Consider the following 144,179-nt stretch of genomic DNA (forward strand, 5'->3'; position numbering starts at 1 on the left):
TTATTGAGGGATCCGTACCGCTTCGCTCTCAGCCCGCAATCTCCACTGCCGAGGTGAGGACGAACCCGATATTGGAATGCTTATTTAGCAGGAGGGGGTTCGGGAAGGAGACAAGACACAAAAGGGGTCCTCCAAAGTCACAGGAGTCCAAACCCTAGGCCCATCTAGCGACCGAAGCTAAGGTGTCTTGGACAACGGGTCTAAGGAGACTCATGATCCAGAAAAGGGGAGGGGGTGCCTTGTGGCTGCAAACTCTCCACCTATCAGTTGGGTCACTGGGTTCAGGCAACCCCTCCTGCAATTGACTCACACCAGTTGGCGCCAACAAGGCTCACAGTGGAATCAAGGTGGCTGGAACTTGCCTTAGTCCAAGACCTGGTCAATGGCTCATTTTGTCAAACACAATCATTCGGGACTCACTCATTCGTCTTAGCGCCCCTTTAGGTGCTGCTGGGCGTAATGCTTCAGAACTGCCAAGGTGAGGACCTGATAGTGTCCTCAGCCCACAGTACGAACCCCTAGATTCTCCCTGCGCGCTTTTCAGAGACGGACAGACAGACATGCAGTTTTAAAGCCCACCTCGACCCTTAACAAAGTTTGGATCTTGCTCGGCTGTTCTCACATAGGAAGACTATGGGCAGCCCTCCTCCGAAACCCCAAATAGAGATTTAAAAGGTCTCTTACCTTTTGAGTGGTGCCTGGGGTTCAGCAGGGAGCGGTTCACTGTCCTTCCTGGACGATACCAGCACTTGGAGATCCGAGTCACGGCACCAAATTGTCATGGAAAGATCAAGATCACACAGCTTCTCTTTTAAGTCAAATCGAGCAGAGCTTTATTCTGACAGACACACACAGAGCTATGGCCATAGGGGAATCCTGGACAGCACAGGGTTTATGTGCTGCTATCAGGAGTCTCCGTACAGATTTGAATGCCTGTGGCTTATATAGGATAGCTCTTCACATATTGATTGCATAGTGGAGTTTTCTATTGCAAAACAAGTCTGACACACACTTCCTCATCTATTACACAAGTCTAACGGCTACCCCCTTAGCTGTTACAAGAATAGCTAGGAGCGATTACAAGAGCAGATAGTTGCAAAAACAGCTTTCAAAAAACAGCTTAAAGCACAATCAACAGTTTTCAGTGGATTTTTCCATCCATAGGCATGCTAACTTACATTTCCATCATTCATTTCAGTATAAGGCCCACTAGGCCTTGCTTTTGTGCTTCCACAGGATATTTACCTTGTGTATTTGAAGAATGTGATGTTGTCAATTTGTGTGTTAAGGGTTATAAACCTTTAGCCTTTTTGAAACTAACACCTAATCTCGTTAAACAATTATTGTCTGACCTACTCTGCTGTCTCACCCCCCATCATTTCCTAGAGCTCTGAACATTTAAATCAATAAAAATCAGAAAAAAACCTGACACATACAACTAATAACTTTGCACAACTGTGAACGCATAAATGATAAAAATCAGGGAAAAGGCTGACAAGTCAGGACTGATATTATGAGTCAAAATGTTTAAAAAATAAAAATTGAATTCTGCCGAGTCTCACTGAAAGATCTCCCTCCCCTGCCCCTTGTACTCCTGGAGGTGCTGGCAGGATCCCGGAGTGCATTCACAGGCAGAGCTTGGGCCTCATTGGTGCACAGGCTGTGACCCTTTAAAACTCCTCCAGAGCACAGCTGACTCCCACTCCAGCTCCAGGACAGGCTTTGGCTGAAACCTTCAGCTTGCAGCATGAGCTGGGTGACAGCTTTCTTCCAGGGTTCCTAGGGGGACCTAGGATGTGTGTGAAAACAGCTTCCCTCTCCAAGTGGGATGAGGTGGGAGGGGGTGAAACAGTGCCCTTGGCTTATAGGGACAGCGCAGACCCCAGACTGTATCTGCTCTGCCCAGCATTTGCTTTGCTCTTCCCCGTTCCCATCCCTCGCACTGCTGCCTGCTTGCTGACAGTACTTCTGGTTTCACAAGGTTTTTGGTTGATGGGTCAGTTGGTAACTCTGGTGTTCGTATCTTTGAGTTTCTACTGCAGTCAACATAACTCGCCTTCGAATTTCTAAAGCGTCTCCCAGTCAGAGGGGGATGTTCCATGAAGCTGTCAATGAGAGTACGTGATAGCAAGAGAGAGACACACACACACTGTGCTCTCTCTCATGGAAGTCTTTGTTTGTCCTTTGCTAGGTTTTTTCTTTTCTTTTCCCTTAATCCACTATAAAAGTCTGCTCAACTGAAAATGACACCTCTCTTTTGCCCTGGCTTCAGAGCAGTGTAACTGCATTGACTTTAGCGGAGTTGTTCCTGATTTACACCAAGGTGAGGGAGAGAAGAATCAGCCCCTATGAACTGCAGCGGATTTATTCCTGATTGACACTGGGTGAGGGATAGGACAGTTTGATGGTCGGACCACTAAGAGGATTCGATGGATGAGCTGGTGGATCAGGTAATGATCAGAGACCCAAAGGAGCCAGATTCTATTCCCAGCTCATCGTCACATAACCTTGGGCTAGACACTTAATTTGACCTGTGTAATCCCACTGTAGTAAGAAGTGAGAGTTTGAGGCCTGCAACCTAGCAGAGCAGGCTAAGACATGAGGTCAAAGTGGAAAAAGCCATGACCAGAAGCCAGGCTGTAAACTTACGACCTCACTGAAACTGGCTCAGAGAAAAACCTGATACTGCAAACATGCATATTTCCTAAATATTACTAATATCAAAATATTACTAAAATATATATAGCAGGTGCAGAAAGTACCAAGACAGCCTAACACCAAAGAGATAACAAGGGCCATCAGACCCTCTGAAATGACACTTTGATGGATAGAAATTCTGATCAGATGACAAATAGAATTGTTTTGCCCGAACCATCCAGTACAAGGTGAGGGATGATATCAGACTATGTCAAGAGGGTGGCAACTACCTACGTCAAAGGAGCAGAATGGAATTGTCTGTAACAGTGTATAAAAGAGGGAGTCAGAGGGAACGTTGTCGTCTGGCCTAGGGGATAACGGAAAGTCCCGCTGTTAAGTTGTGCTGAGTCCATTGTAACGGAGCACTCGTATTTGATGTGTACCCATTGATACTCTACAGGTCGCTTCCCATTGTGCTTCAACTGCAATAAACCTGGCCCGGGTGCCTTTGTTTCTCAGCGAATCCGTGGTCATGTTGATTCATCCATTCGTAAGTGCCGTCTCAGTTACCTGCACAGAGCTGGGACAGCACCTATAGGGGGACGCACGCACACAACCTACACTGACAACTAACAATGCACAACACCCACCTCTGTAAAATGGGGGTAATAACACTCTTCTTTACAGGGCTGGTGTAAGGATAACAATCCATTTAAGACTGCGAGGAATTCAGACCTTGGCTTCCCTAATTGGCATGTGGGCTAATGGAGCAGTCTATTTCCGTGGTGCAACGGAGGGGTGGAGAAATGCCCATTGCTCTGTATGGTGTAGGTTACACAGCCATAGGAGGAGTAATTTAGCTCTTCCCTTGCTGCATTGGAGGAGTTTCAGATCAAGCTAATCCGTACGCGTCACAGATCTGCAACTGATGTAAATTAGCCTTGCTCCATTGACATCAGCACTGGTATGTGGATTTACACCAGGTGAGGATCTGGCCCATTGAGTCAAAAGGAAGGAGAGTGATGTAGACCAGTGGGGGATCTGGACTACTGAATTACATGGAGCTATACCCCTTTGCACCCACTGGGGCCTACCCTCAATGGAGTTAAGCTGATTTACATGCACTGATCATCTGGTCCTACCTATTACAGACTCTACCGGACTTGATTAGAGAACGGGACCATTTCAGAGGCGTGCTCAGGCAGAGTCTCTATTTTATCTCCTGGCCTCATCCCCGACAACTGTATCTGTGTGGTACGATGAAAACACCATCACATGTCACGAATCACTCTCTGCTCTAGACAGCTATTGTTAGTGCATGAGCTCGAGCAAAGCTTAAATAAGTGTCTCTACCTAGGCTGGAAGACGTGCTTCCATTTGCAGTGTGGACAGAGGCAGAAGCCCATCTCCTATGAAGGCCAACTGGAATCCCCACCTTACAAATTCAACGTCGTACCCAGTTGTGGTAAACATGAATCCCACAGGGTGGGTCCTTAACCCTGTTCAGTGTCTGAGTCACAGAAGATTTGAGTTTCTTAGAGCTACCAGCTAGTGGAGTTACTTGTATAGCTCAAGTACTGGAGACTCACTCCTTTAAAATGGCATTTTTAAAGAAGTTCAAGGAAGTTGGAACTATAGAATCCTAGAAGATGAGGGTTGGAAGGGACCTCAGGAGGTATCTAGTCTAACCCCCTGTTCAAAGCAGGACCAACCCCAACTAAAACATCCCAGCCAGGGCTTTGTCAAGCCGCAACTTAAAAACCACTAAGGATAGAGATTACGCCACTTTCATAGCTAACCCATTCCAGTGTTTCACTACCCTCCTAGGGAAAAAGGTTTTTCCTAATATCCAACCTAGAGCTCCCCCACTGCAACTTGATACCATTGCTCCTTGTTCTATCATCTACTACCATTGAGAACAGCCTAGCTCCATCCTCCCTGGAACCCCACTTCAGGTAGTTAAAGGCTGCTATCAAATCCTTCCTCACTCTTCTCTTCTGCAGACTCAAAAATCCCTCAGCCTCTCCTCAGAAGTCATGTGTTCCAGTCCCCTAATCCTTTTTGTTGCCCTCCACTGGATTCTCCCCCATTTGTCCACATCCTTCCTGTAGTGGGGGGCCCAAAACTGGACACAATACACCAAATGTGACTTCACAGAGCGGAATAATCACATTTACAGAAGACATTGAGGCTTCTCCTCTGTTAAAGTACATTACACCTTATTAATTTAACTGGGGTATAGACACCCTTCCCTCCAAACAGTGTTGGATTGGTTTGTAAAAAAAGTAAATATGTTTATTAAACAAACAACTTCATTAAGTGATACCAAGTAGAAGGAATACAGGGGTACAAATAATCAAAAGTAAAAATACATGTGCTAATAGCTAAGATCAAATTTAATATGTTAGAGCCTTTGTACAAGGTAGGTTTCTCTCCAATTGACCTTTCCCAGCAATGGCTAATTAGCATTAATCCAGGATCCCCGCAAGTTCCAAGGCATTGTTTTTCCTATTCTCCTCTCTTTATTGTTCAGGAAATGTATTCTTCTGAAACATATCCCCCAATAAAGTCCCTTTTCCCTGCTGGCTGTCTGGGAGAGTCTCCATGCTGCCTTCTGCCCTGCTGGAGATTGGTACAATGCAAATTATTTCTTCCTCCAACCTTTGATACAAATGAATAGTTCACTGAATTTGGCCACACCTTTATCCTTTATTTGGAGAAAACCTGTTTCTCGACTCACCCTGACATGCTGGTTTTAAACTTTTTAGTCAGACTTAAAAGCATAATATGAGTGAGTATCCATAATTCCACACGCAGCATTATCACATGCATTTCTTAATGATATTATTGACTAGTGTGTTATCAGTTTTCGTATGATACCTCACAAGGCATATTTTGTACAAATATTATTGCAGTAGGGTGAGGGGTGTGAATACAGGGATGCCCAGATTCACAGTGTGTGCACGATTGGTTGAAAGACCATATTCAAAGAGTAGTTTTCAAATTGGGAGGACATGTCTAGTGGGGTCCCCCTGGAGAAGATAGGTATTAATACAAGAACTGAAAGGTGGGAAAAAAACTGGTTAAATGCGAGGTTACAATGGGTCATGATGAAAGGTGAATTGTCAGGCAGGAGGGAGGTTACTAGTGGAATTCTTTAGGATTCAGTCTTGAGATCAATCATATCAATATCTTTCATTAAAGAGCTTGGCAGAAAAAGTGGGTGTGCTAATAACATTTGAGAAGGACACAAAATTGGGAAGTATGACCATAATGGAGGAAGCCCGGAATATCATACAAGTAGATTGGATTACCTTGAAAACTGCAGTAATAGAAATGGGGAAGAAAGAACAAGAATTTTGGCTATAAACTGTAGCCCTACCGGTGGGAACCAGCAAAGTAGGAGAAAGACCTGGGTTTATTGCTCTATCACAAAATGACTATGACCCACCAATATGATTCATCCATGAAAAAGGGTAATGACATCCTGGGATGCATCAGGCAAGGAATTTCAAGAAGAGATAGGGAAATGTTAGTATCATTATAAGAGGCATCTGGTCTCCCAGGTTTAAGAAAATTTAATTCAAACTGGAACAGGTGCATAGAAGGACTACTAGGCTGATCGGACAAAAGGGAGAACCTACCTTATGACAGGAGACTTAAGGACCTTGGCTTGTTAAGCCTAAGCAAATGAAGACTGAAGGGAGATAGGACTGTTTTCTATAAATAGATCAGAGGGATAAACATCAAGGAAGGAAAGGAGTTATTTCAGTTCAGTTAAGGGACAAAGTTTCCACATCCCCTTGCTGAAAGCACCCGCCTCAGGTGTTTGGCCTCTTGCCCTGTCAACCCCAGCGTGGCATCTTATGGCTCTTCCACTCGTAGACCAGGACCTGGCTGCGCTGCCCCATCTATACCGCTGGCCTTTTCGACCCAAGCAGATAGTCAAAGCTTGGGGCCCTGTGGGCCAACGAGCAATGGAGACATCGTCTGCCCATCCAGCTAGTGGAAGGGTTTGTAGAGACTGGGCAGATCCAGCACCTCAGATCCCAAAGCTCCTTCCTTGAACTTTGAGGCATTTGGGATCCCAGCGTGGATTAGCGTCTGGGCTTGGGCCCATTTCTGTCATGTGGACACTTTCCTCCGAAGGGGAATATTTCTGCTCTCGGCCTGAGTATGCCTAGACTCTATATCCCAGCAAAGTGCCCATCGTGTTCCCCTTGGGGTTAGTACACTAGCTCGCTGAGTCTTCCATGAGTTCTGGGTGAAGGTGGTTGGGAATTTGCCATTGGAACAATTTTCCTATATAAAATGCTTGTTTACAAAATCAACATTTTCGAGGAGAAAATTGTGATTTTCTGTGTTTAAGGTTATTGCCCCTGTGTCCAGTTGCAGCTGGCTGGGCAGAACCACAAGAGCTTCTCAGTGCTGCCCAGGATTTCTGCCTGGGAATCTCAGCCCTTAAAGGCAGAGTTCCCAGTAAAACCCTTTGGGGCCTCAAATTCAATTTTGAAAAAAAAAAAAAAAAAAAAAAAAAGGATTTTCCATCTGGAAATTTTCAGTGACGGCTCCCTGGTCTAAAAAATTGGCCAAATGATCAAATCCAAGAAAAGGAAAACCAGCCAGGCTAACTGTTACAACCTGGCCGGGACCTGACTACCATCACCGGTCTGTTGTGAGAGGACCCATCACTGGTATCAAGGGCTTCTAAGTCAGCTGTGTCTGGATAGATTCTAGCCCTTCTTGCTAGCGCCGGGATTCTAGGTCACACTGCCGAGCTGAGCCTTCTTGTCCGATGCCCTTCCTTTGACCATAGGAGGCCACCGTCCATCTGCTCTAGACCTCAAAATCCGGGTCTGGCTTCTAGTTTAACCCCTTTGGATAAAATGTGGCAGGAAAACAAGGAACACAGGCTGAGTAAAAGGATTCTTAACTAGAGTCACTTTATTCTTAAAGCCCACAAGACTTGGATACTATGTGCCCCCTCCCTTGCCAATAATTCCATAGATATGACAACACAGAGTTTAGGATTTTGTGCCATCATATCCCACACAAGCAAACAATAAACCAACCCCCATCATGACCCAATCAGAGATTTATACGCCGAAAAGGAGAAGACCCAGAGACCTCAGGAAGTTCACTACACTTTGATCTGGCTACTGATTTGATGTGGAAGAGGCTCAGTTAGCCTGGGGTTGGTTGGCAGTACAAAATCCTATGTTAGAAACATAGATAGATAAATAGATTACAATCTCATTTCTGCTAGTATAAATCTACAGTAACTCCATTGTCTTGAGTTTGTCTGCATTTTTGCCAGTGTAAATACCCCTTTGCATCTAAAAAGATTGCAAAGCATGTTCTCACAGAGACATTAATGTCACCCATTGATTACATTTCTATACAAACTTACTACCGGACAGACCCAACAAAGAAAACAACAGAACACCACTGGCCATCACCTACAGCTAAAATCTCTCCAACACATCATTAAGGATCTACAACCTATCCTAGCAGATGATCCCTCACTCGCTCAAGCCATGGGAGGCAGACCAATCCTTGCTTACAGACAGGCCCCCTACCTGAAGAAAATACTCACCAGCAACCATACACCATATAACAAGAACACTAACCCAGGAACCTATCCCTGCAACAAACCCCGTTGCCAACACTGCCCGCACATAGACTCTAGTGACACCATCACAGGTCCTAACCACATCAGCCACAGCATCAGGAGCTCATTCACCTGCACATCTACTAATGTAATATATGCCATCATGTGCCAGCAATGCCCCTCTGCCATGTACACTGGCCAAACTGGAATGTCACTATGCAAAAGAATAAAGGGACACAAATCAGACACAGAAAATGGTAACATCCATAAGCCTGTAGGAGAGCACTTCAATCTCCCAGGACACTCTGTAGCTGACTTGAAAGTTGCCATACATCTACAAAAAAAACTTCAAAAACAGACTTCAGCGAGAAACTGCAGAGCTGGAGCTCATATGCAAACTTGACACAATCAAACTGGGTCTGAATAGGGACTTGGAATGGTTATCTCATTACAAGTAGTAATTGTCACTGTTCACACATTCTCATCTTCTAATCAACGGTTGTGAATAGGCCTCATCTACTCTAACTGAATGGATTTGTTAGCACTTGCCTTCCCCATTGTTGTTCTTTACCCTTGGATGTATATATATACCTCCTATCTTTGATTTCCATTTCATGCATCTGATGAAGTGGGTTGCAGCCCACGACAGCTTATGCCCGCAGAAATTTGTTAGTCTTTAAAGTGCTACAGGACTCTCGTTGTTTATACAAACACAGAATGAAATCACAGACAAAGGAAAAAGATGGAGCTTTAATTTTTAGTGGATAAACTCCACCCTGTCAGTTTCCACAGGGAAGCTTTGATCTCCTTGTTTCTCATGCTATAGATGACGGGATTCATCACTGGAGGCAGCACGGAATAGAAAACAGCCACCACAAGATCCATCTGTGACGTCGTGCTAGAGAGGGGTTTCAGGTAGGCAAAGATCCAAGTGAAAACGAACAAGGAGAGCACAGTGAGGTGAGGAAGGCAGGTGGAGAAAGCTTTGTGCCTGCCCTGCTCAGAGGGGATTCTCATCACTGTGGTGATGATCTGAACATATGACACAATTATAAAAACAAAGCAGCATAAGACTAAGCCCACACTAAAGGGAATGGCCCGTTTCAGTGAGGTAGGAGTAAGAGCAGGTGAGCTTGAGGATCTGGGGAATGTCACAGAAGAACTGATCCACCTTGTTACCTCTGCAGAAGGATACTGCAAATGTGTTCCCGGTGTACAGGACAGAATTGAGAACACTGCTGGCCCAGGCCCTGGCTGCCATTTGGACACAAGCTCCCCTGTTCATCACGCTCTCGTACTGCAGAGGCTGGCAGATGACGACGTAGCAATTGTACGCCATGACAGTGAGAAGGAAAAAATCTGCTTCCAAAAAGAAAATGAGGGAAAAGACTTGGGTGACACATCCAGGGTAAGAAATGGAGCTGGTGTTCATGAGGGAATTGGCCATGGACTTGGGGACGGTGACAGAGATGGAGCCAATGTCTAGGATGGACAGATTGATCAGGAAGAAGTACATGGGGGGGTGAAGGTGGCGGTCGAGGGCTATGACTGATAAGAAGGTTCCCCATCAAGGCTGCCAGGTAAACCACTAGAAACACCACAACATGTAAAATCTGCAGCTCCCGCACCTCAGAGAATCCCAAGAGAAGAAACTCGGTCACGGTGGTTCGGTTGGACATTTTCTTCCTCAGCACATTGTGTCCTGCCTGCGGAGGGAAGGAGAAGGGCAACGGTGAGGATTAGACCGACCGAGAGAATGACCCTGATTCCTCTCTCCATAATAACTGACGATGTGGCTGTCAGAGCACAGCCCTGATCACATCCACTGAGCAGGGGCGGTGAGGGCTCCTCACTGCAGAGGATGAGATGACTAGTCTGGTGCGTTATCCCACTGATGTCAATCCGCACACGTCTTGGAAATTGGGTCAGTTCACACCTGTGAAGATCTGAGCCACGACCTGGCATTGCTCAGTTACTGCTGTGTTGCATCGTTTCCCTTTGTGACTTTGTGTCTGTGCTCTGCGGGTCAGTGACAATCAGGACACCTGGGTTCTGTTCTTGGTTCTGCCATTGACCTGCTGTATGACCTTCAGCCAGTCACTTCCCCTCCCTGGGACTCTTTCCTTCCCTCCCTTTCTCTGCCTGGTCTACTAGGACTGTGAGCTCTTTGGTGGACGGGCTGTGTATTATGATGTGTGTATTCTGTGCACCTTGCTACAGTATTTGTGCTCAGCTGTCAGCAGTAATGGAGCCTGGATACAGTGTTACCCAAAGAGGTTTCTAATCCCAGTGACCTCCTCCCTGTCCATCTAAGCTCCATGTCAGGATAGACAGATCTGGCTGCTGGATGCAACTCTGAAACTGGGTTTGAGGCTCCTAAACCCTATAACACATATTCTGTGGGTATGGGCTTTGCCATTACTCAGTTTTACTTTCCCTTGAAACAGAAATCAAACAGATGCAACTGAATCAGTGGGTTTCCAGTTATGGTGTTATTAGCCAACATTAAAGTTTCCCCACCCTTATTTGAAGTTTAAGTCTCACTGGAAATTTTTAGTTAAATTTTGGTTGGTTGGGTTATTTTTTTGGATGGAAAATTGGTTTTAAAGCAAAATGTTTTCATTGAAAATCTTGTTTGGTTTTCATCTTAAATTTATGCTTTTCAGCTGAAAGTTTTCAGTTGCCTAAAGGAGAAAATAAATGGGTTTGGAGTTTCTGATGAAAAGTGGACATTTTCGAAAGGAGGAATTTTTGTTTCTTCTGACTGTCACCAGTTATTTGTGTAACTTAATAGTGAAATCCTTACCGAGTGCTGACAGCAATTCTGATTCGTGTTCTTTAAATTTCCCTTGTATGCTAATCCCCACACACATATTTAATAGAAATAGCACACTTACTGTACTGGCCTCTGTGGATGTTTCCCCAACAGGTGATGAATCCGGTCGTCCACCTCCAGGATTCTTCGGTCATTATCTATCTATCTACCTAGACGCCAAGGACACAAGTGTGTAAGAGTCCTTTCACCCCTCACTCTGAGCATGACCTGACAGAACTAGACTCAGACCTGTTGTTCTCTCAGCTGAGCAGTGTGTAGCTGGCTTTGAGCTTCACTGGAATTAAAGGAGTGATGCCGCGGGAAGGTGATTTACCCATGTCTATTTCCTAAGGGCTTGTGGGACTCACTCCTGAGAGACCTGAACAGCTCAGAAGCAGAGGCCCAGAGGCAAAACCTCATGGACTCATCCATTTTAAAGCCAAAAGGGATCGTTCTGCTCCCCTAGTTTGACCCCCTGCCTAGCCCAGGCCCTAGGATCTCCCCCAGGGTTTCCTGACTCCAGCCCAGCTTCTGTGCTTTTTGTGGACCGGGATTACCAAGGGATTTGGGCACCTAAAGGTGGGACAGGTATATACTGGTATTTCCCAAAGCTCCTAAATCTGCCAGGTAGCTAAATCCCATGGACATCCAATGGGATTTAGGCATCTAACCTGCTGAGGTGTTAGTTGCCTTGTGGGATTTGCAGTATCAGCTTCTTTAGATGCCTAAACCCCTTTGTAACTCTGACCCTGGGTCTCTCTTGGCATCTTCCAAGGCTTGGGCTTCTCTTGACTTTCAGAACTATGAAGGCTGGGATTTGCAAAGGAACCTAAGGGAGAGTAAGGCATGCACGTCTTGGGGTCCTAACTCCCTTCGACTGCCTTGACAATCTCAGCCTACAACAATAACAAGGGCAGCCAGGCAACAGGGGTTATAGAGAGGAGGTCAAGTCACCTGGAGCTCTTGTGATCTAAGCCGAGCTACGCAACTGAATCAGCTCAGCCCTCTGTGCCTCAGTTGCCCCAACTGTAACCTGGAGGAGAAGACCTGGCACTGGAGGAATAATTCATGATGGATGGTGTAAATAAGGGCTTATGCAAAACTTAGTTTTATTTGAACTCTGCCTGGGGTCTCCTAGCCCCTGTACAACCAGAGCAAGATCCTTGTGTCCGGCAAGTGTAAATGGGAGTGGTTCACCCCTGGGCTTTGTCTGTGGGTCTGGGAGCCCAGGAGGGGGCTGCTCCTCACTCCCAGGCTGGGGTGGCCGCATGGCCGGAGTGAGACTGCTGTTAGCCCTGCCCTGGGGGGCAGAGAGTGGGGGGCAATCGGAAGCTTTTAAAGTTTTAAGTTTTAAAGTGTATTTTATATGCTTTGAAACATTTTATAAATTTCTTTATATTCTGGCCCAGCCCCTCCTGACAGGCCCGTGGCCTCCCCCCTCCCTCCCCACAACCAGACAGCCCCTCCAATCATACATCTGACCCCCCACACTCTAGGCCGACCCCTCCAGCCAGCCCCATCTTCACCCCCTAGTCAGGTCAGACCAGTCCGCCTACCCAGGCCCCTCTCCCCACTCTGGCCAGCTACTCCAGCCAGCCCCTGTGCCCCCCCTCCCTCCACTTTGCAGGCCCCTGTAGCTAGTATCCTTGCCTCCCTTCTCTCACCAGCCCCTACGGCCTGACCCCTTGCCTCCAATTCTGGCCAGCCTGCAGAGCTGGGCCCCTCACTCCCCCACTCACTCCAGCCAGACCTGTTTGCCCCCTACTCTGTTCTGCCTCCCCAGTCACTTCAGCCCCTCCATTCTGGGCAGTAACCCCCCAGCTGGATCCCTTCCCTTCCAGTTTGGCCAGACTTCCCAGCCAGCCCCCTTGTCCCCCCAACACTCTGGCCACTCCCTCTAGCAAGTCCACTCACCCCAAGATCCCACTGCATCCAGCATCTGCCTGCATGCCCCAGCCTCACACTATTGAACAGGTCTAGAGTCCTTTTCTTTCTTTCTTTCTTCTTGCCAAATGATTCTTTCATCCTTTATCCACAGTGGGAGAGGAAGCCTCTGTCTTTTCTGCAGAGTTTTTCTTTATATCGTATAAAAGCAAATGGAGGAAGAACAGAGCAAATGCACCTTTCACACACATCAACACGCAGCACCTAGACAAACAAGTGCTAATGATGTATCTGGAGGTCTCTATTTGTAACCAGCTCCAACATGGCCTGTAAGGAGCAGCAGCTGGTGTAGTAGAAAGTCAGAACCTGAGACATGAGGCCAGGATAACAGGCCAGATAGGGGGCCTGAGGCCCAGCTCAAGTAGCTGGGCACTGCTGTTATAAAGCACAGTTAGCAGAAGTCAGGCTAGGAACCTTGCACACACATAGCCAACACCTGCTGGCTTGCAGAGGAACTTGGGGTGGAGATGGCAATAGCCACTTTTTCCATGTGCAACGCACTTTCTATGCTTAAGTTCACACACAAGTTGCACCCAGAGGCTGTCATTTTTGTTTCCTTGCTGTTTTCCCCCCAAACATTATTTTGATGAAAAATTGATTATTCTTTGTCTTAAAAGATAAATAAAAATATTGTGGAGCATTGTCCTTTCTTTTGATTAAACAAATGAAACTATTTAGGATTTGGTTGTTTTTTTTTGTTTTAAAAACCTGGAGGGAAAGATAGCTTGGAGCTTTTTCTTTATCTACTCCTTTTCCAGTGAAAAGGTGTTAAAAAACAAAACAAAACAACAGAAAAATTCCATGAAGAAATTTCTAACAAAATGAAATGTTTTTTTGTGGGTGGGTGTGTAAACGTGCCCTTCTGGGGGCAGCATCAGGGGTTCCTCTCTGAGTCCTTTCTAGAGGGGGACCGCTCTTCCTGACTCTCCCCTGCAGGGGAGCCTAGTCCTTCTCTCTGGCCCTAGGCAGGGCAGGCGAGCCAATAGTCTTTTGCCCCGGCCCTAGGCGGGGCAGGTCAGGCCACAAATATTCTAGCACCCAGCCCATAGGCAGAGCTGGTAAAACAAGCAGTCTAGCATCTGGGATGGTAAGGAGGGTAAGGTTCTCCCAGGGTGGCTCAGGAAGGGGGGAGGGGGACGTAGGCCCACCCATCTCCACTGCATCCCAGCCCAGGGCCATAGCAGTGGCAGGGGTACCTGTCACTGCATTGGCAGGGCTCCAGCCACAACACACCAACCGGGTTGCCCCGTACTCAGCCTCCATTTAGGGCTGCCCCTGGGCTTCTTCCTCCCCGTAGCCACAGGTACCTGCTTCCTCCAGGTCACCAGGATGTGGTAGTCCTATCAGGCCCTCCTCATCCACCAGCAACAGCTCCAGCAACTCCATGGACTCCTCCTCAGAGGGGAGGTCTTCCAGGCCCCAGGCCGCCAGTAGGGCCGGTAGGTTCTCCGTGTCCCAGGCTCAGTACTGCTCAGGTCTATCCTCCTCAGGTTCCCTGGCAGCAGGCAGCCTGGGCAGGTTCTCCTCTGGCTCCCAGGCAGCAGGTAACACAGGTGGGCTCCCCTCTGACTCCCAGGCAGCAGGGGAATCAGGTAGGTTCTCCACCAGCCCCCAGTCTGGGGTTAAGACAGGCCTTTCCCCTTCAGCATGGGCCTCAAGCCTGGCCCTAGCATGGAGCCTCCAGGAAGAGGCATCCTTTTCCCTCAGCCATCCCCACCTGACTGAGCTCGCAAGCTGGGGTTTTAAAGGCCTGGCTCTGCCTCCCTGCTTCCGGTCAGGTGGTGTCCGCCCGGCTTCTAAAGGCCTGGCCCCGCCTCCCTGCTTCCAGTCAGGTGATCTTCTTCTGGGCTCTAGCAGCCAGGGTGGGTTTGGTTCTCCCTCTGGGTCCCTCTCAGAGGGGAACCATCCCTCCCAGCTACAGGGTGGAACAACTTTCTTTAATGAAAACTTTTTTTAAGTTTTAGAAATGAAAATTAAATCAGGATTTTTGTTGGGGGGGGGGGGTGTTCTCCTTTTTTCCTCCACCATTCTGCTTTTGCAGCAAAATGGGAAAAATTGGGGGGAAATCCTCAAAATGCAAACATCAAAAGAAAGAAATTGAAAATATATTATTTTTAAAGAAGATTTTTAAAGAAGATTTCATTTGAAAATTTTATACCGAAAACAGCATTTTTCACTAGATCTAGATATAGCTATTTGAACTTTCCTTGGCTGTCAATCCTTTTGGAGTAAAACTCCCACACTGGCATTCCCAGCTAGCCAAGTTCATCTGGACATTAATGACTTGAACTCCAATGGTGCTTTCCTTTCCAATGCATTTAGAAGCACAACATTAAAATGTACAGGTGCACCATTTATGAAAAGGAAGACCATTATGTTCATCCTTTTTATTTAATATTAAGAATTTGGTAACAGAGAAATATCAATGCGTGGCAAGAAGAATTCACAGAAACTGTCCTTTGGATTTAAGGATCCCTGAAATTGTGCCTATACCATTATATCACATTGATTTGAAAATGCTCAGAATGTATGTGTGTTCTCTAAAATTGCATGTCACCATTTGAATTTCCAAACACCACCAAGAAAAAAGAATAGAAAATTAGACATTAATTATAAGTCTTGTAGCTGGAGGTGTTTGGAAAATGGTAAAGAATTGAGGATGACATTTTTTAAATAAGTTTCATTTGATAACTTTCCACAAGGAGCGATTTTCACGTATTTGAAACATTTTGGCATTTTTCTGCATTTTTGTTTTTTTCATGGTTTTTTGTTTGTTTTTCCACCTCTGCTTCCCCATTTCCCCTCCCTCACCTTTTCTTTCCAGTTATGTCCTCTTTCCATTTTGCCACCAAAATCATGGGGGGAAATAGGAAAAGAAAAGAAGAAACCTCAACAATTAAAAAACAGTAACTGAAAAACTTTCATTTGGGGGTATCATCACATAGGATGGAAAAATAATGAAAAAATACACAATTTATAAAAAATTCAAAAAATAGCTTACCTTTCCATGAACAAAAAAATCATATTAAAAACTGCCATCTGCTCTGCCAAAATGTGAGAGGAAGTCAGTCAGACGTTCTCAGTATGTCATCACTTTCTCACATGCTGTTTCAACTGGCCAGAGACATGGGGTGAAATCCAGCCTCTGTTGAAGCCAAGGGGAGATTTAACACTGATGTCAAGGGGGCCAAGATTTCATCTCATCAACCCCGTGTCCATCAAAATTGATAAACCAAAACATCTCATTAGCCATGTTGGGGCACTCGGCACTTGGGTCAGATCACAGTGCCCCAGGCAACCACAGAGATTTGTCTTTGTAGTGTTAATTCATCAGCAAGTAACACATGTAGGCCCAGTGCTGGTAACACTGAAGCCACTGAGAACTTGGCCTGTGATCTCAGTGGCATCTGGCTGAGAGCCCATTCCTTGTGATTGCAATGTCTATTCAGGTAGCTAAACGATGCCAAACATGGCAGAGTCTGAGCACTCCACAACCAACGATAAATGTAACCTTCCATCAGTCCTATGAAGTAGGGAGAGGGCTTGATCCTCTTGTTAAAGAGAGGGAAACTGAGGCACTGAAGGTTAGATCCCCAGATGCTGCAAATCCACCTATCTGTATTTCCTAGGTATTTACACAGGCCTCCTCACTGTGTTATCTGAGTATTCCTCAGTCATGAACAGACTTAAACATCACAATGCCCCAGTCAGGTTGGGAGGTGGTGTTATCCCTATTTTACAGGGGGGAAACCGAGGCAAAGGGACGCTTAAGTAATCCACTTGCTGGTGGATTCTCTGTACCATGAAGTCTTTAATTCCTGATTTGAGCACTTCAATAACTGAGTCATAGACTAGGGGTCTATTACAGGAGTGGGTGGGTGCGGTTCTGTGGTCTGTGTTGTGCAGGAGGTCTGACTAGATGATCATACTGGTCCCTTTTGACCTTAAAATCTGCAAGTCTAAGTTATGCAAAGACAGACAAGGAGTTTGTGACTCCAGTGGAGTCACAGCTGATTTACGCCAGGTGGGGCTCTGGCTCCAAAAGAGTGACAGCTGGGTTCTACCAGCTGAAGATCCAATCTACAGTGTTTAAGGTTGAAGTTTCCAGCCTGCTTGGGGGATTTGGACACACAACTCCCACTTGCTTTGGTTTGTGAACTTCAACCTAAGAGACCTACTTAGTGCCTCATACAGCATCCATGGCAAAGACAGGAATTAAACAGAGTTTTTAGCGCAAGTGCATTAAACCCAAGATCAACCTTAATTTCTAGGCAGGAATCACTGTGTGTCGGTATCAACATCATCATTAATGATCTGGATGATGGGATGGATTGCACCCTCAACAAGTTTGTGGATGACCCTAAGCTAGGAGGAGTGGTAAATATGCTGGAAGGTAGAGAGAGGATACAGAGTGACCTAGATAAATTGGAGGATTGGGCCAAAAAAAATCAGATGAGGTTCAACAAGAACAAGTGCAGAGTCCTGCATCTAGAACAGAAGAATCCCATGGACTGCTTGAGACTGGGGACGGACTGGCTGGGCATCAGTTCTGCAGAAAAGGACCTGGGGGTTACAGTGAACAAGAAGCTGGACATGAGTCAAAAGCGTGTCCTTGTTGCCAAGAAGACTAATGGCATATTGGGTTGCATTAGTAGAAGCATTGCCAGCAGATCGAGGGAAGTGATTATTCCCTTCATTCGGCACTGTTGAGGCCTCATTTGGAGTATTGTGCCCAATTTTGGGTCCCCCTCTACAGGAAGGATGTGGACAAATTGGAAAGAGTCCAGTGGAGGGCAACAAAAATTATTAGGGGGCTGGAGCACATGACTTAAGAGGCGAGGATGAGGGAACTGGGCTTGTTTAGTCTGCAGAAGAGAAGAACTAAGGGGGATTTGATATCAGCCTTTAACTACCTGAAAGGGGGTTCCAGGGAGGATGGAGCTAGGCTGTTTTCAGTGGCATTAGATGGCAGAACAAGGAGCAATGGTCTCAAGTTGCAGTGGGGGAGGTCTAGGTTGGATATTAGGAAAATCTTTTTCACTAGGAGGGTGGTGAAGCACTGGAATGGGTTATCTAGGGAGGTGGTGGAATCTCCATCCTTAGAGGTTTTTAAGACCTGGCTTGACAAATCCCTGGTTGGGGTGATTTAGTTGGGGTTGGTCCTGCTTTGAGCAGGGGAGTGGGACTAGATGACCTCTTGAGGTCCCTTCCAACCCTCATCTTCTGTGATTCTATGAAAATGAATATCAAAGTTTTGTGCAATGCAGAAGGTGTTGGAAGGTGATTGGGTTGCCAATGGAGATAAGTTTTGTTATTCCATATGCCTGTGTAAATGAAGTGATGCTATGGGCTATTACCAGTGTACTTTGGTGCAGCTAGATGGGGTCCAGGACTATCAATGCAGAGTGAACATGTGCCTAGGGGGTGGGAGGCATAAGTTGCTTTGTGATGCATTGAGAATGCTCAGCTCCATCCCGGGGCTGGCCTGGCAGGAGGTGCTGTGGGTCAGAACTCAGCAGAAATCCCAGAGCTCTGCGGATGCAGTGCCTGGCCAGCAAGGGCAGCGTCAGGATCATGTGCAGACACAGTACGGGAACGCCCTGGGGAACTGCAGGTCATACCCACGGGAATAATAGGAGTAATTGATGTAAATCAGGACTGAGGCACAGCAGCAGCGCTGGGAAGGGAGCCAAGCCTGGGACAGCAGCGGGATTGTGGGTCAAGCTGGAGGGGCATCATCCAGAGCTGGAATAATGGACGGGGCTGTGGGTTAGGGGCAGGACAGAACGTGGGCAGAGCTGAGGTGTGTGAGCAGGAAATCAGAGCCTGTCACAAGCCAGGTTCCCTGGCTCAGCTCTGTCCCTGAGGCCTGGAATTGCCTTTTGCTCCCTGCCCAGGGATGTGCTGCCTCTGCTAAGCAAGTGGGCACCTGAGATTTGTTTACACGTCAGTTTTACTGCAGCCCCTTCTCCCCCTGGCCTTGCCTCCGGAGGTGTGACTCTGATGGAATGTGTGAAGGCAGGGACGACCTTTCACAGGACTGGGAATGAATTGGTTGACCCCTTTCACGTCCCCCATCAGGGGAGTATATGACAGGGACAAGCCCAGCCCCTCCTCTGTCTAGTTTGAATCAATGCCTCGGCCTTTCCTTTCTAAGCAGCCCGGATGGGACTGCCACTGAGCCCTGCGTTTCCAGACAACATTTGCAGTCTAATGGCCCTCGTGGGACCCATTACAGTGAAGAGCAACTTTATTTCTGCCACTGGCCTGGTAATTCCTGGAGAAGTTTGTCAGATCTCCAGGCAAGGCCCAGGTCTCAGTGGGGTTGAAGACTTCTCAGCATCTCATTAAGGCCTATGACTTTATAACTCTTTGTGTTTGCTACTGTAAATCTCTACAGTGTCACAGGGGCTAATTGGAGAGATTTCACTTTACTAGCTGTGTTGCTAATGGGATCGTTTTAACCAGCACATAATGAAGCAGGGTTTTGTTTCAGTTTTTTAAATTATTTTCTTCTAAGCAAAGTATCAGTGAAATGAACATGTTCCAGATGAAACTGATCAGGGCTCCTCCCGGCTGGGGATCTGTCACTGCAGATCTGTGGTCAGACATATAGAAACAGCTGCATCCTTAAGGTCCAGCACCTCACACGCTATGGACAGATGGTTGATTGCTGCTTCTCTGCTCAGCCACCAGGGACAGAGACAGATCTTGTTAAAGTTTATCCCCTTTTCACGGCTGCAGGTAGCAGCGTGTTGCATTCACATTGCAATACCTTTATCGGCTCCAATTCCCACCGGCTTCGCCCGTGAAATTAGCTGCACACAGAGTGAGAAGGGATGTTCTTTAGTTACCCAAAGTCAGGCTATAGCTTTACACTGAATTTAGCGCCTGTGATTGTGACATGTTGCCACTCAGCAGCCCCTGCCCACTGACGTCCACTTGCCACAGAGATGGGTGTGTTCTGATGGGTAGCTAAGGGGAATGCAAACACATTTAGCCAGGTGGACAAAGAGATGTTTGGATAGATGGACAGTTCGTAAGGCAGATTCACACAGGGACAGGCAGATAGGCAGACCAACGGGTAGCATGGCCAAACAGCAGAAGGAGGAAAAAATGGACAGACATCTTGATGGACAGAGACAACAAAAAAGACAATTAGGTGTCTGGACAGATTATTATACAGAAGGAGGGTTTACTAGGAGGATGGTGAAGGATTTACTAGGAGGGTGGTGAAGCACTGGAATGGGTTACCGAGGGTGGTGGTGGATTCTCCATCCTTAGGGGTTTTAAGGCCCGGCTTGACCAAGCCCTGTCTGGGATGATTTAGTTGGGGTTGGTCCTGCTTTGAGCAGGGGGCTGGACTAGATACCTCCTGAGGTCTCTTCCAACCCTCATCTTCTATCAGTATGGAGGGATAGCTAGATAAAGAGCTGAATAGATCGATCAGTAAGGACACAGGCTCTCTGTCCCCCAGCAGGCAATGTACTTTAAAAGTGCCCCAAGGGGATCATTTCTATAGGTCAGAACCCAGAAGTTTGTTCACACTCCATATCTAACTTCCCTTGATGTGGCTTCTGAGCCAGCCAGTGGTGTGTTCCACAGGATTGTAGTTTGCATGTGCTGCTTGTCCAGCTAGTAACGGACAAATGACCAGGGCTGTGAAATTCAGTCCTGGATCCTGGGACTAACCAACTTTATTGGCAGTGTTCGGATCTGATTTTTTTTCTCATGTCATGAAGTCCAGGTAGCTTCATTCGGCCCATTGCAGCTACCAATTAAATTGTGACCGTGAAACAATTCACAGGGGCCTGGATACTGGCAATGCACAACTGCTGCCAGTGGTGCAGATGACCCCAGAGATATAACAGGCAAGGGTGCTTGAAACTCTACACTGCAATTCTTCAGTCCCGAAGCCCAAGACCCGTGAGCCAATGTTAGCTCATCCAGGCCAGCTGCGGGTATTTTATTCCTGGGTAAATACATCCTAAAAGTGAGAAGGTCTCTTAAAGTAAGGCACCATAATGGAATATGGAAAACACCCAACGGCCTCAGCCCAAGAACTTTCCCATCAGTCGGTCCCCATATGCCTATATTCTTGTTGCCAGTGATCACTAACGGCGTGCCAGGCCAGAGGCCCTTGGCTGACTTCGCTGCTCACCCATTTGCTGAAAGGCATCGTTAGCAATTTTAGAAAGTGACTTGGGACACCCCCAGGGGAGTTGGTCTCATGAGCTGCATCTGAGCAGCAGTGACGCTAGTTCTGGGCACTTTAAAGTTACACGGGCTGAATTCAGAAATGAGAAGAACCTGCCCCGATAACCAGAACTGAGCTTGACGCTCCTGGGGTGGTGCCGTGGGGCTGAAATTCTAAGGCGAGGACACTGTGTATGATGCACGTGGAGGTTCCTTATAGTTGTACATGACGGGAAACCACTTTGAGTGGGTCCATGGGGAGCCGTGGTATGGGTCAATCACAGTCTCTACAGGACAGGTAACACACTGTGTTCACACGGGCAGGGAGCGTATGTGGTCCTGACTCAACGAGACATTAAATGTGTGCCAAAACCTTAGCATGGGAGTGGGCCTGTTGATGTCAATGAGCCCAGTTATATGCTTAGCCAAGGCACATGCTTGGATTCTGTAAAGACGCAGGGTCTTTCTCTTAGATACAGCATATGAATTGCATGCACATGCTCTGCGCTCTGTGTAGGGACAAACAATGGAGATCCTAATGTCACAGCTGTCCTTCCTTACCTCTGTCTTGGGAGAAGATGAGAATCTAGTTGGGAGCCCCTCAGCATTTGCAGGTAACGCTCCAAGTCCAGGCTGCGCTGTCTGGGCTCAGACCTAGAACTGTTCTGAATTTTTGGGTTTTCTGGTTTGTCATGGAAAATTTTGACAAAAATATTTTTGCCATAAAAATGTTAGCAGAACATGTTGTTTTTCTGTCAGTCCCTCCTCAATCCCCGCTTGAAAAAACAACCTTGAAAACAAAAACTATTTCCATTTCCTCTTGAACCTACCCCCACACTTCCCCCCCACAAGGCAGATTGGAAAATCTTATTCTCCATGTCTTGGGGTTTGTGTAGACAAACACTTAGGACTTGTCAACGCCACACAATTAAGTTTACCTATGTTAAGTCGGTCTGTAGCCACTGCAATAATCATTGCATGTCCACGCTACCCTTCTTCTGCCGGTGGTGCGCATCCTCCCCAGGAAGGCTTGCACTGACTTCAGTGGGGCAGTCTTGGGGGATGACAGCATGAGCTGCCAGCCCAGCTGCAGGGTTCAATTTCACAGCAGGGAGCCTACCAGCAGTGACATTGACGTTCTTGTCAGTTTTGTGGCAGGGGCTGTGAGCCAGGGGGCACCAGGGGCTCCAGCTGCCAGCACGGCGGGGCCCACAGCTGGACGCCCCCTGCCCTGGGGCCTGAATTTCAAAATAGGGACCCTACCAGCAGTGAACTGACATTGTTGTCAAAGCATGCAAGTAACGCAGTGTCTATACAGATATTGCATTGCCCGAAGTACATTGACCTAAGCCTTACGCCTCTCGCCGAAGTGGATTTATTAGATGGGACTAATGGGTGACTTACAGCAGCGAGAGGAACACTGTAGTGTGTCCAGTTACACAGTTAGCTTGATGTAAGATGTCTTATGTCAACCTATCTCTGCAGTATAGGGTAGGGCTTAGTTTGTGGCAAGCCAGGGTGTAAATCTATCCCTCACTAGCATGCCACACACTACGTGTCCCTGTAGACTGAGCGGCCGTGAACTAAAATTCCCTAGTGCTCTGACATCTACTCCTGCTTCAAAGTGCAGTGAACGGGTGAATAAAAATGCATCAAGGAGTTTGATTCATTCAGCAACCTCTCATTAAAAACAAAAAGCAGGGATGGCTGTGGGTGTGAGGGGGGATAGAAAGAGAAGAAAAGAAAAAAAAAAAAAGAAAATAATGGAAAAGATAGAAAAAAATAAAAAACGCAGAAAATGAAAAAGAGAAGGAATGGGCAAACAAGTAAGAAGGTAGAGAGAAAAGAAAAGAATTGTTTTGCTTCAGGGTGAGATGTCCCTCTGTCCTTCTCTGGGTCTCACTGAATGGACCCAGATGATTTATCAGGGTTGGTCCTGCTTTGATTAGGGGGTTGCACTAGATGACCTCCTGAAGTCCCTGCCAACCCAATAGTCTGTGATTCCATGGTTGTCTGACCCACCTCCAGGTGTCAGGCCAGGAGACTTCACCTCGCTGGTGTGGAATCCTGGGATTCTCCCAATTTCAGACCAGGTTCTCGGGTTACAGCAGGATTGTTCAGCAGGTCCGACTGGACTCGGTACAAGTGCATGTCCCCCCGGGGAGCCGTGGCCTGCGGTGATAACAGTGACGCATAACAGTGACGGATGATATGGACGTAGGACACAAGGATGAGCAGGATGGGGACCATGATGAAGGTGACAGCGATGGTGTACACAGCTATTTCATTCTTGTAGGTATCCGTGCAAGCCAGCTTCAGCAGCAGGGGCAGGTCACAGAAGAAGTGGCTGATCCTATTAGGCCCGCAGTAAGGCAGAGTGAATATGAAGGTTGTCTGCCCGATGCCCACCAGCAGCCCGATGAGCCAGCACACCGCTGAGAGCTGGAAATACACAGCTCTGCTCATCATGGCTGTGTAGTGCAGAGGGTGACATATGGCCATGTAATGGTCATAGGACATGGTGGCCAGTGACTAGTAGTTCACCCAGATCTATGAAAATCCAGTAAGAGCTCAAACAAAACTGAGGCATGCATAAGCCATTATTACACCATCCATTATGAATTATTCCTCCAGTGACCGCTCTTCTCCTCCAGGTTACAGTTGGGGCAACTGAGGCACGGAGAGCTGAGGTAATTCAGTTGTGTAGCTAGGCTGAGGTCACAAGAGCTCCAGGTGACTTGACCTCCTCTCTATAACCCCTGCTGCCTGGCTGCCCGTGTTATCATTGTAGGCTGGGATTGCCAAGGCAGTCTAAGGGAGTTAGGCCCCCAAGACGTGCATGTCTTACTCTCCCTTAGCCTCCTTTGCAAATCCTAGCCTTCATAGTTCTGAAAGTCAAGAGAAGCCCAAGCCTTGGAAGATGCCAAGAGAGACCCAGGGTCAGAGTTACAAAGGGGTTTAGGCATCTAAAGAAGCTGATAGTTGCCTTGTAGGATTTGCAGTAACACCTCAGCAAGTTAGGTGCCTAAATCCCATTGAATGTCCATGGGACTTAGCTACCTGGCTGATTTAGGAGCTTTGGGAAATCCCAGTAGATGCCTGTTTAAAGCCTTTAGGTGCCCAAATCCCTTGGTAATCCCGGCACACAGAAAGCACAGAAGCTGGGTTGGAGTCAGGAAACCCTGGGGGAGATCTTAGGGCCTGTGCTAGGCAGGGGGTCAGACTAGAGGAGCAGAACGGCCCCTTTTGGCTTTAAAATGGATGAGTCTATGAGGTTTTGCCTCTGGGCCTCTGCTTCTGAGCTGTTCAGGTCTCTCGGGGATGAGTCCCACAAGCCCTTAGGAAATAGACATGGGTACATCACCTTCCTGCAGCATCACTCCTTTAATGCCAGTGGCGCGCACACTGCCTGAGAGCACTACAGAGAGCAACCGGTCTGAGTCTAGTTCTGTCAGGCCATGCTCAGAGTGAGGGGTGAGATGACTCTCACACACTTGTGTCCTTGGCATCTAAATAGATAGCTAGATAATGACCGAAGAATCCTGGAGCTGGATGACCGGAGTCATCACCTGTTGGGAAAAAATCCACAGAGGCCAGTACAGTAAGATTGCTATTTCCATTAAATATATGTGTGGGGATTAGCATACAAGGGAAATTTAAGACCGTGAATCAGAATTACTGTCAGAACTCACTAAGGATTTCACTGTTAAGTTACTCAAACAACTAGAGATAGTCAGGGGGAAAAAATTCCTCTGGTGGAAATTTTCAACTTTTCATCAAAAACTCCAAACCCAATTTTTTTTTCAGCTTTAGGCAACTGAGAACTTTCAGCTGAAGAGTGTAAAGTTTAAGATGAAAACCAAACAAGGTTGCTTGCTGAGTACTCAGTTTTCTAACAAAACATTACAGATCTTGAAGGAAAGCAGACACATTGTGAGAACAGTGTTTTGTTAAAAAAAACTATTTTCCATCCAAAAAACCCAACCAACCAACCAAAATTCAACTGAAACTTTCCAACCAGACTTAAACTTCAAACAAGGGTGGGGAACCTTAATGTTGTCTAATAACATCATAACTGGAAACCCATGCATTCTATTGCATCTGTTTGATTTCTGTTTCAAAGGAAAGTAAAACTGAGTAAGTGGCAAAGCTGATACCCACAGATTATGTGTTATAGGGACTAGGAGCTTTGAACCCAGTTTCAGAGTTGCACCCAGCAGCTAGATCTGCCTATCCTGACATGGAGCTTAGATGGACAGGGAAGAGGTCACTGGGACTAGAAACCTCTTTGTCTAGCACCATATCCAGGCTCCACCTCTGCTGACAGCTGAGCACACAAATATTCGTGCACAAAAAAGGTGCAGAAAATACAGACATTATAAGACACAGCCCATCCTCCAAAGAGCTCACAGTCCTAGTAGACCAGGCAGAGAAAGGGAGGGAGGGAAAGAGAGTCCCAGGGAGGGGAAGTGACTGACTGAAGGTCATACAGCAGGTCAGTGGCAGAGCCAAGAACAGAACCCAGGTGTCCTGATTGTCACTGACCCGCAGAGCACAGACATAAAGTCACAAATGGAAACGATACAACACAGCAGTAACTGAGCCGTGCCACTAACCATTGTCACACAGCTTTGTAAGCGTGGCTGGCACTAGGGGCCATAAATCAATGTGTGAATTGGAAGCAGGGCGTCTATGTGGAATCATCACAGCCGAGTGGCCGTGTCGGACCTTGGGTGAGTCTATGTCGCATTTCCCTGGCAATGGGACTGAGGCTGTGCCGGTGTTTTAGAGTTTCAGTTCCAGGCCCAAGCTGCAGCCTGTGGTTGGTAATAATAGAGGGACTTTCTTTGCTAGGACTGTTGGATTCAGCGTGTACCTTGTTCCATCTTCTTAATGCATTTTATCAAGCCAGGTCGTCTCTCAGATCTTCACATGGTGTGAACTGACCCAGCTTCCGGGACTTGTGCGGATTGACATCAGTGGGGTAACGCACCGAATTAGTCATCTCATTCTCCGCAGCAAGGAGCCCTAACCACCCCTGCTCAGTGGATGTGATCAGAGCTGTGCTCGGACGGTCACATCATCAGTTATTATGGAGAGAGGAATCAGGGTCATTCCCTCGGTCACTCTAATCCTCACGGCTGCCCTTCTCCTTCCCTCCGCAGGCAGGACACAATGTGCTGAGGAAGAAAATGTCCAACCGAACCACTGTGACCGAGTTCCTGCTCCTGGGATTCTCTGAAGTGCGGGAGCAGCAGATTTTGCACTTTGTGGTGTTTCTAGTGTTTTACCTGGCAACCTTGATGGGGAACCTTCTCATTGTCATGGCCGTAGCCCTCGACCGCCACCTTCACACCCCTATGTACTTCTTCCTAATGAATCTGTCCATCCTAGACCTTGGCTCCATCTCTGTCACCCTCCCCAAATCCATGGTCAATTCCCTCATGAACACCAGGTTGATTTCTTATCCTGGTTGCGTCACCCAAGTCTTTCTCTTTGTCCTCTTCACCTCAACTGATTTTGCCTTACTCACCGTCATGGCGTACGACCGATATGTCGCCATCTGCCAACCACTGCACTATGAGAAGGTGATGAACAGGACAGCTTGCATTCAAATGGCAGCCGGTGCCTGGATCACTGGTATTGTCTACTCTGCACTGCACACCGGGAACACCTTCAGATTACCCTTCTGCCAGTCCAATGTCATCAACCAGTTCTTCTGTGAAATCCCCCAACTGCTCAAGCTCACCTGCTCTGACATGTACCTCAGTGAAGTTGGGTTTATTGCCTTTGGTGCATTTATAGGTGTAAACTGCTTTATTTTTATAATTGTGTCTTATGTTCAGATCTTCAAAACAGTGCTGAGAATGCCCTCTGAGCAGGGCCGGCATAAGGCATTCTCCACCTGCCTCCCTCACCTCACTGTGGTCTCTTTGTTAGTTTTCACTGGCTGCTTTGAGAACCTGAATCCCCCCTCCACCTCAGCCTCAAATCCGGATCTGCTGATGGGTGTTCTCTATGCCGTGGTGCCTCCGGTGATGAATCCTATCATCTATAGCATAAGGAACAGGGAGATCAAAGCTGCATTGAAGAAACTGATTGTGTGGAGGATATTCACCAAGAATTAGAATGTCCGTCCTTGCTCCTTGACTGTGATTTCCTTCTGAGCTTCTTTATCGACTGATGACAAAATTGTGTCCTTGATACGCGTGTAATATGTTTATGAAGTAATAAAATCCAGACTAACTCCACTGAAGTCAGAAGCGTTAGTGAAGGGTTACAGCAGTGTAAATAGGATCAGAATCTCTATATCTATCCATAAATCTGTCTACACACCTATCTGTTTATTTTAGGGATTTATACTGCTACCATCCCCACACGACCTGAGCCCATTGCACAGAATATCAATAGCCATAGCTAAGTCTCCAATGAACTTCATGAAGTTTCTGTCTCTTCTCCTTTTTTGGCATAAAAATTGTGTTTCAGGTATGAGCGGTTTACTTTGTGTTTGCTTGATTGTTTTTTTTTGTGTGTGTTATTTTGTTTATTGGTTGGTTGATTCGTTCCTGTGCTCCACGTGGTTTATTTGGGGGGTAGGCGTTTGGGAGTGTGGAAAATGCTTGTTTAAATGAGGGTATCGATTATTTATCATCTATTCGAGATGCAATCTCATCATCTCTTTGATGGGGTTTTCTGATTGTCTTAAAGTTTTGGTTTCCCCATTCATGAAGACTTGGAAAAAAATTCATGTGGGTGTCAGGGTAGCTGAGTTTCTGGTCAAACAATTATTTTTATGCTGTATCATTCTTCCCATGGTGGAAAGGCAGTTGGAAGAGAAAGCTATTGCAATGCCTAAAGACAAACTGAGTCGTGGTAATAAGGCAAAATATTTATCCTGCCACACAATTGCTGTGATGGATCGGGAGTGGCTATCTAATATTTTCTCTTATGTTAAACTTTGTTCCTACTATGGTAAATAAATCACACTTTGTATGGAGAAGGCTGGCCAGTCACTCAACTTACTACTGCTCACATCCCCTGAGAGAAGAACTGCTGGTATCAAACCCTGTTGAGAAATCACGTTGGTGCACAGGGTGTTGTCGGCTGAGACCCTGCTCGAGAGGGGGAAAATCAGGTGATTCTGCCTGAAAAGAGGGGCTTGCTCATGGCTGAGACCTGAGAGGGTGAACTCAGAGAGGCAACTGGAATTTAGTCATTCACTGCAAAGGGTTGATTTGGAATTAGCTAATGGTCTTTCCTCCACACAGGGTTCCAAATGTATCTGGAGCACAGAAACCGTCTGTTATTGCTGCTGTTGTTATTATTAGTATTGTTATTTTTAAAGCATGTTTGTGCTTATTTGTGTACCCTATGTATCCATTAAATATAAGCAGGGTATGTAGATAGATAGATAGATAGATTATGAATAACGAAAGCCAATTATTGTACCTCTTTTGTTGTCCATTATTGTTGATGTCCAGATCAATTATTTCCTTGAAAATATTCATTATTTGGTGCTATTTATTAAAGAATTTCTGCCAATATTTCTGACCCCAGAGCCCATTTACAAGAACTTCCTGATAAGAAATGTCTGTGAGCTTTGAGCTGTTTTGACTGGACATATTTTAATAGGATCTGTTTCTCTGGGCTTATTGGTTACAATAGATTATCCCGCTCCCACTTTGTATACATTTTGGATAAATAATGTCCTATTCTTTGGGCCAAAATCAGTGATGTGTAGGACACTCAGGTGGCCTCTGGGAGACCCAGGTTCAAGCTCTGTCTCATTTAGAACAGCCCCAGTAAGTGCTCTGATCACTGCTTTATTAGCTATTCTTGGCTATTGCTCCCTGGGGTTGTTTCAAAATCCCATCCTGCACCCGAGACATCTTCTCAATGGAAGTTTAATCATCGATGTGCTTCTAGGAGAAGCTACAGAATTGACGAATCAGCTTTTTTTTATTAAAAAAGCTTCCTTTGAAAAATCCCAATCACAAAAATTGGATCAGAGTTTTGCCTCGTTTTCCCAAGTCAGTTAGGAAACACTGCAAAACCTTGCTCTTCCAAAAAGACTTCTACCACAAGAAGAATGACACAGCACTGGTGCACTGGTGCATATGAAGAGGTGCCAGGCTCTGTGGATGTGGGGAAAGTGGTGGACGTGATATACCTTGACTTTAGCAAAGCTTTTGATACTGTCTCTCACAGTATTCTGATCAGCAAGTTAAGGAAGTATGGGTTGGATGAATGGACTATAAAATGGATAGAGAACTGGCTAGAGCATAGGGCTCAACGAGTAGTGATCAATGGTTCCATGTCTAGCTGGCAGCTGGTCACAAGCAGAGTGCCCCAGGGGTCAGTCCTGGGGCCGGTTTTGTTCAACATCTTCATCAATGATCTGGAGGATGGGGTAGATTGCACCCTCAGCAAGTTTGCAGATGACACTAAGCTAGGGGGAGGAAGGTAGGGATATGATACAGAAGGACCTAAACAAACTGGAGGATTGGGCCAAAAGAAATCTGATGAGGTTCAACAAGGACAAGTGCAGAGTCCTCCACTTAGGAAGGAAGAATCCCATGCACATCTATAGACTGGGGACTGACGAGCTAGGCAGCAGTTCTGCAGAAAAGGACCTGGAGGTAACAGTGGATAAAAAGCTGGATATGAGTCAGCAGTGTGCCCTGGTTTCCAAGAAGGCTAATAGCATATTGGGCTGCATTAGTAGGAACATTGCCAGCAGATCGCGGGAAGTGATCGTTCCCCTCTATTCGGCATTGGTGAGGCCGCATTTGGAGAATTATGTCCAGTTTTGGGCCCCCCACTACAAAAAGGATGTGGACAAGTTGGAGAGAGTCCAGCGGAGGGCAACAAAAATGATTAGGGGGCTGGAGAACAAGACTTATGAGGAGAGGCTGAGGGAACTAGGCTTGTTTAGTCTACGGAAGAGACGAATGAGGGGGGATTTGATAGCAGCCTTTAACTACCTGAAACTAAACTAAACTAAACTAAACTAAATCATCCCAGCCAGGGCTTTGTCAAGCCTCAGCTTAAAAACCTTTAAAGATGGAGATTCCACCACTTCCCTAGATAACACATTCCAGTGCTTCACCACCCTCCTAAGGAAAAACTTTTTCCTAATATCCAACCTAGACCTTCTCCACTGAAACTTGAAACCATTGCTCCTAGTTCTGTCACCTACCACCACTGAGAACAGCCTAGCTCCATCTTCCCTGGAACCCCCTTTCATGTAGTTAAAGGTTGCTATCAAATCCCCCCTCACTCTTCTCGCTTGCAGACTAAACAAGCCCAGTTCCCTCAGCCTCTCCTCATAAGCCATGTGCTCCAGCCCCCTCATCATTTTTGTTGCCCTCCTCTGGACTCTCCCCAATTTGTCCACATCCTTCCTGTGGGGGGGGGAAACCAAAACTAGGCACAATACTCCAAAAGTGGCCTCACCAGTGCTTAATAGAGGGGAATAGTCACTTCCCTTGATCTGCTGGCAATGCCCCTACTAGTGCAACGCAACATGATAATGGTAAAGATGAAAGGAGGACTAGGGTCCTAAATAACAACACAAGGACATTGTGCTAAAGGTCCAGTTCTGACAAAAGCTGTACTCTGCAGGTGTTCAGCGTTTGCAAGCCCAGTTTTGCAAAATATCCACTAACTTTGGAAGCCTCAATTTAATGTCAGCCAATCTGGGCCTTTTCCCCAAAACCGCTGAGTGCCCATGAATGACCCCAACTGAAATCCCCGGAAGCTGAGAATGCTCAGCAAATCTGAAAATCCAGGCCTCAGTTCTCATAAACGAGGCACAAAAAAATAAAGGCATGAAAAATAAAGGGCTTGAATTATTTAAGGAAGTTCTGAGAGGCCTCACCTCCCATTGGCTTCTATATGGTCAGCAGCTCGGGAAATTAGGCCCAAAGCCAGAAACCACTTTTGGAAATCACAGAATCATAGAATATTAAAGTTGGAAGGGACCTCAGGAGGTATCTAGTCCAACCCACTGCTCAAAGCAGGACCAACCCAACTAAATAATCCCAGCCAGGGTTTTGTGAAGCCGCAGTTTATAAACCTCTAAAGATAGAGATTCCACCACCTCCCGAGGTAACCCATTCCAGTGCTTCACCAACCTCTGAATGAAAAACTTTTTCCTAATATCCAACCTAATCCTCCCCCACTGCAATTTGAGACCATTGCTCCTAGTTCTGTCATCTACTATGAAGGTTTAAGATTTTAATTTAATTTTTACTTGTGCCTGCTTCGCTCATAGATTAATACGTTTGATAGCCAGTAAGACCCATTACATCATCTAGCTTGAGCTCTTGCATAACACAGGCGGGATAATTTCACCTGGTTACCCCTGTCCTGAACCCACTAACTTGTGTTTGACAAAAGCATCTTCCAGAAAGGCAGCCAGGCTGGATTTGCAGACTTTAAAATGTAAGCCCAAAGCTTGATTTTGTTATATTTGATTCTGTTATTAAGGGCATTGAAATGCCAGATCCTTTTTGGTATAGGACAAACCACCACAGCAGTTTTCCTGAGGCCCTGCATTCTAGCCTGGCCTTCCAGTTTGTGAAATAGGAATCTGTGAGCTATTGATAACTTTGTTTTTGAAACTGCCCATCTTGTCATTGATTATTCTGTGTGTAAAGTTACCAAAGATCTTGGTTGTGAAATTGTTTCTGAGTACATGTGTTCTAAAGTTGGTTGTAAAATGAACATCAGCATATGTCCTGACATAAAGAAACTCACGGTGAAATGATATTACCCTTGTTGTAGTAGAAAATGTTTTAGATAAGAAAAAATGTTCTTGTTTCTGAAGGACATCTGAGTCTTTCAGCCATAAGTTTTAGTTGAATGTTAAGAAATTAGTGTGTGAATGGATGAGTGAGTGATGTGAGTACGTGAAACTAGGGAGTGACGGAGAAAGGTGCCAACTTCGAATGTTTAAGGGGAGAAGAAGGGAGTGAAGATAACAACTTTTACGACCCAGCTGGCCAAAGACTGCCCACCCTGATAACCCTGGGGTCCATCTCGAAGGACAAAAACAAGATGGACTGTGATAGATAAGAACAAGGGTCATGCTTGCAAAATATGGGTAATTGATAATCAAACCAGGATACAGATGCAGCATGACAAAGCAAAACCCAGAGAGTGCAATAAGAGCTCACCCCTATAAAAAGGAGACAGAAAGATGAGGACTTTGGGTTTGGTTCTACAATCATCCTCCAGGAGCATCAGCGCGCACCGGCAGGCCCCTGATCCCTCCCTCGTGTCTTAGCCACCTGCTCAGTGGACTAACACGAGCAACTGAGACTGGTAACTATACTTCATCTTTATAGAACTTTATCTATGTATGTGTGAATGTATCAGAAGAAATGTTTTTTTAGAAATAGATGAAACTGCTTTTGTTGTAGAGAATTTCTGTATTCACAATTGTGGTACTCGGTATGTTGGTCACCGATGTTTATTAGTGTAGGCTGCGTACGTGTGTCCCTGTGTAGATGCTGTCCCAGCTCTGGCTAGGAAACCGAGATGGCTCTCATGATCGAATGAGTTGACACGACCACAGATTAGCTGATCAACGAAGGCACCCAGGCCAGGTTTATTGCATGCGGCACAATGAGAAATGACTTACAAAGTATCTCTGGGTCAGTTTCGCATAGGCGGTGTTACAATGGTCTCGGCCCAACGGCGGGACTTTCCGTTATCCCCTAGCCCGGACATCGGTATTCCCTCTGACACCCTCTTTTATACACTGTTACATACACTTTCGTTCTGCCCCCTTTGAAATAGGTAATTGCCACCCTCTTGACATAGTATAATACCACCTTTTTCCGGTGATTGGCTGATTTGGGCAAAACAACTCCATGTATTACATTTTGTCATTTCTATCCATAAAAGTGTCATTTTAGAGAGTTAGTATCTTGGTACCTCTTATACCTGCTACATATTTTAGTAATATTTTGGCAATCTTACAACCTTTCAGTATCAGCACTTTCCTGTGCCAATTTCAGTTAACTTCAGTGACCCCTTATACTCCTGCTCACTTGGCTTTTTCTATTTAGACCTTAGCCTGTTTTACAGGCCTTAAGCTCTCACTTCTTACTACACCCTCCAACCCTCATCGTCTATGATTCTATGTTGTGTGCCATAGACACTGGATCCAAGTCCCTTTTTAGTTACACAAGATATAAATGCAGAGTAGTGCCTTTAAAGTAAATGATCTTGATTCACTTTGTAGAATTCACACTAGCATAACTTCCGGGATCTCACTGAATTCAGAAAGGAAATAAGGTGCAAATATTTAACAGTGAGGGTAATTAAGCATTGGAAGAAATTACCTAGGGGTGTAGTGGATTCTCCACACAAAGTCCTTAAATCAAAACTTGATGCATTGCTAAAATATATGCACTCGCTAAGCCAGAATTTGAGGACTCAGTACAGGGTGGAATTTAGGGCTGGTTGAAACATTTCAAATGAAACTGTGGAGAATGTGGGAATTTTTGTAACACTTGTAATGAACAATATGTGTGATGGTGTTTACCCACCCACGTAGTGCTATACCCTGTGCATGAAATGAAGGAGTCAGTTTCTCCTATGGGAGAAGGTCATGAGTTATGGTCATGAGTGTCAGGTACGCCGTCTGCATTGGGGCAGCTTAAATGATCAAGGACTGAACGGAATCAACATCGTTGCATGGAGTATCCTTGAGAGCCAACAGAAGAGCCAAAGACCAGACATTGATGCTCAAGTCAAGGGGGGGCTGAACTTTTAAACACAGCAAAAACTGCAACTGACAACAAAGAGACAAGGAGACAGAGACTAAAATGGGACTTGAGAAATCGCTAGAAAGCCAGCCAAAGGGTTCTGCTACTCTGGACCCTGACTTAATCTTTACTTTACCAGTGTAGCCCAGTCTCCCAAGTCCTGTACTCCATTTGACTAATAAACACTAGCTGGTTTTGAAAAGGCTACCTGGACTCCCTGCAGATACTTCCTAGGTGCAGTAGCCCATAGGGCTAGCCTGCTTGCTTGCATATATATATTTTCTTATGTAGTTATTGTTTCTTATTAGTTTAATTGTGGGTTTTGTTATAATAGATTTATATTAAAAATATTTTCGCTGTAATACAAGTTATCTACAGGCCACACCTGTAAGATGAACTAAGGCAAGTTAGCACTCAGGACCTTTAGCCTAGGTAAGTGATGATGAGCTAAAGGATACATATGGTTATAACCTTTACCCAAGAGAAGTCAGGAGGCAATAAGATAGAGGGGCTACCTCAGCTCATGCCCTCAGTAGACTTAACAGGTACCCCGCTAGAATTTGGTTAGACCAGAAATAACAGAGGTCAGAATGAGCGAACTGTCTGGAAAGGATATGGATATGTCATTAATACACACAAAGATGCCAACCTATAGAAGAAGTGTACCCTGATATTTTGTGGATGAGGAAGCTAAGTTTGGAGATACAAGGAGGGCACATAGTGCTCGAGTTATAAGAGGGGCCACCCACCATGTCTAAAGTGTCTTATGTCTTGGACCTTCAGTATTATCTTACTCCTAGTGATATAGTCCTTCTATAGCTCTTAGCTCTTGAGCTGTTCCTAAGCTCTCCACCTTGAGGAACCTGGACATTAGCACACAGGGGGAGGCTGGTCCTTCGTCTCTTACCGCCAGGCTATCAAGGAAGGGTGTGAGTATATTAATCCAAAAGCTTTCTAGTCTATCATACCACATGTATCTCTAGAATAATAGTATTGCCTCTGTCATTCTGACTGATCATTATCCATTGAATGATTATTCTATGTTATCTCAATAAAAGTCTTTAAGGCTATATTTTGGTTCTTCCGGTGAGTGTTCTTGTCAGACATCCCAAGGATCCTTGCAAAACTCTGTTTAGCCTGATTCTGGGACAAGACTTTTATTATTTTCTGATCAGATTAATTGGTGAGCCTATAAACCCATTCAATAAACATCATTATTAAAATTATTAAGACCCTAAAATCAGGCAACAGTACACTGCCCCCCCGGGTCTCTAAACAGAAGTCTGATCTCAATGGACTCACTATTCAGAGCACACACAGAGAAATGGGAGTGCTAAAACTAGCTGAACCAGTCTCAGCGTGGTGGGCGATACAGAGCTCGTCTTTGTGAAAAGCTAAGCTTTGGGACTGTTCCAAAGTCGAGGGACTCCCAAGAGAGATGATTTAAAAGCTGAGGCATAACATACAACAGAAACATTTTCCAATTTGAAAATAAGGTTTCACCAAAATCTAAAAAACAAGTCAAAAACAAGTCAAAGAGGCTGATTCTCTGTCCTCTTTTCTATCCTGCTGTAAATCGGGGATGACTCAGCTGGACTCAATGGTGATTGATTCTCCTCGCACTCACTCAAGAGTAAATCAGGAGTAACTCCACTGAAGTTACTAGACCTGATTCTGCTTGCACTCACCTGAGTTTAAAGCAGGAGTTACCCTATTAGAATCAATGGATCACTTTCTATTCTTATGCATCACTGTGTAAATCATGAATAATTCTATTGAAGTCAGTGAGACCTGTTCTACTATCACTCATGGGAGTGTAAATCAGGAGTAGCTCCATTGAATGAAATGGGTACTAACTTATCTCCTCTCACTTACCCAAGCATAAATCCGGAGTATTTCCATCGTGGCACCAGGCTCAGTCATATCTCACGTAACTTTCATTTTGTTTTCCCATTGAAATATTTTCACACATTCTTATTTCATTCCCAGGATGTTTATTTTTCTGGCTAATGTACCAGAAAAATAATTTCAAATCTGATAGCCTTACCTCCATCTGGAATGTGATTTGTTCTCTTTGTTAGTTGCTAAATATTACATGAAAGTGCTGAAGCTAGAAGAGTATTTATGTTTTGTTGATCCCCTTGAGATCTGTCCTTTTATAACGCATTAATCCTAAAGGTGTTTGTCTCTTTCTCACACAACAATAGGAAAGGTTAACTATAGTGCATGGGCTCTGTGTAGAGATGGTCAAATTCTTTTTCATCTAAACGTTTTTTGTTTTGGTTTGTTTACATAAAATAGATTTTTCTTCCAAGCTAATACTTTTAAATAAAAGTTTGTGTTAAAAAAAAATCCGATCTGGGTAAATGTTTTTAATAGGAAATAGAAACAGAAAAATTTAAATAGAAAACCAAACATTTTAACTATTTTTTTTAACAGAGTAAATGTTTGACCTTTTATATCAGTATTTTCATTGAAAAGTGAATATTCTTTTATGTGAAATGCTTTAAAAAGCCATAAAATGATCTGTTTACAGTGTTGTTGTAGCTGCCATTTTTAGCAGTTCTAGCTTTCATCTGTTTTGCTGTCAATCAGGATGTGATCTTGCGTAGCACCTCTTAGCAACACAAAATACATTTTACAGTTCAAGGAAACGATTTTAAGCAGAGCTGGTTGGGAATTCTTGGTAGGAAGGATTTTCTGGCAGAAAATGCAGTTTCTGCAAAACTGAATTCCAGTAGGAAAGTCAAAATGAAATATTTAATTTGGGGTGAGTTAGACCAGAAAGAAAACATTTTGTTTTTTTTTAACTGATGCAAAACGTTGAGTTTTGAATCAGTTTAACAAACCACTAAACTGCATTTCCCTGTCATCGCATTATGAAAGTTAGCGTTTCAACCTCCATTCTCTCATATGAGCCAGGATCCCTGGAGGGATCACCCATAATGCAATGCACATTTCCTTCTGGCCAAGCTGCACAGTGCATCATGGGAGTCACATGTCTTAGAGTGCGTTACTGGAGATATATTCTGTTCAATGAACCTGAGTCATAGTGAAGGACAGGAGCTTCAGTTCAATAAATCAAAATGAAGGATGGACACTCACAGACACTCATTAAAATCTTTTAGATAGTTTTGAAAATCTCATCCTTTGCTTTACTCATTCGTTATGAAACAGGAAACAATCCCAAAACTCCCACTGTGTCTGAGGCTTCTAGTTTGGATAGATGAACCTCATCTGAAATCGCCAGTCCTAAACTATGGATTACAACGTGGAAAATTAAACCTGTTAGTAACAAGCCAGCCAGTCCCTGACTGACTGACACAACTGAACTTTGATCCTGCAGTAAGTGCAAATAGACCCTCGTGGTCACATCCTAAGCTATCAATTTCCCATTGACTTGAGGGACTTAGTTTCATTGTTCTCATTGATCCAGTGTCTTGAAATTTAGAACACCCATTCATTATGGATGACAGAATACAGGAAAAATCCATGTAACTCAATTCTATCTTTTCTTAGATAGTCATCAGTCATTTGAATAAAACCCATTCAAATGCATTCCCCAACAGCCTAGGGACATCAGTATCCCACTGACGTGATATGGGCATGTTGAATCTGAAGACATCAGTTTTCATTCACTATATAGCATTGATTTCTGTACATGTTTACTTACTGGCAAGGTGCTTGTATAGGGATCAAAATCATCAGAATTCATAATTCCACTGAAATCATAGACATTGGTCAATAACCTATAATAATTCCAGCTGAGCTGTGGTCATATCATTTAATCTTCACACATGGGATATATGAATGCATTTTCAGTACCCTTTACATGTATGTGAGCTGATATGAAGTGATCTCTTGTTGTCTCTATTTACCACAACGTGGGTCTCCCACAGACGAGATCACAGATATCAGGGAGACGTAAGTCTGAGCTTCATAATTTAGATACAGATGCATTTTTAATTTGCACATGTGATGGAGGGTGGTGGGAGGGAAGGACATCATTCAAACATTGAAGATCTCAGCTATAGAAATTGGGCCTGCGATTATGTACCCTGAGATCAGGGAAGGTCAGATCTGGGGTTTGGATGAGAGTCCCTGTCACAGATCCTACCTCATGCTCCCTGCCAGCCACCCACTAAGGCTGCTTGGAGGGTAATCCAAACTTCTGCTGTACCCAATCCCCTGGGTTGCAAGTAAATCCTCAGCAATCTGCAGCACTGGTTCTGCTCTGGGTACCAGCTCTCAGTTGGGTCCTCCAACCACCTGCCTGGGACTCCAGGACCAGCATTGATCTCCAAGAGACCCCAGTTACTTAAACATGCCCCTGTCCCTGAACTCCTTCCCCAGAGCTGTGACGCTTCTGGGTTAGGCTTTAGCTCTCTCACGGGAACGCAACAGCTGTGAAGCAAACAGTACTCACACACTGGGCAGAGAGTCCAACACCTTCATGCTCTTCTATTCTTAATCCTGTAAAGCACCAGGGAGTACGGATCATACAAAACAATGAACACTAAATGCACATTCCTGCCTCAGTTTCCTCACCACTCAAGGGCCTTCTTTGGGTTGGGTTCTGAATCCTTTGGGTTGTCCACAGTCCATGGGCCCATTTGGGCTCAGGAAAATGGGCAGGACTTTCCCATGAGGCTGCTCCGTGCTGGGTAACCTCCTAGTGGATCCCCCTCTCTCAACTTCTGTGACTTTGCTCTCCTTTGGCCCCCCATCCTCTTCCTGTCTGGCTCTGTGATCCTGTGTGGTTTTATTTAAAGCACTCTTGGTCACCTGGCCTCTTTTGTTCGATTCCTGGTAAGTTTCCATTGCGCCTACCTTCCTTCCTTCCTTCAGGAGGAATCAGCTAACCTGGTTTTCTAAGAATACAACTGTGAGGTCTAAGTACCGCTATTAACCCTAATTATTTATCTTTGTATCTGTGTCTACAGGCTCCGTCCATAATGGTGGATCCACAAACACATAGGTTAGGCACACATGACATAGCAGTTTTCATAATGTAACTTCATAATATCAACCGGAATTCCCAAGTTGTATAAAGATAGCCCCAGTTCACCACAGGACCCTGTCTAATTAGTTTGACTTGGGCAATCTGATGAGTGATGGTTGGGCAACAAGGCAACATAAGGAGAAATCCATCACTGAGTTAAGCTCTCAGAAATCAGTGGACCTTCCTTGTACACTGAAACAGATCACTGGTCACATGTTAGGAAGGAGATTTTCAAAAGAGTCTAAAATTGAAAATCTTAGAGACAAGCAATTACTTCCACATTTCAAGAGGAATATCTTCTTGAATGACATTATTAATATGTTTTAATGAGCTTTTTTATGGATTCAATCACTCAGCACTTCATATGTATGACTGAATTTATCCTCAGAAAACCCTGTGAGGTCAGGAGATGTTATTATCCCCATTTTATAAACTGGGAATTGAGGCATGTTGATGTTACAGATCAGATTTTTAAATGTATTTAGGCACATAGTGGGATCAACAAAACATTAGTGTTTTACTTTGTTTGTTTGATAATGGAGAGTCATTGTCTTTTGATAATGTCAAAAGTTTCTTATGTAATATAAAATACTATATATTATACACAATATTAAATATTACATATCTAGAGATATAAAACAATACTAAAGGTAAAATTTTAGTATAAAAGTTGACCAAAGAATTGTAATGATTAATAGGATAAAAATATTTCATTTCAATTTTAAGTGAAATGTTTCAACATTAGGTAAATTATATGTTTTCAGGTAACCAAAATGAAATGAGAAACCCCAAACAAATTGTTTTAATTTATTCCCATTTAAAACATTATGTCCAAATTGGCATGTCCATGCAAAATGCTTCAATTGTGATTAACTCAATTTTCTGAAGGAAAACTTCTCAACCAAGCAAGCTTCAACAAGATCTGCTGCTATGTCCTTTGAAAGATGTTACTGTAAGAAATATTTCTCTCTAGAACTGAGATATTCCTTAATTAGAGCCAGTCAAACAATGGGGGAATAGAGGTGAGGAGTTGAAAATCTTCTAATGGCATTTGAAATATCATTGAGAAGTTTGAAATTCCAAAATTCTGATATCTTTCATGAGCTTTGTAGATCTGTAAAAAATAAGAAAAATATATGCAAAAAATATTGGCTCTTTTCACATTTTTTTTAATTATTCAGAAAAAAAGTCAAGTGAAAATCGAATCTGAGAAAATTACAACAAATTCTATTTTTAATAGGGATATATAGCTGTGAACAAAAAATGGGGATAAGTAATAGCAGATGGTTTTGTAAATAAAACAAAGAAAAATCCATAAAAATCATAGAAATATAAAATTTAAAATATTTTAACTAATTCAATATTCAATATGAAGGATTTATCCTTAAAGCTTCCCATTAGGGGACATTTCCTTCAGTAGTTGAGATGTCTCTCAGGGAATATTTCAATAAGGGAGATTTCTCTTTATAGCTGAAGCTATTCCTCAATAGATTGTCCAATTGAAAGAGAATTCCTTATGTTTTTAGAGGACAGATCTTGATTCCCATTCTCCGAATTGCTCCTTTAACATCCTTGTTCCTGAAGCTGTAGATAATGAGGTTCAATACTGGAGTCACCACAGAATAGAACAGAGAGAGGAACTTGTCCACATCCAGCGAATAGCTGGATTTGGGGCGTATGTGGATGAAAACGGCTGTCCTGTAGAACAGAGCCACCACGGTGAGGTGTGAGGAGCAGGTGGAGAAAGCCTGTGTCTGCCTTTGGCAGACTTCATTTTAAGGATGGTGGAGATGATGTGGATGTAGGACACCAGTATCAGCATGAAGGGCATCATGATGAGCAAGGCAGCGGCCACAATGATTTGGACCTCATTCCTGTAGGTGCCCCCGCAGACCAGCGTCAGCACTGGCTGGATCTCCCAGAAGAAGCGGTTGATCACATTGGACCCACAGAAAGGACGTGTGAAGATGAATGTCGTGTGACCCAGGGCTGCGAGGCTACCACAGATCCAGGAGCCAGCAGCCAACTGGATGCACACTCTCTTATTCATGATGTCCGCATAGCGCAGTGGGTTACATATGGCACTGTAGCGGTCATAGGCCATAACAGCTAGCAGGCAGCACTCTGTCACTCCAAATACCAGAAAGAAATACATTTGGGCGGCACAGCCAACAAAGGAGATAGTTTTATCCTCAGAGAGGAGGTTGGCCAGCATCTTGGGTAGGGTGACGGAGGTGTAGCAGATCTCCAGGAAAGACAAGTTCCTGAGGAAGAAGTACATGGGATTGTGAAGGGCTGGGTCAACCTTTATAATGAGGATGATGAGGATGTTTCCCAGCACTGTAATAAAATAAATACACACGAACAATAGAAAGAGAAGATGAGCCATATGCTGGTGGTTAGAAAAGCCCAGTATGACAAACTCAGTCACTGATGTGTCATTTCCTGTGGTCACTTCCTCAGGATATTTCATCTTGAAAAATAAAACGAGGCTCTAGTCATTATTTTGATACATCATTTAAGTTAATCAAATCTATCAATCTATCTATCAAGGCTTCCGCCATTTTGACCAGGTTATGTTCTCCTAACATGTGTAAATGCACAATAACTTCACTTAAGTCAATGTCTCTCAGCTGCCTCAGTTACATCAAATTTAGACTTGTGTGTCTCCAAGACCTCTCTGGAACGGCATCTGTTTTATACTAGTCTCAGTCCATAAATTATTTATACCAAGTAAGTTACATTTGTGCAACACTGAACCCGACACAGTGAATTTACAGTAATGAAAATTGTCTCTCAGAGAGTGAATGTTACACCATAGATTCAAAATGAACATAACACTGTTTCTCCAACTCTCAGCTCACATGTGGGCTAGGCAGTGGAACAACGTAGATTTATCAGTTATCACAATTTGAACAATAAACTAAGTAAGCACATGGGTAGAGCATTTTTAATCAGTGTGCTACAGAAACGGCCTGATTCTCATCACACTTACTCCAGATTTACAGCAGTCGTGCTCCAATCACTTCAGTGCACTCAATCCTGATTTCTTTCTCTTCCTTTCCTCCTCTTTTATGCATCTAATTCTATTTCTGCCCTTCTTAATCTACCCTTTAACCTCTCTTTTCACCCCACACTAACCTTTATAGCCTCTCCCTTCTCCTCACCCCTTCAATCCCAACCCTTTTCCAATCCATCTTTTTTGCCCTTCCCTCTCACTGGTTTCACCAGTGTAAAACTGTGGCAAAGAAGTACAGATCCAAAGCATTTCTCACTCTGTACGACCTCTAGATCATACACGTGAAAGATGACTGGTCTTCTTGGTTGTAAAAAGGAATCTGTATGATTTAGGTCAGTTTTGTTTGTTTGTTTGTTTGTTTGTTTTTGGTCTACATGGAGTTGGATGCACACTGAATTCAAATTGAGTGTCCAACCCTAAAAATCCAGCCATAGGTTAATATAAAATTAAATGCCCCAAAACTTTATTAATATAGAATTAAAGTTGCCCAATGGCTCCTTTTTACCCTTGCAGAACATGGAGAATGGTTAAACTTAAAGCTCTGAAAACCAGGAAATGTCCAATTTACCCTGTGACTTTCTTTCCTTTCATCACACTCAGATCCATTGTTCAGGAACCAGATTACATTGTCCTGTCTTTCAGCTTCCCTCTATTAACTCAATGCTGACTTCCTTGACAATGCTGCATAAGTAAAATCAAGCATGAAGTGGTTTACAGCACTTTAAAATATTGTTCTTCAACCAGAAATCTTGGTATAAGGGAAAAACATCTAAAAGTAGCTCCTGCAAAATGCAAACCAACCTGCGCAAATCAGATCCTCTTGAAACCACCAAGCACAGGTCTCTATCTCCCAACATGGAAGTTTACTCTCAACTTCAGTGACCACTGTATATACCTTAAGTCATCCTGGGACTGTGACAGCAAGCTCCCTGAAAGCCCTCGTGTTTTGACAGAGCCCTAGACTTTGCTGCACATGGGCACTTCAATCTCTTCAGCACATGCCACCTTGGAGATCTTTTCTCTTTCCTTCCAAAACCTTTTCCAGAACTGCATCCCCAAAGGGGCAGAGGGTGCCATGCAGTAGCTGAGGCAAAGGATGGATGGCTGATTTTGGATGATCAGAGCTATAGTTTGACTCTCCAGGTGTCTGCATATTAGAAGAATGAGAAGGTTTTGTACAATGCTGTGTTTAGAGGGCTGTGCTTCAGGAACTCCTCGCTCAAATGACTACAAGTTTTGACCACTAACACTACAGAGCACCTAGACAAGGCACAAAGAAATTGAAGCCAATCTGAGTGGATGTGCTGATTTTTGATAACTTATTAAAGCTGACATTTAAAAATAAAGGGAGGCTCAACCTTATTTGTAACAAAGTTGGCACTTGGCTATAATGGATATATTAACAGACTCCAAATTGTCTTTGTTGAACTATAACTACTTAGGACATGGCTATCCTTTCTCTTAAACTGAAGTAAATCTGGAGTAATTTCTGTGAGGTCACGGGTGGTACATCCATTTAAACACAATGTAAATGAGATCAGAATACAGCAATTCATATGCCAGTTTCAGAATATTAATTTCCCTGGGGTTAATTTCTGTCTTCACACTCAGTGTGCGATGAGAATCAGGACTTGAAACATTAAAGCCGTAAGAAAGACCAGGCTCCATATGATGTCTAGGGTCTTGGTATACATAAAACGTTTGTTTTGAGCACTGACCCAGAACATTTCTGCCTCTGATAAATTAAAATCTAAATACCCCTGTTCCTGGCTTGAATGATACCATTCTTTCCCTTTTGCAAGCACACCGTGAAATTTAGGTAAATTGGGAACCAGCGTTTCTTGGAGATAAAACTGAAATTGAACGGATTAACCCATTTAATCTCTGGTTCACTGTTTCCATATCGGTAAAATAAGAATAAAATCTCTCTGTCTCACTATCTGCAAAGCTGACATTTTAATAGGACTATAAAATCTGTCAAGAAAGAAAGAAAATGCTCTCTCACCCTCTGAAACCAGGAGTTCTACCTTGCTTGGTTCCAGATCCATAGGAGTTGGATGGGTTGTGGAGTATTTGAGGTTTCTTTTGAGACCTAGCGGGTTTGGAACAATCCCAAAGACTCTGTGAAGTTGCCCAGCATTTTTTCCTTTGATACCAAAAACTGCTTCGTGCCCAGTCCCTATATGGCCATACATGGGAGCCGGAGCCAGTGAGAATTCCCCGCTAACTGGGTCTTTGCTCTGCTTGTTGGGGGAGTGCAAGGTCTCTTTGCATCAACTGCTAGTATCTCCTGGGAGCAAATGGAGGAGGAGTAGGTGAGACCCGGTATGGAGTAGAAGGAGTGTCATTTCCTGTGTGTCAGCTAAAAAAAGGACAGTAATGAGAAGAAGTGGGCACAGCTACTCCTGGGGTGATAAAATGACAAAACCCAGGCAATGTGGGCTGAAAATTTCTGGGGAAAATGGTTTGAGGGCATATTTCCATCTGAAAAATGGGGATTATGCCATTAGCATCCTTTGAAAAGTGCATTGGCCATCCGTGAGATATCGATGGAGCTGATTATCATTAAGCTTGTTGGAGCTGACTGTATTTTATTATCATGCTAGTGTGTTTTCTACCTAGGTGATATTTAGCCCATAGCATCGAAGTTTGGGGGCAGTGCTTTCCAACGGCTAGTGTCTGAGTTGGAGTCAAGCATGTTCAGATTTATTCCTGACCCTACTAACTCATTCACTGAGTGACTTTACACAAGTCACTTCCCTTCTTTGTGTCTCAAATTCCCTATCTGTACCATGAGGATAATGATAGTTATTCACTTTGGAGAAGTGCTTTAGGATCCTTTGAAAGAAAACGGTAGAGTATAGAAATGTTAAGTTAAAATAATGCAATGGTGTATTTGAAATCTCTCTAGGTAGTTATGTACCCCCAGCTACTTCCATGGCAAAATCTTACTCTATCTGCAATGGATTTAGACTGTCAGTATCCCTATTCGGTAGTACAGGTTTGCTTGGAACTGCTAGCATGAGTTAGGTATACTCACATGAGTATAAAGGTATATCTACACTACAGCGGCATGGCTGTGGCACTGCAGATCTATCTGCAGCACCATGGTGCAGCCACTTCTTACACTGATGGGAGGGGTTTCCCATCAGTGTAGTTACTCCATCTCTTCAGGAGGCAGTAGCTAAATTGATGAATGAATTCTTCCATCAACCTAGCTGCCTGTACCTATAGGGTTAGGACAACCTGACCATGGCACTCAGGGCATGACATTTTTCACAGCCTTTAGCGACATTGCTCAGTTGATCTAATTTTTTAGTGTAGACCAGGCCTGAATTTGCACGGAATTACTTGGTTGAATTAGGAAAATAGACAAGAGTAAAATCCTACATGAGATTCCTCTTATGAGCAAGGAATACCAACGTGAGTAGAGGTTTGCATGGGAATACTCACATGGATGAAAGCTTGAAGGAGACTAGAGGCAAAAGTAAAGTGAGTGAATTTGCGCATAGTTCATTTTTTAACAGGACTGCAAGCATAACTGAGGCATACTCACGCAAGTACTGATTTGTGAGGGACTGCAAGCACAAGTTAGGGATGTTCACGTGAGCAAAGGTGTGCATGAGTAAGGAATATAGTAATAATGGTTTGCACCGGACCATAAATATGAATCAGAATTTACATGGGTAAAGGTTTCTATTAATGAGGAATATCTACATGAGTAAATGTTTGTTTGAGTAATGCTCCTCACATGAGTTATGGTTTGCTTGGGAATGACGGGGCTACTCTCGAGTTAGGAATTCTCACATGAATAAAGGTTTTCATGCAACTTTTTGCAGCAGTAAAGGGTACTCATATTGGTTCATTTTCTCCTGGATTTACTTGCTCAAGCAAGGAATGCTCACATGAAGAACGGTGCCTGGGATTGCACTCATGACTCATGAATATTCACATAGGTAAAAGATTGCGTGGGCCTTCTCACGTGAATTAGGAACACACAGATATATATATAATGATCGGCACGGGACAACTAGGTTGAGTTCAGGGCACTCAGATAATTAAGAACTTCTCCATCGCTATTCACAGGAGTCAAAGTTTTTGTGACTGATGACAACACAAGTCTGTTGTGTTGTATCACAAGCACAAAGTTGATCACATGTATCCAATTTCCTGAAATCCCTAAGGAACAGGATCCTTTGGTCCTTTCTGAAACCAAACCCCTATTGAACTTGAAGTGAGCTAGGGGGTTCCAGGGAGGATGGAGTTAGGCTGTTCTCAATGGTAGCAGATGACAGAACAAGGAACAATGGTCTCAAGTTGCAGTGGGAGAGGTCTAGGTTGGTTATTAGGAAAATGTTTTTTTCTAGGAGGGTGGTGAAGCACTGGAATGGGTTACCTAGGGAGGTGATGGAATCTCCATCTTTAGAGGTGTTTAAGGTGAGGCTTGACAAAGCCCTGTCTGGGATGGTTTAGCTGAGGTTAGTCCTGCTTTGAGCAGGGGGTTGGACTAGATGACCTCCTGAGGTCCCTTCCAACTCTAATCGTCCATGATTCTATGAAAGAATAGTAATAACAACAGCAACTGAGATGGCAGATTGGAGTGGGTAGGGCAGTAGCTTGGGGAGTCTCACAATGTGGGTTCTCCCCCTTCCCAAAGTGACAGCTGATGAGAAATGTTGGGCAAGTGGCTCGAGGTCTCATGCCTCAGTTTCCCAGTCTGTGAAATAGGAATAAGGACACTGACCTGTGTTTGTAAAGTGCATAGAGCTCTATGAATGAAATGTGCTATACAGAAGCTGGATGCCAGGATCTTGGTTTTATAAATAGAGAAACTGAGGCACAAAGAGGGGATGTGATTGTCCAAGGTCATCCAGTAAGACAAGATAAACGAAGGAGTGATTCTTCTTTTGCTTACACTGGGGTAAATCAGGACTCATGCTTTGCTCAGCTGGTATATACAGGGCATAGCTCCATTGACTTCAATGAAATTACTCTAGTTTACACCAGATGAGGATTTGACCCAAGTTTTCCTGCCCTCAGCTGAGTGCAACACTGAGTTCTGAGTAACAATCTGGGAACTGGGCTGAAAGTCAGGACACCTGGGTTCTGTTCCCGATGGCCACTGACCCTTTGTGTGACATACACCAAATCATTTCCCGTCTGTGCCTGTTTCCCCATCTATAACATGCAGATATTGACATGGGGGAAGGGCCAGGTTTTTAAATATATTTACATGCCAAAGAAAGCAGACAGGAACTCAGTGGGATCCTCAAAGGCACCGTGGTGCCCAGCCCCCATTAAACATAATGGGAGTTAGGCACTGAGGGTCAGATTTTTAAAGGTAATTAGGCACTTGACTCTCTTGATTTCAATGGGCCCTGAGTGGCTAAATACCTTTAACAGCCGACCTGTGGAACTCCTCGCCATGGCCAAGAGCATCACTAGGTTAAAAACACACCTAGATAAATCGGATGGGTCCATCGAGGGTCATTAGCCAAGATGATCAGGGACACACCCTCATGCTCAACGCGACCCTAAACCACTGACTGCCAGAAGCCAGGAGGGAAAGGCAGGGATGAATCACTCCATAATTGCCATGTTCTGGACGCTTCTCTGAAGCTCTGGTACAGACCACTGTCAGAGACAGGATACTGGGCTCCATGGACCATCGGTCTGACCCCACACGGCACCTCTTGTGTTCTCGTGTTGACTTAAGACAGCCACATCCTATTTTCAGAAATGACTTCAGGCAGGCTTTTTAAAATATTTTTGTGCCTTTGAAAATCTGACCCTTAAGCACTTAGGATTCTAAGTCCCGCTAACTCTCAGTGAGACTTGCAACCCATTTTCGGTGGTATTTAGACACCTCACATTGCAGATAGGTGCCTGGTCAGATTTTCAAAAGTATCAAGGCCCATAACTGCCATTGAAACCCATGGCAATTTGTCACCTAAAGACGTCTGAAAATGGCACTAGCTGCCTAAATACCTTTAACAATCTTAAAAGCCTAAGCGCCCACCTCACTGTTGAAAATTGGACGTGGGCTCCTAAACCACTTAGGCACTGTTTAAAATTTAACCAGCGCCCTTTGTAAATTTAAGTGCTCTGAGATTCACCTATGAATATGGTTTTATAAGAACAATTAAGCTGAATGGTCCCTGCTTGTCTAGAGGCAGGGTGGGCTAGTAGCTATGATGCTAAACTAAGACTCAGCAGCAGAGCTGAAAATAGAAACTAGGTCTTCTAATGTCCTGGCTGACCTTGGCCAGTTCACTTCACCTCACCAGGACTCAATTTCTCCATATGTAGGGCAAGGCTAATGATACTCATCTCCCTTGTAAAGTACTTTGTGATCAGTGGATGAAAAGTGCTATAAAAAACCACAGGGATTCTTATTAAAATGGCCTGTATATATGAGTTATTTCAGAACAAATGAAAAGTTGACTGCCCGGAGGCTCCTATTTTACCCTACTAAAAGAACAGGATAGGCCTTGGGGCCTGGTTTCCAAATGTGCCGCTATCCTTTTTTGGTAGGACCCCCTCCAAATCCCTGCCCACACGATAATTCCCTCGTTAGGTTGATGACCTGGCTCCTGAGCTGATGACCTAGTAGATTCTAAACATGGTTTGTGCCTGCATGTTAGGATTCTTAAGGAGCCTAACGGGGTTAGGAACCCAACTCCCACTGGTGTTCAATAGGAGAAAAGCTCCTGGCTCTTCTGCCCTTTTGGAAAATCCCAGCTGAACTTTTCAAAGGTGACACGTGATTTTGGATGCCCTCCTGGAGCCACCTTGTAGGGGCCTGATCCACAGAACGACCTGAGCGACCCGCCACTCTGACGCTCAGACCCCTTTTTGGGTGTCTCACCATGGGCTCCCAATAAGTGCTGCTGGCTAAGATGCAGGCTGGCCAGTGCTTCTCCTTCACTAGGTGAGCTGTCACCCTGATTTTCTGCAGTGGAGAAAGCATCCCCTAACCTAGCCGGTGTCACTAATTTGTCCCATCTTCCTTCCCCCCAGCTCTCTGTACTAGGATAGCTAACAGAGGTTAGGCCCATGTGCTGATCTGTCAGCATGTCCTCTGGCACTCTCCCCCGGCCTCAGGCATCATGGGAGAGCTGCCCAGGTTTTCCCAGAATACGCTGGTACACACACCTCCCCTGAATAAATACAGTGGCGATGGCTGAAGTGTGGACGCAGAGTGGCTAGGGTTACCGCACAGTGGAAGGACAGCTGCACACTGGCTAAGCCTACACAGGACTGTTTAATTAGTGTTAATTGTGATGTCCCTTTAGAGTGGGATTTTCCAAGTGGCCTAAGGAAGTTACGCACCTGATGTCATTAAAAAACAATGGGGGCCAGACACTGAACTCCCTCCAGCTCGCTTAGAAAAGCCAATTGTCTTTCCATTGTGAACAAGTCTATTATATTATTCATTGTATATTATAAAGACAATTATTTATTGTCTTTCCATTGTGAACGAGTGTGAGACCCGACAATTCATCTCACATCAGAGACGGTACAAACGTCACTCTGCATCGCTGCTGCCCTGTCTGTTCAAACCACAAATTAGCTTTCTCCAGAGTCACTCAGCCTCAGAGAATATAACTTTAGCTTTGCAGTCAGCTTGCAACTGGGATCATCGCACTGGAAAAATGATCCGTATCTATGCACCTTAGGTATGTCCAAGGTGCCCATCACCTTGGTATCTAAGCAGCTTGATAGCTCCCTGGTCTAGTGCCCATATGGACTTTTATTATCATCATGTTATTGATCTGTTATTTGTATTGATTTATCATAGAATCATAGAATATTAGAGTTGGAAGGGACCTCAGGAGGTCATCTAGTCCAACTCCCTGATCAAAGCAGGACTAACCTCAGCTATATCATCCCAGCCAGGGCTTTGTCAAGCCTCAGCTTAAAAACCTCTAAGGATGGAGATTCCATCACCTCCCTAGGTAACCCATTCCAGTGCTTCACCACCCTCCTAGTGAAAAACTTTTTCCTAATGTCCAACCTAGACCTCCCGCCCTGCAACTTGAGACTGTTGCTCCTTGTTCTGTCATCTGCCACCACCAACAACATCCTAGCCCCATCCTCCCTGGAACCCCCTTTCAGGTAGTTAAAGGCCGCTATCAAATCCCCCCTCATTCTTCTCTTTTGCAGACTAAACAAGCCCAGTTCCCTCAGCCTCTCCTCATAAGTCTTGTGCTCCAGCCCCCTAATCATTTTTGTTGCCCTCCGCTAGACTCTCTCCAACTTGTCCACATCCTTTTTGTAGTGGGGGGCCCAAAACTGGACACAATATTCTAAATGCGGCCTCACCAATGCCGAATGCTTCACAATTAAGCTCTGCGGATCAGCTACCAACAAATGGCAGTTAAGATTATAGCAACTCAATGAAACCTTGCGGAATTCACCAAACAGGAGGAACAAAGCTTTCTGGGTTGGCAGCTGGAGTAAATTGGCATCGCCTCATGCAAATCAATGGAGCTTTCACCAGCGGAGGCTCTGGCCCCATCACATGCAGCAGAGTTGGTGGATGACTTCATTCTCACGAGACGAATTTCCCCAATGCTCATCCGCACTGGGTCCCAGAGAAGCAAGTGGTGGAAATGTCTTTGGGGCAAAGGCTAGGGACAAAACAAATGTTAACTCCAAAGTGCATCGAGGGGAATCCAGCCAGTTCTGTGTAAACATCATAGGGCCAGATCTGTTCCGGGAGCAAGTCCTCTCTGGGCAGTGAGATTACGCCCTGGATGAGTTTGGCTCCTGTGCTGTTAGAACAGTTAAGAGCTGCCCGGCTCAGGAAATGGGATACAGATTGTGTTTATGTCCATATCCCACCGGTTAAAATCTGCCCCCTCAGGTGCTAGTGACCAGTTCTGGGTGCGCACTGAGGGCCAGCTAACGAACCCCTTGGTCACATTAGTGAATGTTCACCCACATGAATAGTCCCTCTGAAGTCGAGGGAGGTACTAGGGGCCTTTTTGTTGGACTGATTCAGTCTTTTGTCTCTTCTTTGCACCTTTCCCCATCACTGCTTGTTGTTGTCGGTTACCGCGACACTCTATGAACTGCCACTCCCTTCTCACCACCGAACTCACAATGAGGGTCAGTTCATAGGTCGATTATTGCAGACCTATTGGGACTCCTGCCCTTGGCGGGATTTCAGAACACAGTTAAGTGCTGAGCATCCTTTGAAATCAGTGAGTTTTAGGAGCCTTGGTGCTTTAGACAAACCCACTAGGCACCTAAATACCTTTAATAATCTGTCCTTAAGTTCCCCTGCCACAGCTGAAAACACTTCACAAATAACCAGCGTAACTAAAGTGCAGTTCAGGAAGTGCAGGGCTCCTCAGCAGCTCTAACTGTGCCGGCGCTGGGTCCAGCACTGGGCAGGTTCTCTGGGAGAAGGGCAGAACTGAGGCCTAAAATCATTGTTGTCCAGTTTCCTCCCATGACTTTCATGGCACACGCACAGAGATGTGTGTCTAGCCCTACATACACACTTCTGTCCTTGGACAGTATTAACTTATTGCACAACAGAGGACACTTAATTTGTGGAGATCAAAGGTAAAATTTCCACTGACTTAAAGGACTGGATCCTTTGATTTCAGTGGGATTTGGACATCTAATGCCTTTAGCCTTCTTTGACACTGATCGTCAATGTGCGAACCCCTAAAACTAAGTGCAGCAGCAGCAAATCTCAGCTCCGTGTTACCCACGTCATCTCACCAGCTCTCTCAGTACCGCAGGGAAGAGGATGCCGCTCTTAAGACTACAATCTTCAGTTCTTAATGCATAACAGCCTGTTGCACTGAAAGTCAAAGGGTCTTTGGAGCCTAAATCATTTTTGAAATTTGCTTGTACTTTTCAAAATGTGACCTTAGATCAAGGCCTCCTCGTCAGACGTTCCTGAAAAGAGCAAATGAATTTTGTTGCTCAGATAAAATGCAGGTGCAACAAGGTGCTTTACACATCGTGGTGGGGATTTTAAAAGCGGGGTAATGTATACAAGTAGCACCCAGCGCCCATTGAATTGCTAGCAAGCTGAGGTTACAAAGGGCAAATGGTTTCTTCACATACCCCAGAAAAGTTTCAGGGATCTTCAGTGCCCGGCAATTATAGGAACGAGATAATCTTGTACCAGAACTAGAGGCCCCCACGTTGGTCTGTTGGACTGTATGATAATCATCAGAACTTCTTGATTACTCTCCACTACAGGGTTGGTTAGATATTCACACTAACCAGTTCAGGGTCCTGTCTGGGCACAGTGAATGTGATCATTTCATTTCTGTGTATTACAGCAAGTTCTGTAACTTGACTCAAAACCTGTGCTTTTTCAGCATGACATTTGTGACCTACTGTTCCCTTCTTCCCCTGAAGGAAAGGTTCGTTCTAGCTTTTACGGAAGAATACAAATATCCACTTAGTTCTGAATGCAAAACAAACTAGAAGATTGTTAGTCCCAGTCCTCTGGTAGCATCATTTGTTCTCTAGCCATGTAATGAAGTCTTAGTCCTTTATCATCCATGGGGATAATGTCATTTCGCCAAAGCTTTTGTTTTCATAATGCCCAATATTGAATATTTGGGTCTCCTATAATTGCATTTTTAAAAGCGGGAGGGGGAGGGGGGGTTTGTTTTTTTCAATTCCTCCCTGGCAAACATATTGCAGATAGGGATGCAATCCCATTGCTTAACTCCTTGAAAGAGACAGATCTAAACTGAAAATGGGCTATAACCCCGGGATGGAGCTGAATCGTTACTCTGTGGCTTTCATTTTTAATTCTCAGTTAATCGACTATTAATCACTTAGTTTTTTGTTACTGAAATCGTGGTTTAATATTTATTACTGTCCATTTGTCATTCCTGTGGTCAGCTGCCACCTAGAGATTGTTAGGAGGGACACACAAAATCCTGGCCACATTAACTTTCTCTTCCCCATAGTGCCCGTTCTACACCCTAATCACACCTTTACCAGACTTCACTCTCCATTATCCACCATACCCCCGGTGGCAGCTTAGATACACCCAAGCGTCCAGCTGTGGGTTATCCACACCAGCCTCTTCTTCCATCAGTCGGCCCTTTTTGATTTGGCAGATTATCAGCACTCCATGTTAATGCAAAAGCCCCTTTCCTTGGATTATCGGAGTTCATTTCAAAGCCAGGAATGTCCTGACATATTTCCACAGGGGCTCACTTGTTGGGCGAGGTCTCCACCCAGATTTTGCACAAGTATCACTATTCTGGTTAGTGGTGTGAGGCTGTTGTGTCAGTACAACCTCTAGTGCAACCACAGTTTCCCAATGTGGAGGTCTCTAGCATTGATCTGGTTATTGCCATGCCCGTGTGCAAATAAATTATATCGATATAAGTGCCTTTACATCACTATAATTGCATCCATTCGCTGTGGATGAGTGGGACCTGCGTGGCACCTCCTGAAGGCCTCAGAGTAGCCTAAAATTCAGCCCCTCACCTCAGTTGCCCTTCTTTGTGCTCCAATAAACCACAGACAGACTTTCTCCAGTGCAAATCACAACAGCCCTCCCATTGGTTTCATACATTAACTTCAAGTTCAGAACTAAACCCAGAAGTCTTACCTGCAGCTGCAATCACCCCAAACTGCCCTCTGGTCAGAATCCTTCCTGCCATAACAGGCTACCCCCAGCTCTCCCAGGCTGGAGCAATTCACCCAGTCGAAGGGTTTTCCCTCACTCACTCCCTGAAATTTCACTTCAGCTTTCTGAGCTTGCCTCTGACTCTAGCCCCTTCTAGCTCTTTATTGCAAATTGCCAGGATAGCTAAAGTGGTGTAACGTCTACATGTAGACAAACCTTTACATCTTGATTTCTCACCCCAGACACGAAGGGGACAGACAATGGGAGATCTGACAACAAAGACGACAGAAAGAGACGTTTTTAGCTTCATTTAGTTTTTATTGATCTAGGCTTTTGGTAACAGACACAGAGTTATTGGCGTCTCCCAGAAAATGGCAAAACCTGAGAAGGAGCTGGTGGAAAACATCCCCTGGCAGTGGGGGGAATTCTCAGGATACTGGTTTGGCTATAAATGTACAGGCTGGGTTTTCCAATAAGAGATGATGTTAGGCACCTAAATCCCACAGCCAGTGAATGGGAGTTGTGCACCTAACACCCTTAGGTGCCATTGTCAATGACTAATGGACACGGTCGAGCAGACATTTCTCGGGACTAAGACTCTGGACGGTTGGTTTCTAGGCTATTCTCTGCCACTCGCCCACTCAGCTACTCCTGGCAGGTAACTGCACCTCGCTCTGCCTTAGTTTCCCCAGCTGTAACACGAGGATGAGGATGTGGGCCTAGGGCTGGAGTCACAAAGATTCTGCTTTAGGCACCTGAACCCCAGAATCTGGCCTCCCAGGATTCACAAAACCCTGCTCAGCGGCCTGCGACCCTGTAGGTGCCTAACTTTTTGCAGCAAAAGGGCCACAGCCCCTGTGTTTCTGCCTCTAGCCATGCACTCCGCGGCCTCACACCGGGCAGATGGGCACCGAGGCCGCAGATGGATGCAGGGACCTGGGGCAGGGAGACATTCCCCACCCTGACTCACCTGCAGGGCCCAATCCAGCAGGTGAAGTGCCCAGATGCTTTTGAAAAATCCCACTGGGAATCCAAGGATCTTGAGAATCTGGCCCTATGTCACTGCTGAGAATGGGCCAGTAATAGGTCTGTGCTGGGCCTTAAGGGACAGGTTAGATGGTTTCCTTTAGATTCCTGTCCCTTTGGAAAGAAATCTGTGGATGAAATACACTACAAAAATCAAATGTTAATTGCACAATTTCCTAACTCTGGAGTCCCAATCTGACTTTGCCACCATCTATTTGTATAATGTAGGCATCATAGATTTATGTATGTGTTTGTGTATCTAAGTCTCTCTCCTTACAGGGACCAGATGTCCAGCTGAGTCTCTTTTGCTTGCACCATTTCACTGAGCACAATTCCTTATTATTGGCTGAACTCTGAACAGCCACTAGTTCAAATCTCCCACCAACCCAGTAACACCCAGCTGTGGCATCTGATAAAGGCCCTAACAAGAACGGGTCACAGGTTCCAAGAGGTCTGTCCATCTCCACTTCTTCCCCTGCTGTGACTCTAAGAGCATGAAAGAGAGTCAATAAGCGAGTTGAAAGAGCCTTAGATTAAAGCAGACATCGATTCAGGCCCAAAACCAGCCTCTGGCATATCTATTTTATTTCAAGCTAAGGCACCTGGTCTGCTACCATTGTCCTAACATGAATTTCCTGCAAGCTTTCCTCAGGGCCCCCTTCACCTCTTTGTTTCTCAGGGTGTAGATGAGGGGATTGACCAGGGGAGTCAAGACAGTGTAGACGATAGAGAGAACTTTCTTGAAGTCCCCCAGCATGTGGGCTGTGGGGAACATGTAGACAAGAAGCAGAGTTCCATAATAAATGGACACCACGATGAGATGGGAGGAGCAGGTGGAAAAGGCCTTTTGCCTCCCGGTGGTGGAAGGGATTCTCAGGATGGTGGTGATGATGCGGATGTAGGATATTACGGTCAGTAGGAATGGGACCAGTGAGAATATAAAGCAGAGTATGAAGGCCAATATTTCCATGAGTTGAGGATCATTGCAAGAGAGTTTTACAAGGGGGATAAAATCGCAAAAGAAATGGTCAATGCTATTGGGGCCACAGAAATTTAACTGTGATATTGACACTGTTGCTATGCTACTAGCTAGGAAGCCACCTACCCAAGAGTCAACTGTGAGATGGAGGCAAGATCTACCACTCATACGGGCTGTATAGTGAAGTGGTTTGACTATGGCTAAATACCGATCATAAGACATCACTGATAGGAGCAGGCATTCTGTAGACAGCATAGAACAAAAGAAATAATATTGGGTGATGCACCCACTAAATGAGATGGTTCTGTCCCCACTCAGGAGACTGGCCAGCATCCTTGGCAGGACCGTGGAGGTGTAGCATGTCTCCAAGCAGGACAAGTTCCCCAGGAAGAAGTACATGGGGGTGTGAAGATGCTGATCGGTCACAACTAGCACCATGATGAGGATGTTCCCAGCCATGGTTGCAATGTAGATCACTAGAAACAGCAGGAAGAGAAGGATTTGCAGTTCAGGAAGGGTCCCAAATCCCTGGAGAATGAATTCTGTGATGGATGTTTGATTTCCCTGTTGTGGGGCCTCCATGGGATATGTCTATGGGAAAGAAATTCACTCTGTGACATAAAAAACTATATTTATTTTATAATATGTCAGCTTTGTTTTCATTGTCTACCTCTGCTGGCTACCAGAACAATTGTCGCGTGAATTATGGAGACCATGGGAGGGGAAATGCCATCTCTTGATCTCTGGAACAGATTTCCTATCTGGGCAGAGTACAGGTTCCATAAAACAATAGTTTCTCTGCAGACACGAGTTGTAACTTGACAGTGGGCACCAACGCATTCAAAGCCTACATAATGGGTTACCTAGGGAGGTGGTGGAATCTCCATCTTTAGAGGTTTTTAAGCTGAGGGTTGACAAAGCCCTGGCTGGGATGATATAGCTGAGGTTAGTCCTGCTTTGAGCAGGGGGTTGGACTAGATGACCTCCTGAGGTCCCTTCCAACTCTAATATTCTATGATTCTATGGGGCTTGGGTACAAGAGTACACAAACACCAAGATTGGTTCAAATTGTCACACCTTTCACATTCTGGTGCATTAAAACAGAACCATGTCCTGTATAGATTAGAGTTCCCCTGGTGAAATGGGTCAGGATTTTATATTTTACTGCAAGCCTCAATAGAGAAACAAACCAAGCAACTAAGACTCAGATATGCAATGGTTGAGAAGCCAACTCTAAGTGAACTACAGTGGACATGGGCCACCTAATTCTATTAAACCCATTTGAAAATTTGTATCTGATAAAAACCTGTCCTTCCCTAGGACAATATTTTCTTGTCCTGTGTGTGACACTCTACATAGAGATTCAGCCTTCACTAAAAATAAACAAAAACTAAAACTCCAGGTAGAAAGCACCCTTATGGTTAGAAACGTATCCTGTTTTGCAAGAAAAAATTCAGTTTGAAATTTGAATGAACTGTGCTATTTTCATATAATGAAAATGGTGTGTAACAGAAATTTCCATTTCATCCACAATTCCATGATTTCAAATGTTGGTTTTCATTCCCAATTTGACCTTTTAAAATTTATTTATCTATTTTAATTTTATTTATAGGTTATTTTTATTTTATGTTGCACTGAATTTTATAGTTACATTTCTATTAATTTAATTGCATAGAACCATACACAATAACTCTTTTCCTAAACAACATTTTGTAGACATTGTTATGTTCCCATGGAACATTTTTATCTCAATCTAAAAAACTGGAGCCTTCTTTGAAACTAAGAGCTCAGCTCGGCAGGATTTGATTTCAATCTAAAGACATCAGTAAACGTTGATATCAGCTGAAACACCGAAACCACCAACAAAAAATATCAGTAATAGTCAGCGTTAGTGCAGCCTCTCCCTGCACCTTTTGCCTGCAGGGATGGTGTCACCAGCTTCGCTACCGTGAAGGCAGTAAAAATTAAAATAGTTTATCATTGAAAACCTTCCATAATCAATATTAGTTGTCAAATTGCAGCCCCAATTCAGCCAAGCCTCCTCATAGCCAATGTCTCCTTCCTTCACACTCAGCAATGCAGCAAATATCAGCTCTGCTTTACCCACATCATCTCCCTGACCCTCTCAAAATTACTGGTGTGAGTTTCAGGCCATATTTTCAAGGCCTGGTAGGTACCTAAAAAGGTGCAAGGATGCCTGAGTAGGGTCAGAGACTAATGCCCATCAATTTCAAATCCCAGCTGGTGTGTCAGTGTCTTTAGAAGCTGAAATATCTCCATCCGTCTGTCTCTCTGTGTGCCAATCCCCCATCTGTAAAGCAGGGAGAACAGCCCCACCCCGGGGTGCTGGCAGGATAGACCCATGCAAGACAGTGATGGAGCCAGATAAGAAGCTAGGATAGCAGTGACCTGGCAGGTGTTGTCTTTTTCCAAATTCAGTCATTTTGCTTTGTGTTGGGAGTTTGAGAGAGATCATTGCCCCATTGCCCTTGGATTGCCATGGGATAAGTTACCTGACACACTGACATTGCAAAAAACCCTCTAGCTGCAGGAGCAGAGAGGAAAAGGCTGATGTACCTCTAAGGTGGGACTGCCAGCAGCTGGAGTCTCTGTTGTCACCTCCTCACTCAGCCGTTCAGGGCTCCGGGATCCAGGCTACTCCGTGCATCTTCTCTCCCCACCGGATTCACGTATGTCCAAGTAAATAGAACGAGAACCCAGAAAAGCTGCCCTGTCTGATAACGTGACCCATCCCTCATACCCTCAGTGAAATGGGGAACATCTTTTCTGGTTCGTTTTATAGCCTTCTGTGGTACGGTGCAGTCTCCTGAGACACGTCTGCTGTGCGGAACGTAACAGGCAAGGGAAAGCTGGGATTTACTTGACAGTTTTGCAAAAATGAACCAGAGTCAAACTTCTAGTCTGAAAGGGAAAGGCCTGGAGAGGGAAGCAGCTTCTAGTCTTGAAACAAATCTCTCTCTGTATTGGTTGCATGCCACAGTGTCTGGAAAGAACTAATGCACCAAGATTTTACAGCTGAGAGTTTCAGAGTTGCCTAAGTGATTTAGACACTGAATTCCCATCCAATTCCCATAGAGTGTTTGGAAACCTCAGCAGAGTTTGCCGATCTTACATTTTCTCCCACTAAACCTCCTCTTGCTCTCCCTGGCAAGCACATGTGTACCCGTTCTCCAGTCCATAAGGTCACTCACTCACTCCAGGTAAGTCTAAGTGATTTAGGAGCCTAAGCCCCATTTTCAAAAGTGACATCATCACTTAAGCTTAGGGGCCTGGATCTCACTGAGCAGCAAGGGGACTTAGGCTCCTCTGTCACTTTTGGAGTCTGCATCAGGTATTTTGACAATGTTACCCTTGGCTCAGCGCCTCCTGCGTAGTCATTTCTGAGAAGGGACAGTGCAGGCTGCTCCTTAGATCAAATGCAGATGCAACAAGGTGCTTTCCACATTTGGGTTGGGATTGTCAAAGTGGGGTAATGCACACCATAAATACTCAACTGTGATGACATTTCTATGAGACTTTGGCACCTAACTCCCTTAGGTTTCCTGGAAAGGCCCAGCCCATGGAGGATGGAGACCTGAGATGATAAAATACAAATTTCTTGCCACATCCCAGGAAAGTTTCAGGGTCACGTGGATCTTCAGTGCCACAGCGATTATACAATTTAAATCATCTTGTACCAGAACCATAGGCCTCGGCTCGGTCTGTCTGAGAGTTGAGAATCAACGGAACAGTACTGACTCCATTCCGTAAAGGACAGTGTTACACTTTCTCACTAACCAATTCACGGTCTGATTTAGGTACAGTCAATACCATCATTTCAGTTGTGTGTATTGCAAATTGTCTCCAAAACTGTCCTTTCAAAGCATGGAGGATTTGACCTACTGTCACTTTGTGCTCTGAAGGAAAGGTTTGTTCCAGCCTGTACAGAAGAATACAGATACCGAATTATTTCTGAACACAAAACTATCAAGAAGATTGTTCTTCCCAGTCCTCTCCTAGCATGAGTGGCTCCCATAGCATGTAATAAGGTCTTATTCCAATTTATCACCAGTGTGAAGAATTTTGTGTCACCAAAGCTTTGTTGTTCATAAGGCTTTGTTTTTTAATTGATCTCTGGCAAAAGTGTTGCAGACAGGGATGAAATCGCATTGCTCAACTCGGACGGATACATGTCTAATCTGAAAATTGCCTACAACACAGAGACAGAGCTGAACCTTACCATAGCATGGCTTACATTTTGAACTCCAAGTGTATTGAGTCTTACTCACTTAAGGAATAGTTGTAACTGAAATCACAAAATTAATAATTATTACTGTCTATTTGCTACTCCCTGTGATCAGCTGCCAGCTAGAGACCCTAAGGAAGGATACATGAAACATTGGCCACATTAAACTTTGCCTTCCCTAATGCCCATTATACAGTACAGCCACCATCCCCATTCCTGATGATTTGTTGACCCGGCTGCCCCTTCGCCCCAGGGGCAGTCTGGCCTGTGCAGCTGGCATTGTGCAAAAACAAAAAGTATACAGCTGGGAAAAAACAAACCGAAAATCATCATTGTGGGATGTATTAGTAGCATCATTGTGAGCAAATCACGGGCAGCAATTGTTTCACTCACACCGAGCTGACAGGCCTCAGCTGCGGTCGTGTGTCCAGTTCGGGGTGGCACTTTGAGGAAAGACATGGACGAATTGGAGAAAGTCCAGAGGAAAGCAACACAAACGATTAAAGATCCAGAAAACAGAAGCTATGTGGGGAGATTGAAATATCTGGGTTTGTTTAGTCTGGAGAAGAGGAGACTAAGGCAGGACATAAAATCATAGAAGATTAAGGTTAGAAAGGATCTCAGGAGGTCATCTAGTCCAACCCCCTGCTCACAGCAGGACCGACCCCCATTCAGTCATCCCAGCTAGGGTTTTGTCAAGCCAGGCCTTGAAAAATTGTAAGGATGGAGATTCCACCACCTCCCTAGGTAACCCATTCCAGTGCTTCACAACCCTGCTAGTGACAAACATTTTCCTAATATCCAACCTAGACCTCCCCCACTGCAATTTGAGACCATTGCTCCTTGTTCTGGCATCTACTACCATTGAGAACAGTCTAGCTCCATCCTCCCTGGAACCCCCCTTCAGGAAGTTAAAGGCTGCTGTCAAATCCCCCCTCATTCTTCTCTTTTGCAGACTAAACAAGCCTCGTTCCCCCAGCCTCTTACAAGTCTTGAGCTCCAGCCCCCTAATCATTTTTGTTGTCCTCTGCTTGACTCTTTCTAGTTTGTTCACATCCTTCCTGTAGTAGGGGGCCCAAAACTGGACACAGAATTCAAAATGAGGCCTTAACAGTGCCGAATAGAGGGGAATAATCACTTCCCTCGATCTGCTGGCAATGCTCCTACTAATGCAGCCCAATATGCTATTAGCCTTCTTGGCAACCAGGGCACACTGCTGACTCATATCCAGCTTCTTATCCACTGTTACCCCCAGGTCCTTTTCTGCTGAACTGCTGCCTAGCCCGTCAGTCCCCAGTCTGTAGCAGTGCATGGGATTCTTCCATCTTCACTGATTGTTTTCAGGTGACACTAAGTTGGGGGGAGTGGTAGAGATGCAGGAGGGCAGGGACAGGGTTAGGGTGACCTAGAAATTGTGAAAGTGACCTAGACATGATAAAAGGCTCCAACAGCATAGAAGGTTGTTACAAGGAGGAGGGTGAAAAGCTGTTCTCCTTCACCTCTGAGGACAGGACAGGAAGCAATGGGTTTAAACTTGCAGCAAAGGAGGTTTAGGTTGGACATGAGGAGAAGATTCCTGACTGTCAGGGTAGTTATGCACTGAAATAAATTTCCGAGGGAGGCTGGGGAATCTTTGTTATTGGAGGATTATAAGAACAGGTGAGACAAACTCCTCTCAGGGATGGTCTAGTTATCACTTAGTCCTGCCTTGAGTGCAGGGTATGGACTAGCTTCACCTCCTGAGGTCTGTGCCAGGCCTCCCTGCATCCTCTAGAACGGATACAGATGACCAATCTATCGCTTGTTCCGCTTCCCCCGGGGGAATCCATCGCTAGCCTGCCAGAAGCACCTTCACCTCAGTACAATTGCATCCACTTGGGGCACTCACAGGAGCCCCTCACCTCAGTTTCCCTCCTTCATTCCCCATATAACAGAGGAATCCCCCCCGTCAAAAGATTTTCCCTGCAGGAGCCTCTCTCATGGCTGCCAAGTATAACTTCAGCCTCCTGAGTTTGCCTCTTTCGCTAGCCACATCTGCCCTGGATTGGAAAGTGCCCGATTCCCCTCAGCTGTGGCTCCTTCTCTGATCGGAGGCGGAATGGCCGCAGTCTCTCCGGCCCAAGAGCGGGCGGCCCTGTCACAGGCAGGAGTAGCCGGTACAGTTAAAGGGGTGGAACATTGATGTGCAGACCAGCCGTCTGCACATCACTCACTCCGGATATGAGGGGAGCAGAGAAAATTGGAGTTCAGACTGCAGACAAGTAGGCCTGCTGGTGTGACTGTCAATCTGATGCTGTCTCAGCTTCTACAGCTAGCTGAATGGACAGACTTCGTTGAGCAGGGCCCAGGAATGACCAGAGACTTGAATAAGCGGCGCAGACGCTCAGCCTGGTTTCTTGCAAACAAAGCACGGTGCTAGTGCCCAATAGAATCATAGAATATTAGAGTTGGAAGGGACCTCAGGAGGTATCTAGTCCAAGCCCCTGCTCAAAGCAGGACTAACTTCAGCTATATCATCCCAGCCAGGGCTTTGTCAAGCCTCAGTAGCTCTTCATCCTAGTAGCTCTTCTCTGCACCTGTTCCAGTTTGAGTTCCTCTTTCTTAAACATGGGAGACCAGATCTGCACCCAGTATTCCAGATGAGGTCTGACCAACGCCTCGTATAATGGTACTAACATCTCCCTATCTCTACTGGAAATACCTCACCTGATGCATCCAAGGATCGCATTAGCTTTTTCATGGCCCCATCACATTAGGGTCTCAGAGTCATTCTGTGATCAAGCAATACACCCAGGTCCTTCTCTTCCTCTGCCATTTCCAACTGTTGCTTCCCCAGCTTATAACAGAAGTTCCTGTTATTAGTCACTAAGTGCATGACCTTGCACTTTCCACTATTAAATTTCATCCTATTTCTATTACTCCAGTTTACAAGGTCATCCAGATCTTGTTGTATGATGTCCCGATCCTTCTCCGTAGTAGCAATACCTCCCAACTTTGTGTCATCTGCAAACCTTATTAGCACACATCCACTTTTAGTGCCAAGGTCAGTGATAAAAAGGTTAAATAAGGTAATTGGGGTTGGTCCTACTTTGAGAAGGGGGTTGAACTAGATGACCTCCTGGGGTCTCTTTCAACCCTAATCTTCTATGATTCTGTGATTCCTGGATCTGATGTGTTTTGCATAGACCTAAGGACCAAACCATGGACAAAATGTCCTCAAGTGCTAGACTTTTAGCACGTAGTGCATGGCATGCACTGCCCCTTCATAGAAGGAAATTTGAGAACTGTGTTCAAAAAAGAGTTTATTTCCATGCAGAACGTAATGCTTAGGAGCCAAACAGATTGTGCTGAACACAGGCAGAAAGAGAGAGAGTGTTCATAGTTTCATAGATTCCAAGGCCAGAAGGGGTCATCTTGTCTGAACTCCTGTATAACACAGGCCAGAGAAGATCCCAAAAATAATTCCTACTGAACAGTCACTGTGACTGACAGGACATGGGTGGCTCTGAGCCGCTGTCATAGCCATTGAATTTGAGTGCCATGTCCTGCTGTTAGTTCAACTCCCAATGGGGGTGGCAATTTGAAACAAAGAAGGTGGCAGTGTGTCTTGCTGCAATCTGCCTCTGTCATAGCGATTCTTTACTTTGTTTTGTTTTTTTAATTTTCCGCTGGGCCCATATCAAAAGGTTTAGTTTCTTTAAATAAAACTGAAATGTTTTGGGTCAGGCCAGCTCAACATTAACCTGCATTTCCCTGAGATGCTGCGGTACTTCCTGGAAGCTGTAGTCTGGTTGCCTCCTGCCTTCATTTTCCCCAAAGGGCCAGGCCTTCTGGCCAGACTACATCTCCCATGATGCACTACAGTCACCCTCTTGTTGAGCTGACAAGATGCATCATGGAGCCCCATGACCACAGTTATTTATTCCTTGAAAAGTTTCAACATTTGGACTTTCTTTCCTGATCCAGGATGAAAAGAGAGAGTCTCATAGGATGGAAATTTCAATTTTCAACCAGTCCTAATCCATATGCCCTAGAGTATTGTTGTTATTGGCTGAGACTGTCAAAAGAGCCTATGGGAAAGAGCAGCCCAGTTTCAATTGGATTTAGGCACTTAATACATCGAGTCATAGATTTCAAGGCCAGAAGAGACCATTGTGATCACCTGGTCTGACCTCCTGTGAAACACAGGCCAGAGAACTGCTTCAAAATAAATCCTGGAGCAGATTTTTTTTTAGAAAAAAAATCCAGGCTTGATTTAAAAGCTGTTGATGGAAAAACCACTACATCTTAAGTTGTTCCAATGGTTAACATCACTGGTGAAGATGCACACCTTCTTTCCAGTCTGCATTTGTATAGCTCAACATCCAGCCATTAGATCTTGGTAGACCTTTCTCTGCTAAATCGGCTCTATTGAGCTCCTTTGAATATCCCAGCCATAATACTTTTTTTTTTAAATTACAGTAGCACCAGGAGCTTTCAACCCAGACCAGGGCCCCGTTGTGCTGGGAGCTGTACCAACACATGGTTAGAAAGAGTCCCTACCCCAAACAAAAGACACTTAGTCATGCATGTGCCCGGCTTTGTTTTGCTTCCAGAAGCTGTATAATGTGGACATGGGGAGAACGTTATAGGGAGTAACACAGACACAAGTGTGCTCTACTCCGGTGCTAGGCAGAAAGGAGGGTCCAGTGGTTAGGATGTGTGCTTTCAAGCTGGGGGACCAGTGTGTCTTTCCCTACTGTCCTATGGACTTCTTGTATGACCTTGAGTAAGCCATTTAAGAACCCAGTTGGGCTTTCCAAAGTAGCCAGGTGTGACACACTGCGCCCCCCTGTACAGCCTTATGGTGTGATTGTGTATTATTCATGTTCACCCTTCTAGTGTAATCATGTATTGTTAAATGCAAAGTATGTCATGTGAGACATTTTTGGAATGCTCATGGCATGAAGAACATTATTGTTCTAGTAACATGTCTGTTGCATTGTCATGTGTATGGTTATGAGGCTTCACTATGTAATATTCCCAAACATGCGTCTCATGGCTTGAGGCAGATCTAGGCAAAACTCTACAGAGCTGAGGAGCAATTCGTGCCTTATTAGGACTAGTATAGAACAATCCAGCTCAGCATTCCAGGAGCAAAGGACTGGCCTGGACATCAACAAATGAATCCACAAGGAACTTAATAAATGTGTTTGTTTGTTTTATCTAAAGCAGTGCATGTGGTTCGAGGTGTGTTAGAGGCTCCATTGGAAGTGAAAAGTTTGGTGCATATCAATTTCTTTGATAAACCGATGAACATATAAGCTTGCAGTGTTCAGTGGGAAACACTGAACATTGTAAGATAGCAGTTCCTGGGGTTGCATCTGGGACAGGGGGTGTCTGCTGGGGTCATACCAGTGCATGATCCCAAGAGTGGCTGGCCAGAAGTGCTCACTCACTTAGTTGAGAGCAGCGTGCCTGATGCATGCTGTACATGGGCTGACCCAGGAGCAGGGATTCACACTGCAGGGCAGGGTAAGATGGGCTCCAGGAGTGAGGGATGGGGGTGACCCAGCAAAACATCAGTCCATACTGCAGAGTAGAACAACACAGCAGGTGCCTAAAACTCATAGAAATCAATTGATATTAGGCGCCTCGGTGCTGCTGAAAATCCTCCAAGGCAAGTACAGACCTTTAAAAATCTGGCGGTTAGTGCTAGATTTTAAAGGTATTTTCCCATGTGAGTTAAGCACCTAAATACCTTCCAAAATCTGGCCCTTAGGCTCTCTGTGCCTCTGTTCCCCAACCATAAACTGGGAGGAATAGCATTTTCCTCTCTCACAGGAGTGTTGGAAGGATAAAAATGGTGACAAATTCAGATGCAATTGTAATTGGGGCATAAGTACTTAGGACAGATAGATAGATAGATAGATCACAAACTGTACTGACAGATCTTCTGGCTGTTTGTCAGAGGATGAGAATGGGTTATGGGATGGATCAATTGATGATGACATGTTCTGTTCCATCCCTCTGAAGCACCAGGCATTGGCCACTGTCGGAAGACAGGATATTGGGCCAGATGGACCATTGTTCAGACCCAGTGTGACCTTTCTTGTGTTTTTATCTTAAATAACTTTTGTGGCAATGTACTCTCCATCTCCCTTTGCAATTAGATCTTTCACTGCAGTACTAATTTTGTTCTTGTTGAATGTAAAAATAACTCTATTTTTTTCCTTCTCAGTAATTAATATTCCAACCAGCAGAATTGTCAAGAGAGATGTCACCTTCTCCCATAAAGGATAAATAATGCACCAGAAGAGACGATTGCTTTTTGGTGTTGCTGGTCTCAATGTAGACTGCCTCATACCAAGCAGAGGCAGTGAAACAGGGGACATGCAGGTACGGTTACTTTCAGGAGTGAAGCACAAGAAGTGGTTAGAGACAGACAATGGGGTGTGGGGCCCAGAACCTGGCCCCTGAAATGCTGAGTGAAGCAATCACGTCAGAGAGTTCAGTTCGTAACAGAACTACCTTAGAGGTAAAGCAGCTCTTTTGCAATCTTATTGTCATGATCAGATTAAGGAAGGGAAAGACCTTCCTGGTCACCTTGTCCATCATCTCTGCTCGATGCGGAATTTTACCTTTCAGTGTGGGGACCCACATCAAAGCAGCATGGAGAGGGTTAGTGAGATAATGTTGGTGAAGTGCTTTGGTAATGACAACTGTGGGATTTTTAGGTTGTAGGATATTATTAATTGTTCATTATTAGGATGACTGTTGTATTTTTCACAGCTTTCTCATGTATATCTTTAAATCACTTCAGAGGAGATGCTTTTCTCTCTTTCCTTGGGACATTGTCATGTAGGATAGCTCATTGTTAGTAATTGTATCCTCTCCCACCTGTGTAGCTCCACTTGTAAGCATCTTTCTAAATAGGATGCATCCTCCCTTTCCTACCTCAATATATCTAAGATGAATATCTATGAAACAGCTTTTTTTGTGCAGCACAGACACACCGTATAACTCATTTTTGTCACCCATTCTTTGATCCATATTAAATACCATTTCTTAGCAGATATCAACCCCTCTGTCACACAGGGTGAATGTTCGATCAACAAAAATATTTTCTGGGTTCGCAGTTGAAATAATAACCTCAGTTTTCACACTTCATTCCTGTTTGAATATTTCTGTCATCTGCAGGAGTCTTTAATGAGTGGTATTAATTAATATTTTTCCACAGGTAATATTATTTGTTTGCTTTGCTTTCCCCCTAAAATCATCAATACAGTAATTATCTGTCAATATTAAACTAGAAAGGCTCTGACTACACCAGAATAAAGCACACTGTTCTTATCTGGTATGTCAAGAAGTGGGACCGAGAAGTTATGACGAAAACTTGTCAGTTTAACTACCTACATACCTACTAAAAATAATCTCTCTGTCTCTCTCTCTGTCTCCATACTATCTATCTATCTGTCTATTTATCTATCTATCACAGTGGTATCTAGGTACCTTATCCAATTTTCCATGGCATTAATCAATTTTTCAGATTGATATTCTGCCTAACCTGATAGAAAATTTGTTCCAGGCAAAATATCTCCTTAGGCTGCTGTTAGATATAATCAAGCAGGTTATATTGGGGGTTGATTGGGGACACAGAAACCTTTATTGCCTGCTCATTCCACCTCGACACTGCGACACTAACTACAGGGGCTGACAAAGTGAGGGGGGGCAAAGGGGCTGGCCAGATTGTGGGGGGTGAGGGGTCTGGGTAGGTGGCTGTTCTGGCCTGACTAGGGGGTGAGGATGGGGCTGGCTGGAGGGGTCAGCCTAGTGTGCAGGGGGTCAGAGGTATGACTGGAGAAGCTGTCTGGTTGTGGGATCGGGAGGCAGTGGCCATGGGCCTGGTGGGAGGGGCTGGTCCAGAAAATAAAAGAAATCTCAATTAAATTCAAATAATACATTCGTAAAACATTTCAAAGCTTATAAAATACACTTTAAAACTTTTTAAAAATTGTAAAAAATATATATATTTTTTTTAAAGTAAAATCTAAAATGGAACCAACACCTGCGGGGCAAGATTCCCTCATCTCACGTCAGGAGCTTCCGATTCCCACAGCTCTCTGCCCCCAGGGCAGGGCTAACAGCAGTCTCACTCCAGCCATGCGGCCACCCCAGCCTGGGAGTGAGGGGTGGCCCCCTCCTGGGCTCCCAGCCCCACAGACAAAGCCTGGGGGGAACCACTCCCATTTACACTTGCCAGACACAAGGCTCTTGCTCTCGTTGTACCGGAGCTAGGAGACCCCAGGCAGAGTTCAAATAAAACTAAGTTTTGCATAAGTCGTTATTACACCATCCATTATGCTGAAGGTCATACAGCAGGTCAATGGCAGAGCCAAGAACAGAACCCAGGTGTCCTGATTGTCACTGACCCGCAGAGCACAGACACAAAGTCACAAAGGGAAACGATACAACACACCAGTGGCTGAGTGATGCCAGGTCGTGGCTCAGATCTTCACAGGTGTGAACTGACCCAGCTTCCAAGACTTGACATCAGTGGGATAACGCACCGGACTAGTCGTCTCATTCTCTGCAGTGAGGAGCCCTCACCGCCCCTGCTCAGGGGGTGTGATCAGGGCTGTGCTCTGACAGTCACATCGCCAGTTATTATGGAGAGAGGAATCAGGGTCATTCCCTCGGTCACTCTAATCCTCACCGTTGCCCTTCTCCTTCCCTCCGCAGGCAGGACACAATGTGCTGAGGAAGAAAATGTCCAACCGAACCACCGTGACCGAGTTTCTTCTCCGGGGATTCTCTGAGGTGTGGGAGCTGCAGATTTTGCACTTTGTGATGTTTCTAGTGCTTTACCTAGCAGCCCTGATGGGGAACCTTCTCATTTTCACAGTCATAGCCCTCGACCGCCACCTTCACACACCCCTGTACTTCTTCCTGATGAATCTGTCCATCATAGACATTGGCTCCATCTCTGTCACTGTCCCCAAATTCATGGCCAATTCCCTCATGAACACCAGGTCCATTTCTTACGCTGGATGTGTCACCCAAGTCTTTTCCCTCATTTTCTTGATGGGAGCAGATATTTTCCTTCTCACTATCATGGCGTACGATCGCTACATCGCCATCTGCCAGCCATTGCACCACGAGAGAGTGATGAACAGGGGAGCTTGTGTCCAAATGGCAGCTGGGGTCTGGGCCAGCGGTGTTCTCCTTGCTGCCTTGCACACTGGGAACACATTTGCAGTACCCTTCTGCAGAGGCAACAAGGTGGATCAGTTCTTCTGTGAAATTCCCCAGCTGCTCAAGCTCACCTGCTCTGACTCATACCTCACTGAAACGGGGGTCAGTCTCTTTACTGTGGGCTTAGCCTTATGCTGCTTTGTTTTTATAATTGTGTCATACGTTCCGATCATCAGCACAGTGCTGAGAATCCCCTCTGAGCAGGGCCGGCACAAAGCCTTCTCCACCTGCCTGCCTCACCTCACTGTGCTCTCCTTGTTAGTTTGCACTGGCGGCTTTGCCTATCTGAAACCCCTCTCTAGCACGACATCACGGCTGGATCTCGTGGTGGCTGTTTTCTATTCCGTGCTGCCTCCAGTGATGAATCCCATCATCTATAGCATGAGAAACAAGGAGATTAAAGCTGCCCTGAGGAAACTGACAGGGTGGTGGTGATCCACTAAGGATTAAAGGTCCATCTTCCTCCTTTGAGTGTGATTTAATTCTGTGTCTGTATAGAAATGTAATCAATACGTGACAGAAGTGTCTCTGTGAGAACATGTTTTGCAATCTCCTTACATGCAAAGGGGTATTTACACTGACAAAACTGCAGACAAATTCAAGTCAATGGACTTACTGTAGATTTACACAAGTGTAAGTAAAATCAGAATCTATCTATCTATCTCCATGTCTATCTTAGGTTTTTGTACTGCCACCCATCCCCAGGCTATCTGAACACCTTCCACATACAATCAGTACCCAGATCAAAGTCTAGTGGACTGCGTGAGATCTCTGGGTCTTCTCCTTTTGGGTGTATAACCTCTGCTTGAGGTATGATGGCTGTTGGTTTAGTGTTTGCTCATGTAACTCAGTGGACTATGACGGTATGAAATGTCATATCTCTGGATTTATTGGCAAGCTGACGGCACAAGTCCGCTCTTTCTCAAGGGCAGCGTGTTGTGCTGTATTCCAGACAGCTGCCCTGCCTGGGACAAGTGTTTGACACCTTGCTGAAGGAGCACCACTGACAGCCATCAACACTAGTCTTTGGGGTTATTGATTTTTACGGTCTCTGAATGATTTCCCTTCCCCCCTCCAGGGAAAATGATCCGATAGCAGATAGAACATCACAGTTTGAACCCGAGTCACAGAGACAGGGGCCTGGTGAACAGGGCGTTTTTGCTTTGTGCAGGGAGGGGCTGAGTGTAAGGGGACTTTTGGCCCCTCACTGAAACTTAGTGGGTCGTCTTAGTGGGCATCTCTCAGTACCAAAGGACAGGGAAAGGGAGGGTGGGAAATCAGGGCCCTGAGATTGACATCCCCCAGGGCCAGTGCAGAAAATCCAATGTTCCAGATCATCCTGATTGACAGGGCAGGCAGGCCAATGTGGGGGGACTGTCCTCTGTGTGAGCTGGAGCTGCCTGCAGAAAGCAGGGCCAAGCAGAGAACAAAGCGGCACCTGAGACATGGGAGCCAGGGGCTGGGAGGTCAGAGAAGAAGCCCAGGGAGCTGATCTGAGAAAACCCACAGCAGCAGAACCAGAGGAGCCCGAGGTGCAGCCCAGAGAGCCAAGCTGAGATGAGACATGTTGAAGCAGGGTGGGGTGGAGCTGGGACTGGAGCCATCTGGAACCTGGTGCGGCGAACATCTGGAGAGAGTGAGGGGGATCCTGGGCACAACTGAGAATTGAAGCCAGTTCTCCTGAGTCTCAGGCCACTGCCGGCCATGAGATAAATGCCAGTGGAGAGAAGAAAATTATAGAGCCTGCGATTGTCAAAAGGGGCTGAAGGGAGCAGGTGAAATTCCAGGGGATCTGGGCACCCAAATCCTTTCAGCCCCTTTGAAAATTCCACCCATAAGAGAGGGGATATTTGATCACCTTTATTTTGGGAAAAAAAACATATTTTACAATGGACAAATCTCTGCCCTGTTGCTTTCCTGCATGTGGGAAAACCCGCAGTACACAATACAGGCAAAGAGCTCATGAGGGGATGGATGAAGGCTGACAATCTGATGGTTCACCCTGTCCTGAACAGAGACTTCCATGGGTGTGTTGACTTCAGGGGAATTCCCACACCTTGTGGAAAAGCACTGAAATGCTCTGCAATGTTCTCATTGGCTGCAAAAGTTCAAGGAGTCCATAAGGCCACATTCATCCTCAGTTTAAATCCATGGACTTTAGCCATCATAGCTGGCTAACTGGCCATAGAATCATAGAATATTAGAATTGGAAGGGACCTCAGGAGGTCATCTAGTCCAACCCCCTGCTCAAAGCAGGACTAACCTCAGCTATATCATCCCAGCCAGGGCTTTGTCAACCCTCAGCTTAAAAACCTCTAAGGATGGAGATTCCACCACCTCCCTAGGTAACCCATTCCAGTGCTTCTCCACCCTCCTAGGGAAAAACTTTTTCCTAATGTCCAACCTAGACTTCCCGTCCTGCAACTGTAGACCGTTGCTCCTTTTTCTATCATCTGCTACCACCGAGAACAGCCTAGCCCCATCCTCCCTGGAACCCCTTTTCAGGTACTTAAAGGCCGCTAACAAATCCCCCCTCATTCTTCTCTTTTGCAGACTAAACAGGCCCAGTTCCCTCAGCCTCTCCACATAAGTCTTGTGCTCCAGCCCCCTCATAATTTTTGTTGCCCTCCGCTGGACTCTCTCCAACTTGTCCACATCCTTTTTGTAGTGGGGGGACCCAAAACTGGACACAATATTCTAAATGTGGCCTCACCAATGCCGAATAGAGGGAAATAATCACTTCCCGTGACCTGCTGGCAATGCCCCTCCTAATGGAGCCCAATATGCTATTAGCCTTCTTGACAACCAGGGCACACTGCTGACTCATATCCAGCTTTTTATCCACTGTTACCCCCAGGTCCTTTTCTGCAGAGCTGCTGCCCAGATCGTCCGTCCCCAATCTATAGCTGTGCATGGGATTCTTCCTTCCTAAGTGGAGGACTCTGCACTTTTCTTTGTTGAACCTCATGAGATTTCTTTTGGCCCAATCCTCCAGTTTGTTTAGGTCACTCTGTATCCTATCCCTATCTTGCAGGGTATCTACCACTCCCCCCAGCTTAGTGTCATCCACAAACTTGCTGAGGGTGAAATCTACCCCATCCTCCAGATCATTAATGAAGATGTTGAACAAAACTGGCCCCAGGACCGACCCCTGGGGCACTCCGCTTGTGACTGGTTGCCAGCTAGACATGGAGCCATTGATCACTACTCATTGAGCCCTATGCTCTAGCCAGTTCTCTATCCATTTTATAGTCCATTCATCCAACCCATACTTCTTTAACTTGCCGATAAGAATACTGTGAGAGACAGTATCAAAAGCTTTGCTAAAGTCAAGGTATATCACATCCACCGCCTTCCCTACATCCACAAAGCCAGTCACCTCATCATAGAAAGCAATTAGGTTGGTCAGGCATGACTTTTCCTTGGTGAATCCGTGTTGACTGTTCCTGATCACCTTCCTCTCTTCCAAGTGCCTTAAAATGGATTCCTTAAGGACCTACTCCATGATTTTTCCAGGGATTGAGGTGAGGCTGACCGATCTGTAGTTCCCTGGATCCTCTTTCCTCCCTTTTTTGAAGATGGGCACTATATTTGCTTTTTTCCAGTCCTCAGGGACCTCCCCCTGTTCCCACAAACTTTCAAAGATGATAGCCAATGGCTCTGAAATTACCTCAGCCAACTCCCTCAGCACCCTCAGGTGCATTGCATCTGGCCCCATGGACTTGTGTATGTCTAATCCTTCTAAATAGTCTTGGACCTGTTTCTTCAGCACTGCGGGATGTTCGCCTCCTTCCCATTCTGTGCCACCCAGTACAGCAGTCTGGGAGCTGATCTTGTCTGTGAAGACAGAGGCAAAAAAGGCATTGAGTACCTCAGCTTTCTCCACATCCTCCATCACTAGGTTGCCTCCCTCATTCTCTAAGGGGCCCACACTTTCTCTAATCTTCCTCTTGTTGGCAACATACCTGTAGAAACCCTTCTTGTTCCCCTTCACGTCCCTTGCTAGCTGCAATTCCAATTGTGCTTTGGCCTTCCTGATATCATTCCTGCATGTTCGAGCAGTGTTTTTATAATCCTCCCTAGTCGTCTGACCAAGCTTCCACTTCTTGTAAGCTTCTTTTTTGTTTTTAAGTTTGCCAAGGACATCTTTGTTAAGCTAAGCTGGATGCCTACCATATTTGCTATTCTTTCTGCACATCGGCTCCTGTGCCCTCAATAAGGTCTCTTTAAAATACAGCCAGCTCTCTTGGCTTCCTTTCCCCCTCATATTAGCCTCCCAGGGAATCCTGCCCATCAGTTCCCTGAGGGAGTCAAAGTCCGCTTTTCTGAAGTCGATGGTCCGTATCCTGCTGTTCTCCTTTCTTCCTTTTGTCAGGATCCTGAACTCAATCATCTCATGGTCACTGCTGCCTAGGTTGCCACCCACTTCTATTTCCCCTCCCCAATCTTCCCTGTTTGTGAGCAGCAGGTCAAGAGAAGCATGGCCCCTAGTTGGTTGCTCCAGCACTTGCACCAGGAAATTGTCTGCGACAGTCTCCAAAAATTTCCTGGATTGTTTGTGCTCTGCTGTATTGCTCTTCCAGCAGATGTCAGGGTGATTGAAGTCTCCCATGAGAATCAGGTCCTGTGAACTGGAAACTTTCCCTAGTTGAGTAAAGAAAGCCTCATCTACCTCAACCTCCTGGTCTGGTGGTCTGTAACAGACACCCACCATGACATCACGCTTATTGTTCTTGCTTCTAAGCTTAACCCAGAGACACTCAACTGCCTTGTCTTCAGTTTCATACTGGAGCTCAGAGCAGTCATAGTGCTCTCTTACATACAGTGCAACTCCTCCACCCTTTTGCCCTTGCCTGTCCTTCCTGAACAGTTTATACCCATCCATGACCCATCCAATCGTGAGAGTTATTCCACCAAGTCTCAGTTATTCCAATCATGTCGTGGTTTCTTGACTGTGCCAGGACTTCCAGTTCTTCCTGCTTGTTTCCCAGGCTTCTTGCATTTGTGTACAGGCACTTGAGATAAGTAGCCAATTGGCCTACTTTCACAGTATGAATCGGGAGGCCTCCCCTGCTGCAACCTCCTCCTTCCGCTTCCTTGCGGTGTCCCTCTTCCCCACTTACCTTCAAGCTTAGGTCTCCATCCCCCGTCGAAACTAGTTTAAAGCCCTCCTCACTAGGTTAGCCAGCCTGTCTGCGAAGATACTCTTCCCTGTCTTCGTTAGATGAATCCCGTCTCTTCCTAGTAATCCTTCTTCCTGGAACAACGTTCCATGATCGAAGAATCCAAAGCCCTCTCTTCGACACCACCTGCGTAACCACGCATTTACTTCCACAATGTGACGGTCCCTACCTGGCCTTTTCCCTGAACAGGGAGGATGGATGAGAACACCACTTGCGCTTCAAATTCCTTTATCTCTTTTCCCAGAGCCACATAGTCTGCAGTGATCCGCTCAAGATCATTCATGGCAGTGTCATTGGTGCCCACGTGTAGAAGTAGGAAGGGGTAGTGGTCTGAGGACTTGATAAGTTTTGGCACTCTCTCTGTCACATCCCTAATCCTAGCTACAGGCAAGCAGCACACTTCTCTAGTTTCCCGGTCCGGACGGCAGATGGATGACTCTGTCCCCTTTAGGAGGGAGTCCCCAACCACCATCACTCTTCTCTTCCTCTTGGGAATGTTGGTCGTGGAACCCCCATCCCTAGGACAATGCATCCCTTGCCTTCTGATCAAACGGGTCTCCTTCTGATCCATTCCCTCCGAAGGGTCCTCCAAATCATTCTCCACCATAGTACTTGTGCAGAGAGGATGAAAACGATTCCTTATTTCTATCTGCATGGTGGGCACATGGGTTCTCTTTCTTCGGGAGGTCACATGCTGCCAATTTTCTTCCCCGTTCTTCATTTTCGCCTGCCCGGCCTTTTCTGAATCTTCCTTACACTGTGCCTGTGCCTGATGGGCAAAGACATCGTTTTCTGTAATGCAGCGCGGGGTTGATATTTGGGTCTCTATTCCTTTAACCTTCTCTTCCAATAAAGAAACCAGCCTGCCCTTGGTACAGATGAAGTCATCTCTATCCTGTGGGAGGAAGACAAACATAGCACATCCAGTGCAGGTGACAACAACGAATCGCTCCCTCTCCATATCTTTGCTCTGAGACAAGGACATGTACACTCGTCACAACGGAGCGGCTCAGTTAACGGCGGGACTTTCCGATATCTTCTAGGCTGGACAATGATGCCCCTAGTAGGATCCCCTTCCTATATCCTGCTACAACCAGGTTACACCATGCCTCTTTGATGGCTGTTGCTGTTCCTTGCCTCCAAGCAAGCGTAACATCTTCAGGCATCCTCCTGTCTCTATTTAAAGGTCAGTGTGTCTCTCTTCTGTCTTTCATGATTGTGTTCATGCACTACTGCACCTTGGGGAGAGCTTGTACTGCCTTCCTGTATTGTCCTGCTTGTTCAGGGAGTACTGGGACTGTTGCCCCAGATTATGTTTCTGTGATCACCCTATATTGGGGGAGTTATCCTTTAACAATACTGCCTTTCTGATACTGCTTCTAGGAATGCAAACGCATTAACAATGCTGTGTTTCCGTCAAATTCCTGCATCAGTCAGTTAACATGTAAGCAGCCAAACAATTGCTGTTTCCTAGGGTCTGACTGTGGTTGAGGCCTTGCCTTTTGCATCTAGGCCCATTATACTAGGCCTCATGTCTCCAGCCCTCACTTTCTCCTATAGACGACAGACAGATTAGACGCAGTTTAGTTCTTTTATTGTACAAGGGTTTGGTAACACACACACAGTTATTGGGATATCCTAGAAAGTGGTAAAACTTGAGAAGGAGCAGGTGGAAAACATCCTCTGGGAGTGGAAGTTATTCTCAGGATACCGGTTTGGCTATAAATGTACAGGCTGGGTTTCCCATGAGAGGTGATGTTAGGCACCCAAATCCCACAGACAGTGAATGGGATTTGGGCACCTAACACCCTTAGGTGCTATTGTCATTTACAAGTGGACACAGTGGAGCAGAAGCTGCACCAGACTAGGATTCTGGGGGGTTGGTTTCTAGGCTATTCTCTGCCACTCGCCTGCTGAGTGACTCTGGGGAGGTAACTGCACCTTGTTCTGTCTTAGTTTCCCCAGCTCTAACATGAGGATGAGGATGTGGGCCTAGGGCTGGAGTCACAGAGCTTCCACTTTAGGCACCTGAACCCCAGAATCTGGCCCTCCTGCGATTCACAAAACCCCTGCTCAGCTGCCTGCAGCCCTGTAGGTGCCTAAGTGTTTGCAGGAAAAAGGCCTTAGCCCCTGTGTTTCTGCCTAAGCCATGCCCTCCATGGCCTCACACCGGGCAGCTGAGTGCCAAGGTCTCAGAGCAAAGCAGGGAGCTGGTGAAGGGAGACGTTCCCCTGCCTGACCGCCTACAGGGACTTCCAGCAGGCGAGGTGCCCAGATGCTTTTAAAAAAATCCCACTGGGCACCCCAATAACTTGAGAAACTGATGCTACGCCACTGCTGAGAATGGGCCAGTAATAGGCTAGTGATGGGCCCTGTGGCTCAGGTTAGAGCGTTTCCTTTTGATGCCTGTCCCTTTGGAAAGAAGCCTGGGGATGAAATACACTACAAGGAACAAAAATTAATTACACCATTTCCTAACGCTGGAGTCCCAGGCTGACTTTGCCACCAGATATTTGTATAATGGAGGCATCATAGATTTGTGTGTGTCTAAGTCTCTCACCCTACAGGGAACCGATATATAGCAGAATCTGTTTTCCCTGCACCGTCTCACTGAGCACAAACCCCCATCATTGGATGAACTCTGTGCAGCCACTAGTTCAAATCTCCCACCAGCCCAGTAACACCCAGCTGTAGCATCTGATAAAGGCCCTAACAAGAACGGGTCACAGGTTCCAAGAAGTGTGTCTGTCTCCACTTCCTCCCCTGACTGTGGCTCTAAGAGCATGACACAGCCCAGTGAAGCTAATGTAAATACAATCTTGGTCTACAGCAGACTTCAGTTCTGGCCCAAAGCCAGCCTCTGGCACAGCTACTTTACCTAAGGCAACTGATTGGCTACCATTGTCCAAACATGCATTTCCTGCCAGCTTTCCTCAGAGCCCCTTTCACCTCTTTGTTTCTCAAGCTGTAAATGAGGAGATTGACCAGGGGAATCAAGACCGTGTAAACAACAGAGAGAACTTTTTTGAAGTCTCTCAGCACGTGGGCTGTGGGGAACTTGTAGACAAGAAGCAGAGTTCCATAATAAAGTGTCACCACGATGAGGTGGGAGGAGCAGGTGGAAAAGGCCTTTTGCCTCCCAGTGGTGGAAGGGATTCTCAGAATGGTGGTGAAGATGCAGATGTAGGACATCATGGTCAGTAGGAATGGGACCAATAAAAAAGGGAAGCTGAGTGTGACAGTCAATGTTTCCACCCACTGAGGGTCATTGCAGGAGAGTTTTACAAAGGGGATAAAATCACAGAAGAAATGGTCAATAGCATTGGGACCACAGAAAGTTAACTGTGATATCAACAAAGCTGTTATACTGTTACCTAGGAAGCCACCTACCCAAGAGCCAGCTGCGAGCTGGAGGCAAGCCCTGCCACTCATACAGGCTGCATAGTGAAGTGGTTTGACTATGGCTAAATACCGATCGTAAGACATCACCGATAGGAGCAGGCATTCTGTATCTACCAGAGAACCAAAGAAATATAATTGTGTGATGCACCCACTAACTGAGATGATTCTGCCCCTGTCAGGAGACTGGCCAGCAACCTGGGCAGGATGGTGGAGGTGTGGCAGGTCTCCAGGCAGGACAAGTTCCCCAGGAAGAAGTACATGGGGGTGTGAAGATGCCGATCGGTCACAACTAGCACCATGATGAGGATGTTCCCAGCCATGGTTGCGTTGTAGATCACTACAAACAGCAGGAAGAGAAGGATTTGCAGTTCAGGGAGGTTCCCAAATCCCAGGAGGACAAATTCTGTGATGGACGTTTGATTTCCCTGTTCTCGGGCCACCATCAGGGTGTGTCTATGGGAAAGAAATTCACTCTGTGATATAAACAAACAACATTAACTCCATAACATGTCAACATTGTTTTCATGGTCTCCCTTTGCTGGCTACCAGAACAATAGCTGAGTGCAGAATGGAGGCTGGGGAAGGGAAATGCCATCTCTATTGATCCCTGGGACAGATTTCCTATCTGGGCAGACTGCAGGTTCAGCAAAATTGACTCTCTGGAAACCCATGCAGTACCCTGGCAGACGGCACCAAGAACACAAATACTGTGGTTATGGGACTGAGACAGAACAGTGCAGACCGATAGAGGAGACAGACTAGATAGCTAGTGCCTAGTGTCTATAAGCAGAACAACACAGGCTGGAGTGCCACGGCTGAAATGGGTCGCAATTTTACATTCGAGGGGATGCCACAACAAAGAAACAAACCAAGCAAATATAGATGGGAATTGCAGTGGGGAAGTGTGAGGGGGGCAGGAAGCTGCAAGTGAATTGTAAGGAAAAACAGGTGATTGAATCCTAGAAGGTTCAGGTTGGAAGGGACATCAGGAAGTCTCTAGTCTAACCCTTTGCTCAAAATAGGACTGACCCCGACTAAATCATCCAAGCCAGAATTTTGCCAAGCTGGGTCTTAAAGACCTCTCAGCTGTGCAGGGAGCCACCTGTATCTCCTGGGTCACAGCTGGGATTCCTCTGCAGCCCTGCTGTCAGCGCTGCCCTAACCCTGACCCCAACCCTGCCCCCTGCCAAATTTCCTGCAGATGTAAAAATTGAAATTGTTAAAAACTGAAGGAAAAAGCAACAAAAATCAGAATTAGTCCCCAAAAGTGCAGCCAGCTCCCCTCCACCCATGAATTCTGCCAAGCCAGCTTATGGCCAGTGTCTCCTCCCTTAGCATCCAGCACAGCAGCAAATATCAGCTCCATTGTCCCACATCATCTCGCTCATCCCCTCGGCACTCCAGCGAGGTCAGTGCTAGAAAGAAATGTAAAGTCTTGTGCGCTTCAAGGAGGGAAGGTGAAAGGGGAATGAAGGATGCTCCCGTGTTTGAAGAGCTCACTTTAGACTTGGCAGATGTTGGTTGAATTCCCTCCTTTGACATGAGCTCCGTGTGGACTTAAGGTCAGATTTCCAAAGGCCGGTGGATATCAAAAATTGCACCCGAATGCCTGAGTAGGGTCAGTAGCTAATGCCCGTTGATTTCAACTCCCTGTAAGAATATCATCTGAAATACCTCTCTCAATCTGTCCCTCTGTGAGCCAGGTCCCTCATCGGTAAAGCACAGATAACAGCACCATACCAGGGTGGTGGGAGGATAGATCCATGCAAGACAGTGAGGTGCCCAGATACCATGGTGATGGAGCCAGCAAGGGAGCTAGGATAGCAGTGATCTGACAGGTGTTGTCTTCTTCCAAATTCAGTCATTTTGCTCTGGGTTGGGAGTTTGAGAGAGATCATTGCCCCATTCCTCTTGGATTGCTACGGGATTAGTTACCTAGGAAACTTACATGCCTTCAAAAACCTGCAGACTCAAGGACCAAGAAGGGAAAAGGTAGATTTACCTCTAAGGCGGGTCTGTGAGCAGCTGGAGTCTGATGTCACCTCCTCAGTCAGCATTTCAGAGCCCAGGACCCTGGTTATTCAGTCCATCTTCTCTCCCCACCACAGTCACGTACTTCCCTGTTCTCAGTAAATAGAACGACGTAACCCAGACGGGCCCCCTTGGCTCTGTTAAGGCTGGTAACATGCTCTGTGCATCATACTCTGCGCCAAATGTGGAATGTCTTTTCTGCTTATTATATACCCTTCTGCAGGAAGGGGCTGTCTCCTGACGCATATCTGCTAATGGAATGTAACAGGCAAGGGAAAGTTCTGGTTTATTATAAGACAGTGTTCGTACAGTCAAACTTGTAGTCTGAAAGGAAAAGTCATGGAGATAAAAAAAAAAATTCATCCTGAAACAAATCTGTTTAGTGAGTGAATGTTATTTTGATTGTGAAGAAATAACTCACTAGTTCTATGAATAAAGTTTACACCTGATAGTTTCACAACAGCCTAAGTGATTTAGACACTGAGTTGTCATTCAATTCCCTGTGGCACATTTGAAAGTCTCACCATAGTTAGCAAAAAGAACCTCCTGCTGCTTTGAATACCCAACAACATCAGATAATCAGCTCGGTAACATTTGAAAAGGTGTCAAAGTGATTTAGGTGCTTAAATCCATTTTTCAAAATGATCTTCAGCTGATGAGCTTTAGTAACTAAGTCTCACTGAAAGTCAACAGGACTCAGGCACCTAAGTCACTTTGGATATTCACTTCAGTGTTTTTGAAAATGTTACCCAATTGTTGCTCAGATAAAAGGCAGGTAGGACAAGGAGCTTGACACATTTCGGTCGGACTTTTCAAAAGGGAGGAAATGTACACAACACACACAGTTATCTGCCACTGAATTGCTATAAGAGTTTGGCACCTAACTCCCTTATTCTTCTTGGAAAAGCCCAGAGCATGCAAGCACTGAAGTCCAGGAACTTGAAATTAGAAAACTGCAAATAGTTCCTTTCCAAGACCTGGAAAAGTTTCAGAGTCACGTGGATCTTCAGTGCCAAAGCAATAATAAAAATGAGATAATCCTGTGGGCCGCTAGCTGCTCTATTGGAGTGTTTGATAACCAGCAGCACAGGACTGATTCCCTCCTGTAGAGGTCAGTGCCACACATTCCCAATAGCCAGTTCGTAGTCACATATGGGTAGAGGGAATAATAATTTAATTTGGGGCATTAGAATATATTCTACAACCTGAGTCTAAAAGTGCCTTTTTCAACATGAAGTTTGACACACGGTCACTTCTTGCCATGAAGGCAATGTTTGTTACAGACTTTACAGATGATTGCAAATTTCCTCTTAATTCTGAATGCAAAACCAAACTGGGTTATTCCCAGTTCTTGTCTAGCAGAATTATCTCCCTAACCACTTAATAAGGGCTCAGTTGATTTTATTGCCAATGTGCATAAAGGTCTCCAAAGATTTCTTCTTCATAACACCAAATGTCCAATATTTGTGGCTCCCATAGTCGCGGTTTTAAAAAAAGGTTTCTTTTTTGTTTTTTTAATTAATCTGAGCAAAATAGCAAATATGGATGAAATCTTATTGCTTAGCTCCTTGAAGGATTCCGGCTGAAAATAGGGCTAGAAAATAGGGCTAGAATATATACAGTATAGGATGTAATATAGGGATAGACCTGAATATTCACAAGATTTCTAATTTTTTAATTCCAGATTTTAATTCCTAATTTATCCCCTCTTAATCACTTAAACATTTTTAATTAAAACCATGGTTTGAATATTCAGCACGGTCCATTTGTTATTCCCATGATCAGCTGCCATCTAGAGACCAGAAGAATGGACACAAAACATGGGCTAGAAAACCCTGGCTGTGCCCCTCATGCCCATTACACAATATGGCCGCCCTCTGCCCCTCCCATTACACAATATGGCCGCCCTCTGCCCCTCCCATTACACAATATGGCCTCCCCCACCCTCTGCTGCCCCCAGCCACCCCTTACACAGTATAGCAGCAAGTTGTGTCGTATTTTTACCCTCTATTGTTTTCTAGTAGCTGTAAAAGACCAGGCGGGGGGGGGGAGGGGGGGGAGAAAGGGGAGAAGGTGGGGCATTTCTGCAGTGCTTACGTGACTTGCGAGCCTAAAACCCTTTTTTCACGTCTCACTGACTGTGGAGAAGATTTGTTCCCAAGTGCCTCAGTTCCTTTTGAATAGGAGATTTAAGCACTAGATCCACCAGAGGACGGAGGCGTTTGTCACTTCAGCTGCTTAAATCCAACCTTCTGATGGCAGAGAGGACCTCAGAAGCCCTGCTCAGCCACTGCCTAACCTCCCACTGAGCCTCAGAGTCCAGCAGGGAAATCTCCTCAGCCTCTGAATTTCCACCATTAAGATCCCCTCCCTGCCTACACACATGGCAGCTGGCAAGGGCCGGCCCCCTCCCTCTATGTGCTGTGGCTCCGCTCTCATACTCAAGCTGAAGGGAATCTGCAGGCTAGGCCCTGCCCCACCTTTTCCCATCTGTGGGCTTGACCCTGTTGACATGCTCAGAGCAGCCCTAACCGTGCAACACAGGACCGGGGGAGCCCCAACCCCCCCTTGCAGCTTTTACCCCCATGGTTTGGGCGCTCGGCCAGGGCATGGGAGAGGCACATGGAACTCCCCCTTCTGCCAGTCGTAGAGAAGGGGTTAGAACTTGGGTATCCCGCTTTGGAGGTTGTGGCCTGACCACTAGGCTATGGGATAGTCTGATCATGGGGGTCAGGGGGGATACTTTCCCTGTGTGACTAACTCATCATGCACTGGGCCAAAGAGAGAGGAGGAATGACGCTACAGCCAAGGGGTCAGATCTTTGTTCAACCTCTGCTGCACGGCAGGCGGAGGGGGAAGAGAACCCTGGTTTCCCACTTTCATGGCGATTGCCCCCTGCTGGGGGGGTCACAGCTGAAACCCCCCCCCCACACACACACACACACAGACACGGTCCTCCTTCTGGAGGAGATTTAGGCACCTTATTCCCACATTGAAGCAGGGCTTTGGTCACGACACTCTCCTCAGTGTTCCCTGTGGGCTCCCTGCTCAGCAAACTGGTTTTTGTGGCTCCCTTTCTTCAGTCTTGCTCCTCAAAAGGGATGTGGGCTCCTAGCTCTCACTGCAATCCATGGGAGTTAGGGTCTTAGAGCATCTCAGACCCCAGTTCTCCCCACACAGCCTAGCCACCATCCTGAACAGTGGAACCGCTGCCTGGCAAGGTGCCTAGAAGCTGGGTATCGCCCTGCTTACGTCCCTTTGTGGATCAAGGGATACAGGGTGTGAGTGAGAAGTTTACACCTTGGCAAAGAAGCAGCGGGAGGTTCCTGTCCCTCCAAACTGTCTGTCTCCTGCACCTCAGCTGGGGAGGATTTTCACAGAAAAAGATCTGTAAGTAATGGGAACAGAGGGCCCCATCTCTAGCCCTTCACCTCTATAAACACCATCAACACCACCCTGCTATGAACACTGAACTCAGTGAGGGGTCCTGGCTGAAAAGCATCCAGCACATAAGACTGCTAACGCATGTGGTGAGAGAGACCTTTGCTTGGAAATCACTGAGCTTGTCAAGTTAGGTATTAGTTAGTGTTTTACCTTTTATTGCTTTCTAACCAATTCTGACATTTATGCCTCATTACTTCAAATCTCTTTTGCTAATAAGCTTGTTTTATCTAAATCAGTGTGTGTTTGGATGGAAGGGTTGGGGAATTCCATTTGAGATAAGATCTGTGCATATCGTATCTTCTGCATAAGATCTGGGCCCAAAGAAAGCTGATGAGTTCAACAAGGACAAGTGCAGAGTCCTGCACTTAGGACAGAATCTCATGCACTGCTACAGACTGGGGACCGACGAGCTAGGCAGCAGTTCTGCATAAAAGGACCTGGGGGCTACACTGGACAAGAAGCTGGATATGAGTCAGTGTGTCCTTGTTGCCAAGAAGGCTAATAGCATATTGGGCTGCATTAGTAAGAGCATTGACAGCAGATAAAGGGAAGTGATTATCCCCCTCTATTCGGCACTGGTGAGGCTTCATTTGGAGTAATGTGTCCAGTTTTGGGCCCTTCACTCCAGAAAGGAAGTGGACAAATTGGAGAGAGGCCAGCCCAGGGCAACAAAAGCGATTAGGGAGCTGGAGCACGACTTATGTGGAAAAGCTGAGGGACCTAGGGTTTTTTAGTCTGCAGAAAAGAAGAATGAGGGGGATTTGATAGCAGCCTTTAACTACCTGAAGGGGGGTTCCACGGAGGATGGAGCTAGGCTATTCTCAGTGGTGGCAGATGACAGAACAAGGAGCAATCATCTCAAGTTGTAGTGGGGAAGGTCTAGGCAGGATATTAAGAAAAACTTTCCCTAGGAGGGGGGTAAAGCACTGGAACGGGTTACATAGGATGTGGAGATTCCACCATATCCCTAGATTTTTAAGATGCGGCTTGACAAAAGCCTGGGTGGAATGATTTAGTTGGGGTCGGTCCTACTGTGAGCAGCGGGATGGACTAGACACCTACTGAGCTCCCTTCCAACCCTCATTTTCTATGACACTGATTTTCTATTATGAAATGACAGACTTTATATGGACTTGTGCTGACCAGCTCTTTCTGGCCAACACAAGACACATTTCTGGGGGACGTCTGGGGCCTGGAGGCTGCTGCTGTTACCCTGCCATGTAATTCATGAGTGGCTGGCTATGGCCCTACTACAGTATAACTTGGAGGGCTTTACATAGTCGCCAGCACATGCTGGCAGACCGGGAGCAGCGGTTCTCACAGCAAAGCACCCCAGGTTGATGAACTGAGGGAACACAGCTGTCCATCAGTCCAGTTTGTACCCTGGGTAAACCCTGCTTGCTGTGCCACTGACACTGGTAGAGCAATACCAGCTGTCTTCCTACTGTAGACATGGCTTTTACCAGCTTATGTGGGTCGGTTTCCAGAATGAAGTAAGCGACAGTAGAAAGAGCACTTTTTCGGTTTTTATACCCATATCTATACTAGGGATTTTGCTGGGGTAGAAGGGTTATAAAAAAACCCCTAACCAATCTTACTAGAGTGGTAAAAAATCCTGTCTCGACTTGACCAAAGTTACCCAGTAGCTCTTGCGTAATACAGGTGTACTGGGTACCAGCAGATGATAATGAAAGGAGAAAGGGCCATTTCACTCTACGACCCTCCCTTGTTGAGAGGGGAAAAGGAAAAAAGTCTGTTATACTGTGTAATGACTGCTAGATGAGAGTGGAAGATACGACTTATGAGAAAGGGCAGCTGTACTCTACATTCGCTGGCATTGCATGAATGAGGGCATCGCTGCTGTGTTATTGGCGCAAGAGAAAAGGGCACCTATAGAACCGTGTTCCCTGGATAGGAACAAGGGAAGGAAGCAGCAATGGTGCTGTGGCTACTAGATAACAGGTGGTACTAGATAACAGCAAAGTGTAAGGGAGACATCTGGGGAGCCTTGGGAAAATAGATACTGAGCAAGATGCCAGAAGCCAGCCCGCAGAGCTGGGAGGATTCTGCAGAGGGTATTAAAAAGAGAAAAGGATCACCTGCATTTAGGCTTGGAAGAATTAGATTTTTAGCAGTAACAAAAATATTTCCAGTGACGATCATTGAAATTTAGAGCTAGGCAAAGAAAGAAAAATGCTGCTTGAGAACTTACTCAGATTTAAGGATATTTACTGGGTATAGTTAGACACGTGATGTTGACAATTTGTGTTTTAAGTTACTCAGCCTTAAATTTCTGAAGCTCAACATCTGTCATTAAATAATGAATAAATAATCTTTATTATAAGCCCTCATTTCTGTTTCTCTCTCAGATTTTGCAGTCTCTTAACTTTTACCTGGTGCATTCTATAGATGTAGGACTCACAGCAGAGGCCTACAATACACAAATGACCAGGCAGGGAGGTAAGATCCGGTTCTCTCCTGCCTGAAAAGAGCATCTCAGAGGTATAGAATCATAAGGTTCGAAAGGATGCCAGGGTCACCTAGTCTAACCCGCTGCCAAGAGGCAGGATTGGATGGTTTAGACCCAACCAAGTCAGGTGGTTTCAAGCCTATTATAAAAGCCTCCATGGAAGGAGCTTCCACGCCTCCCAAGGGCAGTCTGTTCCACTGTTCTTACCGTCAGGGAGTTTTTTCTGAGGTACGTCCCCTCCTGGCGACCTGCCTTAGCCCCACGACCACATTTTCAGTATAGATAAGCAACCCCTTAAATGTTATCCAGCCACACATTTCACAATGATTATGACAACCAGATCTTCCAAATCTTTGCGTATTCAAGAGTTATAAATGCAGATGACCAAAAATGGAGTGAGAAATAAGACCTACACAGCGGACGAGCATTGAACAGTAAATCAGCTCTGCTCATTACCATTTTGCCTTCAGAACAGATTGAGGTTTCTGAGTCATCCTAACATCTAGACATTTACTGACAATTTCTCAGGGCCTCCTTGACCTCTTTGTTTCTCAGGCTGTAGATGAAGGGATTGGCCAAAGGAGTCAGAATGGTGTTGCAGGGGGAGAACTCTTCGTTTAGGTCTCTCAGCATGTGGGTTTCTGGTAGCAGATACACCATGACCAGGGTCACATAGAAAATGGTCACCACACTGAGGTGGGGGGAGCAGGTGGACAAGGCCTTTTTGCATCCCAGTGGTGGAGGGGATTGGCAGGATGGTGGCGATGACACAAACATTGGATGCCAGCGTCAGTGCAAAGGGGGGTAGTGTGAATAAAGCTACCAGGAGGGTAATGTCACTGCAGTAGAGATTTATTATTTGCATCGCTGCACAGACAAAGTTGTCAATTTCACTGGGACCACAGAAAATGAATTGTATCATAAGAAATCTATTATGGGAAGAGTCAAAAACCCACATACCCAAGAACCACTTGCTAGCCGGAGGCATAAGCTGCCCTTCATAAAGGCTGCATAGTGCATTGGTTTGCATATTGCTACAGACCAAACATAAGATATTGCAGGTAAGAGACACCACTCTGTGGCTCCCAAGAAACCAAACAAATATTGTGTGAGGCAGCCCTGGACAGAGGTGGTTCTGTCCCCCGTCAGGAGGCTGGCCAGCATCCTGGGCAGGTGGTGGAGGTGTAGCCGTCTCCAAGCAGGACAAGTTCCCCAGAAAAAAGCACATGGGGGTGTGAAGGTGCCGATCAGCCACAACTAGCTCAAGGATGAGAATATTCTCAGTCAGTCACAATGTAGACCACTAGAAACAGCAGGAAAAGAAAGTACTGCAGCTCAGGGAGCTCCCCAAATCCCAGGAGGATGAATTCTGTGATGGACGTTTCATTTTTCCTGTCTGGGTCTGCTATGAGATGTATCTGGGGGAATGACATGAACCGTACGCTACAATGAGAATCAAATTCCACCAATGTCAATGACTAGATTGAAGTTTAATATTCAAATGCGCCCTCTCCTGGAGGTCCCAGCCCAAATGGTGGGTTGAGAACACAGGTGGAGGTTGTGGGATCTGCACAGGGGAGGTTGATGACAAGGATCAGGCTGTAGAGTTATTCTCACCCTGCTTTCCTAGCCCCATGCAGTATCCATGCTCATCATGGCTGGCTATGGGTTGCCATTATGAATGACAGCGGGTAGTCACTGGGATGGGGAGGGAGTGGGACAGTGATTTTATAGCCTTCCTAGATGTGGGAGGTCAACACTGAAGTCAGACGCCAGAGCCAAAAGGGGCCCAACAGCTGCATATTGGTTTGTTTTGGACGTGAAAAGCCTCCCTGGTCTCCAGTAGAACCAAACACTCCTGGAAGGGCTTTTTTCCAGTCCAAAACCAGAACTTGAAGCCTTTTTTAGGCAGGCATGTGTCTGATTTTGTGTGTGCTGTACCAGGCAGATCAGTTATACTGCTGTGGGACTATCATCGTGACGCTGTGGGGATCACAGAGACCAGGAAGGAGTCCCTCCATCCCACCTTCTCTGTAACTTTGGGTGCCGTAATGTTTCGCAGCGACGGCGCGGAGCCCTAACCCCAGTAATGAGCCTGTGAGAATAAGGGTCTTGCCCTGGTTTCCAGCCATCTAGTTACTGCTTGCAGGGTTCATCCAGCAAGTGACCACCCCAAACCCAGAGATTAAGAGGCACCTTTCCCTCATTTTGACAGCTACACTTCTCAGTTTGCACAACAGCGACCTGCTGGGGTAAAAACAAACATGATGTTTCCTTCACAGTAAGACTGTGGATTCACAGAGGAAATAGCAAGGGACACAAACACATACAGGTGACGGGAAACAAAACATGAAGCTTTATACTTGCAAATTAGATCAAAATCCCTCTTCTAATGACAGTTTCCCAGCATATTATCTAAACATAGGTGGTGCAGCATTTCACAGACAGCACCCACTCATCAGCTGCCCCTCAGTTACTGGGCAGATTTTACTTCAAACCCCTTCCCTTTTAAACAGGATTGGCAGGTTGGTTCCCCATCCCTTTATCTCAGGCTACTGTGATTCGTGGCTATTTTAGAGCAGGGGAAATTCTGTCTCTACTTGATCACCAGGATGTGTCACAGTGTCTTCCATTTAACTGCAACAGCCCAGCATTCCTTGGGCTATCCAGCACTTGCGGCTTGGAGCTAGTCTCATCTGCTGGTGGTGAGCAGCACTGCCCTACCAGGCTGGCCACTGCGAGGTGGGGCTGAAATTGCAATAAACAGTGTTCATAACTAGATCTAGATCTACAGCCACAAGGACAGTCTGTCTGCACAGCTCCATTAAGTTTAGGGGGTTACAAGATTTCAGAAGAGAACTTACTCAATATATATTTATATACACAACAAAACAACATGCAATCAGCTGGTCTAAGGGCTTGTTTTAAACTTGCTATTTTGCCCCTGATGTGTCTGGCCCTTCATTGTCACACAAGCCTGTGTTAGTTTTGGGATTTATTTGCCTTTGTCTGTGAGACCGGTGCACATAGTGTTGCAATTTGGACCGAGGATCTGGTCCCTGACAGCACCTGCTCCCTTGTGGCTATTATTCTTGGGGACACACCCCAACAAAGGAGCTTCTAGCAATCAAAGCTGCCTTTGGGGAATGGCGCCAGCACCCTGAAGGTGCCCAACACCCAATACGGGTATACACAGATCATAAAAGCTTGCAGTATCTCTGCAGGGCAAAGGTGCTGAGCCAAAGACAGCTTTGATGGCCCCGCTCTTCACACACTTTAATTTTACCAGCACCGATCAGCCAGGAGCCCAGACCAAGGCACCCAATGCCCTGTTCCCAAAAGGGGAATGCTCCTGACCCTCACCACACTCAGCTGATGTGCATCCTCAAGACCAATAATCGCCTGTCCTTTATCTCATCGGTTACAAAAGGGGGGCCCCTCAGCCCCCCAACACCTTCAGAAGGTCCCTGGGTGGCCATTAGGCTGGATTTTAAAGTCAAGATTCTCTTATCAGCTAAGCACATAATAACCCTCACAGAGGCACTGGGGTGGGGAAAAGCATTAAGAAGGGTAATATACGGACTTGAACCCAAGTCTATAGGGTAATCATTCCTCCAGAGCCACCAATAATTTACCCACATACCACCATAGCCACTGGTAATTTGTCTACACCAGCTAACACACAAGATGCAGTGGTTGAACACCAGGGGATGTTCCGCCTCAAGTGATCTGACTGACAGTGCTCTTAGCGATCCCTGATTGACTCCCTGACCCTATATAAGTCCAGGGGGTGTAACAGGAAATGTTTGGTAACCAAAGAGAGGCTGTCTCAGCAGTGATTTTGGGCTGAGAGAGAGGGACTGCTGGCTAGGCAGGGTGATATGGAGGAGAGAAAGGAAACTGAAGCCAGGCTATGGCATGAGGCTAGGGAAAGCACTGAGGAAGGCCAGATACAGGCAAGGAAAAAGAAAAGGGTAGATTCCCTGGGACCAGAAGAGGGAGCAGCACACAGGAGGGCAGGAAAGGGAAATGGGGGATAATGACCTACTAGTAAAATCCCTAGGTAAGGACCTAAAGCTGGGGGCTATCAACTCCTGAGAATGGCAGAGTGGGTCAAAGAAGTGCTGGGGCTACAGCAAGAGCTCAGACACTGTCTGCTGGAGACCAGGAGTGGGATGTAAAAGCAAAGAGCAGGTAGAGAAACTGCTGCAGACAAAGGTGGTAGGTAAAATAAAAATAGGCTGTCAGCTCCCCAAATTCCTCCCCGAAACAAGAGGGGTCGTGTGTGGGGTGTCACCTGAACTGTCAGGACATACAGAAGGAATAGGGGGAGATAAGGTCATTACCTAGGGAGGCTAATTAGCAGAAGAGGTGAGAGCAAGTGCTCAACACCTGTGCTGGCTACACTTTAAGAGCGGGGTGTGATCAGTACATTTGGGGTATGGGATATTCTGGACCAAGTCCTACATTCCTCTTTCTGTGACATGCTGGAGCTGGCAGAGATTTGGTTGTGCAGCAAATAATTCCAAAGGAAACATACAGCCCAGGAAGTGCAGAGGTGACCATTCATGTGTTGATTGGGAGGAAGGGACAGAACAAAACTGTTGCAAGTGTGGAGGAAAGCGCAGCTCAGCGTATGGAGGGTGCACTGAGGCCAAGTGAGCTAGAGAAATAAAAAAAAACCCCTCAAATTACTAATAACATCTCCAGTGCAGGAGCTGTTAGGAGATGCCTTTCTCCACATCAGGTTCTCTCTTGGGTATTCGCCTACAACAAATTAAGGGGAGGTAATCAGTGATGTTGGGATGAAAGGGGATAACTTATGAATAGAAACAGATTCATTGCATGAAAGATCAAAGTAATAACAAAATGAGAATAATTAAATCTGCTGAAAAGTACCCGCAGGCTAGTAACCTGTCAGTAGAACAACTTCATGCTTTCCTCAGTGAAGGAGATAGGACAGTTAAAGAATGGTAGTGACTATTTTCAGCTGGCATGCCCACAGCTTAATAGCAGATGGACAGGAACTAAAGATTCCTATTTTTATAGGAAAACAAAGCCTAAGATAATATACATGGAGACGTGACTACCAGAAAAAACTAGACTATAAAAATCCTAGTGTATGCTCTATCTAGACATGATAGAGAAATAGGAGAGGGTGGACGTGCCTGCACCTTCACTAAGGAGAACCTGAACTATCTTGGTGCATAGATTAAAAAGCTAAATATTGAGTATAATGCTACTGAGATACCAATAAACAACAATTCTGCATCTCTAAGGCTTTATAATGTGCATAACTCATGCAGGAAACTAGAGGCTGTGGACCTGAAAGAATTAATTACAGATGTCACATGACCATTCATTAGCTGTGCTGAGCTGAGAAGTCTCAACAGATTGTGGGGAAGTAAGAAAAAAATGGAAACTGTGAAGAGCAAATCTTTGAAGAGAATAATGTAGTGATATGAAATGATGGCACACCTACTGGCTTCAATACAGGTGATGGAAGTGTCTTGTGTCTGGATCTGGGACTAGCTTCTAGCATCATAGGGAGCAAATGCAGCTGGGAAATTGACAGAGGGGAGGAAATGTGTAGTGATAACTTCCTGAGATTAACGACAGATCGAGGAGAATGAAATACTGAAGATGAGGATAATAGCTCCAATTGGAATCTTTAAAAATAAATTAAATAAAAGAGAACAGGAAAAATCTTTGGAAGCAGAAGTGTGGAATATGTGACTGAGCAATGTCTCAATGCAAATATTGAGGAAATGTGTAGTTATGAGTTATACTAAAGACAGCCAGCCTAGCTATTCCAAGGATACCAACACTGCCAAAGGCAGGAGAAGTGTACCAAGGTGGAAAAAAGAATGTGAAATGGCAAGTAGGAAAAGGAATAAGGTTTTTTTTTTTTTGGTCTGATGTGCCTTCCCCAATGGACTTAATGACATATAAAAAAGGAAGGTAGTTTCACAAAGGGCTAGAAAAAGGGCAAAAAGAGAAAGCCGGAGAATATAATACAGGAAAGTAAATAAAACACCAATACAGCAAAGGTATGCAAACAAACTCAGAGAAGGAATGGCGTAAGGAGTCAGCCACATAACACTGAGCTTTCCAATTGCAAGGCATGGACTAATAACCTCTAATAAAGGGAAAGCAGAAATTCTGGCCAACATGCTTCATGCAGTCAGTAATGAGGAGGATCAGAGGATACAAATTAGGGAAGATAAAAGAATATGAAGTGAGGATAATTATGAGATGAAGAGGTGGGAAGGGAGGAGGATGTAGATATTTTAAATCGGTGACACTCAGACTTCAGTGCTTGAGAAGCTAAATCAGTGATCAACATTACCCAAAAGAGCCAGAGGTGTGTGAATAGTTTCATTTACAATAGGACCCTATGCTCCTATTTAAACAGTATGGTGGGAAATATTTAGTTTATATAAAGTCATCAAAATGACTGACCATACATTCTATCAACTACAATTGATTACTGTTACAGTAAAACCATCCTGATTGGTTAATAATTAAATCTGTGTTTTAATGTCACACTAAAGAGCCATGTGCAGCTCCAGAGCCTCAGTCTGAGGTATTGCTGTTTGAAATGTAAGCTTTGGTACGGTATCGGTGAAAGCGTGGTAAGACTGGCACGGGAGAGATCAGTAGCACACCTAAAAAGAACCAATGTGGGCTCCGATGAGGCAGGCATGCGATAGACCATGTTGTTGGGATAGAGACAGAAAACAGTGGTAATGGTACACTATGGATGCCAGACCTTTTGGTCAGCAATGAACACATCTGAACTGGATTATATCCACTCACACACACTGCATATCATAGGTGCTTTCATTACAATATCTCTGGGTACTACAGCCAGCAGCTGGTGAAATACCTCTCGCTCTTAGTAAAGATAGCACTAAACTAAGTCTGGGAGCTTCATTTTGTTACCTAGTACTTTGTCCCAAGAGGTTAACATGTTTGTTAACAAGTTAGTGGAGGCTGATTAGGACAAAATTCCCCATGTAAGTAGTGGACAGAAGTGGACAATGGATCTGTAGGCTGGTGGCACGGTCCAGCCAGGTGTTGCGCCCCTTCCTCGGGCCCAGGCTCTGAAGAATGCCATAGTGCCTTGGTCTAGGGCAATAAGCCTAGCAGATTGAGTCTGTAGCCCGGCCCCTGGGGCGTGCTTACTTCGTAGTTGGTGGCCCATTGTCCTTCCAAAAGGTGGGGTGGGCGAGCAGTCTATTGCCCTGGCCCTCAGGAAGGGCAGGTAGGCAAAGTGGGCTTTGGCCCCCAGCACTCAAGAGGGGCAGGCAAGTACAAGCGTTCTATAGCCTCCAGCCTTCAAACTGGCCAGGGCTGCTAAGTAATCTGGTGTCCCCAGCCCGCACAGCAGTCAATAGCCCCCCGGCCTTCCCACTGGCGGGGCAAGCAAAGCAGTCTACAGCCCCGGGCCCTTAAGCCAGGAAGGGCTGGTGAAGGAGTCAATTGTCCCCGGCCCTCAAGCGAGTCCCTTCTTCAGGTAGCAGAGTCCTCAGGGTTCCTCTGGTACATAGGGCTCAGTCCGCTCCTGTGGGTCTTCCCCGTCAGGCAGCTCCTCTAGGTCAGGGCTAGCCTCGGGGGGGTTTCTTCCACTCAGTGGGCTCGGGTAGCGTCTCCCAGCTACTAGGGCCCAGTGGTCCCAGCCAATCACTAGACCCCAGAAGCCTGGTAGGTTTCAGAGGCTCCGGTCAGTGGGGCGATTGTTCCAAACGGCCACAGGGCCTGGGTCAGGCCTAGACCGCAGCCTCGGGGAAGCCACGTCTGCCTCCGGCAGCAGCTTTTTTCCCCCACTGAGCTGCTGGGCTAGCTTTTTATACTTCCCTCACCGGTCCTGGCTTTGCCTCTCAGCTTCCAGGTGGCTTGGCCTGCAGGCCTGGTTCTGTCCAGTAGGGGCTTTGCGACCCTTCCTCGTCCTCAGGCCCCGAGGAAGGCCACAGTGCCTTGCTACAGGATATCAATGAAAAACAGGACTTGAAAGAAACCAAAATGTATAGCGAGGGGAAAACACTCATCAGTAGACAATCAATCCTAACCACGATAGACATGGAAATATATAATAAAAGTATGATGGAGAAGTAAGGCCCAGGAAATAAGATATACTTTGGGACTGTACAGACTGTAGTAGTGAAATGAGGTTTTTCTATAGAAACTCAGCGGCCTTAAAGTAACAATTTTCCTTGCAAACCTCTATAAAGAACACAAGGAAAATGGGGCCCAATAAAATCGGCTCTTCTGCAATTCTTTAAGAATACTAGGAAGGGTGAAAGTGAGTCATGAACAAGAGACGAAACGTAGCGCATGGCGGTCATAGTCTCAGGAAGTGAGCCTGCTACGACACAAAACCCAAGAAGTCTCCAGGCAACAAGATGGATCCCTAGCTCGCTGCCTCGCCTGCCCTGCTTCTCTGTTCCTGAACTCCTGGGACTTATCTTGGCTCCGACTTGGATTCTGACTCTCAACTGACCCTGGGGACCCCAGTGCCACCCCGGATACCTGTTAGTGACTCCTCGGCCCAGTTCCTGGTTTGGTCTCCAGCTCTGACAGCTTGACTCTTGCCCTGATACCGACTCTAACCCCTGGCTTCATTTCTGGGATCTCAAGCTTCTGCTGCTAGTCCAGCCTTCTTTCACCCAGAGTCCTGACAGATTGTCATGTATTGTCACAGATTGTCACAACATATGCTCTGTCCATCCCTGCGCAGTGTAAAATATGACAGCAGTTTTCTCACATTCTGCCATAGAATCTTGATGTATAAACATTTGGTATGTCTGAGAAGAATGTTTAAGGATGTTGGGAACTGGGGGAAGAGTGTCGGGATGGATTAGATGGAGATGGGGAGGTAGGTATCTGTGCGCATGTGGTGGTGTGGCTGATCTGCTCAACAGCAAAAGCTCAGAGTCTGGCTAATACAGGGAAACATGGGGCGTTTGAAAGAAACAAACCAAACATAAAATCATAGAACCATAGAAGATTAGAGTTGGAAGGAACCTCAGGAGGTCATCTAGTCCAACCCCCTGCTCAAAGCAGGACCAACACGACCTAAATCATCCCAGCCAGGGCTTTGTCAAGCTACATCTTAAACACTTCTAAAGATGGAGATTCCACCACCTCCCTAGGTAACCCATTCCAGTGCTTCACCACCCTCCCCGGGAGAAAGTTTTTCCTAATGTCCAACCTAGACCTCCCCCACTGCAATTTAAGACCATTGCTCCTAGTTCCGCCATCTGCCACCACTGAAAACAGCCTAGCTCCATCCTCCCTGGAACCACCTTCAGGTAGTTAGTTCAGGCTGCTATCAAATCCTCCCTCCCACCCACATATTTTCTGCAGAACTGCTGCTTAGCCAGTCAGTGCCCAGTCTGAAACAGTGCATGGGATTCTTCCCTCCTAAGTGCAGGACTCTGCACTTGTTCTTGTCAATCCTCATCATATTAGTTTTGCTCCAATCCTTCAACTTGTCTAGGTCACTCTGCATCCTGTCCCTACCTTACAGTGTGTGTGACACTCCCCCTAGCTTAGTGTCATCTGCAAACGTGCTGAGGGTGCATCTACCCCATCATCCATACCATTAATTTCCCAGCATGACAGCCTATAGATCTGTTCTCCTCTATTGGTTTCTTCTTGCTATTGCTACCTCTTTCCTATTCTTGGCTCCTATGTCAGCTGGTGGCCATTATTTGTCACTCCTTAACATCTGCTACTGTACACACAGAGTCCATTACATAGCAAAGAGGTCCTCTCCTCTCCAGTGCTCTGTGCTCAACACGCTACACACCATTATACAGCTTCACCTCCCCGCTCCCGTTCCACTTCCCTCTGTTGGTCATTTGGCAACATGTCTCCTTTTTTGCACTTCCTCTTTGGCTCACTATCCATTGGGAGGAACCGCTGCACCTTTTCCCTTCCTCTGCCCTGTAGTGGCCCTAGACAGGATAATTTGCGTCTTTCCTCTCTTCCCACCTACTGCTAGGTGTGCGCTGTTCCAGATTATGGCCACTGGGAACCAAAATGTACAGCAGGCTGATTGCTACATCAGTGCCCACAACAGCAGCAGTGGCTATAAAAGGCTCAGGAGGGTTTTCCCATCAATCCAGTGGTTCCCCGTTGATGTGGGGTCTGTTTCCAAATGCAATGCATAGATTGAGGCTACAGCGGGAGAAGCCCAGTGCCTATCCAGGCATCAATTCTCAGAGGCATCTAATGGTGTTAAGGTTCATCTCCCATTTGAAAGGGATTTGGGTGCCTAATTCCATTAGGTAACTTGGAAAATTCCTTCTGTGGTCTTGGAGCCCTACAGTTCTCACCAATGTCCAACTCCCCGCCTCTGTCAAGGCCCTGATGTGTTCTCCTTGACAGAGCCAGCATGGCCATGGTGGGAACCACATGTGTACTGCCCGTTCGTAAGTAGTAGCCGTTTCCTCTCACCATAGGTTACCTGACTCCCTGAGGAAAGGGCCTTGTGTGTGGCAGAGTTGTCTAATGCCCCTGGGGATGGCTGGGCACCTGTGCCCTGAGAACTAGCCCTCTTGGGACATGCTCTTCTTGCAGTCAGCTTAGGGGACAGTCATTGTAGTAGAACCATATGCGGGCTCCCTCCTCGATGACGGTTTGACAGGCCCGGCAACAGGAATGGCCTCAGTTCTACATGCGCTCAGTCAAACCCATAGAATCATAGAATATTAGAGTTGGAAGGGACCTCAGGAGGTCATCTAGTCCAACCACCTGCTCAAAGCAGGACTAATCTCAACTATATCATCCCAGCCAGGGCTTTGTCAACCCTCAGCTTAAAAACCTCTAAGGATGGAGATTCCACCACCTCCCTAGGTAACCCATTCCAGTGCTTCACCACCCTCCTAGTGAAAAAGTTTTTCCTAATTTCCAATGTAGACCTCCCCCACTGCAACTTGAGACCGTTGCTCCTTGTTCTTTCGTCTGCCACCACCGAGAACAGCCTAGCCCCATCCTCCCTGGAACCCCCTTTCAGGTAGTTAAAGGCCACTATCAAATCCCCCCTCACTCTTCTCTTTTTCAGACTAAACAAGCCCAGTTCCCTCAGCCTCTCCTCATAAGTCCTATGCTCCAGCCCCCTAATCATTTTGGTTGCCCTCCGCTGCATTCTCTCTAACTTGTCCTTTTTGTAGTGGGGGGCCCAAAACTGGACACAATATTCTAAATGCGGCCTCACCAATGCTGAATAGAGGGGAATAATCACTTCCCGTGACCTGCTGGCAATGCCCCTCCTAATGCAGCCCAATATGCCATTAGCCTTCTTGACAACCAGGGCACACTGCTGACTCATATCCAGCTTTTTATCCACCATTACCCCCAGGTCCTTTTCTGCAGAGCTGCTGCCCAGCTCTTCGGTCCCCAGTCTATAGCTGTGCATGGGATTCTTCCTTCCTAAGTGGAGGACCTTGCACTTGCCCTTGTTGAACCTCATTAGATTTCTTTTGGCCCAATCCTCCAGTTTGTTTAGGTCACTCTGTATCCTATCCCTACCCTCCAGGGTATCTACCACTCCCCCCAGCTTCGTGTCGTCCACAAACTTGCTGAGGGTGCAATCTACCCCATCCTCCAGATCATTAATAAAGATGTTGAACAAAACCAGCCCCAGGACCAACCCCTGGGGAACTCTGCTTGTGACCGGTTGCCAGCTAGACATGGAGCCATTGATCACTACTCGTTGAGCCCTATGCTCTAGCCAGTTCTCTATCCATTTTATAGTCCATTCATCCAACCCATACTTCTTTAACTTGCTGACAAGAATACTGTGCGAGACAGTATCAAAAGCTTTGCTAAAGTCAAGGTATATCACATCCACCGCCTTCCCTACATCCACAGAGCCAGTCACCTCATCATAGAAAGCAACTGGCTATGCACACTCCCAGTGCCCCTGGCTTGTGAATCAATCTCTTTGTTAGCCCAACCGCCTTCCTAGGGCTGTAGGTTTGCTGATGCTGGTCCCAGCTGGGCTTCGCCTATGTAAGGGACATCAAGCTTTTCCTGGGAAGGGTCCAGAGGTCATTGCTGGGGCCTGTCTCTTTGAATCCGGGCTGTGTGAGCACAATGGGGATGGCTGGTTGACAGAGGGATATAGACACATGGACTATAAGGTCAGGAGGCACTAAATCATCTAGTCTGACCTCCTGCATACTGCATGACACTGACCCTCTCCTATCCACTTCTGTCCCAGACCCCTCACCTCTGGCCGAGTCACTGACATCCTCAAATCATGGATTAAAGACATCAAGTTACAGAGAATTCACCACTTACTCTAGTTTAAACCTGCAAGTGACCTGTGTTCCGTGGTACAGAGGAAGTCGAAAGCCCTCCAGAGCCTCTGTCAATCTGACCTTTGGGGAAATTCCTTCTCGATCCCAAATCTGGCGATCAGTTAGAACCTGAGCATGTGGGCAAGACCCACCAGTCAGACACCTGGCAAAGAATTCTGTAGTAATTCAGAGCCCTCCCTGTTTAGTTCACCATCTCCGGCCATTAGAGATATTTGCTGCTAGCAGTCACAAATTGGCAACATGCCACTGTACATACATATGATGGGAATAAGCACAATTTGAGAGGTGGAAGATTTCCCAGGTTTATGTCCCCACATATTCTGGCCCAGGAGTCATTATTTTCATTGCCCAAACATTTATTTTGATCAAAATGGCTTTTAAATGGGTTTACCAATTAATTACAATTGTGTTTCCCTTCCACCAGGGGCCCAGCTGAACATGCCATGATGGGAACATTGTTATGGCCACCTCCCTCCTTCATCCTTCCCCTTGGGTGGACGGTGATGACCCAAATTCCACCAGGATTCTCTGTTGGGTCCTGAGGGGCTTAATAAACAGTAGCAAGAAACATGATGTCTCCCTTTGTGTGTTAATTGTGTTAGACTGTCTGATTACAAGACCTTATTGTTAGAAATAAACAAACAGGTTGTCCCTGGGGTGGATTGGGGAGACAGATCCCTTTATTGCCTGCTCGTTCCACATCGATACCATGAGTGAGCAAAGAGGGGGTTACTTTACAATTCTTTTATCCATAACAGTCTGTAAATGTATACATTTCCAGCAACTCCCCATATACCCTTATTTGGTAACATTGACATCTATAAAATAAATATTAACAACTACATAATGTATACCATTATACCCGCCCCCATTTGTTGTTTACAGGATTACAATAAAAGGTCAGGCCCATCACTTTAAAACCTGTAAATTTTATGCTAACATTCTTTGAAATAAAGGTATGCCAGAGGGGAAGGAAGATAATGTTTTCTTCCCAGCAAGGCCTTGCACAGAAATAGCAATAGGTATTTTATTAACCTCGTTCCCAGCACAGATGGCCAAGAAGGGAGGAAAAGAAGAAAAATATAACAGACTCTAACAAAAATTCACACCACTTAACAGAAACAAGGTTTCCCCTTGCCTTGATCCCGTTCCCTGTTGCTTAGGCCTGACCACTTGTCCAGCTTTAACTTTTTACTCTCCTACTCTTATTATGTAACATAGAGAAACAACGAAGAAGGGAGGTACACAGGGATTTACTCGGATTATTAGTGGATTTTGTGCCTAAGACAATGACAGCACTGTGCATGTTCACATGCTGTGCACCCTCCTCCCATAGGGTGAATGTTGAGCCAGAATCATGGAGAAATATACCATCGAACAGCGTGTATCGGTGCTCAATGTAGAGAGTGACAAAGCTGTCCTCAGCCTCACTTTTCTGGACATTATGGTTCATGAACACAGCATGGGACCATAAACACCCTCAGTAACTATTGGCAGCTTATCTACGTATTTTCCACAATAGAACTGAGATTTTCAATAGGAGTTTTCAACTTCATTTTAATGGGGGCTGACTGGTTAAACCACAAGGCAGCTTTGATAAACCTCAGTTTAAATTAGTTTCTCAGAGTCTCTGCATGGTTCAGTGAAAGCCGCTTTTATGGAGGGCTTTGCTCCAGGCTGCCTTGACCTCCCTGTTTCTCAGGCTGTAGATGAGGGGATTTACCAGTGGAGTCAGGACCGTGTAGGAGAGAGAGAGCACTTTTTTCAGGTCTCGCAGTGACTCATGTTTCGGTAGCAGGTAGACGATCATTAAGGCTCCATAGAAAACGGTCACCACGATGAGGTGAGAGGAGCAGGTGGAAAAGGCCCTTTCTCTCCCGGTGGTAGAAGGGATTCTCAGGATGGTGGCGATGATACACGCGTAGGATGTCAGGGTTAGCAGGAATGGGGGCAAAGTGAATACACAGGAAAGTAGGAAATCCAGCAATATGACCAGGTGTGTGTCACTGCAGGAGAGTTCCATCAGTGGGATGGGGTCACAATAGAAATGGTTGATTTCATTTGGCCCATAAAATATTAACTGTGATATGAAGAAGGCAAAGATGGCAGGAGCCAAACAACCATTTAACCAGGACCCAGCAACCAATTGGAGACACAACCTGGAATTCATAAGAGTGGAATAGTGCAGGGGTTTACATATCGCTAAATACCGATCGTAAGACATCACTGCTAGGAGATAGCATTCGATAGCTCCCAGAAAGGCAAAGAAAAAGAATTGTGTGATGCAGGCACTGACTGAGATGGCTCTGTCTCCGGTTAGGAGACTGGCCAGCATCCTGGGCAGGATGGTGGAGGTGTAGCAGGTCTCCAAGCTAGACAGGTTCCCCAGGAGGAAGTACATGGGGGTGTGAAGGTGCTGATCAGTCACAACAAGTACCATGATGAGGATGTTTGCAGTCATGGTTGCGATGTAGATCACTAGGAACACCAGGAAGAGAAGAATTTGCAGGTCAGGGAGTTTCCCAAATCCCGGGAGAATGACTTCCGTGACCGTCGTTTGGTTTCTCCAGTCTGTGTCTGCCATGGATTGAGTCTAGAAACAAGAAAAGGAACTGTGCAATTGAATCAGAAGAACATAGAGTTAAAATTTAATCAAGTCGTGTGAATTATTTCCAAAAATATTCATCAACTCCCCTTCCTCTCCAGACCACAGGCTGAATTTTAAGGCTAAATGTCAATTTAAGAGCAATTTGCCAGGAGGCTCAATTCGAGAACAGATTATTTGTACCCATGCAGACTATCCTCTGCTCTATCAGATCAATAACTACAGTAACAACAGTCCATGTCTCTGGTAGCAGAGTATTAAAAAAGGCAGATCAGAGCATTTCTTTATCTGCTCTCGTATCCCATCTGGTGACATACAAGAGCTTAACAAGGATGTTAAATGCTGTATTTTGCTTCTGGCAGTGGCCAGAATCATGCCCTACCTCAGAAGTCAAAATAAATAACTACATCGACGGAAATCTTGCACTGAGATTTCCAGTGCAGTCCAGTGTCCTTAGACACCGATCTTCTGTGAGAATTACAGTAGAACCTCAGTTACAAACACCGTGGGAATGGAGGTTGTTTGTAACTCTGAAATATTCCTAACTCTGAACAAAACCTTCTGTTTGCTCTTTCAAAAGTTTACAACTGAACGTTGATTAAGATAGCTTTGAAACTTGACTATGCAAAAGAAAAATGCAGCTTTTAACCATCTGAATTTTAACAGTACTGTGCCGTATTTGCTTTTTCTCTCTCTCTCTCTTCTCTGCTGCCTGATTGCATGCTGCCGGGTCTAAACAAGGTGTGAGGCTAACCGGGCAATTCGTAACTCTGGTGTTGGTAACTCTGAAATGGAAAACAATCTAACGCTATATCTTGGTGTAGTCAGCATTTCAGTGTTCGGAAGGAAAATGAACAATTTTCACACCCCACCACAGATGCATTTATTACATAAATTGTGAAGTGGAGTAAATACTTCCTTAGTTCATGGGGTGGTGATGGTGATGTACTGATGGACTGGCAGTGCCTTTTCTGTTTCCCGACGTTCACTTTGTAGTAGTAATAAAATGCAGCTCTTTGGAATGTGGATCTAGGGAAGGGACAGAACCAGGCTGACATTCAGTCCTTACCAGGGAGTGTCCCTCCACACTCCATAACAACTGTGTGATGATAATACAGGAAGAAGACACTGGATGGTAAAAGATGCTGTCACTGTACTCAGAGTCTAGAACGAATGTGGCATGTGCGATCCGGGCTAGTAAGACTCTGTCTCCACTCGCCACCTGATTGGGACACACTGAGCCAGACCCTCAGCTGGTATAAATCATGGTAGCTCATTTTGTATGTCGGGGGACAGATCCCCAACTGAGAACCTGTCACAAGAGCTGTGTGTCAGTCTCCACCTCTGTTAAATGGTGCTATGGACGCTGACTGCACTGATGCGGAAAGGTGTGGTTAAAACTGTTAACATTCACCTGAAGAAGAGCTCAGTGTAGCTCAAAAGCTTCTCTTGGAGACCCAGAGAATTTGGTCCAATAAAAGATATTACCTCACCTGCCTCATCCCTCTACTCCTCCCAAAGCATGTCCATGCCCCTGTCTGGAAGGTGGGAGAGAAACGCTGTCAGGGAGTCGGTGCTCACCTGTCACCCCAGGGCAGCCCCAGCCTGAAGCGATGAGCTCCTACTTCTCCGGGTTAGATGACAGGAGCCAGGATCTGCAGCTGAGATTCTTGTGTCTCCTCTTCCTGCAGAAGCCCGGTTTTCTCAAAGCAGAGACCTGCAGTTCCCTGAAGTGATGAGCAGGTGCATTGATCTACCTTTGGAAAAGGGTCTGCCTTTGGATTAGTGTAAATGCTGCCTCTGTATTAGTGTTTCATCCTCACGCTTTTTAATACCCTCCCTCTTCAAGTTTTCTCCCACTTGGTTAACTTTGTGGCTCCCAAGCTTGTGGCTAACAACGCCCTTTGGGACGTGTGCAATAAGACTTGTGTAAATGTCTCCATTTTTTAGTCTAATGATCTGATGTGGAAAGTATTTGAGATCATGATGAAACACCAGCTCAATTTTTTGAGCAATGCCTGTCCAAGCTGATGACCTGTTATAATACAATTGCACCATCCCTCGATGAATATTCAGTAGAGGCTGCCACCTAGTGGGCATTTCTAATAGTTAGCTGCCTCTCCCAAAGGAACAAAAAACAAACCATTGGGAATGGGAAGGAAATGTCTAGCATTTCCAGTCCTGAGGCTGTGGGGTTACGCACAGTGCCCACTCTTTGGGAAACTCTGTTTTAAAGCAAACTTCTTTGGTTTTCTGGTCTCTTTGATTTGGCCAATGTTCATCCTAAGAGTCTCTGAGGAGTTCTCCAATCTGTACCTGCAAAAGTGCCTGAGAGATTGTAGGGATGACAGTCGGGAAGGGTTTTTCCTAAATGTGGCCTTTTCATATTCAGCTCTTTTTGTGCTGCTCCCTGGTTCCAGAATGGAACCTGGACATTTGGACGTCGCCTAAATAGTCTGCCCTACCCCTGGCCTTACTGACTGAAGGGATATGGAGTGGGACAAAGTATTCACACTTGTGTCCTTCAATGGAAATATCGTAGGTGCTGAAAAGCAGCAGCAAGTGCAGAGTCACTGCAGAGGAGTTGTTCTAAGATGACTAACCCGTGGGCACGTCATGGTTATTACTACGCTGCAAAGCACCATTGTTTGGAATGTCAGTGACTGGATATTTACATGGAGATCAGTCATGTTCCAACATCACAATTAATGACAACCAAAATTCTGGAAGGGACATGAAACCTCATGCTTCAGGGTTTGAGCCAATCTCTAAATATTAGAGATTAAGGGGAAAGCTCTATGGGGGGCAGATTATCCCGGATCTGCCTCCCATGGGGTTTTTGCATCTTCCTTTTAACCATCTGGCTCTGTCCACTGTCAGACAGGATATTGGACTAAATGGACCTTGTGTACGATCCAGTCTGGCAATTCCTAAGTTCCTACGGAAACAGGATACGTAAAACTGGGAGCATTCAACTGAAGTTTTGGAATATTTGAATTAGATACTAGCAGAACAGGGCATATTTGACATGGGTCTAGCGCAGTCCACAAGAGAACAGCCCTCCCACACTAAATTACTTAAATTATTTTGATATTGTACACAGATCCATTCTGTTTCTACATCACACAATTCTCCATACACACACTTCCCAGAAGTTGGTATACAAGCAGAAAGTTCTTATGTTTTTTATCCAAACTTTTTTCATATGAACCCAAATAAAATGGTTGTTTCAGCCTGTGGGCAACAAACCATTTTATTTATTTATTTGATTAATTACTAGTTTGATTGCAAAATTGATTGAGAAAACTCTATTCTCAGTCCATTTTAGGCTTAGTTCATTTGTATGGTGATGGTTTTTGAATTTTGTAATAAGGGACCCACTTCAGCCTGTCTCCCAGCTGACTAATTTTGCACATCCAAAGCTTTTTCTTTTTCTTTTTCTTTTTCTTTTTTTTTTTGGGGCGGAGGGAGGGGCCAAACATTGCCCAGTGTGACTTATTGATTCCTTATAAAAAAGAAAAAAAATCCCATGGGGGAAAATACTTCATATGATGAAATACTAGTTTAAATTTATCATTGACCTTTCCACATTACAGGGCGTTATCCTATTAAAAAAACTATTGGTCAATATTCCTGACCCTTCCTCGTTTCTTCCAATCTGCCGCCTCCGAGTGTCGATTACACAGCATGATAGTCTATTGCTCTGTTCTTAACCTCTGCTTTCTCCCAGACGTTAGCTACACTGGATGTTATAGCTGCCACTTTCCAATCCTTGATGCTCTTGGGTCTCCTTTGATCATTATTCAGGATAACAGCCTATTTTTCATCTCTTAACATCTGGAACCATGGTACACTTTTCCTATCTGTAGGTAGTGTTGGTTTCCTTAGAATAGCTAGGTTGGCTGGCTCTGATCCCCTTATTAACGCTACTACAGAATTCCTCAATATCCTCATTTGTGCTTTGCTCACGCACATATTTCTCATTTTGGTTTCTAAAGATTTTCCAGTCAGTTAAATAGCACAGAGATATTTCATAGCAAAGGTCTTTCCTCACCATTTACATGGATGTCATCTCGTCTGTATTATACAGCTTTACCTCTCTCCTCTTCCCTTTGGTGGTCCAATATGATTGGCAGAATCGTTTATTCCATCTTGTTCTGATTTCTCTTTGCATACAATGGTCACACCATTGGCTATTATATAATTTCACCCTTCCATTTCTGCTGCTATTGATTTGTGCCTGGCACAGTGTCACCACACCTTTCCCCTTCCTTATGCCTTCTGCACTCTAGATGGCTAAGAACATAACCTCTCATTTCTGACTTTCTGCTAGACATGCTGTATTCCGTATTATAGTGGTTAGGAAATGTTGGGTCCATTTTAATGGAACCAATGAGCCCAGAGAGCCAAAGGTGTTAACGTGACTGTGGACGTGTGCCTATGAGGGGGGCAGCTTCCAGGGTTCTCCCTCTGGGCCCGTCTCAGAGGGGGACCACCCCTCCCGGCTATCCTCTGCCGGGAAGAGTCTCAAGCCCTTTAACCGGGCGAGCAAGCAGTCTTTCGCCCTGGCTCTTGGCGGGGCGGGTGAGCCAACTGGCTCTAATCTTTGGCCGGGGCAGTCAGTAATTTAGCATTCGGGGCTGGAGAAGGTGGCCGTAGTGCGTGAGCGTGCCAAGCCCGTAGTGGGGTGAACAGTGGTCTGCATCCAGCCCTTAAGCTGGGCCGGGCAGGTAAGGCAGAGGAGGCTCTAGCGGTAGCTGCTATCCACCCTGGCTCAGGGTGAGGGAAAGGGGAAGGGGGACGCAGGCCCACCCATCTCCACTGCGTCCCAGCCCAGGGTCCTGTCAGTCATGAGAGGTTCCGTCACTGGGTCAGTGGAGCTTCAGCTGAAACATGCCAACTCACTGGGAGCCACCACTTAGCCTTGCCACCGTCGGCTTCCCTGGGCTGTTTCCTCCCACCCCGGTTTAAAGTACCTTTTGTTCCATCACCTGCCACTGGGGTCCTGGGTTCGATGGTGGGCGGGAGTCCAACGAATCCCTCTCCGTCAAGCGGTGGCAGCTCCGGAAACTCCATGGGCTCTTCAGTGGAAGGCAGCTCCTCCATGTCCTCCGGCTCCCAGGCCGTGGGTAGGGCCGGCAAATTCTCCGTGTCCCAGGCCCTGGACTGCTCAGATTGGTCTCCCTCCAGCTCCCAGGCAGCGGGCAAATCGGGTAGGCCCTCCTCCAGTCCCCAGGCCGTGGGTAAGACCAGCCGCTCCCCCTCAGCATGGGCCTCTAGTCTGGTTCTAGTTGGGAGCCTCAAGGGAGAGGCGTCCCTCTCCCTCGGCCATCCGCGCCTGACTGATCTCACAGGCCTGGGTTTTAATGGCCTGGTTCCACCCCCCTGCTTCTGGACAGGTGGTGTCCATGGGGTTTCTAATGGCCTGAGCACCCCTCCTCTTTCAGGCCAGGGGCTGTCCTTCTGGACTCTGCCAGCCAGGGTGGATTTGGCTCCCCCCTGGGTCCTTCACAGAGGGGGACCACCCCTCCCGGCTATACCCTACCCCCCCCCCAAGTTCAGTTCCCGGCCTCCGGGGCTGGTCTCGTCCAGTACTCCCAAGCAGGACAGCACATCCGCATTCGCATGTTGCTGGCCCGCTCGATGCCGTACTGTAAAGGCAAATGGCTGGAGGGTCAGGTACTAGCTCATAAGGTGGGCGTTGGTGTCTTTCATTTGGTGTAACCACTTCAGGGCCGCGACTACTACAAAGGTGCTGCCAAGTAGGTAGTATCGGAGGGCCTCCACAGCCCACTTTACAGTCAGTGCTTTATTTTCAATCACCAAGTACCGTTGCTCTTGGGGGAACAGCTTCCGGCTTATGTATAGTATGTGGTGCTCTTCTCCGTTGATCTCCTGGACCAGGACAGCACCCAGTCCCACAGTTGACGCGTCTGTCTGTACAATGAAGCCCTTCTTGAAGTCGGGGCTATATAGCACCGGTTTTCGGCAGAATGCGTCCTTGAGAGCCTGGAATGCTCTCTACATTGTGGGGTCTTGCGGACACGTATCAGCTCGGTCTTCATCAGGAAATTGGTCACTGAGGCTGCCCTGGTGGCAAAGTCAGGGATAAATCACCAGTAGTAGCCCACTAGCCCCAGGAACTGTTAGATCTGCCGCTTGATGGTTGAGGCAGGTTGGACCACTCCTTGTCCTAGGGTGTACCCAATGTAGGTAGTTTCTCGCCACCCAAGGCAAAACTTCTTTGGGTTTGCAGTCAGGCCCGCATCCCAAAGGTTCCTAAGGACAGCCGTGAGGTGGTCGAGGTGGTCTTCCAAGCGTCGGCTGTACACTACGACGTCGTCCAGATAGACGGCCGCATACTCGTGGTGGGGTTGCAGGAGCCAGTCCATCAGTCTCTCGAAGGTCGCAGGGGCCCCGTGAAAACCAAAGAACATTCTTGTAAACTGAGAGGGCCCTTGGGGCGTGGCAAAGGCTGTTTTTTCATTGGACCTCGGCTCCATGGGTATTTGCCAGTAGCCTTTCATTAGGTTGAGGGTGGAGATATGCTGGGCCTCTCCGAGCCGCTCGAGGAGCTTGTTGACTCAGGGCATAGGGTAGGCATCAAACCTAGAAATCAGGTTGACTTTTCGGAAGTCAATATAAAACTGGTGGGATCCGTCTGGCTTAGGGAAAAGAAAAATGGCCTCCATCACTCGCTCTTCGAGGGCTCAATCACACCAAGTTCCAGCATAACCTTTACTTCCTCCTCTAAGGCCTCCCGCAAGTGTCACAGGAGGGGCATGGTTGGCACCCGAACCACCCCCCCACCGGGTTCATCTGAATACTATGCTGTACTACGGTGGTCTAGCCAGGCTTTGCCATGAATGTTCAGGAGAAGGCCTTCAGAAGTTGCCAGGCCTGCTTCCGCTGCCTTCGGTGAGGTCTTCACCCAGTATGGGCTCCTGGTAGTCACCAGGGTCTGGGGGCCACGGCCCCAACTCCAGTTCTGGGGGATAGGGCGTGATCATGAGGGCCTCCCGCTCATGCCAGGGTTTCAAGAGGTTCATGGTATATTTGCTGCGGTTTCTGGCGCTTTGGCTGATGGACCTCATAGTTGACAGGGCCCACCTGCCATATGACCTCGAAAGGGCCTTGCCAGCAGGCCAGGAACTTGGATTCCTCCGTGGGGAGGAGGATGAGAACCCGATCTCTGGGTTGGAAGGTCCAGGTGCAGGCACCTCGGTTGTAGGCACGAGCCTGCACCCGCTGGGCATCCCTGAGATTCGCCTGAGCTAGCTCCCCGGCCTGGGCTAACCGGTCCTGCAGCATCAGGACATATTGGAGCAGCTCTTGGTGCCGGCATGGTGCTTGTTCCCAGGTTACTCTTACGTGGTTGAGCATGCCTTGCGGTTGTTGCCCATACAATAACTCAAAGGGGGAGAAGTTAGTGGAAGCCTGTGGCACCTCCCAGATGGCCAGGAGAAGAGGGGGGGAGCGGCTGGTCCCAATGGCGGAATTCGTCTGGGGAAAACTTGCTCAGCATCCCATTCATTTTCCAGTTAAGTCTCTCCACCAGGCCCTCCATCTGGGGATGGTAGACCGAGGTCTGTAATTTCTTTATCCCCAGGATACCACACACCTCCTGAAGCAAACGGGAGATGAAATTCGTCCCTTGGTCCGAGAGGATCTCGCGGGGTAATCCCACCTGAGCAAAGATCTTCAATAGTTCCACGGCCACCACGTGCACCATGGTGCTCAGGAGCGGGATGGCCTCCGGGAAGTGGGTTGCGTAATCCATTACAACCAGGATGTACCGAAAGCCCATGGCACTTCTGGGGAGGGGTCCCATGAGGTCCATTGCAACCCTCTCAAAGGGCGTTCCGACCATGGGAAGGGGTATGAGGGGAGCTCGTGGTACACCCAGGGGACCCGCCAGTTGGCACTCGGGGAAGGAGGCACAATAGTTCTTCACCTCTTTCCTAATCCCAGGCCAATAGAAGCGGGACAAGATCCGAGCAAGGGTTTTGTCCAGCACCAGGTGGCCGGCCGTGGGAACATCATGGGCCAGTCCGAGCATGGCCCGCCGGTGGAGTCATGGTACCACAAGTTGGGCTCGGGGTTCCCAGGTCCGGGGGTCTCGCTCCACATGGGTAAGACCGGCCTCTCCCCCTCGTCATGGGCCTCTGATCTGGTTTTAGTTGGGATCCTCAGCGGAGAGGCGTCTCTCTCCCTCGGTTGTCCCCGTCTGACTGAGCTTTTTTAGAGGCCTGGCTCCGTCCCCCTTCTTCCGGATAGGTGGTGTCCATGAAGTTTCTAACGGCCTGAGTCCGCCCTCCTTCTTCAGGCCAGGGGCTGTCCTTCTGGACTCTACCAGCCAGGGTGGGTTTGGCTCCCCCTCTGGGTCCTTCTCAGAGGGGGACCACCCCTCCCGGCTACAGTGACCCTCTCACTGTACATCATGAAATAGTTAAATATGGGTTGGAGTTTGGAATGCTTTGTCTCATGGCAAGTACATTAAAAAATTCATGCAAAATTCTGGAAAAGATTAGTATACAAGACATAAAGGATTTGGATTCAGGAATTGAGTGGTTCTACAAAACAATCTACATTAAAACTTCCCTAAGTGCTTTTTTCAGAGACAGGCTATTGGTTTGAATGCCTTCTTTTGTCAGAGTCCTTACTGGGGAAGATGGAGTTAGCTGTGGTCTTGGATTTTTACTCAGCTGTGAATTTAGTGGTCACTTTTCCTGCTTGTGACAAAACAGACAGAATAGGGGAGAAGAGAGAGCATAGTAAAGATGTGGGAATATGGCTTTTTATTGACATTCATGGGATTTGAGGCAGCTGGTCCGTGGACAAATTCTTTGGGCTGCCAAGTTGGATGTAACTGCTGTTACTCTGTCTGGGTTCAATTCCCCAATCTCGGATATCTCTTATTGGTCTGGGCAGGGTCTTCTATTTCACTGGTCATTCTGAGGCTGGGCAGGGCTGGATGGCTGCCTCATTGTGCCAATGCCTTGAGATGCAGTTGGACTCAGAATCTGATCAAAAGAGATGGACAGTGAAATGCAGTAAAGTCAAAGGAGGGGTGAAGAAAATGATGAAGAAAACAGGCCACATGAATTCAGACCCACCTGGATCACTTTGTGAGCTGAAGGCAAACAAATAGTATGTGTTTTAATACTGCTAAATGTAAACGTATGCATCTAGGGAAAAAGAACATGAATCAAATGTACACAGTCCGGCATTCTGTCCCGGCAAGCAGTGATTCTCCACCACTGTCAATTTTAAAATCAAAACTGTGTATTTTGATAGTTCTGCTCTCGTTGAAAAGGAATTATTTTGGGGACGTTCCAAGGCCTGTGTTCTGCAGACTATATGATCACCTTCATCCCCTATGGCCTTGGTATCTATAAATTATCTCTAGGAAAAATTTCCAGGGGAATGTGAGAGCTTCTCTATTTTTGGAGTCTTTAAATAAAGTTTGGATATCTTTCTGAAAGGTACCCTTGTTTTCACCATAGCTTTCTGGGATTCATTCAGGAATCACCAGCTGAGGTTCTAAAGCTGACTTTGAAGGAGGTGATTACCCTAATGGACTCTTCTGGTCTTAAGACGTTTGAATCTATGAACAGGTCACTGAAAGCAATAGTCCAGATTCCCCTCTAACTTAAACTGGTGTAAAAGAGAAGTCATGTAGTTGAGGTGAATAGATTCAAGTCAGTGTAAACTTCATCTAGGTAAGAAATGTTGGGCTCTTTATCACATATGTATCATATGATTGATGGAGTTTTGATGTGTCTTAAAGTGTCATTATGTGGGATTGATGTATAATTTGTTATGGAACAGTGCTTTTGTGTGAAGCTTTTCACATACTTGTGTATTCTATAAAGTAATAATGATACCCTGAACAAAATCCTTTCAAATAATTGTATTTGCTATCTATATAAACAATGAATACACTGTTAATAAACATAACATAATGTTTACCAACCAAACTGACTTGGATTTTAAAGTGAAGTGAAGGTTTTCAATGGAAGTTAGAAGTCCAATTCCAAGTGATTTTCAACGGCAGTCAGGCACCTAATTCCCGTTGGTTGCTTTGAAAATCTTAGCCATAAAGAATCATGAGGTTCTAAGTGTCTTCTAGAAGAAAATGGCCTGGTTATTAACAAGCATACTTGAGTGTTTAACTCACAATTTTTTGGAGGCATTAATTAGTTAGTTAGTCACGCTAAAAACTTAAATTTCCGTACCTACTCTGCATATATTCACTCCTACCGCATCTAAGGGTATAAAGTGACAAACAATTTAATGATGAACAGATCAAACTCCAACAGAAGGCATCAGCGCCCCTCCTATTGGATTAACACATAACTCCCATGTTCTTGGTCTGGAGCTGTAGTCAGGGTTTTGACATGCGTCCACTAAAAAATGTGCCAAGGTTTCCAAATCATTATCACATTTTATCAACGTTTAGACAGTAGCAAATTCTCTGGATTCCTAGCAACACTTAGGGATGAAAATCCCAGCTGACTCTTCCAAGCCCTTTGTGCTAGCCTGTTTGCAGCTACTGAGAAATTTGGGAGTTCAATAACCGATGTATAAACACAACACAAGAACTCTTCGATGGACGGGTTCTAAACTTTGTCTTTGTTTAATATATCCCATTGGTGATGGGGGATTTATAATTAGTCCCTTTGGGTATTAATTCAAAACAACATTTATTAGATCATAATAAATCATGTCCTCTGAAATGTTGCCAAACTGCTCCTTGGTGCAATTCCTCTCATTTCGCTGTGGTTGCACCAGTGATGTGTCTGACCCAGCATGCTTTTATCACAGACATTTTGGGCCAGGTTCTGATCACACATACACAGCTGGAGTAAGCGGAATTAGTCCATATTTACACCAGAGTGACTGAATTGAGAATCTGGGCCATTGTGCACATTCAAAGTTCTCCAGTATCTCAAAATAGGAATGTGTCATAAAAACCGAATCTCAAAAGGAGAACACAGAAGAAGTGGTGCCTGTTCTGCTTCCATTGTAACCAAACTGTGCTGCACTTGGACTAGAGGCAGATGCACCAGACACTGTACATACACACACAAACACACACAGTCCTGGCATTTCATTTCCAAACACAGGGCCAGTGTTCTATAGCTATTTATTTGCCTAAAGATGCATATAGTAACCTAGTGAGATTTTCAAAAGCAATGCCGGGGGGGGGGAGGGCTAGATTTAGAAGAGGACATAACCTCCTAAGTACTACTCTAAGTGCCTAAATCCCAGAATCAGGCCCCAATGGGATTTTCTAAACCCCCGATCAGCTGCCCCCAAACTCTGTAGGTGCCGAGGCCAAAATGTTTGCAGTAAAAGTTCCCTAGGTGCCTACATTTCTGCTTCTGGATATGGGCACTGCAATCTCAGGCCAGACGTCCCAACACGTAACCCTCCGAGCAATGCATGAACCATGGGAAGATAGATAGACAGAGGAACATCACCCCTGCAGTGTCCGAGCTCACCTACCAGTTTGAGTCCCACAAACCAGCTCTCCCAAAAAGGTGGGGACTTCCTCAGTCTCTCCAGTTGGAGCGGTTCCACTCTGGCTGAAAAATGGAACAGTCATTGGGCCAGAGAGAAAGAGAGAACATATAAGAATGGATAAGAACAGCCACAGTGGGTCAGACCAACAGTCCATCTAGCCCAGTCTCCTGTCTTCCGAGACTGGCCAGTACCAGATGCTTTAGAGAGAATGAACAGAACAGGGCAATTTTGAGTGATCAACCCCCTGTCATCCAGTCCTAGCTCCTGGCAATCAAAGGCTTAGGGACACCCAGAGCACAGTGTTATGTCCCTGACCATTGAGGCTAATAGCCGTTGACGGATCTGTCCTCCGTGATATTAGCTAATTCTGTCTTGAACCAAGTGATATTTTTCACCTTCACTACATCCCCAGGAAACAAGCTCAAAGGCTGACTGTGAGTGGTGTGAAAAAGTTTGTCCGTGTCTTTGTTTTAACCCTACTGCCTATGAATTTCATCAGGTGACCCCCAGTTTTTGCATTTTGTGGTGGGGTAAAGTTGCCGAATGAAACTTATTTTAAAAATTTCATCCTCAATTCTTTACCATTTTCCAAACACCTCCAGCTTTAAGAATTATAATTACTGTCTAATTTTCTATTCTTTTTCTTGGTGGTGGTTGGAAATTCAAGGAGTGACACACAATGTTATAGATCACTTAAATTCTGAGCATTTTCAAATCAATGTGACATAATGATATAGGCACCATGTCAGGGATCCTTAAAACCAAAGGACAGTTTCTGTGAATTCTTCCTGTCACACGTTGATATTTCTCTGTTAACAAATTCTTAATATTAAATAAAAAAGATGAACATAATGGGCTTCCTTTTCATAAATGCTGCACATGTACATTTTAATGTTGTGCTTCTAAATGCATTTGGAAAGGAAAGCACAACTGGAGTTCAAGTCATTAATGTTCAGATGAACTTGGCTAGCTGGAAATGCCAGGATGGGAGTTTTACTCCAAAAGGATTGACAACCGAAGAAGGTTCACATAACTGCATCTAGATCTGGTGAAAATTGCTGTTTTTGCTATAAAAATTCAAATGAAATCTTCTTGAAAAATAATCTATTTTCAATTTCTTTTGATGAAACAAAAATGATTTTTTTGCTTGATGTTTGCATTTTGAGGATATTCCGCCCAATTTTTCCCATTTTGAGGATTATCCGCCCCCAGTTTTTCCCATTTTGAGGATTTTTCCCCCCTGTGTTTCCCATTTTGCTGGAAAAGTAGAGTGATGGAGGAAAAAGGAGAACACCACTCCCAACAAAAATCCTGATTTAATTTTCATTTCCCAAAATTTAAAAAAAAGTTTTAATGAAAGAAAGTTGTTCCGCCCACAAAAAGTCACTTCATTTTGTTAGAAATTTCTTCATGAAATTTTTCTGGGTTTTATTTATTTTTTTTATACCTTTTCACTGGAAAAGGAGGGGATAAAGAAAAAGCTCCAAGCTATTTTTCCCTCCAGTTTTTGAAAACAAAAAAACGAACCAAACACTAAACAGTTTCATTCGTTTAATCAGAAGAAAGGACAATGCTCCACAATATTTTTATTTATCTTTTAAGATAAAGAATAATCAATTTTTCATCACAATAAATGTTTGGGGGAAAACAAAGCAAGGAAACAAAAATGACAGCCTCTGGGTGCAACTTGTGTGTGAACTTAAGCATAGAAAGTGCGTTGCACATGAAAATGTGCCCCTTGCCATCTCTACCCCAAGTCCCCCTGAAAGCCAGCAGATGTTGGCTATGTGTGTGCAAGGTTCCTAGCCTGACTTCTGCTAATTTTGCTTTATAACAGCAGAGCCCAACTACTTCAGCTGGGCCTCAGGCCCCCTATCTGGCCTGTTATCCTGGCCTCATGTCTCAGGTTCTGACTTTCTACTACACCAGCTGCTGCTCCTTACAGGCCATATTGCAGCCGGTCACAAATAGAGACCTCCAGATACATCATTAGCACTTGTTTGTCTAGGTGCTGCGTGGTGATGTGTGTGAAAGGTGCATTTGCTCTGTTCTTCCTCTGTTTGCTTTGATACAATATAAAGAAAAACCCTGCAGAAAAGACAGAGGCTTCCTGTTCCACTGTGGATAAAGGATGAAAGAATCGTTTGGCAAGAAGAAAGAGAGAAAGAAAAGGACTCTAGACCTGTTCAATAGTGTGAGACTGGGGCGTGCACGCAGATGCTGAATGCAGTGGGATCTTGGGGTGAGTGGACTTGCTAGAGGGAGTGGCCAGAGTGTCTGGGGGACAAGGGGGCTGGCTGGGAAGGCTGGCCAAAGTGGAAGGGAAGGGATCCAGCTGGGGGGTTACTGCCCAGAATGGAGGGGCTGAAGTGACTGGGGAGGCAGAACAGAGTAGGGGGCAAACAGGTCTGGCTGGAGTGTGCGGGGGAGTGAGGGGCCCAGCTATGCAGGCTGGCCAGAGCGGGAGGCAAGGGGTCAGGCCACAGGGCTGGTGAGAGACGTGGGGAGAGGGTACTAGTTGCAGGAGCTGACAAAGTGGGGGGGCAAAGGGCTTGCCTGGAGGGGCTGGCCAGATTGTGGGGGGTGAGGGGTCTGGGTAGGTGGCTGGTCTGGCCTGACTAGGGGGTGGAGATGGGGCTGGCTGGAGGGGTCAGCGTAGAGTGTGGGGGGGCCAGAGGTATGACTGGAGGGGCTGTCTGGTTGCAGGGTTGGGGGGCAGTGGCCACGGGCCTGGCGGGAGGGGCTGGTCCAGAATATAAAAGAAATATCAATAAAATTAAAATTAAATTAAAATCATACATTTGTAAAAAGTTTCAAAATATATATTTTTTTGAAAAAAGTAAAATCTGAAATTGAACCAACACCTGTGGGGTGAGAGTCAACGGGACGTGAGCTCCCTCATCACGTCAGGAGCTTCTGATTGCCCCATCTCTCTGCCCCCCAGGGCAGGGCTAACAGCAGTCTCACTCCAGCCATGCGGCCACTCCAGCCTGGGAGTGAGGGGCAGCCCCCTCCTGGGCTCCCAGACTCACAGACAAAGCCCAGAGGTGAACCACTCCCATTTACACTTGCCGGACACAAGGATCTTGCTCTGGTTGTACAGGGGCTAGGAGACCCCAGGCAGAGTTCAAATAAAACTAAGTTTTGCATAATCCCTTATTTACACCATCCATTATGAATTATTTCTCCAGTGCCAGGTCTTCTTCCCCAGGTTACAGTTGGGGCAACTGAGGCACAGAGAGCTGATGTAATTCAGTTGCGTAGCTGGGCTTAGATCACAAGAGGTCCAGGTGACTTCCCCTCCTCTCTATAGCCCCTGCTGCCTGGCTGCCCTTGTTATCGTTGTAGGCTGGGATTGTCAAAACGGTCGAAGGGAGTTAGGCCCCCAAGACGTGCTTGCCGTACTTGCCCTTACGTTCCTTTGCAAATCCCAGCCTTCATAGTTCTGAAAGTCAAGAGAAGCCCAAGCCTTGGAAGATGCCAAGAGAGTCCCAGGGCCAGAATTACAAAGGGGTTTAGGAATATAAAGAAGCTGATACTGCAAATCCTACTAGGCAACTAACATCGCCGCAAGTTAGGTTCCTAACTCCCATTGGATATCCATGGGATTTAGCTACCTGGCAGACTTAGGAGCTTTGGGAAATCCCTGTATATACCTGTCCCACCTTTAGGTGCCCAAATCCCTTGGTAACCCCAGCCCACAAAAAGCCCAGAAGCTGGGCTGGACTCAGGAAACCCTGGGGTAAATCCTAGGGCCTGTGCTAGGCAGAGGGTCAGACTAGGGGAGCAGAACAATCCCTTTTGGCTTTAAAATGGATGAGTCTATGAGGTTTTGCCTCTGGGCCTCTGCTTCTGAGCTGTTCAGGTCTCTCAGGAGTGAGTCCCACAAGCCCTTAGGAAATAGACCTGGGCAAATCACCTTCCCTCAGCATCGCTCCTTTAATGCCAGTGACGCTCAAAGCCAGCTACACACTGCTCAGCTGCAGAGAGCAACTGGTCTGAGTCTAGTTCTGTCAGGTCATGCTCAGAGTGAGGAGTGAAAGGACTCTTACACACTTGTGTCCTTGGCGTCTAGATAGATAGATAGATAATGACCGAAGAATCCTGGAGCTGGACGACCACATTCATCACCTCTTGGGGAAACATCCACAGAGGCTAGTACAGTAAGTGTGCTATGTCCATTAATTATATGTGTGGGGATTAGCATACAAGGGAAATTTAAAGAGCATGAATCAGAATTGCTGTCAGCACCGGTTAAGGATTTCACCATTAAGTTACTCAAATAACTAGAGACAGTCAGAAGAAACAAAAATTCCGCCTTTCGAAAATGTCAACTTTTCATCAGAAACCCCAAACCTGTTTTTTCCCTGCTTTAGGCAACTGAAAACTTTCAGCTGAGAAGTGTAAATTTAAGATGAAAACCAAACAGGATCGCTTGTTGAGTATTCAGTTTTCCAGCATAAAAGATTTTCCGTGAAAACAGACACATGGTGAGAAAAACGTTGTTTTGCTGTAAACCCAAATTTTCTGTCCAAAAAAGCAAGCAAGCAACCAACCAAAATTTAACTGAAAATTTCCAACCGGACTTAAACTTCAGACAAGGGTGGGGAAACTTTAATGTTGGCTAATAACACCATAACTGGAAACCCATTGATTCGGTTGCAGCTGTTTGATTTCTGTTTGAAAGGAAAGTAAAACAGAAATGGCAAAGCCCATACCCACAGAATATGTGTTATAGGGACTAGGAGCTTTGAACCCAGTTTCAGAGTTGCACCCAGCAGCCAGATCTGTCTATCCTGACATGGAGCTTAGATGGACAGGGAGGAGGTCACTGGGACTAGAAACCTCTTTGTTTAGCACCATAAGCAGGCTCCATCTCTGCTGACAGCTGAGCACACAAATACTGTAACTAGGTGCACAGAATATACACATAATAATACACAGCCCGTCCCCCAAAAAGCTCACAGTCCTAGTAGACCAGGCAGAGAAAGGGAGGGAGGGAAAGAGAGTCCCAGGGAGGGGAAGTGACTGGCTGAAGGTCATACAGCAGGTCAGTGGCAGAGCCAAGAACAGAACCCAGGTGTCCTGATTTCCACTGTCCCGCACAGCACAGACACAAAGTCACAAAGGGAAACGATACAACACAGCAGTAGTTGAGCGATGCCAGGTCATGGCTCAGATCTTCACAAGTGTGAACTGACCCCGCTTCCAAGACGTGTGCGGATTGACATCAGTGGGATAACGCACCGGACTAGTCGTCTCATTCTCCACAGCGAGGAGCCCTCACCGCCCCTGCTCAGTGGATGTGATCAGGGCTGTGCTCTGACAGTCACATCGTCAGTTACTACGGAGAGAGGAATCAGGGTCATTCCCTCGGTCACTCTAATCCTCACCGTTGCCCTTCTCCTTCCCTCCACAGGCAGGACACAACGTGCTGAGGAAGAAAATGTCCAACAGAACCACCGTGACCGAGTTCCTGCTCCTGGGATTCTCTGATGTGCAGGAGCTGCGGATTTTGCACTTTGTGGTGTTTCTAGTGCTTTACCTGGCAGCCTTGATGGGAAACCTTCTTATCACCACAGTCATAGCCCTCGACCGCCACCTTCACACCCCCATGTACTTCTTCCTGATCAATCTGTCCATCATAGACATTGGGTTCATCTCTGTCACCGTCCCCAAATCCATGGCCAATTCCCTCATGAACACCAGGTCCATTTTTTATGCTGGATGCATTGCCCAAGTCTTTTTCTCCCTCTTCTTGATAGGAGCAGAATTTTTCCTTCTCACCATCATGGCGTACGATCGCTACGTCGCCATCTGCCAGCCACTGCACTACGAGAGAGTGATGAACAGGGGAGCTTGTGTCCAAATGGCAGCCGGGGCCTGGGCCAGCGGTGTTCTCTATGCCGCACTGCACACCGGGAACACATTTGCAGTATCCTTCTGCAGAGGCAACAAGGTGGATCAGTTCTTCTGTGAAATTCCCCAGCTACTCAAGCTCACCTGCTCTGACTCCTACCTCACTGAAATGGGGGTCATTCTCTTTAGTGTGGGCTTAGCCTTATGCTGCTTTGTTTTTATAATTGTGTCGTATGTTCAGATCATCAGCACAGTGCTGAGAATCCCCTCTGAGCAGGGCCGGCACAAAGCCTTCTCCACCTGCCTGCCTCACCTCACTGTGCTCTCCTTAATAGTTTGCACTGGTTGCTTTGACTACCTGAAACCCCTCTCCAGCACGACGTCACGGCTGGATCTTGTGGTGGCTGTTTTCTATTCCGTGCTGCCTCCAGTGATGAATCCCATCATCTATAGCATGAGAAACAAGGAGATCAAAGCTGCCCTGAGGAAACTGACAAGGTGGAGGTTATCCACTAAAAATTAAAATTAAAATTTTTCCTTTGAGTGTGATTTCATTCTGTGTTTGTATAAAAAACGAGTGTCCTGTAGCACCTTAAAGACTAACAAATTTCTGCAGGCATAAGCTTTCGTGGACTGTAGCCCTCTTCATCAGATGCATGAAATAGAAATCAGATAGGTGGTATATATACATATACATCCAAGGGTAAGGAACAACAATGGTGAGAGCAACTGGTAACAAAGTCCATTCAGTTAGAGTAGATGAGGCATATTCACAACCGTTGATTAGAAAGTGAGAATGTGTGAACAGTGACAATTACTTCTTGTAATGAGATAACCATTCCAAGTCCCTATTTTTAGACCCAGTTTGATTGTGTCAAGTTTGCAGATGAGTTTCAGCTCTGTAGTTTCTCACTGAAGTCTGTTTTTGAAGTTTTTTTGTAGAAGTATGACAATTTTCAAGTCAGCTACAGAGTGTCCTGGGAGATTGAAGTGCTCTCCTACTGGCTTATGGATGTTACTATTTTTTATGTCTGATTTGTGTCCATTTATCCTTTTGCGTAGTGACATTCCGGTTTGGCCAATGTACATGGCAGAGGGTATTGCTGGCACGTGACGGCATATATTACATTAGTAGATGTGCAGGTGAATGAGCTCCTGATGGTGTGGCTGATGTGGTTAGGACCTGTGATGGTGTCACTAGAGTCGATGTGCGGGCAGTGTTGGCAACGGGGTTTGTTGCAGGGATAGGTTCCTGGGTTAGTGTTCTTGTTATATGGTGTACGGTTACTGGTGAGTATTTGCTTCAGGTTGGGGGGGCTGTCTGTAAGCAAGGATAGGTCTGCCTTCCACGGCTTGAGCGAGTGAGGGATCGTCTGCTACGATAGCTTGTAGATCCTTAATGATGTGTTGGAGAGATTTTAGCTGGGGGCTGTGGGTGATGGCCAGTGGTGTTCTGTTGTTTTCTTTCTTGGGTCTGTCCTGTAGCAGGTTTGTATAGAAATGTAATCAACGGGTGACATTAATGTCTCTGTGAGAACATGCTTTGCAATCTCTTTACATGCAAAGGGATATTTGCATTGGCAAAAATGCAGACATACTCAAGTCAATGGAGTTACTGTAGATTTACACTAGTGGGAATGAGATCATAATCTATTTATCTATCTCTGTTTCTAATTTAGGTTTTTGTACTGCCACCCATCTCCAGGCTATCTGAGCCTCTTCCACATCAAATCAGTAGCCAGATCAAAGTGTAGTGGACTTCCTAAGGTCTCTGGGTCTTCTCCTTTTTCGGCGTATAAATCTCTGCATGGATCATGATGGGGGTTGGTTTATTGTTTGCTTGTGTGGGATATGAAGGCACAAAATCCTAAACTCTGTGCCGTCATATCTATGGAATTATTGGCAAGGGAGGGGGCACATAGTATCCAAGTCTTGTGGGCTTTAAGAATAAAGTGACTCTAGTTAAGAATCCTTTTACTCAGCCTGTGTTCCTTGTTTTCCTGCCACATTTTGCCCAAAGGGGTTAAACTAGAAGCCAGACCCGGGTTTTGAGGTCTAGAGCAGATGGACGGCGGCCTCCTATGGTCAAAGGAAGGGCATCAGACAAGAAGGCTCAGCTCGGCAGTGTGACCTAGAATCCCGGAGCTAGTAAGAAGGGCTAGAATCTATCCAGACACAGCTGACTTAGAAGCACTTGAAACCAGTGATGGGTCCTCTCACAACAGACCGGTGATGGTACAGTCAGGTCCCAGCCAGGTTGTAACAGTTAGCCTGGCTGGTTTTCCTTTTCTTAGATTTGATCATTTGGCCAATTTTTTAGACCAGGGAGCCGTCACTGAAAATTTCCAGATGGAAAATCATTTTTTTTTTTTTTTTTAAAAATTTAATTTAAGGGTGGAGAGGGGTGTTACTGGGAACTCTGCCTTTAAGGGCTGAGCTTCCCAGGCAGAAATCCTGGGCAGCACTGAGAAGCTCTTGTGGCTCTGCCCAGCCAGCTGGAACTGGACACAAGGCCAATCACCTTAAACACTGAAAATCACAACTTTCTCCTGGAAAATGTTGATTTTGTAAATGAGCATTTTACATAGGAAAATTGTTCCAATGGCAAATTCCCAACCACCTTCACCCAGAACTCATGGAAGACACAGCGAGCTAGTGTACTGACACCAAGGGGAACACGATGGGCACTTTGCTGGGATGTAGCGTCTAGGCATACTCAGGCCAAGAGCAGAAATATTCCCCTTCGGAGGAAAGTGTCCACACGACAGAAAAGCAAAAATGGGCCCAAGCCCAGATGCTAATCCACGCTGGGATCCCAAATGCCTTAAAGTTCAAGGGAGGATCTTTGGGATCTGAGGTGCTGGATCTGCCCCGTCTCTACAAACCTCTCCACTAGCTGGATGGACAGACGATGTCTCCATTGCTGGTTGGCCCACATTGCCCCAAGCTTTGACTAGCTGCTTGGGTCGAAAAGCCAAGCAGTATAGATGGGTCAGCGCAGCCAGGTCCTGGTCTATGAGTGGAAGAGCCATGAGATGCCACCCTAGAGCTGACAGGGCAAGGGGCCAAACACCTGAGGTGGGTGCCTTCAGAAAGGGGACATGGAAATATTGGCCCTTAACTTAACTTAAATAACTCCTTTCCTTCCTTGATGTTTATCCCTCTGATCTATTTATAGAAAACAGTCATATCTCCCTTCAGCCTTCGTTTGCTTAGGCTTAACAAGCCAAGATCCTTAAGTCTCCTCTCATAAGGTAGGTTCTCCATTTTGTCTGATCATCCTATTAGTCCTTCTGTGCACCTGTTCCAGTTTGAATTAAATTTTCTTAAACATGGGCAATCAGATGCCTTTTCTAATGGTACTAACATGTCCCTATCTCTTCTTGAAATTCCTTGCCTGATGCATCCCAGGATGTCATTAGCCTTTTTCATCGATGCATCGTGTTGGTGGGTCATAGTCATCCTGTGATAGACCAATAAACCCAGGTCTTTCTCCTATTCTGCTGCTTCCTACTGGTAGGTCTATAGCAAAAAGTCCTGTTGTTCTTTCTTCCACATTTCTATTACTCCAGTTTTCAAGGTAATCCAATCTACTTGTGTGATATTCCAGGCTTCCTCCATGATGGTCATACTTCCCAATTTTGTGTCATTCGCAAATGTTATTAGCACACGCCCACTTTTTCTGCCAAGCTCTTTAATGACAGATGTCAATACGATTGGTCTGAAGACTGAACCCTAAAGAACTCCACTGGTAACCTCCCTCCTTCCTGACAATTCACCTTTCATCATGACCTGTTGTAACCTCGCATTTACCAAGTTTCTTTCCCACCTTTCAATTCTTGTATTAATACCTATCTTTTTTACTGGGACCCTGTGGGACCCCACTAGATATATCCTCCCAATATGAAAACTACTCTTTGAATATGGTCTTTCAACCAATCGTGCACCCACTGTGAATCTGGGCATCCCTGTATTCACACCCCTCACACTACTGTAATAATATTTGTACAAAATATGCCCTGTGAGGTATCATTTGAAAATTGATAGTCAATAATATCATTAAGAAGTGCATGTGAGAATGCTGCATGTGGAATTATGGATACTCACTGATATTATGATTTTAAGTCTGACCAAAAGAAGTTTAAAACCGGCATGTCAGGGTGAGTCGATAAACAGGTTTTCTCCAAATAAAGGAAAAAGTTGTGGCCAAATTCAATGAACTATTCATTTGTATCAAAGGTTGCAGGAAGAAATCATTTGCATTGTACCAATCACCAGCAGGGCAGAAGGCAGCACGGAGGCTCTCCCAGACAGCCAACAGGGAAATGGACTTTACATTTCCTGAACAATAAAGAGAGGAGACAAGGACTTGGAACTTGAGGGGATCCTGGATGAATGCTAATTAGCCATTGCTGGGAAAGGCATATTGGAGAGGAACCTACCTTGTACAGAGGCTCTAACATATTAAATTTGATCTTAGCTATTAGCACATGTATTTTTACTTTTCATTGTTTGTACCCCTGTTTGCCTGTATTCCTTCTACTTGGTATCACTTAATGAAGTAGTTTGTTTAATAAACTTATTTACTTTTATTACAAACTAATCCAATGCTGTGTTTGGAGGGAAGTGTGTCTATACCCCAGTTACATTAATAAGGTGTAACAGAGGAGAAGCCTCAATGTCTTCTGTAAATGTGATTATTCTGCTCTGTGTGGCCACGTTTGGAGTATTGTGTCCAGTTTTGGGCCCCCCACTTCAGGAAGGATGGAGACAAATTGGAGAGAGTCCAGCGGAGGGCAACAAAAATGATTAGAGGGCTGAGATACATGACTTCTGAGGAGAGGCTGAGGGAACTAGGCTTGTTTAGTCTGCAGAAGAGAAGAGTGAGGGTGGATTTAATAGCAGCCTTCAACCACCTGAAGTGGGGTTCCAGGGAGGATGGAGCTAGGCTGTTCTCAGATTGGCAGAAGACAGAAAAAAGAGCCAGGGGCTCTGGTTGAAGTGAGGGAGGTCTTGATTGGATATTAGGAAAATCTTTTTCAGGTGGTGAAGGAGGGTGGTGAAGCACTGGAATGGGTTCTCTAGGGAGGTGGTGGAATCTCCGTCTTTAGAGGTTTTTAAGGGGTGGCTTTACAAAGCCCTGGCTGGGATGATTTAGTCAGGGTTGGACCTGCTTTGAGCAGGGGGTTGGACTAGATGACCTTCTTAGGTCCCTTCCAACCCTAATCTTCTATGATTCTATGAAATTAGGTTGGTTTGGTTGTATCTGCTCTTGACAAATCCATGCTTACCCTTCTTTCTAACCAGTGCTTAATTTGTGCTGGGCTTGCTGGACCTTATCCCCGGCATCTCCTGCATTACAAATTAATCACTGCTTAGTACCCCATTATCCTCTAGGTGCTTACAAATGAATTGTTTAGTAATTTGTTCAAGTATTTTTCCAGGTACTGAAGTTGCTCTATAATTCCCTACATCATCTTTGCTCCCCTTTTCTAACATAGGTACTGTGTTAACCTATCTCCAGTCCAATAAATAAGTCAAATATGTTAATTCTTAGACTGATAGGGAATGGAATAACTGATGTTAAAGTCCCAGTTCTGCCACCTTTTTATAAATCAATGGTTTTGCACATGGGAGGATAGATTCTGCAATTGTCCAACTTGGCTGAGTAGCTGTGCTTTGTGTTGCAACTGAAAGGAAAAGTTGATTACTTTGGCTGCTACTCTTGAAAATATGCCTTCCAAAAGAGCAACTCAGATTTCATTAGGAATTTGTTTCACATGGATTACAAGAACCTGATCTTCTTACAGTGAAGTCAAAGGCACATTTGCCAACAAATTCAATCTCTCTAGGATGAGATTTTCAATAGAACTTCAGTGAATTAAGTACCCAAATATTATAGAAAGTCAATGGGAGTTGGGTGGCTCTTTTTGAAAATCACTCACAAGATACTTTTTGTATCCCTTGTAAGGATAGCATTTGAGTACTTCTAAAATATTTTAAAATAATCATCACCGCACCCTCTGAGATCAGGAAATAACATTATCTTCATTTTTGGAAAGGGGAACTGAGAGGCAGAAATAGCAAAACTGAAAATTTTCACAAAAGCTCAAGGGATAGACTCCAAGTTTTTAAAGGTATTTATGATCAATTTAGTGTATTTCAGTATTTAGGATGAAAGGTATTCATCAGAATGGCTCCTTCTGACCTTGAAATCAATGAGATTTTGGTACCTAGGTGCTTTTGAAAATTCTACTAGGCCCTTAAACACTTTTATAAATCTCGTCTGAGGTGACCAAATCCTATTGAAATCGAATGTGAGTTGAGCACACAATGCTCTTTGGCTGCGTTGGAAATCTCAGCCCAAGAGACTGGGCCAATGCCTCACAGGGAGTCTGTGGCAGAGCTGGAAAATGAACTGCCAAGCCCTCAAGCCAGGGTATTTTCCCCATCACCATCCTTTTTCTTTTCACTAAGCCCTTCATTTACATCTTCTTCATTTGCCCTTTCTTTAATCTGTATCTCATTCCTTTTCCCAAGGATTTCACAGCCATGGAGCCAGTGAGATTGGGGAACCGCACAGCACTCTCGGAATTCATCTTGCTGAGTTTTGGAAATGGTCCAGCTCATCAGATGATCCCCTTTGTGATATTCCTGGTGATTTACATAGTAACTATGATGGGGAGTATGGTCCTGCTCCTCCTCATTAGAGCCAACTCTCACGTCCACAGCCCCATGTACTTCTTCCTCAGGAACCTGTCGCTCTTGGATCTCTGCTACTCCTTCACCATCGCCCCAAGAGCCATTTCCTACAACGGGTGCGCCACCCAATTCTTCTTCTTTGTTCTCTTCCTCACCACCAAAGGGTTCCTCCTGGCAGCGATGGCCTATGATCGCTACACCGCCATCTGCGACCCGCTCCGGTATCCCATCACCATGTCCAAGTGGGTTTGCGTTCAGCTGGTGGCAGGGTCGTAAATCTGCGGCTGTGTGAATTCCATGGTGCAAACAGGCTTCACCTTTATGCTGAGCTATTGTGGGTCTAATGAGATTAATCATTTCTGCTGTGATGGCCCTCCCCTGATTAGTCTGTCCTGCAGTGACACGTACGTCAATAATCTTGTGATGTTTACCCTCATAGCGGCACTGCCCTGATTGTGCTCATCTCCTACATCTGTATCATCTCCACCATCCTCAGGATTCACTCAGCCGAGGGCAGACACAGAGCCTTCTCCACCTGCACCTCCCACATGGTGGCTGTGACTTTATTTTATGGGACCACTGCTTTCATGTATGGCCAGCCCACTTGGCTATCTTCTCTGTACCAAAGAAAAGCAGTGTCCGTGTTTTATACCCTTTTCATTCCCATGTTGAATCCCTTCATCTATAGTCTTAGGAACAAAGACGTGAAAGATGCTTTGAGAAGGTCACTGGGCAAGAAATGTTTAAAAAAATGAGCATGGTCCTTGAACATAGAGATTAAATCCAGTGGGTCATGGTAATGTGCAACACAACAACAAATGCTTGCCAAATATTTATTTATTATTGGGAGCAGTTTTTTCAGGTATAAACAAATAAATCCTTGGGATCCACAGTATTTATCAGTCTGTCTATCAATTTTCCTTTTGTTCTGTGTGTCTGTCTATGGCTTTTTGCCTGTCTCTCTTTCCACTTACATGACTAGCTGGCCTGTAGAATTCATTGCCTCTGGATATTATTTAGTTAAATATATCTTCAGAATTAAATAATGGCTTTGACATTTATAAGGACTTCATTCTTTGGGATATGAGTTGGCTGCTGCCTTTCTGAGTTAAGAGTAAATTTTGTCCATGATTTATCACACAATTCTTCTGTCTTTGAAACAGCTGATAATGGCCACCACTGGAGACAGCCTGATGTAAATCAGGAGTCACTCTGTTGAAATAAATGCGTTTACACTGTTTTAAAGCTTGTGTAAATAAATAGAGAATTCTGCCCATTTTCTCTCCATTTTAAGATGCAATAAGCTTAGTAAAATAAACAACTAAAAATCTTTTCCCTTTTGATTTGGTCATAAAATGATGAAAACCACAAATGGAGTCCAATCCTGCAGCATTTTTTGAGATTAACATCACCTTGAGTTCAAGGCAAATTTCTGTGCATTATGTCTTGTCAAATCAAAATTACTGTAGGGATTTACCCTGGAAGTCCCAGGTTGTTCACCTGCAAACCTAACTAATGAAATTCAGAAAGTACCTTATGAAAAAAAAATCTAAGTATGAGGAAATATGAATTCTGTCTGATTTCAGTATTTGAATTCCTGTCTTCACTGCTGTTTCACAAAACATAGAAAGAAAGAAGGACAGAATCTTAGTTTTTCAACTTTACTTTTGCTGATCAATTTGAGCGCAGTCAAGCGACCATTCAAGTCATTGTGAGTTTTATCAGTGATTTCAAAGGAGGAAGGAATAGCACTTATTTAACAAAATGTTGACCCTGGATAATATCCTCACATAGGCCAACTCCATAGCTTACTATCTGAGCCAAGAGATTTTGGGCCAGTGTCAGAAACCAAGATATGGAGGGTCAGGCCTCATGGCTGGAGCAATGGCAGTCAGGCCAGGAACTGGAGAGAAAGGTAAGAGTTGGAGTCAGGAGTCAAGAGCTTTGTAAAAAAGCAAGAGTGGGGCTGGAAGCCAAGTGTGATGCTGTCTAAGGGAGAAGGTGACCGTCTATACCAATAAGGTCTCCACTGTTATAAAATTGTGATAAACCTTGTACAATATGCCTCGTGAGCTATTGTTGGAAAAGCTGTAATCTGCTGAGTATCATTATCTTGTTCTAATGTGTGTATCAGCATTGGGTGCAGAGATATGAAACTTTGCTGTGTGTTTGGAACTCATCATCATGGGAGTCTGAGAAAGGCCCATGGGTTTGCGCTTCAGGGATAACAAAGGAACTGTAAACTAGAGACACTGCACGTCATGCCCGAACGCACCTCAAACAGCATGTACGCAGACGGTGCAAACTAGAATTGCCGTTCATATAAAGAACTGATGGCAAAGCACATCTGCCATGGAACTGCTTGACCCAATGACATAGCAAGGATTTTTCCAGCAGAAAGGGTGAAGTTATAAAAAGGGAGAACAAAGTCCCCTGGCCACCTTCTCTTGACTGGTGAATTCTGACAGGGGAAATTTTGAATAAAAGGACTGAGATCCCCAAGAACTGTTTGGGCAACCCAGAGAGGCTTATAGAAAACTGGCAGATTTAATATCCCTGGTATTATTTTGAACTAAATACTTTGATTCACCTGTAATGTATTTTATGTGCTTTTGCCTTTTAGTAACTCGCCTTTCTTTTTCTGAGTTAATAAATAAGGATTGGCTATAACATTATCTTTGGTATAAGGTCCTGAGCATCCATTGACCTGGATAAATGACTGTTCCCCTGGAGCTGGAAGAACCTAATGTGTGGTGAATTATGGTTTTAGTAACCTTTTACCACAGAAGTCCAGTTTGTCTGACTGATAATACAGCACGGAGTGCCTAAGCGGACTGCCTGTGACTCTGTGGAAGCTAATCTAGAGGTACAAGAACACACATTTGTTGGAGGTTTGCTTAAATCTAATTATGGAATATACCACCAGAATGAGGATTATTATTACTATTATTATGTTTACATGACACCAATATCTTACTAGCCACTTTACCAATCGAGACTAAGAGACAATCCCTCCCCTGAAGAGGTTACAATCTAAATAATGATAGGAATAATAAAATATCTACAGAAAGAAGAAATGTATTCTCCAAGTGGAAAGGTGGAGTCTGACAATTAGGACATTTTTACACCTAAACATTTTTAATGGAAAATTGGATTTGGGAGGAAAGGAACATTTTAAAGAAGTTGTATTCTTTCTTTGAACACTTTCGATTTTTCTTCATAAAACAGAAAACCTGAAATATGAAAATATTAGCTCTCTTGTACTTTGTGGACAATTTGTATTTTTTTATGTATTGGTTTCTGACTGCCAAAAATGAAAGAAAAAAAATCAGCTTTCGATTTTCCAGTCAGAAGTTGAAATTTCCTAAGATTGTTTTTCTACCAGTTCTGATTATAATGAAAACCTGCTGTGCTATTTGGCTGGAATTGAAAAACACTGTTATTATTAATAACTTAAGTATTACATTTATGATTAATTAGCATAGAAAGTGTTGTCTAATTTAAATCTCCCTTGCTGCAGATTAAGCAATCACTTCTTCTCTTTCCTTTTGTGCGCATGGAAAACAATTGATCAGTGTCTTCTTTATAATAGTCCTTAACACATTTCAAGACTATTATCAGGTCCCCCTTCAGTTGTCTTTTCTCAGGACTAAACCTGTCCAGATTTGTTAACCTTTTCTCAGAGATCATGTTTTCTAACCTTTTATCATTGGTATTGTTTTCCTGTGGACTCTAGAATTTGCCCACATCTTTCTTAAAACACGGCACCCAGCACTGACACATTACTTCAGCTAAGGTCACACCAGTGCTGAGCAGACAGGTCAATTACCTCAGATAGGACAATTACGTCCGGTGTCTTAGAACTGACTCTTTTATTAATATCACCCCAGAATGACATTTGTTATTTCTATGTATATAATCATTAATCATGCTAATACTAGTCATCATAACAGTGTATAATATCATGACTGAGCTAGGCAAAAATGATATTTTTCGTTCAATGGGAATTAAAAAAACATGTAAAAAATAGTTTAATATCTGGTCAAAAGAAAATGTCATTTTCCAAAAATCTTGTCAAATTGAAAAGTTGGAAAACATTTTGGTTGGATCAAAATGAAAGGTATTGTGCGGGATTTTTGTGGAGAAAAAGCATTTTTCAACCAGCTTTTAAATTCAACAGGTTTGATTGCCATGGTGGATAATCAGCTGGTTAATAGATGCATAAACATGGGAATCTGAAGTACTAGTAGAGAGGTTATTTTACCTCTGTATTTGGCACTGGTGCGAAGGATGCTGGAATACTGTGTCCAGTTCTGATGTCCACAGTTCAAGAAGGATGTTGATAAATTGGAGAGGGTTCTGAGAAGAGACATGAGAATCATTCAAGGATTAGAAAACATGTCTTACAGTTATAGACTCAAGGAGGTCAATCTATTAATTTTAACAAAGAGAATGTTTGATTACAGTCTATAAGTACCTACCTGGAGAAGAGATATTTAATATTGGGCTCTTTATAGTGGACAAGGACAGAAATGATTCATGATCTGGACGAGGGAGAGGATTGCAGATGACGCTTAGGATGGAAGAATCCCATGCACTGCTACAACCCGGGAACTGACTGATTAGGCAGCAGGTCTGCATAAAAAGACCTGTGAGTTACAGTGAACAAGAAGCTGGATATTAGTCGACAGTGTGCCCTTATTGCCAAGAAGGCTAATGGCATATTGGGTTGCATTAGTAGGAGTGTTGCCAGCTGATTACCACTAGTTGGTAGCTCTCAGAAACTCAAATCTTCTGTAACTCAGACACTTAAGGACCCACCCTGTGGGATTGATGTTTACCACGACTGGGTATGACGATAAATTTGTAAGGTGGGGATATCCAATTGGCCGTAATAGGAAATGGGCTTCTGTGCATGTTTACACTGCAACTGGAAGCACGCCTCCCGGCCTAGGTAAACACACTCATGCTAGCTTTGTTCAAGCTGTCTAGAGCAGATAGTGATTTGTGCCATGTGATGGTGTATTCATCTCACCACACCAACTCAGTTGTCGGGGATGAGGCCAGGAGATAAAATAGAAACTCTGCCTGAGCATGCCTCTGAACTGGTCTCGTTCACTAATCAAGTCCAGTAGAATCTGTAATAGGTAGGACCGGATGATCAGTGCATGTAAATCAGCGTAACTCCATTGAAGCCAGGCCCCAGCAGCTGCAAAGAGGTATAGCTCCGTATAATTCAGTAGTCCAGATCCCCCAACGGTGTACATCAGTCTCCTTCCTTTTGACTCAATGGGCCAGATCTTCACCTGGTGTAAATCCACATATCAATGCTGACTGGATCAAGGCTAATTTACGTCAGCTGCAGATCTGTGACTGGATCTGGACCTCCTCCCATGCAGTAAGGGAAGAGCTAAATTACTCCTTATATGGCTGTGTAACCTGCACCACACAGAGCAAGGGGCATTTCTCCACCCCTCTGTTGCACCATGGAAATAGACTGCTCCATTAGCCCATATGCCAATTAGAAAAGCTGATGTCTGAATTCCTCGCAATCTTAAATGGATTGTTATCTGCACACCAGCCCTGTAAAGCAGAGTGTTAATACCCCCATTTTACAGAGGTGGGTGTTGTGCGTTGTTAGTTGTCAGTGTAGGTTGCGTGTATGTGTCCCCGTGTAGGTGCTGTCCCAGCTCTGCACAGGTAACCGAGATGGCACTCACGATCGAATGAATCGACACCACCATGGATTAGCTGAGCAAGAAAGACACCAGGTTTATTGCGGTTGAAGCACAATGAGAAGCGACCTATAGAGTATCTATGGGTACACTTCAAATACGAGTGCTCCGTTAGAATGGACTTGGCACAACTTAATGGCGGGACTTCCCGTTATTCCCTAGGTCAAACGACGTCGTTCCCTCTGACTCCCTCTTTTATACACTGTTACAGTCAATTCCATTCTGCCCCTTTGATGTAGGTAGTTGCCACCCTCTTGACATAGTCTGATACCCCCCTCACCTTGTACTGGACGGTTCAGGGAAAACAACTCTGTCATCTTAGCAGACATTCCTATCCAGCAAAATGTGATTTCAGGGGGTCTGATGGCCTTTGTTATCTCTTTGGTGTTAGGCTGTCTTGGTACCTTCTGCACCTGCTATATATATTAGTAATATTTTGATATTAGTAACATTTGGGAAATATGCGTGTTTGCAGTATCAGCTTTTTCTCTGTGCCAGTTTCAGTGAGGTCGTAAGTTTACAACCTGACTCCTGGTCATGGCTTTTTCCACTTAGACCTCGTGTCTTAGCCTGTTCTGCTAGATTTCAGGCTTCAAATTCTCACTTCTTACTACAGGGAGATTACACAGGGCAGATTAAGTGTCTAGCCCAAGGTTATGTGATGATGAGCTGGGAATAGAATCTAACTCCTCTGGGTCTCTTATCTTCACCTAATCCACCAGCTCATCCATCGAACCCTCTCTGAGGTCAACACATCAAACTGTTCTGTCCCTCACCCAGGGTCAATCAAGATTAACTCCACTACAGTTCACAGGGGCTGATTCTTCTCTCCCTCACCCTGATGTAAATCAGGAATAACTCTGTTAAGGTCAATGCAGCTACACTGCTCTAAAGCCAGGCCAAAAGAGAGGTGTTGTTTTCAGTTGAGCAGACTTTTATAGTAGATTAAAAGGAAAAGAAAAAAAACCTAGCAAAGGACAAGCAAAGCCTTCCATGAGAGAGAGCACAGTGTGTGTCTGTCTCTCTTTCTATCACATACTCGCATTGACCGATTCATGGAACATCCCCCTCTGACTGGGAAACTCTTTAGAAATTCGAAGGTGAATTACGTTGAGACCACAGCAGAACCTCAAAGATACGAACACCAGAGTTACCAACTAACCGGTCACCCAAACACCCTGTGACACCGGAAGTACTGTCAGCGATCAGGCAGAAGCCGGGGGAGAGGGAGAGGAGGAAAGAAAGAAAGCATCCCCACTTGGAGGCGGAAGCTGTTTTCACACACACCACAGCCCCCATCAGAGCCCAGGAAAGAAAGCTGCCACCCAGCTCATGCTGCAAGCTGAAGGTTGCAGCCAAAGCCGGGCCTGAAGCTGGAGAGGAGTCAGCTGCGCTCTGGAGGAGTTTTAAAGGGTCACAGTCCATACATGGATGAGGTCCAAGCTTTGCCCGAAGTCTGCACTCCTGGATCCTGCCAGCACCTCTGGGAGTGCAAGGGGCAGGGGAGGGAGGGACACTGCCAGGTGCTGCTCTGCAGTGCACAGATCAGAGAGAGCCCTGGGGAGAGGCTGCTGAGAGCTCGGGCATGTAGTTCAGCCCAAAGGCAAGAAACTCTGTTTTGTTCAGAGTTAGGAACTTTTCAGAGTTACCAACAGCCTCCATTCCCAAGGAATATCTACTGCACATTCTTAACCGTTAGCAGCTCTATGCCCCGCACCCGTCTGACAGCAATATGTTCTAGTGGATCAGGCACAGTGCTGGCACTCAGGAGACTTGGGTTCTCCTCCTGGTTCTGCCCTTGAGCTGTGGGATTTTCAAAAGCAGCAAAGCATCTAACACCCCTTCAAATCCAGGCCTTTAAAAATCTGGCTTTAGATCTGACTGTAAATATTCCCTAGGTGCCTAAACCCTCTGAACCTCTACGCCTCAGTGCAATCAGTAAACCTGTGAAGATAAGCATTGCCCCGCTTGTCTCACCTGCACAGCTTTATCCACAGGCAGGCTCTGAACACACATCACTCTACACAAAATGGCCAGGGGGAATGGTGGGGAAATGGAAGAGATGGCAACTTCTTCCCTTATAAAATTTAGGCCAGCAGTTTGGGCACCCAGCTGGGCTGTGGGAGACCCCGGTTAAATTCCCGCCTGTGGTTGATCATGAGAATGGATTTGGACAAGTATCTTCCACCTCAGAAGTGACAGACCTGGCCACTGTTCATACAGAGTGGAACAGCTTCAATGGCTGAGATTGGAAATGTGCCGTACTAGGAGATCTTTCAGTGAGACTTGGCAGAATTCAATTTTTAGTTTTTAAACATTTTGACTCATAACATCAGTCCTGACTTGTCAGCCTTTTCCCCGATTTTATCATTTCAACGTTAACAGTTGTGCAAAGTTATTAGTTGTATGTGTTAGTATTTTTCTGATTTTTATCAATTTAAATATTCACAGCTGTGGGAAATGAGGGGGGGTGAGACAACAGAGTGGGTCACAATAATTCTTTCATGAGAGTAGATGTTGGTTTAAAAAAGTTAAAGCTTTATAACCTTTATAAACTGACAACGTCACATTGTTCAAATACACAAGGTAAATATCCTTACATCAAACACTAACAAATTCTTAGGCAGCATTTTTCTTACTTTGCCTCTGTGTACATTTCTATTCTCCGACACAGAAATATATTTGTCATTTTGTGTGTGTACAATGAAATTCAGGTTTACTGTCTCTTTTATCAATAAAAATATGATCCTTCAATCCTACCTTCAGCCCCGTGGTTAGGTCATGTGGTTAAAAGGTAGAAAAAACATGTTCAAATCCCTTCTTCTCAGGAAAAGGAGGAAATTGAACTGCACTCTCCCACTCTCCGAATGCCCTAAGCAGTAGACTACAGCTTACGAGATGCTTCCCTCTCCTGGCCATTTCATGACCTGTTAGACTTGCTCTGAGACTTGCTACCAGGTGAGGTACAGAACATGTCGTGACAGACACGTGTAGGACTCACTGATCCTGACAGGTGTGTTGTGGGACTACTGACCATCATAGCAGTGGAGATAGGTCTGCAGGTTTTGCATCTGTTCTTAGGGGAGAGTCTGCTGTCACTTTAAGTTGGTGGGTGCCGGTCTGTGGCCAGCTTGCGTCTGATGATGAGCTTGGTGAAGGTTGGTGGTTGTTTGAAGAACAGAAAAAGAGGGTTGGGAAAGCTCTCATTCAGCTTGTGTCCCCAGTGAGTATGGGTGGTAACTGTTTAATGATACTTCAATTCACAAATCTGACAGACAGCAAAAGTCCTGGATTCAGTAAAGACACCAGAAGCTCCCCAGCCCTGCCTCTGCCCAGCTGGGTGGGCACAAGCCCTGCTGTCTCTAACGCTGCTCCCAGCACCCCGATTCCCTGCCTAGGCACTACTTGAAGGGCCACAGTCCCTTGCACCCCGAAGAGGCATGAGCGGTGGGTGAAGGGATCTCGGGGGAGGGGGTTAAGCTGGAGTGCATCCTGGGGTGGAACGGGGCTGCAGTGAGGGCAGGGCCCCAGTGGGAAGGGTGGAGCAGGGATAGGGGCCATGGTACAAGCACCGGTCTCACTGTAGGTAGTAGAACAGCTGTACTATTTCAGCACTGCCCACACACGCTGTGGTTTGCCTCATTGCACCACATGACGAGCTCCCATTCTACACATTTTATTGCAACTTACAGTAAATGCCCACAAAATCGTTTGCAAATGTTCATGGAAGTCACAGTCTTACTCAGAGCTTTTCTCAGGGCCTCCTTGACCTCCTTGTTTCTCAGGCTGTAGATGAGGGGATTAACCATGGGCGTCAGCACGGTGTAGAAGACGGAGAATACTTTGTTCAGGTCACGCAGCGCAGCTGTGTCTGGGAGCATGTAGACAATGATCAGGGTCCCGTAGAAAACTGTCACCACGATGAGGTGAGAGGAGCAGGTAGAAAAGGCCTTTTGCCTCCCGGTGCTGGAAGGGATTCTCAGGATGGCGCTGATGATACACATGTAAGTTGTGAGGGTTAAGAGAAAAGGGGGAAGAACAAATATGCAGGAGAAGAGGAAGAACACAAGAACCATCCAGCTGGTGTCACTGCAGGACAATTTTATCAACGGGGTGTAATCACAAAAGAAATTGTCAATTTTTCTGGGCCCACAAAAAATCAGTTGTGATACCCAACATGTTGTGATGGTGCCAGCTGCAAAGCCACTGAGCCAAGATCCAACCGCTAGCTGGAGGGAAAAGCCACTATTCATACGGGCCGCGTAATGCAGTGGTTTGCATATGGCTAAATACCGATCATAAGACATCGCTGATAAGAGACAACACTCTGTAGATATCAGAGAACCAAACATATAAAACTGTATGAGGCAACCAGCAAATGAAATGGTCTTGTCCCCACTCAGCAGACTGGCCAGCATCCGGGGCAGAATGGCAGAGCTGTAGCAGGTCTCCAAGCAGGACAGGTTCCCCAGGAAGAAGTACATGGGAGTGTGAAGGTGTTGATCAGCCACAACTAGCACCATGATGGTCGTGTTCCCAGCCATGGTCACAACATATATCACTAGAAACAGCGGGAAGAGAAAAATTTGCAGTTCATGGAAATTCCCAAAGCCCAGGAGGATGAATCCCATGATGGACGTTCGATTTCCCCATTCTGGGTCTGCCATGGGTTCTATTGAGAAAAATATTTCTTTTAAAAAAAATAACAACATCTTAGGAAATATGATATAAAACAGATTCATTTTGTTTTTTCTGGTCTCACCTTATTTTTGTTGTTTAGTTCTGGTTTTGGAGGCAATATAATAGAAGTCGTAGAAATTTGGTGGGGCAATGATAATCAATGGCATACAGTAATAAGAGGGCACAAAATATATAGGAATGACCAAGCACATGGCACGGATGGGGGTGTAGCACCATATGTGAAAGAGTCAAATGGAGTAAAAATCTTCAATGAATCAAACTGTACCACAGACTCTCTCTGGAGACAGAGTTCATGCAAAATTCCATGCTTGAATAATAAGAATATATGAGAAGGAATATACTACAAACCAGCTGACCAGGGTTGTGATGGTGATTGTGAAACACTCAGGGAGATTAGAGAGGATAAAAAACAAGAAAATCCAATAAATATGGGGAATTTCAACCATCCTCATTTTGACTGGGTACATGGCACCTCAGGCATTGTGCTGTATGTCAGATACGGGAGGTAATTCTTCTGCTCAACTCAGCACCAGTGAGGCCTCAGCTGCAGGATTGCATCCAGTTTTAGGAATCACACAATAAGAAAAATATGGACAAATTGAAGAGATAGTTCAGCAGAGAGCAACAAAGGTGATGAAAGATTTAGGAAACCTGCTCTGTGAAGAAAGGTGGAAAGAATTGGGCATGTTTAATCTAGAGATGAGAAAATTGACGGGGGACCTGACAACAGCCTTCAAACATGGAAAAAAAAGGGACAGTGATCAATTATTGGCCATGTCCACTGAGGGTTGCAAAAGAAGGAATAAACGTAATCTGCAACAAAATAAATTTAGGTATAGGAAAAAAAAGTTTCTAACTCTGATGAATTCCAGCTCAGCACAGGGACAGGTTACTAAGGCAGGTTGTGTAATTCCCCTTAACTGAATGTTTTTAAGAGAGCATAGATAAAACACATGTCAACAATGGTCTAGATAGTCAGCATGGCAGGATGGAATATACAGTGGCTCTCAACCTTTCCAGACAACTGTACTCTTTCAGGAGTCTGATTTGTCTTGCGTTCCCCCAAGTTTCACCTCACTTAAAAACGACTTGCTTACAAACTCAGACATAAAAATAGAAAAGTGTCACAGACAGTATTACTGAGAAATTGCTCACTTTCCCATTTTCACCATATACTTCTAAAATAAATCAATTGGAATATAAATATTGTACTTACATTTCAGTGTCTGGTATATAGAGCCGTATAAAAAAGGCATTGTCTGTATGAAATTTTAATTTGTACTGACTTCGCCAGTGCTTTTTATGTAGCCTAGTTGTAAAATTAGATAAATATCTGGATGAGTTGATGTACCCCCTGGGTGACCTTTCTGTACCCCTGGTACATGTACCCCTCGTTGAGAAACACTGGAAAGATGACCTCTCAAGGTCCTTTTCAGCCTTCATTACTATGATTTATTATTCCATTTCCTTGTTCCGCTCATAACTGAAGTTTTCAGTTAACCAGTATAAAATTATTTGTAGTTTTTTTAAACAATATCTTTATTTAAGAAGTTTCAGCAGGTTTTCAATTTCTAGCTACGTAACTTACCAGAGACAATACAATTTTAGTTTTAAGACTTGCCTATTTCTCAAGCTAGAAATCTGCTAGAAATCACATTTTTGCAGTAATATCAAACTGTAACCTCATGTACTGTAGGGTTGCTTTTTATCTTCTATAAGTGAGATAGCATTCAGATGGCAAATTAAGGTAAGTAGATAGATAGATAGACAGATATTGTGAAGGGAAGGAAAGAGAGAGAGACTCTCAGATAGGCAGAAATAATGAACACAAGCAAGCAAAATAGATTGTGGAGGGAAAGCTAGATTGCAACACATGGGCAGACAGTCAGCTAGCTAGATACCTCACTGAAAATTTCCTATTCCAAACTTTTTTTCTCCCACTGGATATGTGTTAAATTCTTTACTGAGAGGTATTAATTACATTATCCTAAGAATAAGTTTATTTTGTCAGTATCTGTCCATGTTTCTACCCTCTTTTCCTGCCTCTGCAGTCTCACTGTCTCTGGAATTTCACTACCATCAGTCCTGAACGATGCTTTTCATTCAGTGAGTGAGCGAGGAGGCTCAAAATCTCATAAATCCTCACAGACTTGCCAGCTCAGCTCAGCTCTGGCTAGAACTGGAACCCAGGGTGTTCTACATACATCTGAACCTGTCTGCTCTGACGTGTCTCACAGAAAGAGAGTGTCTCTGTTACACGTCATTCATGACTGTAGGTTCTAGAGAGCTACTCAGGGTCTTATATTTCCACCATGGATAGGTTTGACTTTTAATTATAAAAACAAAAATCCCAAGAGCAAAAGCAGCTATAAACTCCCAAATGTAAAAAGCCAAAATCTGATTTCTTTTTTTTTCAGAGAAGAAACTGAAAATGTGCTGGTATTTTGGTTTTTGAATTTTCAATGAAAATTTTTAAAATTAAATTGAAGAAAAGCAGACACTTTCTTTGAACTTTTTTTTTTTTTTTGTTGAAAATCCAATTTCCCATCATGAAGAGTTTTGATGGAAAAATTTACCAAACCCTAGTAGGTCCTATTGTTTACAGGAAAACTATGTACTGGACAGGAGGGATCAGGTATAAGAATATACATTCTCCTTTACCTTCTGTTTATCTGATGAGAAAAGATGTGCTTCCTCCAAAACAGGAATAATAAAAGCTGGAATCACTAATGTGATTTCTGCATGCAGCCTTTCAGAGACCAGGATACAGGATCTAGAGTCTATATCCTATCACCATCCTCTTCCTGGACCTGTGTATTGAGACCAGAGAGTGCTGAAAAGGCCCGAGAGCTCTATTTTCCTGCCTCACACAGCTGGTTTTTACCTGATACCAAAGAGTGAATGCCTCCTCTCATTCATTACACAAGAGAGAAACATCTCCCTGGACACTTCTACTAAAGGGAATTTGCAACCACCATGAAGGCGGAGTAAATATTACATTTATTATTGGAACTTACTAATGAGTTTAATAGGGAAACCTCTAAACTCAGTGAGAAAGTTGTAGAGATAGAGAAATGCCTAACCTCAAAGGAGATGTTTTCTTTGCTAACTGCTAAGGCGTTTTCACTCCAGAGGAGTCCAGTTATCCCCTTGTCTGCTCTCCTGTCTCTAAAGTGGCTAGTACCAACTGTTTAGAAGATGGTTCATAGATTCACAGACCTCAAGGCAAGAAGGGACATTGAATCCTCTACTCCAACATACTGTATCTAACAGGGTATTACATCTCACCCAGCTACTCCATGACTGAGCCTCATAACTTGTGTTTGGCTAAAGCCTATCTTCCCGACAAGCGACCAAGCTGGATTCGAAGACATCAGGCAATGGAGAATCCAGTGCTGCCCATGGGAGCTTGTTCCAATAGTTCATCATCCTCTCTAGAGGAGCGACTCCCTAGTTGGGGTGCAAGGAATGGCATAGCAAGGTCTTCTTCTATAGCACTCCCCTGCCAACTGTCACTCTGTCCATGTGGTGGGCTACTACCTGTGACTCAGCCCTCCAGCCAGGTCACCTTTCTGCTAATGGAACGCAGACTTGCCCTATCCTCTGGGTTCCAGCCCAGGTACCATGTCTTAAGCAGCTCCGGTCTGCCTGTAAAGACCCACTGCTTCCTCCATGAGCTAATTCCCACCTTTGCCTGTGCCTAGGTCTTCCTCACAGCCCCTTCTCAGTCTCCCTCCTCCACAGAGCTCTGAATGAAAGAGGATAAGTGATGATGAACAAAGCAAATGTACGGGTCCCATGCCAGGCCTCTCTGCCCTAGAAAGGGCTCTGGCATCTATCAGGTTTAGAAGAGCCACTGGCCCCAGACCAACTCCCCTCCACACAATCTCTAGGTTTCTCTGGCCCCAGCCAGGCCTTCCTTCAATGTGGTAGCGCAAGAGGTCCTTTCCTTCTCCTCCTCAGCATCTACTGTATTGGAATTTTAACTCCTCCCTCCAGGCTTTGTCCCCTCTCATAGGTGTAACTTCTCCGCATGAAGGCACTTATACACTGTCACCAATACACCTCTCAATCTTGCTTTGGATAAGACTAAGAAATGGAACACCATGCCTATATAGAAAGTTCCCAGGCCTCCTAATCAGTTAGTGTTAGCTCAACATGGGTGGGTGCTCTGCTAATTCAGAAGCAATAAATAGCTCATCACTACAAGCAGTAAAGTCAATAGGGACCTAACCCTGTTTCCTGGTTTACCTGAATCTCCCATTGATCATGACTGGTAAGGAACTAGGCACAGTAGCTTAATCCAAAGTCTTACGCATATAATGACTTGAGCAGAGAGGCAGGAGACCTCTGAGTTGGATTCTCATGTCTTCTCTTGAGTGACCTTAGTAACACTTCGCACATCACCCGTCTCAGAAGGATAAATACATTAAAATATAAGTATTAGAATCAGTCTAAAATGTCTCCTGTGCAACAGTTTTCCATTGGAAGATGCTGATTGGAGGGAAAAGAATCTTTCCAGGGGAACTCATTGATTCCACTAAAGCTTTGAATGGAAACCAGGCAGGCTGGCCAGCAGATGGACAGCACAAGCATCCGGCTCCCAGCTTGACTTCTCCCCCTGTCCTCAGCTGCCCATGCTGTTTGGCTTGCCTGCTATCCAGCTTCTGCAGGAAATGTCCATTTGGATGGACTTACCTTTTTCCATGGAAGAATCTTTCATGTGAAAAATCACTAAGAGGCCTTTAAATAAATGAAGGGAAAACATAAAAACAGATTTCCTCTTGCAGCCATAACTCTACCCCTCTGGGAACACCAGCCTTCCATCTCCCATCTTGATCAAACTAACTGTGCCCCCAGCACAAAACTCGACTACATCAATATGTACTACAAATGATGTGGGTAGGGTAGGAAAGGGCAGTTTGCTGAAGGATTGTGTAAATGGTGTGGCCACCTCCAGAATGCCCCCCTCGTGGGTGACTTGGGATGGCTCTGCAGTGCTTGGTCTCCATTTCCCTCTTTTGGGGTCCACACTAATTCCACTAAGGCTGATGTGTCCCTTCTTGGAGCCTGGCTTATTAACATAGAATTCAAAATAAACACAGAAGACTCTTCCAGCGCAGTCTCAAGCTGGACACAGCCCCTTCTCCCTAACGTCTCTTTGTCTATCTATCTTCAAGTTTCCAAGTTGGGAACGGCTTTTCATATCTTCCCAGGATCTGCTTCTGCTCTCCCCTCAGTCAAAGGTCCATCTCCTGTAGTAGCTTCTTGAGCTCTGCAGGTCCTGCCACAGTTTCCTCTCCTATTTCCTGTTCTTCTCTGGCTCTTTAGAAGGAGCAGCTGCCCTATGTCAGACCCAACTGAGAGGCTGTTAATAAGTCCCAGATGTGTTGGACCCATTCCCTCATAAAGGCCCAGCTCAGACAGTGAAAGGGTGTGTGAAGAAGGGAAGGCTGAGAGGGTGGAGTTCAGGTTATTGTAGAATCATAGAAGACGAGGGATGGAAGGGACCTCAGAAGATATCTAGTCCAAACCCCTCCTCAAAGTGCATGCTCTGTAATTAATGGGAGCTATGGTAATAATAACACTGACAAATGTTGATGAAGTAAATGAGCTGGCTCCTCGGCTCTTGTAAAACAACATAGCTCCATTGACTTCAACTCATCTACATTGCTGTACATCAGCCGAGGACATGGCTCAGTAGGGGTCTCACACCGGCTGAGTGGGTTGGATAGAGAGAGACCAGTCTGAGACTTGCCTTCAACTATCCAAGGATTTGCAGGTGGGCACCACTGTCCTGGATTCACTAGATAGTTAGATTGGGGCAGGGAAAGTGGCTATAACCGAAAGGTGGGTGGATGGATGAGACACAAAGTGAAAGATCAACATCATGTCTAGGATTCAAACCACGGTCGTTATGGCTGCTGTATGGAATACCACAAAAGGGACAGGCACAGAGATTGTGATTATACTATGGCCTTAGGTAAGGTGTGCAAAGGAGAACAGGAGGGGAAGGCTATTGTGCATGTTTGGGCCTCTCTGAAATAATGGCTAAGGAAGGCATTTTCCAAACTGCCAAGGGAATTGTGAGGACCAATTTCCATTCAATGCTAAGGCAAGTTGAGCATCCAGACCTCTAAGGTGTCTCTGAAAACCTGAGCTTATCTGTAAACTGGGTGGATTCTCTGAATTTCCATTTCATGAGAAATTTCAACATTTGTTTTTATTTTGAATTAGAAAAAAAAAGGAAATGTCTTTGAAATTTCCTGGAAAATAAAACATAAAAAATAATAATTCTGGAAAACTGTTTTGGAGAAATCTTCAAAACTTCATTTTGAAATGAAACATTCATGTTGAAATTTATTTTATTTTATGGTTTTTAATGTTCTTATTAATTGTATTATTTTACTTTACTTTATTTCATGCCATAATTCAACATAAAATAGGAGTCAAAACATTCCATTATTTTATTTATAAAATCATTAAGAACCACTGCTACTTGTTATTAAGTTTGCAGAATTCAATTTTTATTTTGATACATAATTTGACGGATAATATCAATGCTTATTTTTAAGCATTTTTAAAAATTGATTTAAGTTTCCGTAGTGATGGGAAAATGGGCAGTCAGACAATGGGGGCAGACATACAGTAATTATGTAATGACAGCAGACTTTGATATTCAAAATGTTCAAGGTCGATAGCTGTTAAAACACCAATTGCCAAGATCATATGGCAAAATATACAAAGTAAATATCCTTAAATCAAACTCTAATAACTTCTCTTGTAACATTTGTATTACTTTGCTTAGCTGTAAATTCCTGTTCTTATCAATGGAAATATTTTCCATTGTTTTGTGGTTACAGTGACATTGATGTTTACCTCCATTTACTGATAAAAATCTAATCCTTCCACACCTACTTATTATTGACTGAAACACCTCCTCTTATTCCGTAGATCAAAGTGACTTCAGTTTCCCTTATGAGGAAACAGTTTGACATTTTGGCCAGGGAAATAAGATACGTGCTCAGGGCTAGATGCAAAAAGGAATATCGGCTTTGCAATTCCAAACTTGCCAGCACTTAGAAAATCACTGGGAAGTGATTATTCCCCTCTATTCGCACTGGTGAGGCCACATCTGAAGTATTGTGTCCAGTTTTGGGCCCCTCACTGCAGGAAGAAAGTGGACAAATTGGTGAGAGTTAAGTGGAGAGGAAGAAAAATAATTAGGGGGCTGGAGCACATGACTTATGAGGAAAGGCTGAGGGACTGGTCTTTTTAAGTCTGCAGAAGAGTAGCAGGGGGAGGGATTTGATAGCAGCCTTCAACTTCCTGAAGGGGAGTTCCAGAGAGGATGGAGCTAGGCTGTTCTCAGTGGTGGCAGTGACAGAAGAAAGAGCAATGATCCCAAGTTGCAATGGGCAAGGTCTAGTTTGGATATTAGGAAAAACCTTTTTCCCTAGGAGGGCGGTGAAGCAATGGAATGGGTTACCTGGGGAGGTGGTGGAATCTGCATCCTCAGAGGTTTTTAAGGTGCGCCTTGACAAAGCCCTGGCTAGGCTGGTTTAGTTGAGGTTGGTCCTTCTTTGAGAAGGGGGTTGGACTAGATACCTCCTGAGGTCCCTTCCAACCCTGATCTTCTATGGTTTAATGATTCTAACAGTAAAATCTGATCACTTCATCCATTCTAGCAACAGGCGTATTATGACAGCACCATGGATTTTAGCAGATTATGTCCTTTCATTAGGCATCTGACGTGTCCTGCTTCATATGAATTATTACAACTGTACAGAAGTGATGAATATGGGGTTTAAAGTGTACTGCTTTGGGACAGTGTGCCACACCCTGTCCTGGGAAGAAGGCCCTGACCTTCTTCCTCTATGTCAGCCAGTGGCTACCCCTACCTGCAGCTTTGTAAAGGCCAGGCCTTCCTCTGTTGCTCGTTGCTTCTTCGCCTTAACCAATCTCTTCCCTGGGCCAAGGGCCCTAAGGGCCTGGCCCTTGAGCAAAGAGGTCATGGCAGTGGTTTGGGAAATCAGGGAGTTTGTTAGTTTGTAATCCAGGATAAGCTGCGATGTATTTGTCACGGTCAAATTGAGAGCATAGTACAGCTGGCTCCATGTGCTGCAGCAATGGTGATCGGGAGAGTAAAAAAACTGCAGGAAATTCCTTTTCCTGTTTGTTTGGGGGTGGGGGAAGAGGGTGGGGGGAAGCAGCACTGCATCCTGGGATGATGACACTCATCACAACAGCCTCTATGGTTAGTTGCACTGTGGGATAGCTTCCCACATTGCACTGCTTTCTAATTCGAATTAAGGCTGCCCAGTGTGGACACGAGAAACCAGCACAAACACTGTAGTGTGGACAGTCTGCAGCACTTTCTATAAATCACTTTCTGTAATTCGAATTAAGATAATTCGAATTAGTGCTGCAGTGTAGACGTAGCCTAAGAGAGAGCATCTCCTCCAAGTCAGAATAATGAACACATCTCAGCCTCTTTGGGTATGTAGGATCTGCTTCAATGTCTGCAAACTGGGTGGAGCAAACTGGGGAGAAAGAGATAAAGAATTCCACTGCACAGTGACTGTGTGACTCTTGGCTAAGGCACCGAGTGTATGGTTCTGGAGTAGCCTTCTAGTCTATTTCCTCCCCTTCGCTCTGTCTCTTTGATGCTCTCTTTCTCCATTTCTATCTCCCATTCTCTCTCTCTCTGTCTCCCCAAATCTATGTAGCAGCTTGGGTAGACTGGAGCTCTGAGCTGGTACAGAACATTCTCAGTCTTAGATGCTTGACTGGTTGGTAGTTGCTCACATGCTCCCGGTCAAACTGATCACCAGTTTTGGGAGTCAGTAAGAAATTTTCCACCAGGTTAGATTTGCAGGACCTTGGGGTTTTTTTCCACCTTCTTCTGCAGAATGGGGGAGGTTATCTCACCTGCTGGGATCAGCCAAGTATATCTCACTGTGTCAGGCATTGGTGATGCCTGGGCCTCTCCTGTTCTCTGCCTGAGTCACAACTGTTTAGTCTTTGGACATCTGAAGAAGTGCTTTGGTTTAAATGAAATTGTTGGCCTTAGTG

General features: G+C 45.4%; 6 protein-coding genes and 3 pseudogenes across 6 annotated transcripts; 4 read left to right on the forward strand and 5 right to left on the reverse strand.

The window, feature by feature from the left end:
* Window positions 1-26,395: 26,395 nt before the first annotated feature.
* On the forward strand, window positions 26,396-27,331 carry LOC137157915 (olfactory receptor 14C36-like). The gene has a single exon (XM_067555344.1). It carries the CDS (start codon window positions 26,396-26,398, stop codon window positions 27,329-27,331), a length of 936 nt encoding a protein of 311 aa, XP_067411445.1.
* A 13,167-nt stretch (window positions 27,332-40,498) lies between these two features.
* Window positions 40,499-41,457, reverse strand: LOC137157916 (olfactory receptor 10C1-like; annotated as a pseudogene).
* Window positions 41,458-55,262: 13,805 nt separating this feature from the next.
* Window positions 55,263-56,213, reverse strand: LOC137157917 (olfactory receptor 10A7-like). Its single transcript, XM_067555346.1, has one exon. It carries the CDS (start codon window positions 56,211-56,213, stop codon window positions 55,263-55,265), a length of 951 nt encoding a protein of 316 aa, XP_067411447.1.
* Window positions 56,214-68,625: 12,412 nt separating this feature from the next.
* Window positions 68,626-69,546, forward strand: LOC137157906 (olfactory receptor 14A16-like). Its single transcript, XM_067555338.1, has one exon. The coding sequence runs from the start codon at window positions 68,626-68,628 to the stop codon at window positions 69,544-69,546; it is 921 nt and encodes a 306-aa protein (XP_067411439.1).
* A 7,643-nt stretch (window positions 69,547-77,189) lies between these two features.
* Window positions 77,190-78,139, reverse strand: LOC137157907 (olfactory receptor 11A1-like; annotated as a pseudogene).
* Window positions 78,140-99,612: 21,473 nt separating this feature from the next.
* LOC137157918 (olfactory receptor 2AP1-like) lies at window positions 99,613-100,557 on the reverse strand. The gene has a single exon (XM_067555347.1). The coding sequence runs from the start codon at window positions 100,555-100,557 to the stop codon at window positions 99,613-99,615; it is 945 nt and encodes a 314-aa protein (XP_067411448.1).
* A 16,996-nt stretch (window positions 100,558-117,553) lies between these two features.
* Window positions 117,554-118,489, forward strand: LOC137157908 (olfactory receptor 14A16-like). The gene has a single exon (XM_067555339.1). The coding sequence runs from the start codon at window positions 117,554-117,556 to the stop codon at window positions 118,487-118,489; it is 936 nt and encodes a 311-aa protein (XP_067411440.1).
* A 6,029-nt stretch (window positions 118,490-124,518) lies between these two features.
* LOC137157919 (olfactory receptor 9S13-like) lies at window positions 124,519-125,423 on the forward strand (annotated as a pseudogene).
* Window positions 125,424-134,089: 8,666 nt separating this feature from the next.
* On the reverse strand, window positions 134,090-135,154 carry LOC137157909 (olfactory receptor 6F1-like). The gene has a single exon (XM_067555340.1). It carries the CDS (start codon window positions 135,143-135,145, stop codon window positions 134,090-134,092), a length of 1,056 nt encoding a protein of 351 aa, XP_067411441.1. The 5' UTR covers window positions 135,146-135,154.
* Between the last annotated feature and the right edge of the window lie 9,025 nt (window positions 135,155-144,179).

Source organism: Emydura macquarii, unplaced genomic scaffold, assembly GCF_026122565.2.
Source record: "Emydura macquarii macquarii isolate MOO-44397 ecotype Brisbane River unplaced genomic scaffold, CSIRO-AGI_Emac_v2 contig_1627, whole genome shotgun sequence".
Lineage (NCBI taxonomy): Eukaryota > Metazoa > Chordata > Testudines > Chelidae > Emydura > Emydura macquarii.

What these genes read in the sequence shown, in the direction of transcription:
- LOC137157915 (XM_067555344.1), top strand. Translation starts at nt 26,396, where the DNA reads ATGTCCAACCGAACCACTGTGACCGAGTTCCTGCTCCTGGGATTCTCT.
- LOC137157917 (XM_067555346.1), bottom strand. Translation starts at nt 56,213, where the DNA reads ATGGAGGCCCCACAACAGGGAAATCAAACATCCATCACAGAATTCATT.
- LOC137157906 (XM_067555338.1), top strand. Translation starts at nt 68,626, where the DNA reads ATGTCCAACCGAACCACCGTGACCGAGTTTCTTCTCCGGGGATTCTCT.
- LOC137157918 (XM_067555347.1), bottom strand. Translation starts at nt 100,557, where the DNA reads ATGGCAGACACAGACTGGAGAAACCAAACGACGGTCACGGAAGTCATT.
- LOC137157908 (XM_067555339.1), top strand. Translation starts at nt 117,554, where the DNA reads ATGTCCAACAGAACCACCGTGACCGAGTTCCTGCTCCTGGGATTCTCT.
- LOC137157909 (XM_067555340.1), bottom strand. Translation starts at nt 135,145, where the DNA reads ATGAATCTGTTTTATATCATATTTCCTAAGATGTTGTTATTTTTTTTA.